Source organism: Engystomops pustulosus, chromosome 11 (assembly GCF_040894005.1).
Source record: "Engystomops pustulosus chromosome 11, aEngPut4.maternal, whole genome shotgun sequence".
NCBI lineage: Eukaryota > Metazoa > Chordata > Amphibia > Anura > Leptodactylidae > Engystomops > Engystomops pustulosus.
The window spans coordinates 31,360,139-31,504,317 of record NC_092421.1 but is presented as its reverse complement, the minus strand read 5'-3'; the positions used below and the strand labels follow the sequence as shown (position 1 = coordinate 31,504,317).

Below are 144,179 nucleotides of genomic sequence, written 5' to 3'. Positions count from 1 at the left end.
ATAGCATAGTAAGGGACATCCGATCACTTCAAATTAAAAATATGCGGTCCCATAACCTCACTAGAGAAGAAAATGATGCTATCCTACGATTAAAAAAGAATGACCGCTTTGTAATTAAAGAAGCGGCTAAAGGGGGCAACGTAGTTTTATGGCCGACGGAACAATATGTGGAGGAGGCTAGACGCCAACTATCCAACAAAAAATATTATACACCGATCCCCGCCAACCACACCACAATTTTTAAATCTAAACTTGACCGCCTGCTCGACTCTGCACTGCAATATGGGATAATTTCCGCCAATGAGCATACCTACCTTATTACTAAACATCCAGTGGTACCCACCTTTTATATGCTGCCGAAAATCCACAAGTCCCCCACCCGTCCACCTGGCAGACCTATTGTGGCGGGCATTGGGGGACTTTTGGAAAAAACATGCATCTATATTGATTTCTATTTGCAGCCTATGGTTTTGAAATTGTCATCTTTTGTCAGGGATTCTATCGACCTGATGTGACCAACCTGGAACATCGCACGGTGGACGCAGACACGTTAATGGTGACTCTTGACGTAGAGGCCCTGTACACCAATATCGCTCATCATTTAGGAACATCAGCGGTGACATACTTTTTGAATGAGGAGTCCTCTGGCGAACGTCGACATGATTCATTCCTCCTGGATCTGCTGGATTTTGTCCTGCAACACAACTATTTCATCTTTGATAGAACACACTACAGGCAAGTGTCCGGAACAGCTATGGGGGCTAGATGTGCGCCCTCTTACGCCAACCTCTTTTTGGGGTGGTGGGAGAGGGTGCATGTCTACCCCCATCCCCTTTTTTTAAAACATGTGAAGGGTTGGTTTTGATATATTGATGATATTGTTTTATTTTTGTCAGGCCCCCCCTTGCTATGTCAGGAGTTCATCCAGGAACTCAACAAGAACCCGTTAAACATCATACTCACCTCTAATGCCTCCCACTCCTCGGTTGACTTTTTGGACCTTCGAATATCATTAAAGAACAATCGCATTGTAACATCTCTATTTCGAAAGGAGACGGCCACCAATAGTTTACTCCATTTTCAGAGTTTCCATCCAGACCATACTCGACGTGGCATTCCGGTGGGTCAGTTTTTGAGGCTGAAGCGCAACTGCACTCTGGACACGGACTTCAGGAATCATGCTCGTGAACTTACACAAAGATTTAAGAATAGGGGCTACCCTAAAAAAATCTTATCAAAAGCTAACCTTAGAGCACGTGATGCTGACCGAAGAGATCTGTTGTCTCCAAAGCCGAAACAGAGCTCAGACCATCCTAGACTGGTGACATCCTTCTGCAGTCAGTGGTCCGACATTCGTTCATTACTGGCCGCGAATTGGAACATCCTGCAAAGCGACGAACGTCTTAGAATGTTTGTACCTGCACACCCTCCTCTTACGGCCCGACGTGCAAAGAATCTGAAGGATTTACTCACCCGCAGACACTTCGAGCGACCAACACGCTGTGTAGGCGTGGGAGAGAGAGAATAAAGGGGTCTTTCCCCTGCGACACCTGTTCGATCTTCTTGGTTGTGCAACCCAGGAAAACTTTCATTAACCCATTGAATCAGCAAACCTTTACTTTGAATAACGTTATCAATTGCAGGACTCGAAACATGATTTATGCTCTCATTTGTCCCTGCAATAAGATCTATGTAGGACAAACTTCACAAGAACTGCGCAGGAGGACACAACAACATTTTTCTACAATAACAAATGCTACTGCTCATTTCTTACAAGACAAACCCCTTTCCACAGTGGCGGACCACTACAGAAGGCACCATCAGGGTAAGACGGGGGGCACTCAAATAGTGGGCTTGGACTGGATACGCAGATGGGCGTAGGCTGGCACTTTGCCTTTAAGATGACGTCACAGACGCCATCTTAAAGGCACTGCCTTCAGACTTCTCTGGGGTCCCGATCGGACCCCAGAGGTGCCATAGCAGCGATCGGCGCCCCCCAAAACAGCGCGGGGGCGCCGATCGTGGGGTAAAGACCCCTGGAAATCATGTTAAATGCCGCGGTCGCGTTGACCGCGGCATTTAACGGGTTAAACACCTGCGCTCGGAGCCCACTCACCGATAGTTTGGAACCTTTCATCAATAGTCCAGTTTTAGCTGTCAGCTGGGTGTTAACCATGCTGGGGGATAAAATATTTGCCAAAGATTGGCTTCTTTTTGCCACACATCTACACTCACTGGCCAATTTATTAGGTACACCATGCTAGTAACGGGTTGGACCCCCTTTTGCCTTCAGAACTGCTACAATTCTTCATGGCATAGATTCAACAAGGTGAAGGAAGCATTCCTCAGAGATTTTGGTCCATATTGACATGATGGCATCACACAGTTGCCGCAGATTTGTCGGCTGCACATCCATGATGCTAATCTCCCGTTCCACCACATCCTAAAGATGCTCTATTGGATTGAGATCTGGTGACTGTGGAGGCCATTTGAGTACAGTGAACTCATTGTCATGTTCAAGAAACCAGTCTGAGATGATTCCAGCTTTATGACATGGCGCATTATCCTGCTGAAAGTAGCCATCAGATGTTGGGTACATTGTGGTCATAAAGGGATGGACATGGTCAGCAACAATACTCAGGTAGGCTGTGGCGTTGCAACGATGCTCAATTGGTACCAAGGGGCCCAAAGAGTGCCAAGAAAATATTCCCCCCACCATGACACCACCACCACCAGCCTGAACCGTTGATACAAGGCAGGATGGATCCATGCTTTCATGTTGTTGACGCCAAATTCTGACCCTACCATCCGAATGTCGCAGCAGAAATCGAGACTCATCAGACCAGGCAAAGTTTTTCCTATCTTCTACTGTCCAATTTCGATGAGCTTGTGCAAATTGTAGCCTCAGTTTCCTGTTCTTAGCTGAAAGGAGTGGCACCTGGTGTGGTCTCCTGCTGCTGTAGCACATCTGCCTCAAAGTTTGGCGTACTGTGCGTTCAGAGATGCTCTTCTGCCTACCTTGGTTGTAAGTCACTGTTACCTTTTTATCAGCTCGAACCAGTCTGCCCATTCTCCTCTGACCTCTGGCATCAACAAGGCATTTCCGCCCACAGAACTGCCGCTCACTGGATGTTTTGTCTTTTTCGGACCATTCTCTGTAAACACTAGAGATGGTTGTGCGTGAAAATCCCAGTAGATCAGCAGTTTCTGAAATACTCAGACCAGCCCTTCTGGCACCAACAACCATGCCACGTTCAAAGGCACTCAAATCACCTTTCTTCCCCATACTGATGCTCGGTTTGAACTGCAGGAGATTGTCTTGACCATGTCTACATGCCTAAATGCACTGAGTTGCCGCCATGTGATTGGCTGATTAGAAATTAAGTGTTAACAAGCAGTTGGACAGGTGTACCTAATAAAGTGGCCGGTGAGTGTATAGGCATTTTTCATAATCATATGTAAGGTAGTATCTTGATCCAAAACAGAAATGTATTTATGTATTATTTTTTGACAGCATTGAACTGGGGGCTGAAAGGAGTACTGAAGGTTGGGATATTGTATGTGTCTTTGTTTCTATTGTCCTTCTCCACAATTAGATCTTTTCTGTTGACCGCATTGCAACTCACACCATTTAGTATACAGGATCCAATGCACAGCATGTAGTTGTATATATGTTGGTTGCACCATTCAGAAACTCAAAACAAGGATTGGACAACATATTACTAGCATTAAGAACAGTGAATCCAGTGCCTCAGGAGCTGCTAGGCACTTTGTGGAGTGTCATAATAAGGATCTTTCTTCATTCACCTTCATCGGCATCAGTTTTCCAGATATCCTGCATTTGATTAGTCAGGTGTGCATGAAGGTATTTCTAGGGTTATCCACCCTCATTTTAACATACCATGAGTTAGTCTTAAGAAATAGCCAAAACGCGTAGGTGTTTGAACCTACTTGTACACCATGTACAATTTTTAATGATGACAAAATACAGGAAAGAATCATTATTTTATCTGGATGTGCTACGGAACTCTTCTTTTTTTGGATCCCACTACAGAAAATATGTGGATTTCACACTGATTTCTTATTATTCACTTCAGCAACAAAAAAAAAGAACTGCTATTTGGGTATACAGAAGCACAAAAACTGACACCCTGGGATTTAAGCAGAAATCACTACAGAAAGTATATAATTTCACACTGGTTTCTTCCTATTAACTACAGGAACAGAAAAGAACGGCTATTTGGGGTATACAGAAGCACAGGAACTGACACCCTGGGATTGAAGCAGAAATCACTACAGAAAGTATGTGGATTTCACAATTATTTCTTCCTATTCACTTCAGGAACAGAAAAGAGCTGCTATTTGTGGTATACAGAAGCACAGGAACTGACACCATGTTATTGAAGCAGAAATCAGTACAGAAAGTATGTGGATTTCACACTGATTTCTTCCAATTCACTTCAGCAACAAAAGAGAACTGTTATTTGTGGTATACAGATCACCCAAAATGGTCACCCTGGGATTGGAGCAGAAATCACTACAGAATGTATGTGGATTTCACACTAATTTCTTCCTATTCACTTCAGCAACAAAAAAGAACTGCTATTTGTGGTATTCAGAAGCACAAGAACTGACACCCTGGGATTGGAGCAGAAATCAGTACGGAAAGTATGTGGATTTCATACTGATTTCTTTTCATACTGATTTTGGTAATAGAGGAGGAAAAAAAAAAACTTTGTTCCCACGAATCAGTGTAAACTTTGACTTTCTGACGAATCAAATTTTTACTGAAATTCTAACCGAAGTTAGAATTGTTAGAATCGATTCGCCCATCTCATATATTATCCGTCATATCACTATTGCGGCCGGGCAAGGTAGGAGCTGTGCTCTCAAGACATTTCCTGACATTTTGGACGTGAGATGCGGCTCATGGTCTGCCAGTGAAATGGGACAAAAAAGCAATGCACAACTCGACGCATTGCATCGTGTGAATGCGCCCTCAGAGTTGTAAAAGTGATAATAAACAGATATGTGGATTCCATTTACACAGTGCAGAACAGAAAATCGCCCCTATCATTAGAAAGTCTTACACACCTTCTGAGCCTCAGGGCGCGTCCACACGTTCCCCTAGCATTGAGTTTTTCCTAAAGCACCCTGACAACATTGGTTTTCCAACTGAACAATGATCTTACATTTTGATTTTTTTCAATTCTCACTATAAAGATGGTACCAACAACAATCAGGGATTTACATATCCTGTGGTTATGCCATAAATACCTTAGATTGGACAACCTTTAGGATTTTTTTAGGAGTTTTTCAGTGAGTTTATGTAGGATAGTTCATAGGTTAAAAGATGGGGCTTAACAGTTTTGTGCAGAATACATTAAAGAGTATTTCTAGCTGTGGACTCTATGGATCTGTGGAATCCACGGTGGATTTGGGGGAATAGAATGATAGAGGATGTTAATTATAGAGGAACATACAAGGTGAGGAATCCAACCCTTTGGCTCCTTTCACACAACAGTTCTGCACATATTTTTAACATGTAGTATTTGTCACGTCCGCCTGCTGTCTCCTCTATCCGTGCTGGTAGGATTAGGAGTCACTGAGTTTTCGTCATCCTGCAGTCTGAACTAGGTTCTAGTGGTTGTCTGACCTGATGTCTGCCACACCCCTCATTCTGGTTCTGTCTTGCAAGAGTTAACACTGTGGACCTGTAATTGCTTGCTCCTTCCACCTGTGGCAGTCACTGAGTTTCCCTATCAGTGTCCAGTTTAGCCTTGACTCCTTGCTGGTCAAACTGCTATCTTGCTGTGTTCTCTATCTTCTCTTGTATTCTCAAGTTTTTGGTTCTGAACTCTCTATTTGGATCGTGATTTGGTTATTGTTATTCCCCACTTTTGCTGACTTGAATTGTTTACCTCGCCTTAATGTATTTGTCTGTTTTGTTACGTGTTCACACCTTACCCAGGGAAGGAACATCGCCCACTAATTGGCCTCTGTTTAGGGGGGACCCAATAAGTAGGTTGGGACAGTTTGGGGGTCTCAGTCCAGTGCTCACTGTCCTTGTTTGTGTCCTGCAATCACAATATTACCACTGCGCCATTAGGTTTTGTCAGACTTTTAACATTTTTTTTTTAACATACACTTGTTTTTTTTTTAATGCATGAAAAAGTCCCATCCAAGTCCAACCTCAAACAATTCACCCGCAAACAATGCAAATAAAATGTGTGTTTTAAAAAAACTTGATGTATTTTTCATGCATAAACAAGGAGCATAAAAGGCGCATGAAAAAAAAAAACACACGTTTGTAATCTATCTTTTTTATGGCAATTGATCAGTGAAAAAGGCATTGCAATTGCAAGTTTCTTCGAGTGCAATGTGTTTTTCACTGATCAATTGCTGTATAAAAGATAGATTACAATCGTGTGTTTTTTTTTCATGCGCCTTTTATGCTCATTGTTTGGCATGAAAAATACATCGGAAATGCAATGGAGCACAAGAAAAGTGTATGAAAAACACAAATATCACTAAAGAATGTAATCAAAAAGTGATTAAAAATAAAGGCAAAAATGTCAGTCTAAACAAATTGCGCTCAGGGCAAATTGTAACATTTTTGGTGAAAATTGAAAATGCTGCTCCCCCAACATATGTGTTCCTAAATACATAACTCGACTGAACACGCTTTTCCCCAAAATCCTTTATAAATTCCCCCAAATAATTTATAGTATCTACAGCACCCACACTTTATTATATATACCAGGCCCCCTGAACTACAGCACCCAGCTAATTTATATACACACTCGATTTATATACAGTTCCTCAAATTTATTTATAATAGCCCCCATATACATACTCACAAATTAAATGATATACAGTACTCCATATAAGACCACCCAGTTTAAGTAAAAAACAGCCCCTACATACAGATCCCCCATAGACAGTATATACTGTAGTGCCATGCTAAACCCAGTATTACACAGCCTCTCCCTGGTATTACACAGTACCCCTGTATTACACAATACCCCCTGTAATACCCGTTCCCCAGTATTACACAGTGCTCCCTATATTACACAGCCTCCCACCAGTATTATTCAAAACCCCCTGTATTACACAGCTTCCCCCTCAGTATTACACAGTGCTCCCTGTATTACATAGCCTCCCACCAGTATTACTCAGCCTCCCCCCAGTATTACACAGCCTCCACCAGCGGTAGGTGTATGGATACACATATGGTGCCCCTGATTGTAAGTGTTAGTAATTGAATGAAATTGAGTGGGCTGCTGCGTTCCCTGGGTACCGTCAGATTGGCTGGCATGGTATAAATGACCATGCATTATTAATATTTTTTTTAAAACCAACAGGTTTGTCTTGAACGTGCTGCTCCGTATAGACACCAGGTATTGGTATATAAAACTAAATTTCTTTTTTTGAATTGATAACAATAAAACTACACGTTTTGGGTGAGGATCGTCCCCTTCCTTAGGTCTGTAAGAAAAATACACTTGAACAATATAATAAAATAATATACAGTCAGAAATAAATAATGTTTTTAAAAAGATTTTTTTGATTGTAAATAGTCTTAAGAGTTCATAATAGTGGGGGCGTGGCTTGCAGCACATGGAGCAAGACGCTTGACGCGGGGAGTTCCGAGGCTGCGGCACTGAAAAAGCGGACAAATTGATAGCCCCATTGGTCCTGATATACCCATGGCAGCGCAAGCTGTGGGAGATGCCCCCGAGGACAGCGAAGAAGAACCCAGCAAAGCTCTCCTCCTTCGAACCAGCGATGCGGTCACCACAAATGGCGCCAGCACGATAGTGGAGTAACAGGAAGATCATTCCCAATATCATTCCCACTACAGCAGAATTGTATCGCCCCTAGCTCACCCCTAGCTCACCACCAACAAGTATGATCTCTGCTATATCTGCAGTAGCAGCCCAAGCACAGTTCCCTATAAACAGCATGTCAAAATCAGCCACGTCCTCAGCCAAATCACAGGTGTTAATTAAAGAAAGCAGCATAACATCTCAGAATCCTATTACAGAAAACATGATGAGGGCACTAACTGCAGACTTAAAGGTATCCATAAGTACTGGGCAACTGTATGGTAGTGAGATGATGAGCAAGGTCCTGGAATCTGGAACTAGACATACCTTGGGGGGGGGGGGTAACAATAAGTGAACAGGTGGCGATTTAGGTGTAAGGGAACAGGGAAGCCAGTACTTACTATAGTGGTGATGAGGTCTCGGGTAACCAGATGCAAAAAACAAAATGTGTGCTGAAATTTATTGAAAAAAAAAGGAGGAAGAGAGAGGTCATGGTGATGGGTACAATATGGAATCCAAAATGATGATCAAGGTGATCGAACAAATGTAGATGTCTGAACACAGATCTTTTATAAAAAATTAAATTACCGTATATACTCGAGTATAAGCCGACCCGCGTATAAGCCGAGGCCCCTAATTTTACCACAAAATACTGGAAAAACCTATTGACTCGAGTATAAGCCGAGGGTGGGAAATGCATTGGTCACAGCCTCCCCAGTATATAGCCAGCCAGCCCCTGCTCCAGTGTATATAGCCAGCCAGCCCCTGCCCCAGTGTATATAGCCTGCCAGACCCTTCCCCAGTGTATATAGCCAGCCAGCCCCTGCTCCAGTATATATAGCCAGCCAGCCCCTGCCCCAGTGTATATAGCCTGCCAGCCCCTGCCCCAGTGCTTATACTCGAGTCGAAAAAATAAATATATCTAAACTCACCTTTCCAGTGACCCCTGTATATCTTCTGTGTGATCTGTCCAGCAGCGGCGGCAGGCTATATACACTGGGGCAGGGGCTGGCAGGCTATATACACTGGGGCAGGGTCTGGCAGGCTATATACACTAGGGCAGGGTCTGGCAGGCTATATACACTGGGGCAGGGTCTGGCAGGCTATATACACTGGGGCAGGGGCTGACAGGCTATATACACTGGGGCAGGGTCTGGCAGGCTATATACACTTGGGCAGGGTCTGGCAGGCTATATACACTGGGGGGGCTGGCTGGCTATATACACTGGGGAAGGGTCTGGCAGGCTATATACACTGGGGCAGGGGCTGGCTGGCTATATACTGGGGAGGCTGTGACCAATGCATTTCCCTCCCTCGGCTTATACTCGAGTCAATAGGTTTTCCCAGTATTTTGTGGTAAAATTAGGGGCCTCGGCTTATACTCGGGTCGGCTTATACTCGAGTATATACGGTATATATTAGATTGTGAGCCCATTGAGGACAGGGATTGATTTGGCAAGCTCTGTGCAGCTCTGAGTAATCTGTGTGCGCTATATAAATAAAGGAATTATTTTTATTATTATTTATGTTCAGACATTTTTATCTTTAGAATTATTACTGTTCGGCCCATTTATTATTTATCATTGTGTGTATTATTATGAATTTTAGTTTTTACTATTATGAACTCTTAATCCATCGAGTACTAAGACTATCTGCAATCTAAAAACTCTTTTTAAAACATTATTTATTTCTGACTGGATATTACTTTACTATGTTATTCCAGTGAATTTTTGTTTATGGACCTGATGAATGGGACGAGTCCTATTGTTATCAATGAAAAAAATAAATGGAATATTATGTATTATACAGTGGTGGCGATCCTATGGCACGGGTGCGAGAGGTGGCACTCTGAGCACTCTCTGTGGGCACCCAGGCCATCACCCCAGCACAGAGTTTCCAGACAGGACTCAAAACCTCCTCCTGCAGTCCCTGGCCACCCAGGATGTGCTGTGATCAGAGCTATTTTACAGCTGAGTTATTATTAGAGCTCCTGTTCTGGGCCCCACAATTCTTCCTGTTCAGGGGATCCTGGAAGGAATCTACAAAGTAAATCTGAATTTCTCCTCTCTCTTTCAACTGTATTGGTGTCTACAGGATGGCGATACAAATAAAACCTGTGACAAAACAGGTAGCAACATGTTGCTGCTTAAATTGAAATGTTGACACTTTGCATTTAAATCAGTGTGGTTAGTCGTAGTTTGGGCACTCAGACTCCATCTATCCATATAGATAAGAGGTATTGACATATAATATTGATGGCAATCCTTTTAGCATGTTTAAGACAAACCTGTTGTTTTCCTTAAAAAAAACTAATACTGCATCCCCCATTATATACAGCCTGCCCCCCGAGTAAACACAGCCTGCCCCAGTATTACACAGTCTGCCCCCATTATTACAAAGCCTAGCCCCCCAGTATCCACAGCCTGCACCCCAGTATTATACAGTCTGCCCCTCTAGTATACAAAGCCTGCCCCCAGTATACACAGCCTGCCCCTCAGTATTACACAGTCTGCCCCTAGCATTACACAGTCTCCCCCTTTAGTATATATAGCCTGCCCCCAGTATACACAGCCTGTCCCCCATTATTACATAGCCAGCACCCAGTATCTACAGCCAGTCCCCCCATTATTACTTAGCCTGCCCACCCCCAGTATCCACAGGCAGTCCCCAGTATTACGAAGTCTGCCCCCCAGTAATAAACAGCCTGCCCCCCCTAGTATGTACAGCCTGCCCCAAAGTATTACACAGTCTGCACCTTCAGTATACACAGCCTGCCCCCTGTATACATAGCAAGCCCCCCTCATTATTACACATCCTGCCCCCAGTATACACAGCCTGCCCCCCAGTATTACACAGCCTGCTCTCCCAGTATCCAAAGCCTCCACCTCAATAGTAGTATAAACAACTGACACCTATAAAAATTATAATACTAGTACATTTCTCCAGCCCATGCGCTTCCCGTAGCTCCTCGTCCTCTTCTCCTGCTGGCAGCCGTATTGTGAGTGACACTGGCCTGCATAGGTGATGATATGCTGCACCACTCTGCCAACAATTATCTTGGTTCCCTAAAGATTTTTAAGGTAATACAGACTTGCCAGCTTTTGGCTAGTCAGTACTACCGACGGTGATCCGCCGCCGGCAAAAGGGTCCATAATCTGCCAACTTCATCCCACCTCATGGCAGATGCAGCCCTGAATGCATTATGACGCGATCGTCGTTGCACGTGTGAAAGGGGCCACACAACAAAATAGTTGAACCTCACCACCTGATTTAATTATAGAAGCATTTCAGAAGCACTGAAGAATGGCCAGTGTGCAGATAAAAAAGCAATTCTGACCCACATGTCCACTGTCTTGAGATGGGCAGTTTTTTTATTTGTAGCCTTGTTTGCACAAGTTTTTGACTCAACTGTTTACTTATGTTTAGAAACCAAAAGTACATCATGTCTGTGCTGCAGTTTGTCACTGCGCCTCACTGCACCCACAAACACATAAATAAGAATATAATACAAGTGCTAGAAGACAATGCAACAGATCACAAGGCAGAAAAAAGTCTGTTTCCTTAGAACATCTATTGTCACAAAGCTTCCGACCATGTATAAATCAGAGGCTCAAAGTCAGGAAGCCATCAGAACCAGCAAAAGCTTTCCAGGATGGTGAGTGTCTTCTCTTCTCCACACACATTACATTGTAATTATAGAACTAGTAATTTACCTACCACTATACAAAGAATGCTATACTTCTTTTACTACATTATATGTTCATTTTCAGTTATTTAATTTTTTTAATGATTTTTAGATATAATGAACAGAGGTTCCATTCTGTTACAATATGGTGGCACAATGGCTAAGGTACTATGGCAGCTGAGTGGTTAACAATTGGAGTTTCCACTGTCACATTTTAAAGCAACATTATAACATACATGTATGTCAGGAAGGTCCCCTGTTTTGTTGATTGGCAGAGGTGGGGTAAATTCATTGTAGGACCTCCATTTATATTTTTTCCTTTCCCAGTCCAGATTGTGTGGGAGCACCAGGGGTCCCAGTATATAGAGGTAAAGGCTCACTGTTTTGTATCATATACTCATTAGGCACAAGACTTAGTGATATTGGTACAAATGTTTAAGTCCAAGTTATTCTCTTTAATATTGTTCCACTATATATAGTTTGCCCGGTTGTGTGAGACACATATGTGGCACAGACATTTCTTCAAGCAGTTTGCACCAGAAAATTGACGCACCTCCCTTAGTAAATGTGCTCCATAGAGTGATGCCTTTGGGGAAGTTTCAAGTTATCTTTATCTTCTCATCAGTATAGAGGAGCAGAGAAATACTGTTATACTTATTTATTGAATACTAGGATATACATAGAACCATGTTTCATGTCAATCTATTCTCAAATTCTATCTATATATAAGTGCAACACCCCTGCCGATGTATAGGCAAGGGAGTGCTTGCAAATAAGGCCCTTTACCTGTAGGACCCTTCTAGGGGAGTCTGATTAACTCACCTGTAGGGTAATGCAGTCAATTAAGGTAATTAGCAACTGTAGATACTGCCTGTGCTGGCAAGGGTTAAGTTTTCTAATGTTATTAGCCGATTTTGTTATTATTCCTTTATGTGAACTGGAGTGTGATTGGAGAGTGAGTCACCACCTGACCAGGTTTAATAAAACTCCTGGAGAAGAAGAGGGAAGTATTCTTGGAACCCAGCTCTTTTACAAGGGAGACCTTAGAGCACATGCTCTTACCACAGGCCTCCTAGGCCCCAGCTCTCCTGGAGAGCACATATTCTAGAACACACTGAGTGACCAGAGACAGTGTCTGTGCACCACTAGCACAGACACACAGCTAATCCCAGGACAAGCTGCAGCATCCATATCTGGACACAGCTACATCCCAGCCTGGATCTACTTGGGGAAATTCATCAGAAGTATCTGAGAGCAGAATTGTTCTAGTTGCCCATGGCAACCAATTAGAGCTCAGCTTTCATTTTGCCACAGCGGTTTATACAATTTAAAGCTGAACTCTGGCTTCCATGGGCAACTAGAGCAGTTTTACCTTAGACACTTCTGATAAATATTTCTATTTTGTTTTAAATGCTGAAATGTTGGTTATGTAACTTTTTTTGTGTGTGTGTTTCAGAAATTTCTTGTGGCATTCGCATTTGGTGCTGGAATCTTTGTGGTTTTATGTGATGCAGATTGTTTCCTAAGTGATCCAAAACTTACAGAGGGTGAAACCCCTACAGGTTAGTACTAAGGTTTTGTGGACTAGTATCCACACATGCTTTGTCCTGCCTTGAGCTGTGGTTTAGATTTAAAGCCTGCATTATGTACATTTTTAACCCCATAGCGCAATAAGACGTACCTGTACTTTTTGTTGAGCATGAAGGAGTATGAAGTGGGCTCAGGGGCTGAGCCCTCTTCATACTCACCGGGTGCTTGCTTCACAGTTAAGCAAATACCCGTAGCTAACACCCGTGATCTCCTCCACCTCAAACACCAAAGTGGGATAATTTATCACGGATCGTGCGTGTTAACTAGAGATGAGCAAACATACTCGTCTGAGCTTGATGCTCGTTCGAGCATTGGCGTACTCGAAACTGCTCGTTGCTCGGACGAATACTTCACCCGCTCGAGAAAATGGCATCTCCCTTAGACGTCAATAGCAGTGGTTGGCTGGCCAGATCAGGTGACCCTGGAATAGACTAGCCCATGCCCCCGCTGCACGGATCATTCTGTGTCTGGATGCCGCTAGGGAGAGAGCCCAACAGTCCTTCTTAGGGCTACAATAACGTTTTATTTTCCTTTTTTTTGGTTTGCTTGTGGCTGGGCTTGCTGATATTAGTAGTGCAGCTAGTACCATATTGTGAGTAATTTGCAGGGAGACTTGTGTTTAGCTCTTAGTGACACACATATCCACCTCAAACACCGAAGTGGGACAATTTATTAGGGGTTTGATTTGAATTAGGCAGAGTCTGCTGATTTATTTTTTTTTACCTTTATTTCTTTTTATAGCTCAAAATCCAGTTGTGTGCTGTCAGTGTAGGTTAGAAACTAGCCATAGCAATAGGATAGCATCGTTTTGTTTAAAAAAAAACACAAAAAACACAAAAAAAAAAAATTTGAAGTTTACACTTTAATTTTGAAAATGTTTAACCCGAGGGCTAGGGGTAGAGGACGAGGGCGTGGACGTGGGCGTCCAACTACTGCAGGGGTCAGAGGCTGTGGTCCTGGGCGGGGTGAGACACCACCTGCTGATGAGGGAGCAGGGGAACGCCGCAGAGCTACACTCCCTAGGTTCATCATGTCTCAAGTTACTGGGACTCGTGGTAGAGCACTGTTGAGGCCAGAACAGTGCGAAGAGTTGATGTCGTGGATTGCGGACAATGCTTCTAGCCATTTGTCCACCAGTCAGTCTTCCACGCAGTCCACCCATGTCACCGAAATCAGCACTCCTCCAGCTCCTCCACCTCAGCCTCCTTCCCCCCAGTCTGCCCCCTCCCAGCAAAATTTGGCATTTGAAGCGGCATACTCTGAGGAACTGTTTTCTGGACCCTTCCCACAGTCACAAACCACTTGTCCGGTTGCTGCTGAGCAATCTTCTGATGCCCAGGTTTTCCACCGGTCGCAGTCTGTGGGTGATGATGACATTATTGACATAGTGGAAGAAGTGTGTAAAGAGGTGTCGGACGATGAGGAGACACGGTTGTCAGACAGTGGTGAAGTTGTTGTCAGGGCAGGAAGTCCGAGGGGGGAGCAGACTGAGGGATTGGAGGATGATGAGGTGACAGACCCAAGCTGGGTTGATAGGCTGGGTGAACACAGTGCTTCTGAGACGGAGGCGAGTCCTATAGCAGAACAGGTTGGAAGAGGCAGTGGTGGGGCCAGACGGAGAGGCAGGACCAGAGCTGGTGCATCAGCGCCAAATGTTGCCCGTAGTCAAGCTCCCGTGGCGAGGGCTAGATTTTCAAAAGTCTAGAGGTTCTTTAAAGAAACACCGGATGACCGACGGACTGTGGTGTGCAACCTTTGCCAAACCAGGATCAGCAGGGGTTCCACCACTACTAGCTTAACTACCACCAGTATGCGCAGGCATATGAATGCTAAACACCCCACTCAATGGCATCAAGCATGTTCACCTCCGGCCGGGCACACCACTGCTCCTTCCCCTGTGTCATCTGCTAGTCAGCCCCCTGCCCAGGACCACGGCCCAAACACCTCCCGTGCGAAAAACCCATCTTCGCCTCCACGATCCGCCACAGCATCCACCAGCGTTCAGCTCTCCATACCCCAGACGTTGGAGCGCAAAAGGAAGTATAGCGCAACCCACCCACACGCCCAAGTCCTCAACGTCCACATCTCCAAGTTGCTTAACCTAAAGATGCTGCCCTATAGGCTGGTAGAGACCGAGGCCTTTCGAAACCTCATGGCGGCGGCCGACCCTTGGTATTCGGTCCCCAGCCGCCACTACTTTTCCCGATGTGCCGTCCCAGCCCTGCACAAGCACGTGTCAGAGAACATCATCCGTGCCCTGACCAACGCCATTTCTGACAAGGTCCACCTGACCACGGACACGTGGACGAGTGCTGCCGGGCAGGGCCACTATATATAGCTGATGGCACATTGGGTTAACTTGGTGGAGGCTGGGACCGAGTCTGACCCTGGGGCTGCTCATATACTGCCGACGCCGAGGATTGCGGGTCTACCTCGGTCCAAGTCTCAAAGGCCTACTATGCCTCCTCCTCCTCCCACCCCTCCTCCACCTCCTCCTCCAAATTACCATCCATGGGCATGGCGCCATCAGTCGGTAGCTCTAGGCACAGCAGCAGTGCCGTCGCTAAGCGACAGCAGGTGGTGCTTAAACTGCTGAGCCTAGGCGATAAAAGGCACACCGCCCAAGAACTATTACAGGGCATCACGGCGCAGACTGATCTGTGGCTGCCACCGCTGAACCTGAAGCCAGGCATGGTTGTGTGTGACAACGGCCGTAACCTGGTGGCGGCTCTGCAACTCGGCAGACTGACACATGTGCCATGCCTGGCCCATGTGTTAAATCTCATAGTTCAGCGTTTCCTCATGACATACCCCAATCTGTCTGATTTGCTCACGAAGGTGCGCCGCATCTGTGCGCATTTCAGGAAGTCCAGCACAGATGCTGTCACTCTCAGGGCAGTGCAGCGCCGCCTCCAACTGCCCGCTCACCGACTGTTGTGCGACGTGCCCACGAGGTGGAATTCAACATTAACCATGTTATCCAGAGTTTACCAGCAGCGCAGAGCGACTGTAGACTGCCAGATGTCAACTTCCACCAGAACTGGTGGTCAGGTCAGTCAGCTTCCTCAAGTCTACAATGAGGAGTGGACGTGGATGTCTGATATCTGTCAGGTGCTGAGTAACTTTGAGGAGTCAAAACAGATGGTCAGTGGCGATGCCGCCATCATCAGCCTCACCATCCCGCTGCTTGGCCTGTTGAAAAACTTTCTGGTCAGCATGAAGTCGGAAGCTTTGCGCTCGTCACAAGAGACGGGGGAAGAAGATTCCCTTGTTGATAGCCAAAGCACCCTGAGGTCTGTTTCTCAGCGCATATCAGAGGAGATGGAGGAGGATGAGGAGGAAGAGGAGGAGAATGTTGGCGAGACAGAAGAGGGGACCATTGTTCAGTCCTTCACTGTTCAGCGTGTATGGGCAGAAGAAGAGGAGTTGGAGGAGGAGGAAATGGGCAGTCAGGCCAGTGAGGGGAGTGAATTCTTGCGCGTTGGGACTCTGGCGCATATGGCAGATTTAATGCTAGGCTGCCTATCCCGTGACCCTCGCGTTCAAAGAATTTATTCCAGCACCGATTACTGGGTATTCACTCTCCTGGACCCACAGTACAAGCAAAATCTTTCCACTCTCATCCCTGGAGAGGAAAGGAGTGTGAGAATGCATGAATACCAGCAGGCCCTGGTGCACAAGCTGAAACAGTATTTCCCTTCTGACAGCGCTAGCGGCAGAGGGCGTACTTCTGCGGGACAAGTAGCAAGGGAGAGTAGGCGAGCAGGCAGCTTTTCCAGCACTGGCAGGGGTACTCTTTACAAGGCCTTTGCCAGTTTTGTCACCCCAGCAAGACACTGTCACCTGTCCCCAGTCTCGGCAGAGTAGGGCTGATCTTTACAGAAAGATGGTGAGGGAGTACGTAGCTGACCATACCATCGTCCTAAATGATCACACAGCTCCCTACAACTACTGGGTTTCAAAGCTGGACATGTGGCACGAACTGGCGCTGTACGCCTTGGAGGTTCGTACCTGCCCTGCCGCTAGCGTGTTGTCTGAGCGGGTTTTCAGTGCAGCTGGTGGCATCATCAACGATAAGCGTACACGCCTGTCGACTGACAGCGCTGACAGGCTGACGCTTATCAAGATGAATAAAGCCTGGATTTCTCCGGATTTTCATTCTCCACCAGGTGAAAGAAGCTCAACCTGAATAATGTATGCACTCCACCTCCTCATTGTCCTCCTTCTCCACCTCTTTGTACACTAAAGCATAGGAAACTGGCTATTTTTTGTATTTAATTTTTCTGGAGGGCCACCTACCCGGTCCTCTGTTTTAAGCAATTTTTGGGAGTGCCACATACAGGCACTCAATCTATTTAATTTTTCTGGAGGACCACCTACCTGCTCCTCTGGTTTGAAAACTTTTTTGGACTGCCACATACAGGCACTCAATTTATTTAATTTTTCTGGAGGACCAACTACCTGCTCCTCTGGTTTGAAAACTTTTTTGGACTGCCACATACAGGCACTATCCAAATTAAATTGTCTCCATAGCAGCCTCCACAAGTCGTCTTTTTAGCTGGCTCCACACATTGTCTCCATTGCTACCTCCACGCGTCATCGCCATAGCTGCCTCCAAAAGTCGTCCATATAGCTGCCTCCATACATGGTCTCCTTATCGAACGAACTTTGTCAGGCAGAATTTTGGGTTGTTTTCATGGCTTCCACATCAAACTTGTTAACTTTGTTGCCACCCTGCTGTGTAATCCACAAAATATACTGGCAAACTTTTATCATTTACCGATATTATTTCAGCGCTTCTTGCGCATCGGTTTATATTCCCCTCACCCGCCATATCCTAAACTTATAAGAACGCTACTACACTTGATCTTATACAAAAGGTTCTTAGAAGTGCTGTTTGGGGAGTAGCCTAGAGACAGGGGCTTGGATTGGCGAAAGCTCGCCTGGCAACAGAGCGCCAGCTCCATCTCAAGATCCAACTAACATAGTTTTAACTGCAGCACCTTTAGTCTACTACTAGTTCACTGCCTCCATACATGGTCCCCTTATCAAACGAGCTGTGTCAGGCAGAATTTTGGGTTGTTTTCATGGCTTCCACATCAAACTTGTTAACTTTGTTGCCACCCTGCTGTGTCATCCACAAAATATACTGGCAAACTTATATCATTTACCGATATTATTTCAGCGCTTCTTGCGCATCTGTTTACATTCCCCTCACCCGCCATATCCTAAACTTATAAGAACGCTACTACCCTTGATCTTATACAAAAGGTTCTTTAAAGTGCTGTTTGGGGAGTAGCCTAGAGACAGGGGCTTGGATTGGCGAAAGCTCACCTGGCAGCGGAGCGCCAGCTCCATCTCAAGATCCAGCTAACATAGTTTTAACTGCAGCACCTTTAATCTACTACTAGTTCACTGCCTCCATACATGGTCCCCTTATCAAACGAGCTGTGTCAGGCAGAATTTTGGGTTGTTTTCATGGCTTCCACATTAAACTTGTTAACTTTGTCGCCACCATGCTGTGTAATCCACAAAATATACTGGCAAACTTTTATCATTTACCGATATTATTTCAGCGCTTCTTGCCCCATTTTTTCAAAGTAAACGCTTCTGGACCCAGGCCCATTTTGGGTGGGGAGGAGCCGAGAGACGGGGGCTTGGACAGGCGAAATCTCGCCTGGCAGTGGACCGCCAGCTCCATCCCAAGATTAGGCAGCCTCAGAGGCATCCATGCATGCTGCCCCTGCTGTTTCCTGTCCATTTTGCCTCCACGATCCTCCACAGCGTCCACCAATGTCTCATTTTAACTCTCTATACCCCAGACGCTGGAGCACGAGAGGATATGCAGCACATCATCCCCTTATCAAACGAGCTGTGTCAGGCAGAATTTTCGGGTGTTTCACCAGATACATAGTGGAACTCGGCCCATCTGTCGCCGCCATGCTGGAGACCTGAAGTTGCAATCATAGCAGCGCAAAATGAATGCCCCATACTGTCGCTCTTAATCATGGAAGTCGTCTCCATGGCTGCCTCCACATGTCATCCCCTTATCAAAAGAGCTGTGTCAGGCTCATTTTTCGGGTGTTTCACCAGATACGTTATGGAACTTGGTCACTATGTCGCCACCATGCTGTGTTATCGACTAAATATACCGTCAACCTTTTGTTCACATAGGAAATCATTTCACCTCCTTTGGTGAAACCTGAGTCCATTTAGGGTATGTCGCCATGAGACTCTCTAGCCTGCCACTGCTGCCGCTGCCTCTGCGTGCCGTCCCCTATAGTGTCAGGGTCAATTATTGCATGTTTTAGATGCTATCTAGCCTCATTCGGTCACTCTGTCATGGCCATGCTGTTGCCCATAATTTTGGCATAATAGTGCGATTAAGCAGCCTCAGAGGCATCCATGCATGCTGCCCCTGCTGTTTCCTGTCCATTTCCGTGGTGTTTCCATCCTTTTCTGAGATTCCCAGGTGTTTGGCCAAGCTTTCCTGTGCAGAGCCTTGGTCCCCTTGAAAAATGCTCGAGTCTCCCATTGACTTCAATGGGGCTCGTTATTCGAGATGAGCACTCGAGCATCGGGAAAAGTTCGTCTCGAATAACGAGTACCCGAGCATTTTAGTGCTCGCTCATCTCTAGTGTTAACCCTTTAATGGTCACCGGCAAAGCTGCGATTTGCACATTGTAATAGATGGTGTACAAAATCCCCATATACTGCCATACTATGGTATGGCAGTATATGGAAGGATCAATTAGACAACCGAAAGTTAAAGTACCCTAGGGAGTCTGAAAAATAGTAAAAAATAAAAAATTTTTAAAAATTCAAAATTCAAATCACCCCCCTTTCCCTAAAAGTCATACAAATATAAATAAACAGTAAAAATCATAAACACATTAGATATCGCCACGTCCAAAAATGCCCGATCCATCAAAATATAATAAAGTTTTTTTCACTGTGTTTAACCCCGTAACGGAAAATAGTGCCCAAAGTCGCAAATGGCATTTTTTTGCCATTTCTAAAAATATAAAAAGTGATCAAAAGGTTATACAATCCTAAAAGTAAAAGCATTGATAAGTTGCAAAAAATGACACTACCCACAGCTCTATACACCAATGTATGAAAAAGTTATTAGCGCAAGAAGACAGCAAAATGAAGAATTTTTTTTTTGTACAGGAGGTTGTAATTTTTGTAAATGTATGCGAACATTGTAAAACATATACAAATTTGGTATCCACGTGATCATATTGACCCAATGAATGAAGCAGACCTGTCATTTAGGGTGCCCAGTGAAAGATGTAAAATCCAAGCCCACAAGAAATGGCTCAAATGTGTTTTTTCAGCATTTTCACTGCATTCAGAATTTTTTTCCCGCTTCCCAGTATTAGGCATAGAACATTAAATACCAACACTATAAAGTGCAATTTGTTACGCAGAAAACAAGCCGTCACACAGCACTCTACAAGGAAAAATAAAAAAGTTAAGAAGTTCAAAAGTCAAGATTTTTGAAGGAGGGGAGTGAAAAATAAAGATGCAAAAACAAAAAAGGTGAACGTAAGGAGGTGAGAAAAGAGGAGTGAAAAGATAGATTTTAGAGGTAAAAGTTTATAGTAGTAGATTAAAGTTGCTGCAGTTAAAACGATGTTAGTAGGATCTTGGGATGTAGCTGGCGGTTTGCTGCCAGGTGAGCTTTACCTGTCCAAGCCCCTGCCTCTAGACTCCTCCCAACCCAAAATGGACCTGGGGACCAGAAGCGTTTACTTTGAAAAAATTATCATTTTCAAAGCAGGCGGGGACTACAAACAGCATTTCTAAAAACCTTTTATGTAAGATCAAGTGTAGTACTATCAAGTATTTGGCCTGTTTATGGCGGGGGAGGGGAACATAAAGAGATGCGCAAGTAGCGCTGAAATAATATCGGTCAAAGATAAAAGTTTGGCGGTATATTTTGTGGATAACACAGCAGGGTGGCGACAAAGTTAACAAGTTTGATGTGGAAGCTGTTAAAACAACCCATTTTGCCGGACACAGCTCGTTTGCTAAGGGGATGATGTATGGAGGCTGCCATGCGGACGACTTTTGGAGGCAGCTATGGAGACGACGTGTAGAGGTAGCAATGGAGACGACGTGTGGAGGCAGCTATAAAGACGACGTGTGGAGGCTGCTATAAAGACGACATGTGGAGGCTGCTATAAAGACGACGTGTGGAGGCTGCTATGGAGACATTTAAATTTGGATAGCGCCTGTATGTGGCAGTCCAAAAATGTTTTCAAAACAGAGGAGCGGGTAGGTGGCTCTCCAGAAAAATTAAATAGATATAGTACTATAGCTAGAGCCAGTTGGCCCTGGCAAAAAATAGCCAGTTGCCTCTGCTTTAGTGTAGTGTAAGAGGAGGAGGAGGAGTGCATACATGAGTGCATACATGAGAATTATTCAGGTTGAGCTGCTTTCACCTGGTGGAGAATGGAAACCATGAGAAATCCATGCTTGATTCATCTTGATAAGTGTCAGCCTGTCAGCGCTGTCAGTCGACAGGCGTGTACACTTATCGTGATGATGATGCCATCAGCTGCACTGAAAACCCGCTCTGACAAAACGCTAGCAGCAGGGCAGGCAAGAACCTGCAAGGCGTAAAGCGCCAGTTCTGGCCAGATGTCCAGATTTGAAAGCCAGTAGTTGTAAAGAGCTGTGTGATCATTTAGGACGATGGTATGGTCAGCTACGTACTCCCTCACCATCTTTCTGTAAAGATCAGCCCTACTCTGCCGAGACTGGGGACATGTTATAGTGTGGGGTGACATAAAACTGGCAAAGGCCTTGTAAAGCGTACCCCTGCCAGTGCTGGACAAGGTGCCTGCTCGCCTACTCTCCCTCGCTACTTGTCCCACAAAAGTACGTCCTCTGCCGCTAGCGCTGTCAGAAGGGAAATAGTGTTTCAGCTTGTGCACCAGGGCCTGCTGGTATTCATGCATTCTCACACTCCTTTCCTCTCCAGGGATGAGAGTGGGTTGTACCGTGGGTCCAGGAGAGTGAATACCCAGTAATCGGTGCTGGAATAAATTCTTTGAACGCAAGGGTCACGGGATAGGCAGCCTAGCATGAAATCTGCCATATGAGTCCCAACGCACAAGAATTCATTCCCCTCACTTGCCTGATTGTCCATTTCCTCCTCCTCCATTTCCTCTTCTTCTGCCCATACACGCTGAACAGTGAAAGACTGAGCAATGCTTCCCTCTTCTGTCTCGCCAACATTCTCCTCCTCATCCTCCTCCACCTCCTTCGATATGCGCTGAGAAACAGACCTGAAGGGCGCTTTGGCTATCAACAAGGGAACATTGCAGGGGGATCTGTGTGGGGCACATTGCAGGGGAATCTGTATGAGGCACATTACAGGGGATCTGTGTGGGGCGCATTACAGGGGGATCTGTATGAGGCACATTACAAGGGGATCTGTGCAGCCTTAAAGTATTTTGGGAGAGTGTTAGGGGCAGCAGCAGGACAACACTGTCAGGGTGCAGTCACAAGTTGCAGTTACAACTGCATCACAATCAGCTTTAAGGTGGTTTTAGGTGCAGTTTTGTTACTTTAACAAGTGAAAGACATCAACTGAATGGGTGAATTTGAGATTAAAGGGGAAACCTGCTCTACAAATGTCTTTCACTTGATAAAATAACAAAACTGCACCTAAAACCTTCTCAAAACTGATTGTGATGCAGTTGTAATTTTGGAGAACCAAGATTTCGGGACTATGAAGGACATAAGATGTCTGTGCGGTGAACTCCACAGGAAGTAGACGTGGTGATGCCGGGCCTAAGGGTGGTGGCACATGTGGCGTTTTGATCCAGGTTTTAGTCCGTCTTTTGAAAACGCATCCGTTTTTGTCAGTTTTTAATTAAGATAATTGGGAAAACCGGACAAAAATGAATGCGATTTTAACAGACTGAAAATGCTTGAGAAAAAACGGGTTCAAAACGTCACGTGTGCCACCATCCTAATAGTGAAGTGGACATGTCACCTGCAGTCTCTGGATGTAAGTCAGGATTTCTCTGGTGTTTCTGTAGCTGTATACACCCTCAGTAAAGTTGTTATTGGCACAACCAAGTGTGAGGGGGTTAAGTACAGGAGGGGGCATTACTGAAAGTGTGATACACATGCATTAGCGCCCGTGCCCCGGATCTTTTCCCACCCTAGCAACGCCCATGTTAACCCCATATACGAAAGCCATTTTCTGCTGCTGGGGCACTCAGGAGCTTTTTTGCCACAGGTCATTAATATGAGCTCTGAGCTTTGGTTACTATAGGCAATGAGTATAAGACAGCTTATATGTGAGGTAAAATAGATAGAGAAAGAGACAGAAACAGAGACCATCAAAGACAATCAGAGACCATCAAAGACAATCAGAGACCATCAAAGACAATCAGAGACAGAGAAATCAGCGACAGACAGATAAAGTCAGAGAGAGAAAGAGAGATAAAAATCAATATGGAAGAAAGGAGAACCGCGGCACTCACCGGAGATTTCTTCAGCATTTATTCAAACAAACACAGGTGGTACAGGACGCCGGCATGCGGCAAGGCGGCAGGCCGTTAAGCGCTGAACAGCGCTTCCTCTAGCCTCTGACCAGAGTGCCGCGGTTCTCCTTTCTTCCCTATTCACCTGTGATGACTGCATTGCCACGCTGAGAACCTCCGTTGTCTTCACGTCCCTGCAGTGGATACCAGCCATAAAACTCCAATAGTGGTCCAATCACGCTTAGGACTTTAACCCCTTATCACCGACTCTAGTTTTCAGCTCAATGACCAGACTCGATTTTTGAAATCTGACATGTCTCACGATAATTGGTTATAACTTCGGAACGCTTTAACATATCCGGGTGATTTTGAGAATGTTTTCTCGTGACACATTGTACTTCATGTTAGTTATAAAATTTAAGTGATACGTTTTGCGTTTCGTTCTGAAAAAAAGTGAAAATTTGGCAAAAGTTTGTAAAAATTCTTCATTTTCCAAGTTTTAAATGTTCTGGTTTCCAGACAAGATGCAAAACTACCCAAAAAGTTTGATAATTAACATTTACAGAATATCTGTTTTATGTTGAGATGATATTTTATGCTTCCGGTCATTTTTCTAGGATGTTATGAGGTGCAGAACTTTAGGTGCGATTTTTCTTATTTTCATGAAAATTGCCAAAACTCACATTTTGAGGGACAACTCAGCTTTCAAGTGACTTTGAGAGGCCTAAATAATAGTAAAACCCCATAAATTACCCCACTATAGAAAGTTCACCCCTCAACATATGTAAAACAACTTCTATTAAGTCCATTAACCCTTTAAGTGTTTCATATGGGTTAAAAAATATGGACCTGCGATTTAGAAACTATAGAATTTTTTTGGAAATGCATTCATTTAGGCCAAAACTGACATTTTCAGAATAAATTAAATGATGAAACGCACTGCAACGCTTGATGCCCAATTCCTCCCGAGTGTACTGATACCACATATGTGGTGGTAAACTGCTGTACGGACGCACGGCCGAGTATAGAATGAATGGAGGCGCCATTCACTGCAGATTTGTATTGTCACATTGTACAACCTATAAATTTTTATTTTTTTTGGTAATGCGAACATATGAGGGCTTATTTTTTATGGGATGAGATACAATTAGAGATGAGCGAACACTAAAATGCTCGGGTACTCGTTATTCGAGACGAACTTTTCCCGATGCTCGAGTGCTCGTCTCGAATAACGAACCCCATTGAAGTCAATGGGAGACTCGAGCATTTTTCAAGGGGACCAAGGCTCTGCACAGGGAAGCTTGGCCAAACACCTGGGAACCTCAGAAAAGGATGGAAACACCACGGAAATGGACAGGAAACAGCAGGGGCAGCATGCATGGATGCCTCTGAGGCTGCTTAATCGCACCATTATGCCAAAATTATGGGCAACAGCATGGCCATGACAGAGTGACAGAATGAAGCTAGATAGCATGTAAAACATCCAATAATTGACCCTGACACTATAGGGGACGGCATGCAGAGGCAGAGGCAGCGGCAGCAGGCTAGAGAGTGGCATGGCGACATACCCTAATTGGACTCAGGCTTCAAACCAATGGGTGTCAGAGAGGAACCAAAGGAGGTGAGCAAGAAGCGCTCAAATAATATCGGTACATGATAAAAGTTTGCCAGTATATTTTGTGGATTACACAGCAGGGTGGCGACAAAGTTAACATGGAAGCCATGAAAACAACCCAAAATTCTGCCTGACACAGCTCGTTTGATAAGGGGACCATGTATGCTTACAGTTCATGCCAGTCGCTGCACTGGCTGCCAGTCTCCTTTCGAATACAGTTTAAAATAATAATAACCCTCATCCATAAAGCTCTGTATAATGCTGCACCCCCCTACCTCTCCTCTCTTATCTCAGTCTATCGCCCAACCCGTGCTCTTAGATCCGCCAGTGATCTTAGATTAACCTCTACCCTAGTGCGGACCTCCCACTCGCGTCTCCAAGACTTCTCTAGAGCTGCACCAATTCTATGGAATGCTCTGCCCCGGACTATCAGACTAATACCTAACCTCCAAAGTTTCAAACGTGCTCTTAAAACCCATTTCTTTAGGCAAGCCTATAACACTCATTAACTGCATGAAGTTTTAACTCTTCTACTAACCCGTCCTGTGTCGTCCTCCCATCTGTTATCCAGCAACCAACAGGCACCAGACTTCTCTGCAGTCCCATTCACCCTGGACCTGGTATATAAGATGACGGCTGAGTGGTTCAAGCGACAGCAATTCCATTTATTATATTTTTTTCTATTCCCTAAGAAGAATGGCTTGACCATTAAATATTCTTTTACCTCATGTTACCCCATCATCTTCATAAACCGTAAGCTCTGGCGAGCAGGGACCTCACTCCTGTTGTTCCATACAAATGTTGTGCTCTGTTACATTACATTTGTATTTGTTTCCTATGATTTGTAAAGCGCTACAGAATATGATGACGCTATATAAATAAAGATTATTATTATTATTATTATGGAGGCAGTGAACTAGTAGTAGATTAAAGGTGCTGCAACTATGTTAGTTGGATCTTGGGATGGAGCTGGCGCTCTGCAGCCAGGCGAGCTTTTGCCAATCCAAGCCCCTGTCTCTAGGCTACTCCCCAAACAGCACTTCTAAGAACCTTTTGTATAAGATCAAGTGTAGTAGCGTTCTTATAAGTTTAGGATATGGCGGGTGAGGGGAATGTAAACAGATGCGCAAGAAGCGCTGAAATAATATCCCTAAATGGTAAAAGTTTGCAAGTATATTTTGTGGATTACACAGCAGGGTGGCGACAAAGTTAACAACTTTGATGTGGAATGCCCTGTAATAGCTCTTGGGCGGTGTGCCTTTTATCGCCTAGGCTCAGCAGTTTCAGCACCGCCTGCTGTCGCTTAGCGACGGCACTGCTGCTGTGCCTAGAGCTACCGACTGATGGCGCCATGCCCACGGATGGTAATTCGGAGGAGGAGGAGGTGGAGGAGGGGTGGGAGGAGGTATAGTAGGCCTTTGAGACCTGGACCGAGGTAGGCCCCGCAATTCTCTGCGTCGGCAGTATATGACCAGCCCCAGGGTCAGACTCGGTCCCAGCCTGCACCAAGTTAAGTGTAGTAGCGTTCTTATAAGTTTGGGAAATGGCGGGTGAGGGGAATGTAAACAGATGCGCAAGAAGCGCATGATGCGCATGGAGCTGGCGCTCCGCTGCCAGGCGAGCTTTCGCCAATTCAAGCCCCTGTCTCTAGGCTACTCCCCAAACAGCACTTCTAAGAACCTTTTGTATAAGATCAAGTGTAGTAGCGTTCTTATAAGTTTAGGATATGCCGGGTGAGGGGAATGTAAACAGATGCGCAAGAAGCGCTGAAATAATATCCCTAAATGGTAAAAGTTTGCCAGTATATTTTGTGGATAACACAGCAGGGTGGCGACAAAGTTAACAACTTTGATGTGGAATCCATGAAAACAACCCAAATTTCTGCCTGACACACCTCGTTTGATAAAGGGACGATGTATGGAGGCAGCTATATGGACGACTTTTGGAGGTAGCAATGGAGACAACGTGTGGAGGCTGCTATGGAGACAATTTAATTTGGATAGTGCCTGTATGTGGCAGTCCCAAACATTTTTCAAACCAGAGGAGCAGGTAGGTGGCCCTGCAGTAAAATGGAATAGATTGAGTGCCTGTATGTGGCAGTCCCAAAAATGTTTCAAACCAGAGGAGCAGGTAGGTGGCCCTGCAGTAAAATGGAATAGATTGAGTGCCTGTATGTGGCAGTCCCAAAAATGTTTCAAACCAGAGGAGCAGGTAGGTGGCCCTGCAGTAAAATGGAATAGATTGAGTGCCTGTATGTGGCAGTCCCAAAAATGTTTCAAACCAGAGGAGCAGGTAGGTGGCCCTGCAGTAAAATGGAATAGATTGAGTGCCTGTATGTGGCAGTCCCAAAAATGTTTCAAACCAGAGGAGCAGGTAGGTGGCCCTGCAGTAAAATGGAATAGATTGAGTGCCTGTATGTGGCAGTCCCAAAAATGTTTCAAACCAGAGGAGCAGGTAGGTGGCCCTGCAGTAAAATGGAATAGATTGAGTGCCTGTATGTGGCAGTCCCAAAAATTTTTCAAACCAGAGGAGCAGGTAGGTGGCCCTCCAGTAAAATGGAATAGATTGAGTGCCTGTATGTGGCAGTCCCAAAAATGTTTCAAACCAGAGGAGCAGGTAGGTGGCCCTGCAGTAAAATGGAATAGATTGAGTGCCTGTATGTGGCAGTCCCAAAAATGTTTCAAACCAGAGGAGCAGGTAGGTGGCCCTGCAGTAAAATGGAATAGATTGAGTGCCTGTATGTGGCAGTCCCAAAAATGTTTCAAACCAGAGGAGCAGGTAGGTGGCCCTGCAGTAAAATGGAATAGATTGAGTGCCTGTATGTGGCAGTCCCAAAAATGTTTCAAACCAGAGGAGCAGGTAGGTGGCCCTGCAGTAAAATGGAATAGATTGAGTGCCTGTATGTGGCACTCACAAAAATTGTTTCAAACAGAGGACCGGGTAGGTGGCCCTCCAGAAAAATTAAATGCATGAAGTACTATAGCAAGAGCCAGTGGGCCCTGTCAAAAAATAGCCATTTTCCTCTGCTTTACTGTACAAAGAGGAGGAGAAGGAGGAAAATGAGGAGGAGGAGGAGTGGATCAATTATTCAGGTTGAGCTTCCTTCACCTGGTGGAGATTGGAAATTCTGAGAAATCCAGCCTTTATTCATTTTAATAAGCGTCAGCCTGTCAGCGCTGTCAGTCGACAGGCGTGTACGCTTATCGGTGATGATGCCACCAGCTGCACTGAAAACCCGCTCGGACAAGACGCTAGCGGCAGGGCAGGCAAGAACCTCCAAGGCGTACAGCGCCAGTTCGTGCCACATGTCCAGCTTTGAAACCCAGTAGTTGTAGGGAGCTGTGTGATCATTTAGGACGATGGTATGGTCAGCTACGTACTCCCTCACCATCTTTCTGTAAAGATCAGCCCTACTCTGCCGAGACTGGGGACAGGTGACAGTGTCTTGCTGGGGTGACATAAAGCTGGCAAAAGCCTTGTAAAGCGTACCCTTGCCAGTGCTGGGCAAGCTGCCTGCTCGCCTACTCTCCCTCGCTACTTGTCCCGCAGAACTACGCACTCTGCCGCTAGCGCTGTCAGAAGGGAAATACTGTTTCAGCTTGTGCACCAGGGCCTGCTGGTATTCATGCATTCTCACACTCCTTTCCTCTGCAGGGATGAGAGTGGAAAGATTTTGCTTGTACCGTGGGTCCAGGAGAGTGAACACCCAGTAATCGGTGCTGGAATAAATTCTTTGAACGCGAGGGTCACGGGATAGGCAGCCTAGCATGAAATCTGCCATATGCGCCAGAGTACCAACGCGTAAGAATTCACTCCCCTCACTGGCCTGACTGTCCATTTCCTCCTCCTCCAACTCCTCCAACTCCTCTTCTTCTGCCCATACACGCTGAACAGTAAAGGACTCAACAATGGTCCCCTCTTCTGTCTCGCCAACATTCTCCTCCTCTTCCTCCTCATCCTCCTCCACCTCCACCTCCTCCGATATGCGCTGAGAAACAGACCTGAGGGTGCTTTGGCTATCAACAAGGGAATATTCTTCCCCTGTCTCTTGTGACGAGCGCAAAGCTTCCGACTTCACGCTGACCAGAGAGTTTTTCAACAGGCCAAGCAGCGGGATGGTGAGGCTGATGATGGCGGCATCGCCACTGACCATCTGTGTTGACTCCTCAAAGTTACTCAGCACCTGACAGATATCAGACATCCACGTCCACTCCTCATTGTAGACTTGAGGAAGCTGACTGACCTGACTACCAGTTCTGGTGGAAGTTGACATCTGGCAGTCTACAATCGCTCTGCGCTGCTGGTAAACTCTGGATAACATGGTCAGTGTTGAATTCCACCTCGTGGGCACGTCGCACAACAGTCGGTGAGCGGGCAGTTGGAGGCGGCGCTGCGCTGCCCTGAGAGTGGCAGCATCTGGGCTGGACTTCCTGAAATGCGCACAGATGCGGCGCACCTTCGTGAGCAAATCAGACAGATTGGGGTATGTCTTGAGGAAACGCTGAACTATCAGATTTAACACATGGGCCAGGCATGGCACATGTGTCAGTCTGCTGAGTTGCAGAGCCGCCACCAGGTTACGGCCGTTGTCACACACAACCATTCTCGGCTTGAGGTTCAGCGGTGCCAGCCACAGATCAGTCTGCGCCGTGATGCCCTGTAATAGCTCTTGGGCGGTGTGCCTTTTGTCGCCTAGGCTCAGCAGTTTGAGCACCGCCTGCTGTCGCTTAGCGACGGCACTGCTGCTGTGCCTAGAGCTACCGACTGATGGCGCCGTGCCCACGGATGGTAGTTCGGAGGAGGAGGTGGAGGAGGGGTGGGAGGAGGAGGAGGCATAGTAGGCCTGAAACACCTGGACCGAGGTAGGCCCCGCAATCCTCGGCGTCGGCAGTATATGAGCAGCCCCAGGGTCAGACTCGGTCCCAGCCTCCACCAAGTTAACCCAATGTGCCGTCAGCGATATATAGTGGCCCTGCCCGGCAGCACTCGTCCACGTGTCCGTGGTCAGGTGGACCTTGTCAGAAACGGCGTTGGTCAGGGCACGGATGATGTTGTCTGACACGTGCTGGTGCAGGGCTGGGACGGCACATCGGGAAAAGTAGTGGCGGCTGGGGACCGAATACCGAGGGGCGGCCGCCGCCATGAGGTTGCGAAAGGCCTCGGTCTCTACTAGCCTATAGGGCAGCATCTCCAGGCTAAGCAATCTGGAGATGTGCACATTAAGGGCTTGGGCGTGCGGGTGGGTTGCACTATATTTGCGTTTCCGCTCCAGCGTCTGGGGTATGGAGAGCTGAACGCTGGTGGATGCTGTGGAGGATCGTGGAGGCGACGATGGGGTTTTTGTGGCAGGGTCCTGGGCAGGGGGCTGACTATCAGCTGACACAGGGGAAGGAGCAGTGGTGTGCACGGCCGGAGGTGAACGGGCTTGTTGCCACTGAGTGGGGTGTTTAGCATTCATATGCCTGCGCATACTGGTGGTAGTTAAGCTAGTAGTGGTGGAACCCCTGCTGAGCCTGGTTTGGCAAATGTTGCACACCACAGTCCGTCGGTCATCCGGTGTTTCCTTAAAGAACCTCCAGACTTCTGAAGATCTAGCCCTCGCCGCAAGAGCCCTCGCCACGGGAGCTTCACTAGTTGACACATTTGGCGCTGATGCACCAGCTCTGGCCCTGCCTCTCCGTCTGGCCCCACCACTGCCTCTTCCAACCTGTTCTGGTCGAGGACTCTCCTCCGTCTCAGAAGCACTGTGTTCACCCGGCCTCTCAACCCAGCTTGGGTCTGTCACCTCATCATCCTCCGATCCCTCAGTCTGCTCCCCCCTCGGACTTCCTGCCCTGACAACAACTTCCCCACTGTCTGACAACCGTGTCTCCTCATCGTCGGACACCTCTTTACACACTTCCACTACGTCAAGAAGGTCATCATCACCCACAGACTGTGACTGGTGGAAAACCTGGGCATCGGAAAATTGCTCAGCAGCAACCGGACAAGTGGTTTGTGACTGTGGGAAGGGTCCAGAAAACAGTTCCTCAGAGTATGCCGGTTCAAATGCCAAATTTTCCTGGGAGGGGGCAGACTGGGGGGGAGGAGGCTGAGGTGCAGGAGCTGGAGGAGTGGCGATTTCGGTGACATGGGTGGACTGCGTGGAAGACTGACTGGTGGTGGACAAATTGCTCGAAGCATTGTCAGCAATCCACGACATCACCTGTTCGCACTGTTCTGGCCTCAACAGTGCTCTACCACGAGTCCCAGTAACTTCAGACATGAACCTAGGGAGTGTAGCTCTGCGGCGTTCCCCTGCTCCCTCATCAGCAGGTGGTGTCTCACCCCGCCCAGGACCACGGCCTCTGACCCCTGCAGTAGTTGGACGCCCACGTCCCCGCCCTCGTCCTCTACCCCTAGCCCTCGGGTTAAACATTTTTAAAATGAGAGTTATAACTTTATTTTTTTTTTAACTTTTTTTTGTTTTTTTTTGTGTTTTTTGTTTTTTTTTGTGTTTTTTGTTTTTTTTTGAGTTTTTAAAACCAAACAATGCTATCCTATTGCTATGGCTATTTTCTAGCCAAGTATCAAAGCACACTACTATGCCAGATGAGATGACACTGAGTTAGTGCCTAATTGAAATCCAACCCCTACTAAATTTTCCCACTTCGGTCTTTGCTATGGATATGTGCGTCACTAAGCGCAGAACACAGCGGTCGCAAGTCTCACTACAAATTGCTCAGAATTGGCTAGTACATGCACTGCAGAAAGTACAGCCACCAGCAGATCAACCAGAAATCAAATATATAGAACGCTACTGTAGGCGTAAGTAAGCTCTTTGTATTCTCCTATGGCTATTTTCTAGCCAAGTATCAAAGCACACTACTATGCCAGATGAGATGACACTGAGTTAGTGCCTAATTGAAATCCAACCCCTACTAAATTTTCCCACTTCGGTCTTTGCTATGGATATGTGCGTCACTAAGCGCAGAACACAGCGGTCGCAAGTCTCACTACAAATTGCTCAGAATTGGCTAGTACATGCACTGCAGAAAGTACAGCCACCAGCAGATCAACCAGAAATCAAATATATAGAACGCTACTGTAGGCGTAAGTAAGCTCTTTGTATTCTCCTATGGCTATTTTCTAGCCAAGTATCAAAGCACACTACTATGCCAGATGAGATGACACTGAGTTAGTGCCTAATTGAAATCCAACCCCTACTAAATTTTCCCACTTCGGTCTTTGCTATGGATATGTGCGTCACTAAGCGCAGAACACAGCGGTCGCAAGTCTCACTACAAATTGCTCAGAATTGGCTAGTACATGCACTGCAGAAAGTACAGCCACCAGCAGATCAACCAGAAATCAAATATATAGAACGCTACTGTAGGCGTAAGTAAGCTCTTTGTATTCTCCTATGGCTATTTTCTAGCCAAGTATCAAAGCACACTACTATGCCAGATGAGATGACACTGAGTTAGTGCCTAATTGAAATCCAACCCCTACTAAATTTTCCCACTTCGGTCTTTGCTATGGATATGTGCGTCACTAAGCGCAGAACACAGCGGTCGCAAGTCTCACTACAAATTGCTCAGAATTGGCTAGTACATGCACTGCAGAAAGTACAGCCACCAGCAGATCAACCAGAAATCAAATATATAGAACGCTACTGTAGGCGTAAGTAAGCTCTTTGTATTCTCCTATGGCTATTTTCTAGCCAAGTATCAAAGCACACTACTATGCCAGATGAGATGACACTGAGTTAGTGCCTAATTGAAATCCAACCCCTACTAAATTTTCCCACTTCGGTCTTTGCTATGGATATGTGCGTCACTAAGCGCAGAACACAGCGGTCGCAAGTCTCACTACAAATTGCTCAGAATTGGCTAGTACATGCACTGCAGAAAGTACAGCCACCAGCAGATCAACCAGAAATCAAATATATAGAACGCTACTGTAGGCGTAAGTAAGCTCTTTGTATTCTCCTATGGCTATTTTCTAGCCAAGTATCAAAGCACACTACTATGCCAGATGAGATGACACTGAGTTAGTGCCTAATTGAAATCCAACCCCTACTAAATTTTCCCACTTCGGTCTTTGCTATGGATATGTGCGTCACTAAGCGCAGAACACAGCGGTCGCAAGTCTCACTACAAATTGCTCAGAATTGGCTAGTACATGCACTGCAGAAAGTACAGCCACCAGCAGATCAACCAGAAATCAAATATATAGAACGCTACTGTAGGCGTAAGTAAGCTCTTTGTATTCTCCTATGGCTATTTTCTAGCCAAGTATCAAAGCACACTACTATGCCAGATGAGATGACACTGAGTTAGTGCCTAATTGAAATCCAACCCCTACTAAATTTTCCCACTTCGGTCTTTGCTATGGATATGTGCGTCACTAAGCGCAGAACACAGCGGTCGCAAGTCTCACTACAAATTGCTCAGAATTGGCTAGTACATGCACTGCAGAAAGTACAGCCACCAGCAGATCAACCAGAAATCAAATATATAGAACGCTACTGTAGGCGTAAGTAAGCTCTTTGTATTCTCCTATGGCTATTTTCTAGCCAAGTATCAAAGCACACTACTATGCCAGATGAGATGACACTGAGTTAGTGCCTAATTGAAATCCAACCCCTACTAAATTTTCCCACTTCGGTCTTTGCTATGGATATGTGCGTCACTAAGCGCAGAACACAGCGGTCGCAAGTCTCACTACAAATTGCTCAGAATTGGCTAGTACATGCACTGCAGAAAGTACAGCCACCAGCAGATCAACCAGAAATCAAATATATAGAACGCTACTGTAGGCGTAAGTAAGCTCTTTGTATTCTCCTATGGCTATTTTCTAGCCAAGTATCAAAGCACACTACTATGCCAGATGAGATGACACTGAGTTAGTGCCTAATTGAAATCCAACCCCTACTAAATTTTCCCACTTCGGTCTTTGCTATGGATATGTGTGCCACTAAGAGCTAAACACAACGGTAGCAAGTCCCCCTGCTAATTCCTCACAAAATGGTACTAGATGCAAATTAAAATAAAAAAAGTAGAACGTTATTGTAGCCCTAAGAAGGGCTGTTGGGTTCTTTGAGAATCACTCTTGCCTAACAGTAAGCTAATAGAACACCCTAACGCTTTCCCTGACCAGCAGCAGCTCTCTCCCTAGCGGCATCCAGACACAGAATGATCCGAGCAGCGCGGGCAGCGGCTAGTCTATCCCAGGGTCACCTGATCTGGCCAGCCAACCACTGCTATCGACGTGTAAGGGTACCACGTCATGCTGGGTGGAGTGCAGAGTCTCCTGGCTTGTGATTGGCTCTGTTTCTGGCCGCCAAAAAGCAAAACGGCGGGAGCTGCCATTTTCTCGAGCGGGCGAAGTATTCGTCCGAGCAACGAGCAGTTTCGAGTACCCTAATGCTCGACCGAGCATCAAGCTCGGACGAGCATGTTCGCTCATCTCTAGATACAATGTATAAATAATTTATTTTGGGAGTCTAAAGCTTATTCATGAGATTTTATTAACTATTTCAAGGGGGACACAAGCAAAATCATCAATTTTTATTTTGGATTGTTAGCATTTTTTTCCCCCCGCTCACCGTAACGTAAAAATAATATTTTATCTTTATTCTCTGGTTCACTACGATTGCGTTGATACCTCATTTATATAGTTTTTCTTATTTTTGCTCAATTTTCCTGAGCAAAACCAATATTGGAGAAAATCGCATTGTTTTTACTATTGACAATTTTTCAGGGCCATAACTTCTGTATTTTTCTGTTGTCAGATCTGGTTGAGGGCTTATTTTTTGCGAAAACAGTTGTTCTTTTCAGTTGTATCATATAAGGTAACGTAACTTTTTTTGATCACTTTTTAGAACATTTTTTGTGATGGTGTTTGATGAAAAATTGTATATTATGGGAAGTTTTTCGAGTTTTTTTTTACGTAGTTCACCGAGCGGGTTCAATATTGATTTAGATTTATTGTACAGATTAATACGGACGCGGTGATACCAAATATGTACGTGTTTTTGTGTTTTATTTACTTTATTTGCATTTTATGTGTTACTGGGGAGATTATGGGACTTTTATTTTATTTATTTATTGAATTATATTATAAAAAGATTTAATTTTTTTTTTTACTTTTTTACATTTTCTACTTCTTGGCTTGAATAAGCGATCATCCGATCGCTTATTCAAGCCTTTACACTGCAATACACTTGTATTGCAGTGTATAGTGAAAGTAACTGAGCATGCTGAGCACGCTCAGTTACATACAGCCGGGTCCTGCCAGGAGGAGCCGACAGCCCCGGGTCACTCGTCGGAACCCGGGGCTGAGGCAGGAGGGATCGGATCCCCCGTTAAGCACACCGGGGGGGTCCGATCCACGGGGGACACGCTTTCCGAGTTTTTCCGATCCCGGGTGTTAGTGCCGGGTCTGGGCTGTGATATCACAGCCCGACACCGGCACCAGCGAGACCCGGTGTCCCGAAATCTTCTTCTGACGCGCCGCCGTAGAAAGGCGTACGCGTCAGAAGAAGTACCCTTAATGACCGCCGTAAAAACCGGATAGGGCGGTCATTAAGGGGTTAAGGTGCATGAGAGTAGTGCCAGTACCGCTTTTTCTCCTGTTGTGACTCGATAAAAATCAATATACTTAATATTTTTGTTAACTCATTCCATTTTGTTATAGCTAAGAACAGTTATCGCCTATCCCGGGCAACACCATGAGCTACAGCTAAACCAATACATAAAGCTGAGTTTATGTGTGTATGTATCTATATTCGCTAAAGAAAACTGCACATTACACATACAATTATTAAATTTTGCACAGTCGCTCCCTGTTACTCAGGGAACATTAAAGTCAAAATAGAGTCAAAATTTTCACCCTGCGCTTTTCAAAATACACCTATTAACCACCATATACAGGAGCCATTGTCTGCTGCCTGCTGTCGCTGTTAGCAACCAATTGCAGCTCAGCTTCTATTTTTTCACAGGTCATTGATATGAGTTCTGAGCTTTGATTGGTTACTAAAGGCAATACGAATAAGGCAGCTCATGTGTGAGGTAATATGTATTAAGATACATGGAGACAGACATACAAAGAAAAACAAGACGAGCATTTTCTGCTGACTGCGGTGGCAGTAAGCAGCCAGTCACAGCTCAGCATTTAGCATCCGTTTCTACTCTGCCACAGGTCATTAAATGAGCTCTGAGTTTTTATTGGTTACTATAGAGAGTAAAACGACTTGTGTATGAGGTAATATGTGAGGTAATATGATAGATATTTATAGATAGATAAAGGTACAGCTTATGTGTGAGGTAATATGTGAAGTAATATGTGATCTAATATATATATATATATCTATATTTAATATCTAATAATATGTCATCTAAGTATGATAGATGATGGTAGGCAGATAGAGATAAATAAAGATAGATATTGTTATAAAAAATGTCCAGTGCAGCACTGCAAAAATAGCTTAATATACCTAATAACGGGTGTAAGCTAACCGATTATGTAATCCTCCATGTAAGTAGATTCAAAGAATTCAGCAGCTCCATGTAGTGAATGAAAAAATAAGTGGATTTGTTCCAAACTAGAGATGAGCGAGTATACTCGTCCGAGCTTGATGCTCGTTCGAGTATTAAGGTACTCGAAACGGCTCGTTGCTCGGACGAGTATTTCCCCTGCTCGAGATCGAGCATTTAATTAAACAAACACAGTGAAGAACAATGAAGAATAGAATAAAAACAGTGAACACAGTGAACACAGGATCATTTAAGTGAAGAACACAGTGAAGAATAGATTACAGATGTTCTGCACATCTGCTTACTTGTCGGAAGATACACGCGGAACGGCAGCAGGGAGACATCGCACAGCAGGGAGACATCTGGCGCAGCAGAGACACATCTGGCGCAGCAGAGACACATCTGGCGCAGCAGAGACACATCGGGCGCAGCAGGGAGACATCGCGCGCAGCAGGGAGACATCGCGCGCAGCAGGGAGACATCGCGCGCAGCAGGGAGACATCGGGCACCACGGAGACATCGGGCAGCAGGCAGACATCGGGCACCAGGGAGACATCGGGCAGCAGGGAGACATCGGGGAGACTTCAGTGGAAGAAGAGGAGCGGATCCCGGGACAGCGTATCTCCTCTCCCGACAAGTAAGCAGATGTGCCGAACATCTGTAATCTATTCTTCACTGTGTTCTTCACTGTGTTTTTCACTTAAATGATCCTGTGGTCACTGTTTTTATTCTATTCTTCACTGTTCTTCACATCTGCTAACTTGTCGGGAGATAATATACGCGCGGAACAGTGAAGAATAGATTGCAGATGTTTGCATACATCTGATAACTTATCAGAAGACATTCTTTTTCAATTAAATAACACATTTTATTCCCGAACCATGGTCCCTTTGAAAAATGCTCGAGTCTCCCATTGACTTCAATGGGGCTCGTTATTCGAGACGAGCACTCGAGCATCTGGAAAAGTTCGTCTCGAATAACGAGCACCCGAGCATTTTAGTGCTCGCTCATCTCTATTCCAAACACATCAGTGATGTGAATTCACTTGTTTTTTTTTTCATGCAACCCATGTAGTGCTGCTTAATTCTTTGAATCTAGATATTGATATAGATAGACATAGATATCCATTCACACCCAGTGCTGCAGTCTTATTCCTACCATTATATGATCCAGTCACATGCAGAGCTGCAATCATCGTTAGATCACCTCATATGATGGAAAGTATAGCAAAAAAGCAGTCATTTACGATCCTGGGTGATGCAGTGGGTTGCAGCTAGTCTAGTTGTTTATGTGGATAATAAGGTAGAAGTAGTGATTTGTAAGGTTAGTATCTGCCGACAGGTCCTCTTTAAATCTGGTCTGTCAAGGGTTCCACTGTGTTGTAGTTCAAAAGAAAGAACAGTTCTGTGTTTTGCTCCATTATCACATCTTATCTAAGATACTGCAGATGGAGCCACTGATAGAAGTGTGAGCCCTGCATTATGTAAGTGTCTGGATTTTTACATGAAATGTTTCTTAGGTTTCTTTATTTTTACTTCTAGGTTGTCTCTACGAGGGCACATTGTATCCACTCAATAGTAAATGGAGAAAGAATTGTTACGACTGTACCTGTTATGGTGATGGAAACTTTGGGTGCTGCGCAGCGTAAGAACAGCCCTTCTTAAACCCTCATCCAAAGAAAAACTTTATGCACTATTATACTTAAAGTATTTCATTTTTCAGGATGTAAAATTTGATGATTTGCTCTCAGTATTGTTCAGCAATTTTAGATCTGTGTGCTGTGATGTGCTGCGAAAGCCAGACAAGCAGCAGGGTTACAGCCTCACTGATCTGATATTGATGAGTATCCTATAAAGAGTACACACACAAGTCATGCATTTTTTTCAGAATAATTACAAGAAGTCAACAAATGGTGCCAAATAGTTCATATAGATTCATAGTTAACATAGTCTTCATGCAAGACCTGTTCAGCAGAGACATTTCACCATTTGTTGCAGGTATGTAATGACGTAAACTACATCATGATGTGAGACTCCTTGGCCTATCTCTAAGCAGAATAACACTGGCAGACTGATACAGATCTGCTGCAAAATCCCCAAATACTGCAATATAGTACAGTAATAGTAAAGTACACTCACCGGCCACTTTATTAGGTACACCATGCTAGTAACGGATTGGACCCCCTTTTGCCTTTAGAACTGCCTCAATTCTTCGTGGCATAGATTCAACAAGGTGCTGCAAGCATTCCTCAGAGATTTTGGTCCATATTGACATGATGGCATCACACAGTTGCCGCAGATTTGTCGGCTGCACATCCATGATGCGAATCTCCCGTTCCACTACATCCCAAAGATGCTCTATTGGATTGAGATCTGGTGACTGTGGAGGCCATTTGAGTACAGTGAACTCATTGTCATGTTCAAGAAACTAGTCTGAGATGATTCCAGCTTTATGACATGGCGCATTATCCTGCTGAAAGTAGCCATCAGGTGTTGGGTACATTGTCAGCAACAGTACTCAGGTAGGCTGTGGCGTTGCAACGATGCTCAATTGGTACCAAGGGGCCCAAAGAGTGCCAAGAAAATACTCCTTACACCATGACACCACCACCACCAGCCTGAACCGTTCATACAAGGCAGGATGGATCCATGCTTTCATGTTGTTGACGCCAAATTCTGACCCTACCATCCGAATGTCGCAGCAGAAATCGAGACTCATCAGACCAGGCAACGTTTTTCCAATCTTCTACTGTCCAATTTCGATGAGCTTGTGCAAATTGTAGCCTCAGTTTCCTGTTCTTAGCTGAAAGGAGTGGCACCCGGTGTGGTCTTCTGCTGCTGTCGCCCATCTGCCTCAAAGTTCGACGTACTGTGCATTCAGAGATGCTCTTCTGCCTACCTTGGTTGTAATGGGTGGCGATTTGAGTCACTGTTGCCTTTCTATCAGCTCGAACCAGTCTGCCCATTCTCCTCTGACCTCTGGCATCAACAAGGCATTTCTGCCCACAGAACTGCCGCTCACTAGATGTTTTTTTCTTTTTCGGACCATTCTCTGTAAACCCATGAGATGGTTGTGCGTGAAAATCCCAGTAGATCAGCAGTTTCTGAAATACTCAGACCAGCCCTTCTGGCACCAACAACCATGCCACGTTCAAAGGCACTCAAATCACCTTTCTTCCCCATACTGATGCTCGGTTTGAACTGCAGGAGATTGTCTACATGTCTACATGCCTAAATGTACTGAGTTGCCGCCATGTGATTGGCTGATTAGAAATTAAGTGTTAACGAGCAGTTGGACAGGTGTACCTAATAAAGTGGCCGGTGAGTGTATATGGTGTGTGCAATCAGACCCTAGTACCATAGGGGGTTTAAAACAAATATGAGAAAGCTAAAAGTTGCACATACAAATCATAAGTAATTATGGTCACATTCCAAAATACCTGCTCTGTCAAATAAAAAAAATAATTATTTCAGCAGTGAATTCAGGGGGAAAAAAGTACCAAAAATAGCCACTTTTTGCATCAAATAAAAGTTGGAATAACAAGTGAACAAAACGCTGTACTGAAAAAGCTCACAAGAAAATGGTGCAAGGAAGTTTTCCCATTACTTTGCAATGAATCTTGTATGGTGCCACTAGGAAGTAGAATTTGTTCACGCAGAGAACAAGCTCTCATACATGTAATAATAAAAAGATTATGGCTTTTGAAAGGCGGGGAGCAAATAACTGAAGTGATTAAACAGCAGAAAATTTTAAAAAATCAGGTGATACTTTTCTAGGGAGACCTGAGTATGTTTGATGCTGAGCTTTTTAGAAAACTATTTATCTTCTTCATCCCCTTAACGCAAAGAGACGTTCCTGAACTTCATGTTGCATAGGGGAGAGTATGAAGCAGTCTCACAGACTGAGCCCTTTTCATACTCAATGGGTGTTTGCAGCACATTGGAGCAAACACCCATTCTACGGTAGCACCGATCGCAGGTGTAAACCCTTTGATCGCTGATAAAGCAAAGCATGGGCGCCGACATCTTGGCTCAGATTGTCACTTCCCATGACGTCATCGGGGAGCAGTGATCCATTGTGATGACAGCCTTGGGTCACACAAAGATCAGAGGCTATCATGTTTTAGGCTATCTATTACAATGTGGGATTTGCACATTGAAGTAGATTATGTGCAAAATCCCCATATACTGCCATACTGAAGTATGGCAGTATATGGTAGGATCAATCAGACAATCTAGGGTTAAAGTAAAAATAGTACAAATTGTGAAAAAGTGAAAAATGTAAAAAAAATATATTATATTAAAAAATTCTAAAATTTAAATTACTCACTTTCCCTAGAAGTCATATAAATGTAAATAAACAGTAAGAATCATAAAAACATTAGGTATCAACACATGCTAAAATGCCTGATCTATCAAAATATAATAACCTTTTTTCACTTTGTTTAACCCCGTAACGGAAATAGCGCCCGTCAAGAATGGCACTTTTTTTGCCATTTTGAAAAATATAAAAAATTAAATAAGTGATCAAAGGTCATACAGTCCTAAATATGGTAGCATTGAAAAACGCCATGAAAAGCTGCAAAAAAATACACCATACACAGCTCTGTACACTGAAGTATGAAAAAGTTATTAGCGCCAGAATATAGCAATTTTTTTTTTGTACAAGAGGTTTTAATTTTTGTAAATGTATGAAAACATTATAAAACCTATACAAATATCATATCTCCGTGATCATACTGACCCAAAAAATTAAGTAGACATGTCATTTGAAGCATTTAGTGAAAGTTGTAAAATCCAAACCCACAAGAAAATGGCCCAAATGTTTTTTTCATCATTTTCACTGCATTCAAAGCTTTTTTCCCGCTTCCCAGTACACGGCATGGAATACTAAATACCTTCATTATGAATTGCAATTTGTTATGCAGAAAAAAAGCTCATACACAGCTCTTTACATGGAAAAATAAAAAGTTATAGATTTATGAAGGTGGGGAGTGAAAAATTAAAATGCAAAAACAAAAAAGGGTCTGTTTGTTAAGGGGTTAAATATCTTGTCATTGGAGATGGGCGAATTTATTCTAACTGCGGTTAAAATTTCAGGAAAAATTAGATTCGTCACTAAGGCTACATTCACACTACAGTATGGGGGACGTATATACGGCCGATGTATATGCGGCCGATATACGTCCCCCATACACTTCTATGGGCTCATGGGCGGCACCGTACCACTCCGTAGCCCGGGGAAAGATAGAACATGTCCTATCTTTCCCCGTATTAAGGCGCTGTGTGCCATTACTTCCTATGGAGAGGGGCAGGGGTGAGCTGCGCTCACCTCCTCCTCCTCTCCCCGTGCTGCCGTGTGCCCGCTGTGCTACGGTGCGGCGGGCTCACGGCAGTGGGAATGTAGCCTAAGCCAATGTTTACAGTGATTCGTGGGAACAAAGTTTTTTTCTTCCTCCCTATATTACCAAAATGGGCGCCAGTACAACATCTTACACTGAGCAGAGAACTTTGGGAAGGAGAAAGGAACACCCTTGATCACATGTGCAGACCTGTAAGCCTATCAGGGACCGGCAGGCTTAAGTGATGTCACACAGACTATAAAAAGAGGCAGCCATTTTCAATCTCGGCACTTCACACTGCATGTGCTGTCTGTAGTGTCCAGCTGCTTATACTGTACTGTGCTGTAGTGATTTTTGCTCCAAGAGTATCCGTTTCGGGGGATCTGTATACCCGAAATAGCTGTTCTTTTTTGTTTCTGAAGTGAATAGGAAGAAATCAGTGTGAAATCCACATACTTTCTGTAGTAATTTCTGCTCCTTTTTCTGGGTATCAGTTCTTGTGCTTCTGTATACCACAAATTAAAATTTTTTTTGTTAAATACAGTAGATCCGAGTCAAATCAACATAGCTGATAAACCAATATGTCAGACAGAGAGGTGGCAGGTGGAGCAGGCGCAGGGCGCAGCACGTTGTGGCAGAGGTGACGGTGAGGCCAGAACTGCCGTTGTCATCTAGCGGCAGTGTGTTGATAAACAACCCAAAGGTTGTCGATTGGTTGACTAAGTCATCCACTTCCTCCCCGATGACATCTGACAACCCCATCCAAGAGTCCGTGCCGTCGTCAGATACAATCCTTAGTTGGCTTGGCCCAAGAGCAGATCAACGGCGCTCACGTGTCCTCAACCAGCCTCTGTCCTGTTCATTTCCCTCAGCCAGTGATCTACTAAGTGGTCTGGGCTCAGCGCCACTATATAGCGAGGATGAATTTTTGAGGACCGTCAGCAGCTGCTTGGCAGTGAAGGGATGGGCAGACATCCGCAGCTTTTTGCAGTAGATGGGAAAGTAGAGATGTGGAGAGTGGCACGGGAAGTTATGTGCACACTAAGACAGTTGAGGAGGTTAGCAGTGACAGTGAAACACAAACCGATGACAATGTAGCCGATCGTACTTGGGAGCCAGGTGAAGTCGGGGATTCATCATCATCATCGCCAGGAGAACAGTGTGTGAGCTTGCACGTCGGGCAGCAAAGCGGGCAGCGAGTTACTGCCAGCCCTTCACCAATATGTAAAACAGAAGGTGGGCCAGTCCTTGAGCTTATCAGTTTCTTCCAAGGTGCACGGCAGCACGGACGTGTGGAGCTGTTAATACGGTCAGGGCCAGTACATGTCCTTTACAGCCCACTGTGTGAATGTGCTTCCCGCCCAGCAACACCAACAACTTCCACAAGAGATAGCGCTTTCTCCTCCATGTTGTCAAACTGCTGCTACCGCGCCAGTGTCCGCCTCCTCTTCCTCCTTCTCCACCCCCACCTCAGCCTCCACAAGTGATACTCCATCATACCACATGTGCAGGGCACAGCAGTGTCACACAGTTCTACATCTGGTTTGACTGGGCGTATGAAGTAACACAGGGGAGGAACTGATCCGCATCATGCAAGAAAACAATGGGATGAGCATGGTATCCGTGCTGCACCGAGGAGGGATGGTCCATGCGCACTGCATGGCGCACGTCTTCAATCTGGTTGTCTTCAATCTGGCTTCCACCAATCTGCAAGACATTCTAAAAATGGCCAGGAAACTGTGCATGCAATTCAGCCATTCTTACAAAGCCAAGCACACCCTACTCCAGTTGCAGCATCAGAACGGCCTCCCCCAACATAGTCCATATGTTAGACCGCCTGTATGAACAGAGAAAAGCCAATAAAGATTTTTTTAAGATGCAAGCGGAACGGAGTACTCCTCAGTGTAACTTTGATGTCAGCCACTAGCTGATCATGTGTGACACCTGCCGTTTGCTCATGTGCCCTTTGAAGAGGCCACATTATTTGTCAGTCGCCAGGATTGCGGGATGAATAACGTCATTCTACTGCTTCATGTCCTGGAACTCATACTGCATAAACTGTTTGGTCAGGGCACTGGAGAAGTGGAGACTGCATTTCATGGCCACAGGAGTCCATGCACAAGGTTTTTTTCCCTGTACCCGCTGCAATGCATGCAAAATCTCAAAAAGCAGAGAGATAATTAAATCCTTTGGCCCGAGTACATGTCCAGAAAAATATAAGATAAAAAACCACATGAATTGCTCTACCAAAGGGTCATATATTGCATTAAATGTCCTTGTAACAAACTATATGTGGGTCGAACCAAAAGGAAATTAAAAAACCGCATCAATGAACACAGACGAAATATTATAAAAGGGTCAGAAGAACACCCTCTATCGAAACACTACAATTTGTTCCACCAGAAGCAATTTGTGGGCTCCAAATTTTTCGCTATAGAAAAGGTGAACCAAAGTTGGAGGGGAGGAAATTACATCGCCCAGATGTCACGGACAGAAACCAAATGGATCTTCTCATTGGATTTATTAGCACCCGAAGGGCTAAACCAAGAAATAGAACTGTTTGCTTTTCTATAATGAATGCTTTGATACATATTTTAAAATCCTTTAAAATCCTTTGGATACATGATGCCCTTTGAATACAACATACACAGCACCAGCGTATATATGTCCTTGTAGCGACACTGTTATTTTTAATGCATAAGTTAGTTACTATTTTAACTTTAAAGTTTTGAATACATTTTTTTTTTTTGTCACTGTATTAACTTTAAAGTTTTGAATACATTTTTTTTTTTTTTTTTTTGTCACTATTTTAACTTTAAAGTTTTGAATAAAGTTTTTTTTTTTCGGGGGATACTTACATAGACAGGCGATCGCTATATAAACACACTATATGCACAGTGACACAAATTCCCTGACGAAGAAGGCAGCAGCCTTCGAAACGCGTAGGAAGAAGTTTTGTCTTTCTGGACTTACCGTATCGGGTGACGTCACCACATGGATTGCAATCAGAACTGTGTATGGAGCAGTAGCCACCGGCCGGGGCTCTACTCCACGTGCAAACAATAGCGATCCTCAAGTCTATGAACACCCAGTTTGGATTACCTGTGGAAAGAAACCCTTCTGGACAACCATAATCGTGGACTTTACCATATTTCCGGATTCCAGCACGAAAAGGGACTGTATCCACTTCAGACCAGGAGGTCCGGTTTCCACCATCACCAGGTATCCACTTATATTTAATAGAAAATTACCATCTAGACCCCAAAATACCACATTTTTTATCACTTGTTAGAGTGTTTGGCGCAGGTACATTTTGTTTTATCTTGTTTTTAGTAGCTCCACTAGTTGGATCTATACTCAAGTTGGGGTGCAGGTCACCACCTTTGTTACCAGCGACTTCAGCCTATTGTCCAGTGTTTGCGCTGACTCATTTCTGTTATTTTAACATAGTCCATATGTTAGACCGCCTGTATGAACAGAGAAAAGCCAATAAAGATTTTTTTAAGATGCAAGCGGAACGGAGTACTCCTCAGTGTAACTTTGATGTCAGCCACTAGCTGATCATGTGTGACACCTGCCGTTTGCTCAGGTGCCCTTTGAAGAGGCCACATTATTTGTCAGTCGCCAGGACTGCGGGATGAATAACGTCATTCTACTGCTTCATGTCCTGGAACTCATACTGCATAAACTGTCTGGTCAGGGCACTGGAGAAGTGGAGACTGCATTTCATGGCCACAGGAGTCCAGTGGTGGCTGAACCGGAGGAGAAGGACATTGGAGCACAAGCAGAGTCTAATGACAGCCGAATAGTCAACATGCGGCATAGGGATGACTTTTGGCTCTCCACAGTCTTGGACCTTCTCTTCCGGTCAAAAATGGGTGACTTTTTCCAGCTGCGGAGAGGGAGGAACAACTGGCATACTATAGAGAAATACTGTGCACAAAGTTGGCCTCTGTCTATGTGCTCTATTGTTCATCCTCTTTCAGGTCTGAACGGAGATTCCTGACAGTACTACTGCCACAGCTTCTGTGTTGAGATGGGGGGGGGGGGGTAGGAGCAGTAGGAGCATCATCAGCAGCAGTTTAACTCTGGATTCCTTAATGAACAACTTCCTTCGCCTAATGAGGAGGGTAGCCGCCACTTGGACAGCACTTTAAAGGGGTTGTCCGAGTTTTGAAAAAAAAATATATGTGGCCGGGAGCGGGCTGCTTAAAACAATAAAGCTGTACTTACCTTCCAGTGCCCTCCCATATCCAGCGCTGCTGTCGCTCTGGTCCGGGCGCCATGTAAACAAACATGGCCGCCGGAGCAGCGCTGCATTCAGCTTCCGGCCGGAAACGACAACCTTCCGGTCCCCATACAAAATGCTGTGTATAGGGACGGATAGGCGTACCCGGCCACGCCCGGCCGGAAGCTGAATCCAGATTGTTTACATGGCGCCCGGAGCGACAGCAGTGCTGGATACCGGAGGGCAACGGAAGGTAAGTACAGCTTTATTATTTTAGGCAGCCCGCTCCCGGCCACATATATATATATATTTTTTTAAACTCGGACAACCCCTTTAACACTCCAGGTAGAGGATCCCATCGATTACTGGGCAGCCAGACTTGATGCTTGGCCGCAACTTGCAGAGTTTGCATTAGAGAAGCTGTCCTGCCCGTCCAGTACAGTATTGTGGCATCAGAGCGGTGTTCAGTGCAGCGGGGGTCATCGTTACCCAAGGAGAACCCGCTTGTCCACCCGTTTTGTGGAGAGACTGATTTTTATCAAGATTAATCAGCCTTGTATCGGCCAGGTTCAACTCACCAATGCCTTATGCATCAGATTAGATCAGCCATGACACCTCCCCAAAACGTTGAGAAAGGAGTCTGGGTTCTCACTACCTGCCTCAGTCACTATTCCGATTGCTCCATCTGCCTCCTACCATTTTTACCAGGGACTGGAATTGTCTACCACCTCCACACTATATCATTGTGCCACTCTGTGGGCTTCTGCTGCTGCTGCTGACGCCACCTCCACACTATATCATTGTGCCACTCTGTGGCCTACCATGTTGCCGCCACCTACACACCTCTGACCTTTTGCTGCTGCTGCTGGTGCCACCTTTGCAGTTTTTTTGGCAAAGACATGATATTGTCTGGAAAACTGTAATGTAGGATGCATGTGGCATTTCTAATCTTCAAATTCAAATTTAATTGAAAAGTTTCAACTTCAAATTCATTTCAAACTTCGTCATTGTGCCTCAATGTGGCCTCCCCTGCTGTGAGCCTTGTGGGCTCCTGCTGCTGCTTTTAATGACACCACCTCCACAATCTATCATTGTGCCACTCTGTGGCTTTCCGTGTTGCTGCCACCATGTTGCTGCCACCTGTGGGCTCCTGCTGCTGCTTCTGCTGATGCCACTTTGTGGCCTTTGTGGAACACCCTGAGATTTCCATAATGCAGTTTTCACCCTCCACTGCTCTATGACGTTGCCACTATGTTTAGTTTTATCCTTTATTTTATCTGTCAGAAGGGATGAAAAGACAAAAGCAGGAGTGGATACAGAACACAGAGGACATGCAAATATCCCATTTACTGGTCATCTCCTGTTTTGGATCCACTCCTGTTTTCTTTTGGCTTTAGCAATACTGATGATGGATTATTGACTGATTGAAAGCGGACACTGACGGATGAAAAGAAGGGCAAAATGATCAGTGACATCAATGCAGAATTACTGCCGACACCCTCTGCACTCTTTTGGGGGGTTTCTACATGTATCCGCCTTTAACAGAACAGATTCTGTCATAATCTATGGAATCATCTGATGTCAGTGTAAAAATAGTGCACTCTTTGATGTTATAGGGGTATCTTAGCCCTTAGCTCTGTCCTTTTGAGCTGGGACAGACATTACCTTGTCAGGCTGCGTTCCTACTTCGCTTATTTGGGGAAGTTGGCCTATGTAAGTGCACATGGAAGTGAAGAGTGAAGTGATTCTAAGAGTGGCGGCTGTCATGTGCGTGTCATACTAAAACACAGCATTGTTTGAAGACCAAACCACGCTCCCTATGCATATTTAAGCATGGCACAACATTCTACAACACCCTACAGGCTCTCTGCATCCAGGAAATACCAGTTTTTTAAAGTGATTCGTCATGATTCAATTCGGGTCGAATCAAATTTTTTAAAATAATTCGGCGAATCGGGACAAACTGAATTTTAACAAATTCGCCCATCTCTAGTTGTCATGTGTTTGGCTTTTTTAAGGATTAATATACACATTTTTATCTGCTTTTGTGAGTACAAGAGTAAAACACTTTATATCTTTATACTTGGGCAATTTGCACAATCTATTCATTATAGGATCCACGATCTTCCATTTCTGAACATAGCAGAGTGATGAGATCAGCCTTTTGAACAGATGGAACTGTTCTTTCAAAAAGGAGTTGAGCATTGACTTTCTTATATTTTATAGTGTTTATGGGCACAGGTGAGAGTGTGCTCTGTCGAATCGCTGCTCCAAAGAGTTCACCCATCTTGGAGTTAACATATTTAAAATTTGATGTAAAAAAATTGTAAATAGTTTACATTTAAAAAAATAAATAAATAAAAGTTTTTAACAAATAAAACACAAAATAAATAAATTGTAGAAATCATAAACTTATTAGAATGGGTATTTTGGGATGTGGTGATACCTTTCAAAATATAAGAAAGACTATTCCGACTGCGATCACCGTATCCGAAAATAGCGTCCAAATGCCTGAATCAACACTTTTTCGCCACTTTTTAATCCATAAATATGTGCATAAAAAATTATCAGACAGTTATATTGGTCCTAAATAAATATAAGTTATCTATACCTTACATAGGTATGTACACCAAAGAGTGAGAAAGTTATCAGCCCCAGAATTTGGCAAAATAGCAAATATATATATTTTTTTTTTTTTGCAAAAGATTTAGATTTTTTTAAATATACTGAAACCTTATAAAACCTTTATACTTTTGGTATATCTGTGATTGTATTGACTTGGATTTTTTTCCAGCTTTTCGGTACCAATAAAAAGTACAAGTTGTCCAGCAGATAACAAGCCCTTCTTCATCTCTGTAAATGTAAAAAAAAAAAAAATAGCTGAAGAACTTGGCTTGTACTCCAGAATATATGGTACTCAATTTTAAAAAGATATCACCTAATTTCTTCACTCTTCAAAGTACTTTTCATGGCTTACGCAGTACATAATTACACTACTGTTATTATTAATGAAGTTGTGTTTTTGTTAATCACCATATTCTGTTTCTAAATCCCCTTTCTCTTATAGTTATGGCTACCCAGTGAATTATGACAAGGAGAAATGTAAATTTGTGTTTGATGAGGAGAAGTGTGAGTACGTTCTGATTCCAAATGAAGATCCAACCATAGAGTGTGAAGATTATATGCTGATTGGATAAACATATTATCTTCAATGTCCCCCATAATATAAAATATTCACATGTTGTACTAGATCAGATTAACATCACTTAAAAATGTTTCTCTCATGACACCTTTTTTGAATTTAGATAAGGAAATGACATACAAAATATTAAACAGTGAATATGAAACATTCTCAAGACTTCCGAGTTCAGTTTTTTGCCTTTGCAATAAATACTCAAAGATGTAAGGGTCATACCGTAATGGGTTCATTAGGATTTGACTTAATGGGGCATATTTATCAGGACCCTGAAATAATGCAAGTGCTAGCTTATTACTTGAAGGGGGGGCGCGAAGGGGGGGCACAGGCGGCAGGTGCAGCTGCCGGCGACTTATTTCAGGACCCTGAAATAATGCAAGTGCTAGCTTATTACTTGAAGGGGGGGGGCGTGAAGGGGGGTGCAGGCGGCAGGTGCAGCTGCGGGAGGCGTTTTTTTCTACGCCAAGCCCTGCCTGGCGTAGGATGAACGCTGCGCAGCCGGCTGCCCCGATACATCGAGAGGCGGAACTGCGAACATGCAGCGGCGGGGCTATCATACACTGGTGCACGAGTTGGATTCACCAGTCAAGGATGATGCAGTGACAAACAGCGTTCAGTACACAAACAGGGGTACCGCAGACTATTTTGTTGGGGTGCTTGAAGCGGTTCCTGGTCCCAAAAATGCAGAAAGAAAAGCTTAGCGGAAAGAAAAGCTAAGCACTTGCCTCCACCATACCTTCTAGACATATCAAATACAGGTCTAGCTTGAGAAAGGTCAGGACGATTGAAACGCTGCAAAGCATAATGTGGTCTGTTGTCTACATTTTCAATTATACATATTCCACGGTGGAGATTTTGCTATAAAATCACTGAATTAAAACGTGAAAAATACCTTGTCAAGATTTACTAGTGTGTGCTAAGGTTTTCTTTCTACAGTGACAAACAGCAGGTGTCAAAGTAGAAAAAACTTTTAACATGCAACCGAAACCACAGGCATGGTGGATATACAGGGCCGAATGAAGGTCACTGGGGGCCCCTGGGCTAAAAATCTGGTGGGGCCCCCTATTAAATGTAGTCCAAAAAGGGAAGAGCAATCGCTATATACTGCTCCCGAGCAATAACTATATACAGCCCCCAGAAATCACTTTATACAGCTCCCCCAGCAAACACTATATACAGATCCCCCAGGAAACACTATATACATCTCCCCCAGCAATCACTTTATACAGCTCCCAGCAATCACTATATACAGTTTCCCCAGCAATCGCTGTATACAGCTCCGCCAGCAACCACTATATACAGCTTCCCCAGCAATCACTGTATACAGCTCCCCCAGCAATGACTCTATACAGCTCCCCCAGGAATCACTATATACAGCTCCCCCAGCAATCACTACATACAGCTCCCCCAGAAATCACAATATACAGCTCCCCCAGAAATCACAATATACAGATTCTCCAGCAATCACTATATACAGCTCACAGCAATCACTAAATACAGCTTCCCCAACAATCACTTTATACAGCCCCTTAGCAATCACTATATACAGCCCCCCAGCAATCATTATATACAGCTCCCCCCAATCACTGTATATGGCTCCCCCAGCAAACACTATATACAGCTCCCCCAATCACTATATACAGCTACCCCAGCAATCATTATATACAGCTCCCCCAACAATCACTTTAGACAGCCCCTTAGCAATCACTATATACAGCCCCCCAGCAATCACGATATACAGCTACCCCAGGAATCATTATATACAGCTCCCCCAATCACTGTATATGGCTCCCCCAGCAAACACTATATACAGCTCCCCCAATCACTATATACAGCTACCCCAGCAATCATTATATACAGCTCCCCCAGCAACCACTACATACAGCTCCCCCAGCAATCACTGTATACAGCCCCTCCAGCAATCACTGTATACAGCCCTTAGTAATCACTGTATACAGCTCCCCCAGCAATCACTGTATACAGCCCCCAATCACTATATACAGCTAGCCCTGCAATCACTATATACAGATCCCCCAGCAATCACTATATACAGCCCTAACCAATACCTATATACAGCTCCCCCAGCAATCACTGTATACAGCCCCCCAATCACTAAATTCAGCTCCCGAATCACTATACACAGCTCCCCCAGCAATCACTATATACAGCCCCCCTGTAATAACTTTATCCAATAAAAGCAACAGCCAGTCCAGAGAGGCCTCTTTAAAGGGTAAAATAGATGGGTGCATAAGGGGCACAGCAGCCAGCAGAGTGGTTCTGCATGAGGGCGTTGCTGCCCCTGCCTGCATAATTTTAAAAAGCCTGCAAACTTATTTTCCTTGGTTTTTCCGCAAAACTAAGCCAGGCTGGACCAGGCATAGTTTTGCCCAGAGTCTGCACTGCCCGATGGATGCATCAAGAGGTTTAATCCTCTTATTGTATCAAATGGAACAAGGGGGTGTGTGTCCTCTATCATAAGTCGGAGTATAACAAATCTCAAATATAAAAAAGCACACCCGTAGGTGAAATATCCAGCTCACCCAGATCAATGCAATTTCCAATCCCCTGATCTCAGTCTCAGTACACGCAGTGATATCCAAGCCGTAGGATACAAACAGAGTAAAAATATACGAAAGTCGGCCCTCACGAGAAGCGACCAGGATGGATAAAAAGCAGTTTTCTTTATTCTTGTCTCAGGAATATTACAAATTAAGTGCGGATGATCAATGCGTTTTGATGCAGCGCGTCTTAATCATGATCTGATAACACAAGTTCAGTTGAATCATTTTAAAACCACCTGCGTTGATGACGAAAAACGGGTCGGTGCACAAAATGGATAGACTCCACCTGGAGACCTTCCATGAAGGTCATAAAGGTAGGACATGTACAAACATATAGACATACTTGTATTAAAAACAAAAAACAAATATCAGAGTACATTGGTGTACATTAGGCAGATTAAATAACTGTGAAACCTTTTTGCATCAATCCATAAATAATACTATATACTACCTTATTGTTATCTTCTTCGACAAAGACAATATAAGATACATAAATATATTGAGAAACACTGTTTCATATAACCTAGATAACAGGGCATTAATGCACAGATGCATATGTCAAAAAGTTCTACACAAACCTCTTGTCCTATTTAGCTATCATATATCTTCTTTGATGAACAATTTCAGATTCTGTCATAATGGAACTGATACTTGCTAAATATTTATACTGCCACAGAAACTTTTATGTTACTCACTCAAATAATCCAATGGTAATTTTAAAGAGGGGGGAGAATTATTTTATCCCCAATGGGTTCAATAAGTAAGGATCATATCCATTCTCTTATTTAACCCATTGGGAGCACAACTTCCCAGAGCCAATATCCAATAGGATTCCCGATTAAGGAGTTTCCTTTTTATATCTCCACCTCGTACAGGAAGATAAACTTTTTCTATGGAAAACCTGTCAGTTTTTTATGATTGTGTTCACAGAAATGCTTGGAAGCAGCAGAGAAATTAACAGTTTCATTGTCTATGTCTGATAGATGTCTCCTAATGCGGACTTTTAGTGGACAAGTTGTATAACCAACATACTGCTTTTTGCATGTCAGACATTCAATCACATAGATGAAGATAGATTTAAAACCTAAATAAGTTGCTAAATAACATTTCCCATATGTCTACTTTACATTTTCATAATTTTTGAAATGTCTGGATAATTTATTTGACAAATCGAATATCGGTTTTCCGCATTTTCAGAATTGACTATTTTGGGGATAATTACTGTTTTGAATGAAATTTTAAATATTTAACATTTAAAAAAAAATATATATTTCAACCCATTTTCTAATCTGCACCCCTCAAACTATCAAGAACAACTTTTAGGAAGATTGTTAACCCCTTAAGATCTTTATAGTAATTAAATCAAAATGGAGGTGAAATTTAGAATATTCAAACTTTGTCGGTTATACGTTCATTTAGCACATTTCCAAAAGATAAAAAGAGAAATCTCATCTTACAATTTGTTATGCAATTTCTTTTGAGTACAGAGACCCGTTGCTACATGTGTCCGTTGCTTGTTTTATGGGTGCACAGCTAAGCGCAGAATGGAAGGAGCACCCTGCAGCTGCAAGGATTTTAGTTTCTTTATTGGCCCCTTATATAGGCTATAAAAATTTAGGTTTTTCGCTATTGGGGCCATGTGATGGAAATTTCTTTGCAGGATGAGAAGCTTTTTCCAGTGTTACCATTTTGGGGTGTGTATCCCCTATTGTTTAATATGTATGAACTTTTTTTGAGAGTAGAAAAGCATCAATTCTGAACTTGGTTTTTGACTTTTTTTTTGGTGTTCAACGTATAGCCTAAAAATAGGCTAATAGCCTAATAGTCAATACGTGGTATAGATAGAAGAAGAGGGTTTTCCAGCACTCGGACAAATCCATAAGATATTTGGTTAAAAACAACTTTAATTTCATAATTTAAAAAACAAAAAGAAAAATTGCCATGACAACAAGTAAAAAAAACGGACATGTTTCAGATCTAAGCGATCCTTCATCGTAGTATATGCAAGGCATACAAAAGGCCTGAATTAAATGGAATCACTCATTGAACCAACCCGGAAATGCATCATGCACGTCATCATAGGTGAATATACATATTAAGGAAGAAAAACAGTAGTAAAATGCAAAAAACAGATTACAATTTAGTAAATATACATCAAATCTCTCCGATAGTTTAATCCTGTGGGTATGCGAGTGTTTAATGTGAGGATTCAAAAGGCTTCTCTGGGTCGCATTTTATTTGTCCAGTCTCCGCCTCTTTTGTGTTTGTCCACTCGTTCTATGGGCATAACTTTGAAAGTATTGGTATTCCAGAATGGACTTCTCTAAAATGTTTGGAAGCACCAGACATCGTTGTAGAAATATTCAGAGCAGTATTGTGTATGTCCGTTAGATGTTTCGATATACAAGTTTTTCATTTGCGAACTGTCTGTACTGACACAATTAAACTTTCACCTTCATTTTGTTTTGAAAATTAAAATCTCAAGGGGTTAACAATCTTTGTAAAAGCTTCTAATAGTTTGAGGTGTACAGATTTGAAAATGGGGTGATATATACCAAAACAAAAATGGTCCCCCAAAAAATCTCCTTGAAAATATGTAAAAATCGATGTTTGATTTTAAAGCAGTCTTGAAGTCATAATAAAACATGAAGACATTCTTAAAACCATGAAAACATAAAGTTGACATATGGGTTATGTTAGTTTTAGCACTAGAGATGAGCGAACATACTCGTCTGAGCTTGATGCTCGATCGAGCATTAGCGTACTCGTAACTGCTCGTTGCTCGGACGAGTATTTCGCCCGCTCGAGAAAATGGCAGCTCCCGCCGTTTTGCTTTTTGGCGGCCAGAAACAGAGCCAATCACAAGCCAGGAGACTCTGCACTCCACCCAGCATGACGTGGTACCCTTACACGTCGATAGCAGTGGTTGGCTGGCCAGATCAGGTGACCCTGGGATAGACTAGCCGCTGCCCGCGCTGCTCGGATCATTCTCTGTCTGGATGCCGCTAGGGAGAGAGCTGCTGCTGGTCAGGGAAAGCGTTAGGGTGTTCTATTAGCTTACTGTTAGGCAGGAGTGATTCTACAACAACCCAACAGCCCTTCTTAGGGCTACAATAACGTTATACTTTTTTTTTTTATTTGCTTGTGGCTGGGCTTGCTGGCACTAGTAGTGCAGCTAGTACCATATTGTGAGGAATTAGCAGGGGGACTTGCTACCGTTGTGTTTAGCTCTTAGTGACACACATATCCACCTCAAACACCAAAGTGGGAAAATTTATTAGGGGTTTGATTTCAATTAGGCACAGTCTGCCATTTCCTTTTTTATTTTACGTTTATTTTTTTAATAACTCAGCGTCATCTCATCTTGCATAGTAGTGTGCTTTAATACTTGGCTAGAAAATAGCCATAGGAGAATCCAAACGGCTTACTTACGCCTACAGTAGCGTTATATATATTTGATTTCTGGTTGATCTGCTGGTGGCTGTAGTTGCTGCAGTGCATCTACTAGCAAATTGTGAGCAATTTGGAGTGAGACTTGCGACCACTGTGTTTTGCGCTTAGTGACGCACATATCCATCGCAAAGACCGAAGTGGGAAAATTTATTAGGGCCCGGGGTTGGATTTCAATTAGGCACAGTCTGCCATTTCCTTTTTTATTTTACGTTTATTTTTTTCATAACTCAGCGGCATCTCATCTGGCATAGTAGTGTGCTTTAATACTTGGCTAGAAAATAGCCATAGGAGAATCCAAACGGCTTACTTACGCCTACAGTAGCGTTATATATATTTGATTTCTGGTTGATCTGCTGGTGGCTGTAGTTGCTGCAGTGCATCTACTAGCAAATTGTGAGCAATTTGGAGTGAGACTTGCGACCACTGTGTTTTGCGCTTAGTGACGCACATATCCATCGCAAAGACCGAAGTGGGAAAATTTATTAGGGCCCGGGGTTGGATTTCAATTAAGCACAGTCTGCCATTTCCTTTTTATTTTACGTTTATTTTTTTCATAACTCAGCGTCATCTCATCTGGCATAGTAGTGTGCTTTAATACTTGGCTAGAAAATAGCCATAGGAGAATCCAAACGGCTTACTTACGCCTACAGTAGCGTTATATATATTTGATTTCTGGTTGATCTGCTGGTGGCTGTAGTTGCTGCAGTGCATCTACTAGCAAATTGTGAGCAATTTGGAGTGAGACTTGCGACCACTGTGTTTTGCGCTTAGTGACGCACATATCCATCGCAAAGACCGAAGTGGGAAAATTTATTAGGGCCCGGGGTTGGATTTCAATTAGGCACAGTCTGCCATTTCCTTTTTTATTTTACGTTTATTTTTTTCATAACTCAGCGTCATCTCATCTGGCATAGCAGTGTGCTTTCATACTTGGCTAGAAAATAGCCATAGGAGAATCCAAACGGCTTACTTACGCCTACAGTAGCGTTATATATATTTGATTTCTGGTTGATCTGCTGGTGGCTGTAGTTGCTGCAGTGCATCTACTAGCAAATTGTGAGCAATTTGGAGTGAGACTTGCGACCACTGTGTTTTGCGCTTAGTGACGCACATATCCATCGCAAAGACCGAAGTGGGAAAATTTATTAGGGCCCGGGGTTGGATTTCAATTAGGCACAGTCTGCCATTTCCTTTTTTATTTTACGTTTATTTTTTCATAACTCAGCGTCATCTCATCTGGCATAGTAGTGTGCTTTAATACTTGGCTAGAAAATAGCCATAGGAGAATCCAAACGGCTTACTTACGCCTACAGTAGCGTTATATATATTTGATTTCTGGTTGATCTGCTGGTGGCTGTAGTTGCTGCAGTGCATCTACTAGCAAATTGTGAGCAATTTGGAGTGAGACTTGCGACCACTGTGTTTTGCGCTTAGTGACGCACATATCCATCGCAAAGACCGAAGTGGGAAAATTTATTAGGGCCCGGGGTTGGATTTCAATTAGGCACAGTCTGCCATTTCCTTTTTTATTTTACGTTTATTTTTTTAATAACTCAGTGTCATCTCATCTGGCATAGCAGTGTGCTTTCACACTTGGCTAGAAAATAGCCATAGCAATAGGATAGCATCGTTTGGTTTTAAAAACTAAAAAACACACAAAAAAAAAAAACACAAAAAAAAGTTAAAAAAAAAATTAAAGTTATAACTCTCATTTTCAAAATGTTTAAGCCGAGGGCTAGGGGTAGAGGACGAGGGCGGGGATGTGGGCGTCCAACTACTGCAGGGGTCAGAGGCCGTGGTCCTGGGCGGGGTGAGACACCACCTGCTTATGAGGGAGCAGGGGAACGCCGCAGAGCTACACTCCCTAGGTTCATGTCTGAAGTTACTGGGACTCGTGGTAGAGCACTGTTGAGGCCAGAACAGTGCGAACAGGTGATGTCGTGGATTGCCGACAATGCTTCGAGCAATTTGTCCACCAGTCAGTCTTCCACGCAGTCCACCCATGTCACCGAAATCGGCACTCCTCCAGCTCCTGCACCTCAGCCTCCTAACCCCCAGTCTGCCCCCTCCCAGCAAAACTGGAACTGTTTTCTGGACCCTTCCCACAGTCACAAACCACTTGTCCGGTTGCTGATGAGCAATTTTCCGATGCCCAGGTTTTCCACCAGTCGCAGTCTGTGGGTGATGATGACCTTGTTGACGTACTGGAAGAAGTGTGTAAAGAGGTGTCCGACGATGAGGAGACATGGTTGTCAGACAGTGGGGAAGTTGTTGTCAGGGCAGGAAGTCCGAGGAGACTGAGGGATCGGAGGATGATGAGGTGACAGACCCAAGCTGGGTTGAGAGGCCGGGTGAACACAGTGCTTCTGAGACGGAGGAGAGTCCTCGACCAGAACAGGTTGGAAGAGGCAGTGGTGGGGCCAGACGGAGAGGCAGGGCCAGAGCTGGTGCATCAGCGCCAAATGTGTCAACTAGTGAAGCTCCCGTGGCAGGGGCTCCTGCGCCGAGGGCTAGATTTTCAGAAGTCTGGAGGTTCTTTAAGGAAACACCGGATGACCGACGGACTGTGGTGTGCCACATTTGCCAAACCAGGATCAGCAGGGGTTCCACCACTAATAGCTTAACTACCACCAGTATGCGCAGGCATATGAATGCTAAACACCCCACTCAGTGGCAACAAGCCCGTTCACCTCCGGCCGTGCACACCACTGCTCCTTCCCCTGTGTCAGCTGATAGTCAGCCCCCTGCCCAGGACCCTGCCACAAAAACCCCATCATCGCCTCCACGATCCTCCACAGCATCCACCAGCGTTCAGCTCTCCATACCCCAGACGCTGGAGCGGAAACGCAAATATAGTGCAACCCACCCGCACGCCCAAGCCCTTAATGTGCACATCTCCAGATTGCTAAGCCTGGAGATGCTGCCCTATAGGCTAGTAGAGACCGAGGCCTTTCGCAGCCTCATGTCGGCGGCCGCCCCTCGGTATTCGGTCCCCAGCCGCCACTACTTTTCCCGATGTGCCGTCCCAGCCCTGCACCAGCACGTGTCAGACAACATAATCCGTGCCCTGACCAACGCGGTTTCTGACAAGGTCCACCTGACCACAGACACGTGGACGAGTGCTGCCGGGCAGGGCCACTATATATCGCTGACGGCACATTGGGTTAACTTGGTGGAGGCTGGGACCGAGTCTGACCCTGGGGCTGGTCATATACTGCCGACGCCGAGGATTGCGGGGCCTACCTCGGTCCAGGTGTTTCAGGCCTACTATCCCTCCTCCTCCTCCCACCCCTCCTCCACCTCCTCCTCCACCTCCTCCTCCGAACGACCATCCGTGGGCATGGCGCCATCAGTCGGTAGCTCTAGGCACAGCAGCAGTGCCGTCGCTAAGCGACAGCAGGCGGTGCTCAAACTGCTGAGCCTAGGCGATAAAAGGCACACCGCCCAAGAACTATTACAGGGCATCACGGCGTAGAGCACCGCTGAACCTGAAGCCAGGCATGGTTGTGTGTGACAACGGCCGTAACCTGGTGGCGGCTCTGCAACTCGGCAGACTGACACATGTGCCATGCCTGGCCCATGTGTTAAATCTGATAGTTCAGCGTTTCCTCAAGACATACCCCAATCTGTCTGATTTGCTCACGAAGGTGCGCCGCATCTGTGCGCATTTCAGGAAGTCCAGCACAGATGCTGCCACTCTCAGTGCAGCGCAGCGCCGCCTCCAACTGCCCGCTCACCGACTGTTGTGCGACGTGCCCACGAGGTGGAATTCAACACTGACCATGTTATCCAGAGTTTACCAGCAGCGCCGAGCGATTGTAGACTGCCAGATGTCAACTTCCACCAGAACTGGTAGTCAGGTCAGTCAGCTTCCTCAAGTCTACAATGAGGAGTGGACGTGGATGTCTGATATCTGTCAGGTGCTGAGTAACTTTGAGGAGTCAACACAGATGGTCAGTGGCGATGCCGCCATCATAAGCCTCACCATCCCGCTGCTTGGCCTGTTAAAAAACTCTCTGGTCAGCATGAAGTCGGAAGCTTTGCGCTCCTCACAAGAGACGGGGGAAGAAGATTCCCTTGTTGATAGCCAAAGCACCCTTAGGTCTGTTTCTTAGCGCATATCGGAGGAGGTGGAGGTGGAGGAGGATGAGGAGGAAGAGGAGGAGAATGTTGGCGAGACACAAGAGGGGACCATTGTTGAGTCCTTCACTGTTGAGCATGTATGGGCAGAAGAAGAGGAGTTGGAGGAGGAGGAAATGGACAGTCAGGCCAGTGAGGGGAGTGAATTCTTACGCGTTGGTACTCTGGCGCATATGGCAGATTTCATGCTAGCTTGCCTATCCCGTGACCCTCGCGTTCAAAGAATTTATTCCAGCACCGATTACTGGGTGTTCACTCTCCTGGACCCACGGTACAAGCAAAATCTTTCCACTCTCATCCCTGGAGAGGAAAGGAGTGTGAGAATGCATGAATACCAGCAGGCCCTGGTGCACAAGCTGAAACAGTATTTCCCTTCTGACAGCGCTAGCGGCAGAGTGCGTAGTTCTGCGGGACAAGTAGCGAGGGAGAGTAGGCGAGCAGGCAGCTTGTCCAGCACTGGCAAGGGTACGCTTTACAAGGCTTTTGCCAGCTTTATGTCACCCCAGCAAGACACTGTCACCTGTCCCCAGTCTCGGCAGAGTAGGGCTGATCTTTACAGAAAGATGGTGAGGGAGTACGTAGCTGACCATACCATCGTCCTAAATGATCACACAGCTCCCTACAACTACTGGGTTTCAAAGCTGGACATGTGGCACGAACTGGCGCTGTACGCCTTGGAGGTTCTTGCCTGCCCTGCCGCTAGCGTCTTGTCCGAGCGGGTTTTCAGTGCAGCTGGTGGCATCATCACCGATAAGCGTACACGCCTGTCGACTGACAGCGCTGACAGGCTGACGCTTATCAAGATGAATAAAGCCTGGATTTCTCCTAATTTCCAATCTCCACCAGGTGAAGGAAGCTCAACCTGAATAATTTATCCACTCCTCCTCCTCCTCATTTTCCTCCTTCTCCTCCTCTTTGTACAGTAAAGCAGAGGAAACTGGCTATTTTTTGACAGGGCCCACTGGCTCTACCTATAGTACTTTATGCATTTAATTTTTATGGAGGGCCACCGACCCGGTCCTCTGTTTTAAACAATTTTTGGGAGTGCCACATACAGGCACTCAATCTATTCAATTTTTCTGGAGGGCCACCTACCTGCTCCTCTGGTTTGAAAACTTTTTTGGACTGCCACATACAGGCACTCAATCTATTCCATTTTTCTGGAGGGCCACCTACCTGCTCCTCTGGTTTGAAAACTTTTTTGGACTGCCACATACAGGCACTCAATCTATTCCATTTTTCTGGAGGGCCACCTACCTGCTCCTCTGGTTTGAAAACTTTTTTGGACTGCCACATACAGGCACTATCCAAATTGAATTGTCTCCATAGCAGCCTCCACACGTTGTCTCCATTGCTACCTCCAAAAGTCGTCCATATAGCTGCCTCCATACATCGTCCCTTTATCAAACGAGGTGTGTCAGGCCGAAATTTGGGTTGTTTTCATGGATTCCACATCAAAGTTGTTAACTTTGTCGCCACCCTGCTGTGTTATCCACAAAATACACTGGCAAACTTTTACCATTTACGGATATTATTTCAATGCTTCTTGCACATCTGTTTACATTCCCCTCACCCGCCATATCCTAAACTTATAAGAACGCTACTACACTTGATCTTATACAAAAGGTTCTTAGAAGTGCTGTTTGGGGAGTAGCCTAGAGACAGGGGCTTGGATTGGCGAAAGCTCGCCTGGCAGCGGAGCGCCAGCTCCATGCCAAGATCCAACTAACATAGTTTTAACTGCAGCACCTTTAATCTACTACTAGTTCACTGCCTCCATACATGGTCCCCTTATCAAACGAGCTGTGTCAGGCAGAATTTTGGATTGTTTTCATGGCTTCCATGTTAACTTTGTCGCCACCCTGCTGTGTAATCCACAAAATATACTGGCAAACTTTTATCATGTACCGATATTATTTGAGCGCTTCTTGCTCACCTCCTTTGGTTCCTCTCTGCCACCCATTGGTTTGAAGCCTGAGTCCATTTAGGGTATGTCGCCATGCCACTCTCTAGCCTGCCGCTGCTGCCGCTGCCTCTGCATGAAGTCCCCTATAGTGTCAGGGTCAATTATTGGATGTTTTAGATGCTATCTAGCTTCATTCTGTCACTCTGTCATGGCCATGCTGTTGCCCATAATTTTGGCATAATGGTGCGATTAAGCAGCCTCAGAGGCATCCATGCATGCTGCCCCTGCTGTTTCCTGTCCATTTCCGTGGTGTTTCCATCCTTTTCTGAGGTTCCCAGGTGTTTGGTCAAGCTTCCCTGTGCAGAGCCTTGGTCCCCTTGAAAAATGCTCGAGTCTCCCATTGACTTCAATGGGGCTCGTTACTCGAAACGAGCACTCGAGCATCGGGAAAAGTTCGTCTCGAATAACGAGTACCCGAGCATTTTAGTGCTCGCTCATCTCTATTTAGCACCCAACATTATTTAGTATCTGTAGTGGAGACTATATTTAGAGTTTTGAAACTGATGAATTTTTAAAATTTTTTATTGAGTTTATATTTTTTATAAATAAATGCAAAACATATTGGGGCTCATATTCTAAGTGTCGCGCTGCACACATTTGTCGGACTGTGCACCTTTTTCAGGACTAAAATGGCTAGCACAGGTATTTAAGAGATGTCTGCGTAGGCCCTGAGGAGCATGGAAGCGTGAGGAAGTGCTTGCGCGGCATGCAGTCATCCCTCTCCGAAGCTCCATAGCGTCCGAACTGGAAGGTATGTGCCGAGGCAATTTGGTTCCTCAAGGCGGCATAGTGGAGTGTGACGTAATTTGATGCCTGAGATACCTGTCAAATAAAACAAGCGAGGCCAAAGTATTACTATAGGGTGACCGCGAGAATACCTGGCCAGAAGCGGAGGTGAGAGGAGGAGACGAGAAAGCCCTGTGGATGAGACATCAGAGAGCGGAGTGATGGGTGAGAGGACACAGGACGCAGCCTGTGGGAGTGGGCTGGAGACCGTGGGAGTCCCAAGATGGTCATGGCTAATCCGGAGGAATTCCATTTTTCGACTTTACGCTCCCCAGAGACCGGGCTGTTGATCTAAATGCGGGCTGAAGTGATTGAATGAGAAAGCAGTCCTGGAGCGACATGTAATGTATGAGATATCTAATTACTGAGCTGAGAGCTCTGAGAAAGTTAGTAGGAAGAAAGTTAGTAGGGAGAAACATAAAGAAAATGTTTCTCCCTACTAACTTTCTCAGAACTGATAAAGGCTTTACTCTTGCTCTTTCTGTTTTCTTTTTTGGGAAGCCCTACTGAAGAAGTGCAGTTCCGAATTTGAAGTATTTATTAATATCTAGAGTTAGTATATAGAGTATTTATTTTTTCTGGACTAATGCCTGGACTAATACTCGTACTTGGATTAACAATAGAGATGAGCGAGAACTAAAATGCTCAGGTACTCGTTATTCGAGACGAACTTTTCCCGATGCTCGATTGCTCGTCTCGAATAACGAGCCCCATTGAAGTCAATGGGAGACTCAGGCATTTTTCAAGGGGACCAGGGCTCTGCATAGGGAAGCTTGGCCAAACACCTGGGAACCTCAGAAAAGGATGGAAACACCACGGAAATGGACAGGAAACAGCAGGGGCAGCATGCATGGATGCCTCTGAGGCTGCTTAATCGCAACATTATGCAAAAATTATGGGCAACAGCATGGCTATGACAGAGTGACCGAATGAGGCTAGATAGCATCTAAAACATGCAATAATTGACCCTGACACTATAGGGGACGGCATGCAGTGGCAGGCTAGAGAGTGTCATGGCAACATACCCTAAATGGACTCAGGTTTCACCAAAGGAGGTGAATTGATTTCCTATGGGAACAAAAGGTTGACGGTATATTTAGTCGATAAAACAGCATGGTGGCGACATAGTGACCAAGTTCCATAACGTATCTGGTGAAACACCCAAAAATGAGCCTGACACAGCTCTTTTGATAAGGGGACGACACGTGGAGGCAGCCATGGAGACGACTTCCATGATTAAGAGTGACAGTATGGGGCATTCATATTGCGCTGCTATGATTGCGCTGCAACATCAGGTCTCCAGCATGGCGGCGACAGATAGACCGAGTTCCACTATGTATCTGGTGAAACACCTGAAAATTCTGACACAGCTCGTTTGATAAGGGGATGATGTGCTGCATATCCTCTCGTGCTCCAGCGTCTGAAGTATAGAGAGTTGAAATGAGTCATTGGTGGACGCTGTGGAGAATCGTGGAGGCAAAATGGACAGGAAACAGCAGGGGCAGCATGCATGGATGCCTCTGAGGCTGCCTAATCTTGGGATGGAGCTGGCGGTCCACTGCTTTCGCCTGTCCAAGCCCGGCAGCACTTTAAATTTGGCAGCGCATGGGCGCCGCCATCTTACCTCCGATCGCCGCTCCCCCGAACGTCAGCGGGGGGCGGCGATCGGTTGCCATGGTAGCCTCGGGTCTTCGTTTGACCCGAGGATACATGGCTTCTGCATATGCATTACAATGAGCCTGTGGCTCATTGTAATGTATAGTGAGCAGAAATGCCATATACTGCGATACAGTAGTATTGCAGTATATGGCAGGAGCGATCAGACCATGTAGGGTTAATGTACCCTAGAGGGTCTAAGAAATAGTGGGGAAAAAAAGAAAAAAAAAAGTTTAAAAAATGTAAAAAAATAATAAAAAAATAATAAAATATTAAAAGTTCAAATCACCCCCCTTTCCCTAGAACTGATATGAAATATAATAAATAGTAAAAATCACAGACACATTAGGTATCACCGCGTCCCAAAATGCCCGATCTATCAAAATATAAAAACGGTTATTGACGGCGGGGACCTCTGGAACGGCAAATGGCGCCCAAATGTCCAAAACGCTACTTTTACACCTTTTTAGATGACATAAAAAATGTAATAAAAAATGATCAAAATGTCGAACAGTCCTCATCACGGTAGCAATGAGAACGTCGGCTCATTTCACAAAAAATGATACCTCACACAGCTCCATGCACCAAAGTATGAAAAAGTAATTCGCGTCAGAAGATGGCAAAAAAAATTTATTCTTTTTTGTACACATTCGTTTAATGTTTGAAAATGTATTAAAACACTATAAAACCTATAAAAATTTGTTATCACCGCGATCGGAACGAACCAAAGAATAAAATAAAGGTGTTGTTTGGAGCGCAGAGTGAAAGTTGTAAAAACTGAGCCCACAAGAACATGACGCACATGCAGTTTTTTTAAATTTTTCCACATTTGGAATTGTTTTGCTGCTTCCCACTACATGGCATGGAATAATAAATAACATTACGGGAAAGTAAAATTTGTTACGCACAAAATAAGCCCTCACACAGCTCTATTCACGGAAAAATGAAACAGTTATGGATTTTTGAAGATGGAGAGCGAGAAATTAGCGAAAATACCCTGCGTCCTTAAGGAGTTAAGAGCGACAGTGTGGGGCATCCATATTGCGCTGCTATGATTGCAACTTCAGGTCTCCAGCATGGCGGCGACAGAGGGGCGGAGTTCCACTATGTATCTGGTGAAACACCTGAAAATTCTGCCTGACACAGCTCATTTGATAAGGCGGCCATGTATGGAGGCAGTTAACTAGTAGTAGATTAAAGGTACTGCAGTTAAAACTATGTTAGTTGGATCTTGGGATGGAGCTGGCGCTCCGCTGCCAGGCGAGCTTTCGCCAATCCAAGCCCCTGTCTCGCGGCTACTCCCCAAACAGCACTTCTAAGAACCTTTTATATAAGATCAAGTGTAGTAGCGTTCTTATAAGTTTGTGTTATGGCGGGTGAGGGGAATGTAAACAGATGCGCAAGAAGCGCTGAAATAATATCGGTAAATGATAAAAGTTTGCCAGTATATTTTGTGGATTACACAGCAGGGTGGCGACAAAGTTAACAAGTTTGATGTGGAATCCATGAAAACAACCCAAAATTCTGCCTGACACAGTTCGTTTGATAAGGAGACCATGTATGGAGGCAGCTATATGGACGACTTTTGGAGGCAGCTATGGCGATGAAGTGTGGAGGTAGCAATGGAGACAACGTGTGGAGCCAGCTAAAAAGACGACATGTGGAGGCTGCTATGGAGACAATTTAATTTGGATAGTGCCTGTATGTGGTAGTCCAAAAAAGTTTTCAAACCAGAGGAGCAGGTAGGTGGTCCTCCAGAAAAATTAAATAAATTGAGTGCCTGTATGTGGCAGTCCAGAAAAGTTTTCAAACCAGAGGAGCAGGTAGGTGGTCCTCCAGAAAAATTAAATAGATTGAGTGCCTGTATGTGGCACTCCCAAAAATTGCTTAAAACAGAGGACCGGGCAGGTGTCCCTCCAGAAAAATTAAATACATAGAGTACTATAGTTAGAGCCAGTTGGCCCTGGCAAAAAATAGCCAGTTTACTTTGCTTTAATGTACAAAGAGGAGGAGAAGGAGGAAAATGAGGAGGAGGAGGAGTGCATACATTATTCAGGTTGAGCTTCTTTCACCTGGTGGAGAATGAAAATCCGGAGAAATCCAGGCTTTATTCATCTTGATAAGCGTCAGCCTGTCAGCGCTGTCAGTCAGGCGTGTACGCTTATCGGTGATGATGCCACCAGCTGCACTAAAAACCCGCTCGGACACAACACGCTAGCGGCAGGGCAGGCAAGAACCTCCAAGGCGTACAGCGCTAGTTCGTGCCACATGTCCAGCTTTGAAACCCAGTAGTTGTAGGGAGCTGTGTGATCATTTAGGACGATGGTATGGTCAGCTACGTACTCCCTCACCATCTTTCTGTAAAGATCAGCCCTACTCTGCCGAGACTGGGGACAGGTGACAGTGTCTTGCTGGGGTGACATAAAACTGGCAAAGGCCTTGTAAAGCGTACCCCTGCCAGTGCTGGAAAAGCTGCCTGCTCGCCTACTCTCCCTCGCTACTTGTCCCGCAGAAGTACGCCCTCTGCCGCTAGCCCTATCAGAAGGGAAATACTGTTTCAGCTTGTGCACCAGGGCCTACTGGTATTCATGCATTCTCACACTCCTTTCCTCTCCAGGGATGAGAGTGGAAAGATTTTGCTTGTACCGTGGGTCCAGGAGAGTGAATACCCAGTAATCGGTGCTGGAATAAATTCTTTGAACGCGAGGGTCACGGGATAGGCAAGCTAGCATGAAATCTGCCATATGCGCCAGAGTCCCAACGCGCAAGAAGTCACTCCCCTCACTGGCCTGACTGCCCATTTCCTCCTCCTCCTCCAACTCCTCTTCTTCTGCCCATACACGCTGAACGGTGAAGGACTGAACAATGGTACCCTCTCCTGTCTCGCCAACATTCTCCTCCTCCACCTCCTCCGATACGCGCTGAGAAACAGACATAAGGGTGCTTTGGCTATCAACAAGGGAATCTTCTTCCCCCATCTCTTGTGACGAGCGCAAAGCTTCCGACTTCATGCTGACCAGAGAGTTTTTCAACAGGCCAAGCAGCGGGATGGTGAGGCTGATGATGGCGGAATCGCCACTGACCATCTGTGTTGACTCCTCAAAGTTACTCAGCACCTGACACTGTTTGACAACCGTGTCTCCTCATCGTCCGACACCTCTTTACACACTTCTTCCACTACGTCAATAATGTCATCATCACCCACAGACTGCGACTGGTGGAAAACCTGGGCATCGGAAAATTGCTCAGCAGCAACCGGACAAGTGGTTTGTGACTGTGGGAAGGGTCCAGAAAACAGTTCCTCAGAGTATGCCGATTCAAATGCCAAATTTTGCTGGGAGGGGGCAGACTGGGGGGGAGGAGGCTGAGGTGGAGGAGCCGGAGGAGTGCTGATTTCGGGGACATGGGTGGACTGCGTGGAAGACTGACTGGTGGACAAATGGCTGGAAGCATTGTCCGCAATCCACGACATCACCTCTTCGCACTGTTCTGGCCTCAACAGTGCTCTACCACGAGTCCCAGTAACTTGAGACATGATGAACCTAGGGAGTGTAGCTCTGCGGCGTTCCCCTGCTCCCTCATCACCAGGTGGTGTCTCACCCCGCCCAGGACCACGGCCTCTGACCCCTGCAGTAGTTGGACGCCCACGTCCACGCCCTCGTCCTCTACCCCTAGCCCTCGGGTTAAACATTTTACAAATTAAAATGTAAACTTTAAATTTTTTTTTTTTTGTGTTTATTTTTTTTTATTTTTTTTTTTAACAAAACGATGCTATCCTATTGCTATGGCTAGTTTCTAACTACAATGACAGCACAAAACTGGATTTTGTGCTGTGCCTGATGAGTTTGAGCTATAAAATGAAATAAAGGTAAAAAAAAAAAAAAATCAGCAGACTCTGCCTAATTCTAATCAAACCCCTAATAAATTGTCCCACTTCGTGTTTGAGGTGGATATGCGTGTCACTAAGAGCTAAACACAACGGTCGCAGGTCTCCCAGCAAATTCCTCACAATATGGTACTAGCTGCACTACTAATACCAGCAAGCCCAGCCACAAGCAAACAAAAAAAAGGAAAATATAACGCTATTGTAGGCCTAAGTAAGCCGTTGGGGTTCTCCTATGGCTATTTTGTAGCCGACACTGAAAGCACACTGCTTTGCAAGATGAGTTTGAGCTATAAAATGAAATAAAGGTAAAAAAAAAAAAATAAATCAGCAGACTCTGCCTAATTCTAATCAAACCCCTAATAAATTGTCCCACTTTGGTGTTTGAGGTGGATATGTGTGTCACTAAGAGCTAAACACAACGGTAGCAATTCCCCCTGCAAATTCCTCACAATATGGTACTAGCTGCACTACTAGTGCCAGCAAGCCCAGCCACAAGCAAATAAAAAAAAAAAAGTATAACGTTATTGTAGCCCTAAGAAGGGCTGTTGGGTTCTTGTAGAATCACTCCTGCCTAACACTATTCTATTAGAACAGCCTAACGCTTTCCCTGACCAGCAGCAGCTCTCTCCCTAGCGGCATCCAGACAGAGAATGATCCGAGCAGCGCGGGCAGGGGCTAGTCTATTCCAGGGTCACCTGATCTGGCCAGCCAACCACTGCTATCGACGTGTATGGGTACCACGTCATGCTGGGTGGAGTGCAGAGTCTCCTGGCTTGTGATTGGCTCTGTTTCTGGCCGCCAAAAAGCAAAACGGCGGGAGATGCCATTTTCTCGAGCGGGCGAAGTATTTTCGAGTACGCTAATGCTCGAACGAACATCAAGCTCGGACGAGTATGTTCGCTCATCTCTAATTAAGACCACAGAAGGTGAAAATTGGAAACACGGTGTCGGATGTGGTTGTGAGTAACATTGGAGCCCCACAGGGGACTGTTCTTGCCCCGTTTTTATTTACCATCTACACTGCAGACTTTGAAAAAAACAGAAGTCAGTGTTTCTTGCAGAAGTATTCGGATGACACTGCGATAATAGGGTGCATAAAAGAGGGAGATCTGTCTGAATATTGGTCAACCATTGACTTGTCCTCGGAGTGGTGCGATACAAATGGCTTGGAATTGAATCTATCTAAGACCAAGGAAATGGTAATCAGTTTCCGAAAAGAACGTGATACTGATGGTGAGCCTACGAAGATTAGGGGTGTCGAAGTAGAACGCGTCACCAACTATAAGTATCTGGGCGTCTATCTGGATGATAAGTTATTGTGGCATATAAATTCAGAGAAATTGTATAAAAAGGCGTCCGGGAGACTGTACTTTTTAAGATCTCTTAGGTCTTTTGATGTGGACCGTAGTATGTTGTTGTCCTTTTACCAGTCTGTAATTGGAAGTGTTTTATTTTATGCGGTGGTATGTTGGGGTAACAATGCCCGCACGACTGACTTAAACAAATTTAAGAAATTGGTTAGGAAGGTGAACTCAATTGTTGGCACTAAGACAGAGGATTGGGAGTCAATCTTGTGTGCACGTATGCTCTCCAAATTTAAGTCCATTGTATGTAATGAGAAAAACCCATTACATAACACACTGATGGGTCAACGTAGCACATTTAGTGATCGGTTTCTGCATATGAAATGTAGAACGAATCGTTTTAAAAATTCCTTTATACCTAGGGCAATTGCATTAGTTAATATGGGCAAGTAATTAATATCCGTAACCATGGTGTTTTTCTTTTTTTTCCTTTTTTTACTGTTTTTTAAAATAACTTTTATTATCTATTTGTATATGTATGTTGTATTTTACTTGTTTGTATATGTATAATTGTGATCATGAATGGAGGTGTTGTTGCTGTCGTGGTGACAAAGTCAATTTCCCCTATGGGGACAACAAAGCATTCTATTCTATTCTATTCTATAATGTCCTTTGTCATGTATTGATCTCCGCTCAAAGTTTAAAAAGACAGTGACAGCTGAATAATTGAGACTGCAATCTGCCACTAAACAGTGGTAACGAATCATTGTTAAAATCTTGGGAATTGGACCATAAATGGGATAAAATGATATATGCTTGTGGCCCATGCAGCTGCAGGGGCTCCAAGCATATCTGCAGCTAGAGGGGAGTTCGGCACATGCGTAGAAGTTTCTGGTCCCCTGCCAACTAAACTGAACCTTGCCATGTCGGTAGCCATTACTCCTACACAGGCCATGTTCCCAAATTTACGAGCTACATAGACGCACAAGGTGGCACGTCCGCAGGTATACTCAAGGGTGTGGAGTCATTTGGTGCCCTTTGGTAACCTTCAAGAAACTTTTAGCCTCTTTGCTTAATAATCACATCTTTTGCGTACATGACATCCTAGAAAATATTATCTCTGGGCAGGGAGTGTAATTTGTCTCTAGGTTCTAGAGAAAATTTTGTGGGTGATCTCTCATCTGCATTTTATCAAGAAACCAACGTGATGAAATAGGATTCACAGAATAAATAAGCAGTGCCTTTTCTTTGTACTCAATTGCTCAATAAGGTCTGATAAGGTCTTTGACCGAGTATAAATCTCCGCTCAAAGTTTATAAACATTCAGAACCAGCAGAAGCGTTCCAGGATGGTGAGTGTATTCTCTTCTTTTTTTTATTTTTTTTTTTTTAACAAAGCTTTATTTGGTCTAATAAAGGTACATACATTTTGGTACATGTAACAAAGGTATCAGTATTAGTATGAAACATTGATTTCCTATGTATTTTCCTATGTATTTTCGACCTTAGTTCTATCATATAGTTTTAGCCTCATATTTATAATATAACTCGACGCAATTAGCGTCCTTTTGACTTAGCGTCTGCCTTGGTCATTTTACAGTGGTATGATAATTAGGTGAGTAGTTATCGGCATAGTGATAATTACGTGTATTCTCTTCTTAACAGAAATATTACATGGAAAACAAAGCTAAAATACAGAAAATAATAATTTGTCCATTTACATAGAAATACTGTGGATATTTGTCTACAGACCATCTAAAGACTTAAGGTTGAAGGGGAAATTTACTTCTGGTTTAACAGAAATGATGATAATGGAACGGTTATTACGCTCTATTTTACTGGAAAAAATTATCTTAACTTTTTTTGTGTCATACTTTTTGCATTCAATACTTTCATAGTTAAGTTTTGTCAGATCTAAATATTGAATATGCGCACATCCACCTACAAAGCTAGTAGAGATGTTCTTAGTCCCTTGTCAGAGCCGAGTGGTAAGAGATGGTTTTGATGTGAAAAGGAGAAAAAAAAACATCTGGATAAGCTTTAAAGACTTGAAAGTAATTCCTGCCATTTTTTAAGTATGGAAAAGCACTGACTCTCCAATATTGCTGAAAATCTTATTTTATTCACCAATTTTTCAGACATTCCTTGTGACACTCGCATTTGGTGCTGGAATCCTTGTGGTTGCATGCAATGCAGCTTGTTACCGTAGTGGTATTGCTGTGACATTTGGAGAAGAACCTGAAGGTGAGTTTTAAGGAGTTACAATTGGTAGTTAACAGAGAAAAAGGGAAGACTCCCATAGCGTCAACGCTGCTATAGCATTGACTTGCCAAGCACTCATATTCTTGGCTCAAAGTCATAGAACACATAGAAGAAAAACAGCAGGTACATCTAACTTCTCAGGCATGTGCGTCTTGTCTGGGTATGTTCCATGTATTGATTTGATACAGTGAATAAAATAAGAATCTTTTAAGAGTTTCTGTGGATTTTCACCTATGAAGCTGCCTGTAACTGCTGTTACCTTTAAATGGTAGTTTACTACTACTATTATGCAGGATCTGCTCATTATAAGGACCCTTTCAAATTTGCATCCCCATAAATGTCTATGGTGCCCGGCCATGGTGCGGTGCGCACCTTTCCGTTGCTGGAAAAACATAGAGCATGCTCTGTCTTTTCTTGTACATATAGCTGGGCACCATGCCTCACTATGGAGAGGGGAGGGCAGAGCAGCGCACATCCCTTGGCCTCTCCAGATGAACGTGTGGTAAGCCCGGGTCACCGTCCCTGCATAGCACACATTCGGGTGAAAGTAGCTTAAGTCCCCGGTTGAGTCCCTTTTTGGGTATCACAGAATTACACAACACACTTCTTCACAGTGCAACAACATTTAACATAGTGTCTGCCAGTGGAGACCGTAGCACAATCGTCCACCAGTTCAGATCTTGGCTAAACAGGTCACAAGATTGTACCAGTTATGAATAATTGGCCGAAGATACAGGCGACTGAATGTTCAAAACAGCAGTCTTAATAAATTCTCCCCATAGTCTTGATGAGTCTTTTTTACAAGATTTCCGCTTTGTGCTTTTGGCCCCCTATGCTATTCTAAAGAGTGTGTATGAGTGTAAGAATGGGGGAAATGAGTGAATATATTTATGTATGTTTGGGACTGTAAATGTTCTGCTCTCAGGGTTTGGTCGAAGTACGATCTCTTACATACAAAAGGCACCAGTAGCAATAATGATAAAGCAATATGAATCTGTATACATTTAGTGGGATATGAATACAAATAAAATAAGACAAGGTGAAATGAAATAATAAGAAAGAAGGACTTGTTTGAAAGAGTTTACAATCTATGACATTGTAATGAGCAATAGCATTCATTACATCTCCTGACATTATATATGGTCCATCTGAGTTTTTTGTGGTGTCTTTCACTTTGTAAGGAAGAATCACTCTGCATGCTGCATTTTTTCCCATTGAATCTATAGGAATTGCTAATGTAAAACCATTGAACACAAACTAATCTAAGTTACTGTGTACATAAAATGAGTCTGATGTTATCTTTTTTATTCTAGGTTGTTACCATAGGAGAAAATTGTATCCACTCTACAGTCAGTGGAGAACAAAGACTTGCTACGATTGCAGATGTTTTGGTGATGGAAACTATGAATGCTGTCAAGTGTAAGATTCACCACCATTTATGAACTAATGCACAGCTTTCCAATTTACAGAACTGAGATACTTAAATGGTGTTTCTAGGCAAATACTATCATTCACCTGTTGTATTCCAACCCTGATTTTATTAATCATGTTTTTATTAATCAGTTTTTTTTAATCTCCTGTTTCTTATAGTCATGGCACACCAGTAAACTATGATAAGGAAAGATGCCATTTCGAGTTTGACAAGGAGAAATGTGTTTACAACCTGATCCCAAATGAAGATCCAACCAAACAGTGTCAATCATATGGGATGGTGGGATGAGCATATCTTCCATGTCCACCACTGTATTTTTTTTGTTTGGGCAACAAAGACTACATTAACAACAAAACAAACATTAAATAAAAAGCTTGATAAAAAATAACATTTTTGTTTCATGTCACCTTAATGGTTGGACTAAGATTACAGAGTTACCAAACCAATATAAATCTCTCTGTGAAGCCAGGGGCATAACAACAGGGGCAGTGCTACTGTGCCCGAAGTGTCAGGTGACCCAGTACTATCAAGTATGGAGGAGGTATGCTGTTATATACATACAGGCAGTCCCCTACTTAAGGACACCCGACTTACAGACAACCCATCGTTACAGACAGACCCCTCTGACCTCCGGTGAAGCTTTCTGAATGCTTTACTATAGTCCCTGATTGCAATAATCATCTGTAATATGTCTGTAATTAAGCTTTATTGATAATCCTTGGTCCCATTACAGCAAAAACTGTTTAAACTCCAATTGTCACTGGGGCCAAAATTGTTTTGTCTGGATTTACAATTATAAAATATACAGTTTCGACTTACATACAAATTCAACTTAAGAACAAACCTCCGGACCCTAACTTGTACGTAACCCGTGCCTGTATTATGCTGCACACCGGGCCATCTTTCTCAGTAAACAGCTGAGCTTGCACGACTAGGAATCTCTCATCTCTACTTCCTGTTGTCTAATTCCCGATGTTGTCAGCAGCTACTGGGCTATATGAAGTCATATATGTGGCCTTTAACACCCCCTCCCCAGCATAAGAATATTTCCTGACACTCACATGTGTGTATTCATTTATTTGTGTGTGTGAATATACTGTATGTTTTTTGTATGTAAATGCAGTATATAGTATGTATACGGTCTGTATATACTGCATGTGTGTATAAATGTATGGATGTGTATATGATGTGTTTATATACCGTTTAAGTGTGTACATACTGTATTTATTAGTGCATAAATGTGTGCGTAGAACTTTACAAGTCTGTATATAAGTATATAAATATATGTATATATCTGTGTGATTGTATAAGTAGTGTTTCTGCTCTTATCCGGGTACCGGTTTACATTTTTAGCTAAAAGGGTTAATTCGAAAGTCACATTACAACTGAAGGACTGTTTTGAGTCCTAGATAATGATCTCTTACACTGTGTGAGAAAAATTAAGCCCTCCATATAAAGCTTTTACATCCACCCTTACAGCAATATTTGGAACTAATTACTTTGTATGTGTGTCATATCCGCTGGAAGGGACACCGCGTCTGCTGGCCCCTCTACCCTCCATGCAGACAATACTAGCGGTCCTCCCCGAGTTTCTGCGCGTCTCCGCTCTGGCTCCGCCCCCGGTCCGCAGCGAGTTAACCCTGAGGCACGCACGGGGCAGCGAGCATCCAGGACGTGTGCGCTTTAGGGAAATCTTAGCTGTCTTTCTCCTGAATCAGCCTGGATTCCTGCTCCTATGGGATTCTGGGGGCGGATCTCAGGCTGCATAAATTGGATCTGGACCTTCCACCTGTGCCAGTGTTTGTCCTGGAACTTACAGCCTAGTTGGATTCCTTGTCTCCTGTAGCATTGTTTACTTCACCCTGGTATTGTGTTCACCAGTTGGGTTACTCTTCCTTGTCTAGTGATTTGACCTTGACGTACCCTCTGGTGTGACCCGGCGGTTTTGCTTACCTTTCTATGTTCAGTGTCTGTACATCTTTAGTTCTCTTTCCTCGTGTCTGCTTTGGTTTCTTATGCTGTCTTGAACCCCGCTTGTTTCATCCTTGTTCGTCCTGTTTTCCCCCTCTGTCTGAATACTGTCCTAACGCCCACACTGCAGTTTTTCTGTCTGTATCACCTCACTGCGGCTGACAGACCTATTTGGGTTCCTCTCACCTCCCAGGGCCTTGCAGGGTAGTTAGGAGGTTCCTGCGGCAGAGGCTCCCTACCTTCAAGGGGGTTTCTGCCTTGGTAGGGTCTAGTTGGTAGATGAGCGCAGGGTTAGTTCGCCCTCTTGCTCCGTTTTGTCAGCCTGCACTCAGACTGTGTGGTAGTTTTGTGTACAGTATTCCAGACGTAAGTTTTCCTAACAATATGGGGCATATTTATCAAGCAGTCTGAAAATCAGAATATTTCCAGTTGCCCATGGCAACCAATCACAGCTCCCCTTTAAAATACTCATGAGCACTGGTGAAATGAAAGCTGAGCTGTGATTGGTTGCCATGGGCAACTGGAAATATTCTGACTTTCAGACTGCTTGATAAATATGCCCCTATGTCTTTATCCGTCTCTCACATTGTTCTGAAATAAATTTTACCAACACTTTTCTACACCATTGCTTTAGTAGGTTTTGGGTATTGTTTATGCACTGCTTCCTTAAAAGACATCTATCACCAGGATCAAGGACTGTAAACAAGTATATTGACATACTGGTCTTCATCTAATCATTGTAATGAATCCAATCTATTATCGACAAGTAACGGATAAGAAAGGCGAAAACAATTGCAAGTGAAACATTGTTTTATGTCAATCTCCATGTTTTTTACATGGTTAGTGAATTATATTCAAACTATGCAGAATTTGATTGACCCAAATATACTTGTAGCAATCATGAATGGACATTGCAATGAAATATTGACTTGCCAACCAAATGTTTTTTTATAAAACTTTGTGGTTTAGAAATATTTTAGTTAGTTTTTTTTCTCTACCTCTTTTATTCACTACAAAGTTTGTTTTAGAAATGTTGACAATCTTAGTACAAACATGAAGTTAAATATTAACTAGAAGAAAGCGAACAACAATATGTGAGACAAAGTAGCTAGAAATACTGAAAGAATAATAATTGCAGAATTCTTAGAAAACAATCATTTGATGGATGCAATGTGGTTGAGTAGGAGGTTACTAATATTCATACACAAAGAGTTCCCAATATGGGCCAATTTAGCCCAATTTTCATCTAAAACTTAACTTTCATTAAAGAATAGAGATTTAACAATAGCTTGTTGGCTATTACCCTATGTAAGCTGGGCTAACAGCTGCTACTAGGCTTCTGTATGTCCAGTAATTGAGAGATGTTTACTGCTTATTGGTTGTTGCCCTACAATCGTCTGTGTTGACAACCTCCTATGCTACTTAGTATAGTGGTAACTATTGTGTTAGGCATGCGTGATGTATCATAGCTAGTAATGGATGGAGTAGGATGAATAGAAGGAAGTCATAAGGTTAATTAGGAATACAAATATACTGTATACAAGCAGTAAATGTATTTAAGAATATCAAGTAAAATGGATTGGGGACATGTAAATAGAAATTGTGTTTTACAATGAACAGTGTCAACAGGGATAGTGATGGCTGCGATCTTCATGATACCGGTAATAATGTTAGAAAAAATGTAGACAAAATAATAATAACAAAGGTGTCAAGATGAAAGATATACAGTAATAAATTACTATTACATTGCTTTAATTTAATATGTGAACCTTTTAATTTAAATTTAATTTTAAATGTAATAATTTAATAAATTACTTGTTTTAATTTTAATTGCTATTAAATTATAATTTGTAATAATCATTTGTCAATTATTATAATTAATATCTAATAATTAATATTTGATAAGTAAATGTGTCCAATTACTACATTCATGCGCATATGCAAAGTATTTATTTATTTATGAAAAATAAAGCATCCCCCCTGAGGCAGCATGAGTCCATGTCACCAGAATACCCCTCAATTGTCTCCTCCACATTCAATGTGACCTCCCCCACTAGATCCCCTGCTGTCAGCACTCATCTCCAGATCAGTCAAACCAGCTGCCAGTCATTAGGTTACTTTGTGATAGTTAAAAGTGCCCAGGTGAGAAGAGAACTGAAAAGGCTCAAAGTGGCCGAGGCTGCAGTTCCAGATGGTATCAGTGCCAGATTACTTAAGACATGCACATATGTTCGATATGAGCCTAACTTTGGGAAGGGTACCACAACTGTGGAAAACATCTTGTGTTGTACCATTTCCAAAAACACTTTATTCCTTGGACCTCAACAGCTACAGACTGGTGGCACTAACATCCCATCTGATGAAGGCCAATGAGAGGTTGGTTCTCACACATCTCCGTCCTCTAGTGAACTTGTCTGATGATGCCATCATCCACCTTCTATCGAGCTCTTTCTCATCTGGAAAAAAAACAATGAACATTGTAAGAATAATGTTCTTTGATTTCTCCAGGGCTTTAAACTCTTTACAGCCCTGGCCCTGAGAGACAAACTGGATCTGGTTTAAGTGGACCACCACCTCACTAGTTAGATTCTAGACTACCTCACAAACCGACCTCATTATGTGAGAGCTGACTGTGTGTCAGACACTGTAATTTGTAGTACAGGTGCACCTCAAGGTATACTTCTGGTTCCCTTCCCATTCACATTGTACTCAGGTACAATTACATTCACAATTCAATGACAATTGATCTAAATAAATGTTGGGAAGACCAAGGAGATGATGCAGTCCTCCTTCTCAACCAGTGGTCATCCAGGGGACGGACATCAAGGTAGTGAGGTCTTAAAAGTACATGGGTGTACTCCTCAACAATAAACTGGATTAGGCAGAGAACATAAATGCACTTCACAGGAAGGGTTAGAGTAGGCTATACCTGCTACGGAGGCTGAGGGCATATGGAATGCATTTCTTAAGGCCTTCTTCAACTCTGTAGTGGCATTAGCCATCTTCTTTGATGTAGGCTGTTAGGGAAGCAACATCTCATCTACAAAGTGGGGCAGACTGGACAAACTGATTAGGGAAGCCAGCTCTGTCCTGGAGGATCCTTATGACACAGTTCATGTGGTAGCTGAGAGGATGACAGTGAGTAAATCTTTTCTGCATTCCATGCAGGAGACTGTGCAATCCTATTTCTGTAAAGTATATCCTCTTCTTGTTCTCCACCTCTCTTTCTTAAAATATGCTTCTATTATTATATATGTATATTAACATCTATTGGTTAATACCAGTGTATAGTTTACAGATTGTAAAGTTGTAAATGACAGCTCATGATTGTGCATTGCAAGTAGTTGTGGTTTTTAAAGAGTTACAGTTTTTTAGTTGTATGTCATTCTCCACCTACTAAAACATGTGTAACCAATTAGGAAATTCATTTAAAAGTCTGTGGAGTATAGGTTAGATCAAGACTAAGACCAATTGTGTTTTACCCTATGTACATCTATGCTGTAAGCTGAATAAAGAAAAGTTGATTTTATAAAGACCAAGGAGCCTGCGCTGGAATTTTCTTCTATGCATGAGACTGTGGTGGCTTTGGGTAGCACCTTTAGTTACAAACGTCTCCACCCCAAGTGTAAAGGGAGCGTTATTACAAGTCATTCCTCCCTGCTTGATTCTGGTGACCATAGTTGAAGGTAAAGAAAAGCTCTGAAGTGTTAGAGAGGGTTGAGCTAAGTTTGTAACTTTTGGAGACTTTAGGATGAAGCTCTAATGAAGGACACGCCCCCATAACCTTAAATGTTCATAGAACACACAGAGGCACAAGCTCAGCGATGAAATGATAAATGTCATTCAGTATTTTGCACTTGGTGCCAGGACATATTTAATGCAAACATGAATGTAAAGCAACAAAGGAGTAAATACTATGAGATGAAATGGAATGCAGAGAAAAGTCAATATTACCTTTTCTTTGAAATTCTGTTAATCAATGAGGTCCCTGTAGGTCCCTGACCAAGTATAAATTTGAGACACAAGGTAAAAAAACATTCATTCCAGGAAAAGTGTTTCAGGATGGTGAGTGTATTTTATTCTGAGTGTAGAGAATCTTTAAATTGTAATTATAGAACTATAATGACTTTATCAGCGCACTCAGTATACTTTATCACTATGATAACCCCTGCATTTACATAATGGTTCTGTGTATATCAGTACATTAATCTTCTAGATCCTCTAGGTTTGTGACACTTGTTTTACATGATTTCTATATCTTGTGACATAATTTGAAAGGTGTTAAGGATGCAGGTTCTCTAACTTATTAAGTAACTGTGCATATACTATCCACAAGACACTGACATTTGGATCACTTGTTTTAGAATTTAAGCTGTTTTTAACCACCTATTAGTCATTGAATGGAGCATCAAGTCCAAATGTTTCCTCAGAGCCCAGCTCCTGTGGTGACTTTATAGATTTGCTGCTTTTACAGTAAAGAAGTGTTTTTACTTTTTTTGTTTCTTACCACTTTTTTGATGAAGAATACACTTTTCTACCTGGCTTTCACTCGTTAAAGGGAATCTGTCACTAGGGACCTCATTTTCACTGAAGACAGGTTACAAAAGCCCACTACAGCTGTATTGCAAATATGCCTTTCTGCTTTCTCTAAGCATTTCCATTACAATATAATTGTGTGTTATAACTTACCCTGCACCCTGACAGAATCCTCTGATTAGTCCCATGGGTTTGGCTTTGGTTTAGGTACATTTAAAAAAACAACATGTGACTTGTCTGTGCTGCAAACTTCTCAGCTCTTGGCCCCCACCTTTGTGGTCCTCTACAGCTCCTCCCTCTCCCACTGAGGTCAGCTCATAAGGCTGTGAGCTCTGTCAAGAAGCAGGAGGGAGGAGCTGTATAGGAGCACAAAGGTGGGGGCCAAGACCTGAGCAGTCTGCAGAAGAGACAAGTCACATGTTGTTTTTTGAAATGCATCCACACCAAAGCCCAACCCCTGGGACTACACAGAGGATTCTGTCTGGAATATCTGTCTGGTGCACTAGCAGAGCCCATGCCATACATAGCAAGAGTTAGTTGCATTATGCAGCTTATATCTGCAGCTCATACCCTCAATCGGTTCTGCCACCAATCACAGGTGTTAACCACTTCAGTGCCACCATTTAGATGACGGCAATGCATGGGTGCCGCCACTTTATATCTGGCCAGCGCACCCGTTATGTCATCAGAGAGCATGTCCTGTTGCTATGAAGCCAGATTGTCAGGAACTGTCATAGGATCTGAAAAGGAGGCTCCTTTACAGATAGAGCAATTTTACAATATACTAGGGCTCAAGTGCCCTTAGGTCTAGAAATACAGTAAGACAGTTCAAAAAAACCCAAAAAGTTCAACCCCCCCCCCTTTCCCTAGAACACAAATTAAAAAGTAAATAAATAAAAATACATATCTAAGGTATCCCTGTGTCCCAAATTTCCTGATCTATCAAAATATAAAAACAGTTATGGTGAGTCAATGTTACATACTATTTTTGTACTTATTTTGTACAAAATTTTTGTGCCGAGAAATTCAACGCTCGCCTCTGCACTCTCTATCCCTATCACTCTATGTCACTTTATTCTGTTTCACTACATGATATAAAAAAATAGAAGAAGAAAAAAGGCATGTTCTTAATGTAACAACAAAACCACAGGAAATTCATTACATTGTTTGTAAAATCATTCCAAATTGTTAAAGAATTAATCAGTTCCAGAAAATGTAGAATTACTAAAATGCTGCTTTAAAGTTTTTTTCTTATTCTGTGTGTTTCAGAAATTCCTTGTGGCTCTTGCATTTGGTGCTGGAATCTTTTTGGTCACATGCAATGCTGCTTGTTTCAGCAATGATAATAAAATAAAGCCGGGTCAAAAACCAAAAGGTTAGTTTTATTATTAGTATTTCTCTAATCATTGGGAAAAGGAGAATTGTCTAGTTTGTATTAGAAGCCATACCTCTTACCCCTCAAATGTCCACACCTATACGTATAATACCTGCCATAGTGGACCCCACAGTGTATAAAGCCTCCATTTGGTGTGTGGTATAATTCCACTTGTGGCCATTACAATGTGCAATGTCCATTTCCTTTGTCTACTAAACCTCTATAATTTTAACGTTCGTGGTTGATCCAGCTCACAGAGGTTGATGATTATCCTCACCTGGTGCACAGGAAAAGCCTGAGGCTACTACAGGCTGCTACAGCAACTTCAAATGGAAAGAGGTTCTGGCACTCACAATTTAGGTGAAGAAATCCTTTTCTTTATTGGTTAAAATCCGACATAGCAGATTTTTGTATTTGTGATCGCTATGTTGGATTTTAACCAATAAAGAAAAGGATTTCTTCACCTAAATTGTGAGTGCCGGATCCTCTTTCCATTTGAAACATCTATAATTGCCCCTTTCTTCTAGACCACAAACTATATAACTCATCTCTTCACCCCCCCTCACACTGTGTAATCCCTCTTCATATGCCTCATCAAATTATGTATTGCCCCCTCCTAAGTCCTCCCTTTTTATAATGCCTTCCCTTTTCCCCCCTCCTTCACCATGACTAGCACCCCCACCCCCCAATAATAATACCCGGTTATTGTGGCCCAACTCCTTGTTTCCTCTCTTTCTACTCTTAGGTGCCCTAAAACGGCAGTGCATAAAATTTAAAAAACCATAAAGCTGGAACCGTAATCTGCCACACCATTGCACACCAATGACTTTAAATTGTGATCTGTCTTGGCTCCATTAGGAATCTCTTTAATTTTAAATAGAAAATAGAATTACATATGGAATTATTCTCATCTAATATGCAGAAATTTGCAGTTTTAGCTAGTTAATCTATCTAGTCTTAGGCCTCTTGCTCAAGTACATTTTCTTTTTCTTTCTGAAAACAGAGGCATGTTGTCCCATTTTGGAGTTGTTTTTTTTTAATTAGTTTTTATTATTTATAAGTTATTTTCCACAAAAACTACCCCTTTATCTTCTGTATGTTTCTGTTTTTGCGGATACATAAAGCGGATACATAAGCTAAAGGAGGCTATCTTAAAGATCTGATGGTCACTGGCTTCTAGCCTCTATTCACACTTGGTCATGTGATTATTTCCTAGCCATGCATGTTTGTACTTGGGCTGTATTCTGTTGGGCTTCCTACACTTTGTGGCGTATTTCATTTAGTGTCATTCCAGGTGAGGCCGTACCAATGCCGTGTACAGTGATAATATTATGTCCCCATCCCCAGAGTTCATTTATAACATCAAATCAACAAGTAACACAAAATGAACTTTCAAAAGAATTTTATATTTTTTTCACATGAAGCAAGAAACAAATAAAAGAAAAATAAAATAAAATGCAATATTCAAAAAGCTCCCAGGTGAAAATGCCAGATTGGCTTTTCCCAGATGAATTAGTTTCCCGCTGAAACTGAAGTACAGAAAGAGGAGCCAGGAGAGCAAGTTTGTTCCCCCTCTGGAAGATATTGGTCCAGTCAGGGCTGATTAAGGTTAGTGGGGCCCCCGTGGAGAAAATGTGATGGATACCCCCCCCCCCCTCTGAATGTAGCTCAGGCAGGGTTCACATTTAACATCCATGCAATAGGCAGGGTCTCCCCTTAGTCCATTATCAATGTAATAGACATCGCACTAATAGACATAGCATAAAGGTTGGACTTGATGGACTTTTCCAGCCTTATATACTATGATACTATAGCAATAAAACAGCAACCAAAAAAATTGCCTACTTCAGCAACTTTAAAAGGAAAACAAGAGCTTGAGGGAAAATTTTTTACAGCAGAATTCCTTACTGCACTTTACCCTATAGCTACAAAACAGAATGCAAAAACAGGTTGCTAAACATGTAAACCTCAATGCAATCCATAAACACAGTAAACCCATTATCGCCTCCATGCCACCTCTACGACATGTGGTCTGGGTGGGGCACAGTGCATTCCTGCCCCATGCTTGCAAACTTTTTAAAAACCTGTTGGACCTGGGATAGTTATATGCTGTAACAGCCCTGCCCAAAAGAAATATCAAGACGTCTAAGCCTCTTTATGTATCCGCTGGGGCACAGGGCGGCGTGCCTGTTATCATACGCCAGTGCACTAGTGCTGGCGTATTATTGATTCCTCCCATAGACTTCAAGGGGAAGGCACAAGACGAAAAAAATTATCAATAATAGGACAGGGCATGCACTTACAATGATACACAATGAGCCACATTTATTAAACTGGCTGCACCAGTAATGTTCTTTTCACAAAAATACATGTGCAAAGTGCTTGCCCATGTATTTATGTGACTGCATCAGTTTTGTGTCACACCCTAAAGGGGTGCACTGGTGCCAATTCGGACTGGTGGCCAAATTTAAGTGGAATGTCTGACAGAAATGGTACGCACGCCCATTAAACTTAGTGCACTAAAAAAATATGGTGCACCCAGTTAAAGCATAATGACCGTGTACCCGTCTTTAATAATCTGGCGCACAAATAGAGGCTGGAAATGGATTGCAAAAACATCAATTTGCAAGAGGCCTTAGTTTGTATAATAACCTTAAAGGTTTCTTGATTGAATGTTTTTATTTTCATTTCTAGGGTGTAACTATGACGGCGTAATGCATCCACTCAATAGTAAATGGAGAACCAAGAATTGCTTCGACTGTTGGTGTCTTTCTAATGGAAACTATAAATGCTGCCAAGCGTAAGATTATATTTCCTTAAATTTTAATCCTAATAAATCTTATTGTCTGTGGTATTTAATATTTGCAATATGTATTTAAAGGACAGTAATCTTTTATTTAATTATAACTCTATATACCGCAATTACGGCTATACAGGAAGTTACGAACAAGATAGGTTCCATAGGTTTGTTCTTAAGTTGAATTTATATGTAAGTCGAAACTGTATATTTTATAATTGTAGATCCAGACAAAAAATTTTTTGCCCCAGTGACAATTGGAGTTTAAAAATTTTTTGCTGTAATTGGACCAGAGATTATCAATAAGGCTTCCTTACAGACACCTTACAGCTGATCATTACAGTCTTGGACTATAGTAAAGCATCCAAAGAGCTTCACCAGAGGTCACAGCGGGCAGAGAGGGTTATCTTTAACTAGGGGTCGTCTGTAAGTCAGGTGTCCTTAAGTAGGGGACCGCCTGTATGTTATAAAAATTCTGCTAATTACAGTGGGGCGCTCGTATTTTAATCTGTTCACTCCTCCTTGTTCAGCTAGAAGTCCTGCCCCGGCCCTGCCTACCTCCTGCTCTATGCAGGGTAGGGGGGTGGGACAGGGTGAGACTGCAAGCTGAATGGCGGAGTGAATAAATTAAAATATGAGCTGCTCTGAGGTGCTCCGTGGACATAGCCAGAGCACCACAGGATAATTTGCATCATTTAGGCATTTCTCAGGAACATCTTAATAGGGCACATCTACCATCAGCAAACAATCATTATATTCTGCCATATGCACGTGCAGAGCCAAAAGTAGCCTTTTTGCTGCCTTAGGTGAAAAATTAAAATGTGCACGATAAATGTATTTATATACAGCCCCCCACTATTTTTCTTATTTAGATATAGCCGTCTTCTAATTTATTTAAATGCCTCAATACACAGCACCACGGCCAACATCAATTAAATTATATACAGCTCCCATAGTTTAATTAAAATCTGGTCCCTTACAGACTCCCCACCAAGTTTAAGCTATAAAAAGAAAAAAAAAGGTTATATATGGCAGAGGGGTCCCTTATGCGGCCCCTTCTGGACTCAGCATTCTTGCCTAAGGTGAGAGGTTGCCCAGTGTTCATGGCTTTTACCTTCTTTTCTTGCATAGACTGATTATAGAGATCAATGAAGGACTTGGAGAGTGAGAACTGTGTAGCTTTTAACACAAAATAAAATGTTTAAAGTGATAAAGTATTGGGGGTTTCCTTTCTATATACATTTTATATCAGATTTTTTTGTCTTTGCACTCTGCTAATCACTAACTAAATCCCCAAAACATTTACATGACCTAGTTGTAAAAAATTCTGTAACCATAATAATTTACATCATGAGTTATGTTTTTATTAACCAGTTAATACTATTTTTTTTTAAACTATTTCTCTAGTTATGGCACACCAGTAAACTATGATAAGAAGAACTGCATCTCGGTGTTTGACAGCAAAAACTGTGTTTACAAAGTGACTCGTATTGACGATCCAACCACAGAGTGCGAAATATATGGAATGGTGGGATGAACAGAATATCTTCCATTTCCATCCAATACTCATTTTTACAATGGAAAACGTCAAATGGAATCTATGTGTACTGCTTAACATTGAATATAAAAATCACGTTTGTCTTATATCTGTCTCATCTTTTAATAATAATAAATAATGGGGTATAATATTGGCCAGGCTTTAGAATTTAGTTTACATTACTCTTTTATATTTCACAAGGATGTAAGAGGCAGACCTTAGCGAGTTAATTGGTCTTATTTAGCTTCCTTCTTAGTGGCACTAACTAAATGGCTTAAAAATATATATACAGATACAAAAATATATATACAGAGATAAATGCAGCATGGTGGCACAGTGGTTAGCACTACAGCCTTGCAGTGCTAGGGTCCTGTTTTCAAGTCCCATCCAGGTCAACAACTGCAAAGAGTTTGTATGTTCTCCTGGGTCCTCCAGGTCCTCCAGTTTTCTCCCACACTCCAAAACAAACTGTTAGGTTGATAAGATTGTGAGCCCCATTGGGGACCGGTACTGATTTGGTAAGCTCTGTGAAGCGCTGTGTAATCTGTGTACGCTATATAAAATAATAATAAAAAGGTAGCTAATAAAAGCCTGGGGACACTACCTCACAGGTCAGGATAACTGGCTGTAGGGTTAGTAGAAGGATTGATAGAAATAGTTGTCAGGTTCGCAGAGGAGAATGCTGGACTTCTGGTTCTTCTGGTGATGCTAGCAGCGTTCTCTGACCTCCGGCATGTATCCGCGCAAACTCCACTTCTCGTCCACTTTCAGTGGTCTCTGGCGAGCGCTCTGGGCGGCGGCTGCTAAGACCTTGCGCTGTTTAGGGGTTGTGATCTGTACTGCTGGGAGTTGTGGTACCTCTACATGGTGCCTGCGATTGTGCTTGATTATTCTGCACCATAAGGGGTTAATTCCCAGAAGTTGTCCAGCTCCTATCAGGTTCTGGAGGTGGGGTCCTGGCTGCATAGATTGCAGCTTCACTAGTCACCTGTGCCAGTGTTTGAAATCCCTTTTTACCCTTGCTCCTTGCTATAGGTCTGACTTGCTCTGTGTCCGAATTGTTGTGATCTCGGCCAGTTTTTGACGTTGACCCTTTTGCTTAATGATTTTGCTATTGACGTACTCTCTCGTTGTGACTCCGGCTAGTTTACTACTCTTTTGTGTTTTATGTTTGTCAGTCTGTTTGTGTTTTCCCTTCCTGCACTTATCTAGTGTATTTCGAGTCTTCAAGTAGTCGCCCCACAGTTTAGCGTGGGGGGGCTATAGGAAGAGACAGAGGTTGGGGCAAACTCAGGGCACACTATCCCCTGTCTTCTGCGTTACCCAACCCTTACAATAGTCTTGAGATTGACTATATGTCTATGTTTAGACCAAGACATTACACGTTAATTTTTTGGATTGCTTTCCGAATTTCTGAATAAACATTTTTCACTCTTTTGCATGAATTTCATGAGTGGCAAGTTTTGATTTACATACATTAATTGTGTAGCCCTATGTAAATATATGATCCCTGATCCCTATCTGATGGTGTAGGGATAACTCTCCCCATCAAGTGACGGATTATTTATACTCCTTAATACATCCCCCTGTGGACCACTCACCAATCGGGGATCCTATCACACACATGTCCGTCCGTGGTACCAGCTGCGTTCTGTAATTACCACGCGAGCTGCCAGCACCTGCCGGCGGAACTTCCGGTCACGTGACTGTTAGCAACACGGTATGGCTGGTTTTCTTGCGACCGGTAACAATGGCTCTCTAAAGTGAATGAGGCATTCTCCGACAAAGCCTTTACCCCTAAAAATATACCCCTACCTACAATTCAGCTTTCAAAGAATTGACTAAAACTTACAAAGATCAATGTACATCCTGGTGGGAGGTACAAAGTCTAGAGAACTACATCAAAAACAAGATTGTTCCAAGAGGTCTCAGAATCACCCTCACCCCAGGTAACAGGTTTAAGAGCAGTAGTCTCATAAATAAATGGGAGCAAGAAGCCACTGCTAGCTCCCTGCGTTTCATGCAGATACTGCTGGAGGAGGAGAGGGTGAATCTTGATACATTGGAAAAAAGATTGAAGGAACAAATTGACGTAGTACGAAAATTCAATTCGGAAAGTGACTTTAATACTAGAGAACTACAACTACAGAATACACTTGAAAAGTTCCAATTTCACCTGAAGGAACGTAAACATCGGCAGTTCTCTAGGGATCTTCAGGATTTTAGAGAGAACCGTGCATACACCATTTTGAATACAAGACAGACAACTAGGGAGACAGAAACTGACTTCTCCTCAACTGAGGCAGAAACCTCAGATACAGAAGGTAAACCCAAATCGTCTAGAGGACAGGGATCGAGAGGACGGGGGGGAAGAAGTAGAGGAAGGGGTAGCTTTACCGACGACATATTCATACTATGGAAAGGGGACAAGGAAAGTTTTGCAGAAAGCCTTAACAGGAATTCTATAGGGCTGCAGTTCACCTATGAAACCAATCCTGACAGACTCCCGTTCTTAGACGTACTTTTAACACGGAAAAACAAGCTTGAAACAACCATTTATCGCAAACCAACTGCGACAAATTCCCTCTTGCGGTGGGAGAGCCATCATCCTCTCTCACTTCGCAAAGGGATACCCAAAGGTCAATATCTCCGTATGAGGAGAAATTGTAGTGACAACAGGGAATACAGTAAGCAAGCGGGTGACCTTAGGAAACGGTTTGGGGAAAGGGGATACCCGGACAGGGTCCTCCGCTCCGCTTTTCAACACTCTTCACGGCAGATACAACATTACATCTACCCACCTCCGGTTAAGGAAAGGACAGGGTATTGTTTGCTCTTTATTTGGTGACTACACACATGGAGATCTAACCATGAACAATATCTGATCTTGATACAACCTAAGGGGGATGATTTAGATGATACATCCTCATCTCTGGACTGGGGGGCCCCCTCTACAGTGCGGGGATGAGCCACCAGCCCAATATTCTAAGTTCAGCCAAAAATTCTCTATGACCAATTAGAATTTCGCGCAAGTAACCTTCAGTAAACAAATGAATAAATTTCCATATCTTCGCTGATTTAGATACCTGTTGCTGTGCCGATCTGGTCACTAAGTTTTACTAGCCATTTTAAACTGTGTAAATATCATCAGTAGAGAGCTGATGCTCTCACAGATGACAGCGTCATGCATTCATGACAACCACATTAGATACACCCCCGAGCGGTCATGTGACCGGATCACCTGGCAGCTGGCAGCTCGCGTGGTAATTACAGAACGCAGCTGGTACCACGGACGGACATGTGTGTGATAGGATCCCCGATTGGTGAGTGGTCCACAGGGGGATGTACTAAGGAGTATATATAATCCGTCACTTGATGGGGACAGTTATCCCTACACCATCAGATAGGGATCAGTGTCTGGGGCTCTACACCGGGGACCCAGTAGATGACCCTAGACTTGGGTTCATCAGATCATTTGTTACACCCCAAGGGATGCTCCTCTACATTGGAGGTCCCGTGTCTTATTGATTCCACCACAATCCCTCTGAAGAACATACAGCAGGAAGAAACGCGTCAGGGAAGGGGAATGCAGGGTGTTTTTTTTTTTTAACTAGGGCAAGTTATTGGGACTGCCCTTGTTAGGGCGGGAGCTAATTACACCTGGGTACAGGGACAGCTGTAGCCTTGTTACAATCCTGACATTGATTCCAACATATACAGGTATGTCCTTTACCATCTTTATGCTCCAGTCAATGCACATACTTTGGAAACAGCACAGCTGACAACTAAACACGACTGCAGACCATTATCAGTTGTGGTAAGAACCATCCTTTATTTCCTTTTTGCAAGGTGTTAATTTGATGGTATGGTGCATGGCACCTTGATTTACAGGTACATGGTATCCCCACTGTTTGATCCACACCCGTTGGGGGTTGTGGTGATCAGTATAGTCGCCTAGGTTGGCTTCTATAGCACGGATTGTTGTTTTTTTTAAAAAAAATTCACAACTTGTTAATTTGAAATGTTTTAAGGTATATCGAATAAAAATTATAAGTTTCAGTTCACGCCATGCTGAAAAATGTTGGATATTGAGTGAACCAGAGGCAAAAACGTCCTTTTACTGGGCCATAATAATACATGCTTTGTGTTTTGTTTCCTATGTAAATATATCCTAAAATGAGCAAAATAGCCGTATTTTAAGCTTATTTCATAAAGCGTATATAGTCTAAGGCAGAGATAAAAATGTAAATGAGTCAATTGAACAATGATCAAATCTGTGACTGTGGAAGAGACTGGAAGAAGAGTGGACTAAAATCACCCAAGAGCCGTATGAGAGACCAATGATGTCCTGTGGCTATAGGGGCTGTGGCTGCTGTGCCTTTAATTACAGGGAGTCCCTTGGTTACGTACAAGATAGGTTCTGTAGGTTAGCTTTTAAGTTGAATTTGTACGTAAGTGAGAACTGTATATTTTATAATTGTAACTAGAGATGGGCGAATTTGTTGAAATTTGGTTCGACCCGATTCGCCAAATTTTTTGAAAAAATTTATTTGACTCGACTTGAATCATGACAAATCACGTTAAAAAACAGGTATTTCCTGGCTGTAGAGAGCCTGTAGGGTGTTTTTGAACGTTGTGCCATTGGTCTTCAAACAATTCTGTGATTTAGTATGACACGCACATGACAGCCGCTGCTCTTAGAATCGCTTCACTCTTCAATTCCATGGGTACTTAGAGAGGCCAACTTCTCCTAATAAGCAAAACGGGAACGCAGCCAGACAAGGTAACGTCTGTGCCAGCTAGAAAGCACTGAGCTGAGTGCCAAGATCCCACTATAACATCATAGAGTGCACTCTTTTTACACTGACATCAGATGATTCCATGGGTTACGACAGAACCTGTTCTGTTAAAAGCGGATACATATAGAAGCCCCCCAAAAGAGTGGAGAGGGTGTTGGCAGTAATTCTGCATTGACGTCACTGATCATTTTGCCTTTGATTTCATCCGTCAGGGTTCGCCTTTACTCGGTCAATAATCCATCGTCGATATTGCTAAAGCCAAAAACAAACAGGAGTGGATCCAAAACAGAGATGACCAGTAAATGGGATATTTGCATGTCCTCTGTGTTCTGTATCCACTCCTGTTTTTGGCTATCAATCCTGAGGCTTTTCATTCCAAGGGGCAAATTAAACATAGTGGCAACGTCATAGAGCGGTGGAGGGTGAAAGCAGCATTATGGAAAACACAGGGTGTTCCAGGGAGACAGCGGTCAGTTGGCAGCAGTATGAGTAGGCCACACAGTGGCACAATGACAAATTATGTCGGTGGCAGTAACTTGGTAGGCCACGGAGTGGCACAATAAGTGTGGAGCTGGCAGAAGCAGAATGAGGTCAGAGAGTGGCATGATGACAAATTCTGGAGCTGGCAGCAACAGGAGGGGCCACATTGTGGCACAATGACGAAGTTTGAAATGAATTAGAAGTTGAAATTTTCAATTAAAATTAGAATGTGAAGATTAGAGATACCACATGCGTTAAACATTACAGTTATCATGAAAAAAAACTTGGCTTTGCCAAAAAAGAACTGCAAAGGTGGCACCAGCAGCAGCAGCATGGGGTCAGAGGTGTGGAGGTTGCGGCAATATGGTAGGCCACAGAGTGGCAGAATAATAGAGTGTGGAGGTGGCGGCAGCAGAAGCAGCAGCAGGAGCCCACAGATGGCAGCAACATTGTGGCAGCAACATGGAAAGCCAAAGAGTCGCACAATGAAAGAGTGTGGAAGCGGCGGCAGCAGCAGCAGGAGCCCACAGAGCCCACAGCAGGGGAGGCCACATTGCATCATACATTACAGTTTTCCAGAAAATATCATGTCTTTGCAAAAACTGCAAAGGTGGGACCAGCAGCAGTATGAGGTCAGGGGTGTAAAGGTGGCGTCAGTAGAAGCAGCAGCAGGAGCCCACAGGAGGAAGCAACATGGAAAGCCGCAGAGAAACACAATGATAGAGTGTGGAGGTGGCGGGAGCAGAAGCAGCAGGGGCCCACAGAGTGGCACAATGACAAAGTGTGCAGGTGGCAGCAACATGGTAAGCCACAGAGTGGCACAATGATAGAGTGTGGAGGTGGCGTCAGCAGCATCAGCAGCAGCAGCAGCAGCAGCAGCAGGAGCCCACAGGTCGCAGCAACATGGAAAGCCACAGAGTGACACAATGATATAGTGTGGAGGTGGTGGCAGCATCAGCAGGAGCCCACAAAGTGGCACAATGACAAAGTGTGGAGGTGGCAGCAACCTGGTAAGCCACAGAGTGGCACAATGACAGATTGTGTAGGTGATGGACAATTCCAGTTCATGGTAAAGATGGTAGGAGGCAGATGGAGCAACTGGCAGTAGATGTGTGGCATCAGGCAGTTGGCAGCATCAGAATAGTGGCTGAGACAGGTAGTTAGAACCCAGACTAAATTCTCAGCGTTTGGGGGAGGCATTATGGCTGATCTAATCTGATGCATAAGGCATTGGTGAGTTGAAATCCGGGCCGATCCAAGCCTGATTCATCTTGACAAAAGTCAGTCTCTCCACATTACGGGTGGACAAGCGGGTTCTCTTTGGGGTAACGATGACCCCCGCCACACTGAACACCCGCTCTGATGCCACACTACTGGCCAGGCAGGACAGCTTCTCTACTGCAAACTCCACAAGTTGCGGCCACGCATCAAGTTTGGCTGCCCAATAGTCCAGGGGATCCTCTACCTGGGGTGGTAAAGTGCTCTCCAAGTAGGCCACCATCTGCTTTTGCAGAGTCTGCTCCATGTCCTGCTGCTGCTGCTGCTGGCGGCTCCCCTCCTCACTAGGCGGGTGAAGGAAGTTGCTCATTAAGGTATCCAGACTTAAGCTGCTACTGCTCCTACCACCCCATCTACCCACAGCAGCCATGGCAGTAAAACGTGAGCAATCACTGCCAGGAATCACCCAGTCAGACCTTACAGAGGATGGATAATGGCGCACTTAGACTTGTGGAGTCTGAGGTGGTGGTGGAGAAGAAGGAGGAAGAGGCCGACACTGACGCATAAGTAGCAGTTTAACAACGTGGAGTACAAAGCGTGGTCTCTTGTTCAAGTTGTTGGTGTGGCTGGGTATGAACCATATTTACCCAGTGGGCTGTAAAGGACATGTGCTGGCCCTGAACCTAGTTACAGCTCCACACTTCAACGCAGCAGTGCACCTTGGAAGAAACCGATAAGCTCTAGGACTGGCCCACCTTCTGTTCTACATATTTGTGAAGGTCTGGCAGGGCCTTTTTGGAAAAAAAATTGCTGCTTAGAAATCTCCACCTTGGTTCGGCACAAGCCATTAGGTCTCTGAAGAGTCCATGACTTAGAAAGGGAGGCAGTGCAGTACCAACAACTTGAACAAGAGCATGGTCAGCTTCTGCACCTTAGGATGGCTGGACGCACACAGTTGTTTCTTTGTAATTCCCTCTTTCAATGACTGCGAGCGCCATGCATAGCGAGGAGCAGGAGCATCTGGACCGGGAGATGATGTCAAAGACAAACAGCTCCCTTCGGCAGAGGTACTGGAGCCTTGACTGGCTGAAAGTGTGCCACTAGGTGCTGCTGTTGCTGCGGTGGCAGGATGGACCTCCACATCTGTTGCATGTTTCTCCCAGGCCATTGGATGGTGACGCTGCATGTGTTGACGCAGGGCCGCGGTGCCAACGTTAGCTCCCTGGCCACACTTCACTTTCTGCCCGCAGATTCTACATATACACACACTCGGCTCCTCTGGTGTCTTAACAAGAAACTGCTACACCGCCGAGGTTTTGATTTTACCGCCAACAATCTGCACTGAGTGACTACTAACATCGCTAGCTCGCTGAGCTCCTGCTTACTTGGACCTCCGAAGTGGGGTTTTTACCTTCTGGCCATTTGGCTCTCGTCCTGCCACCCTACTGATTCACTGCGACAGTAGCAACTTGCTGCCTGCTTCGTTGCCACGCAAGCTGACACCCTCCAAGTGCGATCGGCTACATCATAATCAATTTGATTTTCCCTGTCACTGCTGTCCTCCTAAACGGTCTTAGTATGCACATAACTTCCCATGCCACTTTCCACATCTCTACTTTCGCGCCTACTGCATAAAGCAGCGGATGTCTGCCCCCCCCCCTCTTCACTGCCAAGAAGACTGAATTCATCCTCGCTATATAGTGGTGGAGTTCAGACCACCTAGTAGATCTCCGGCTGAGGGAAATGAACAGAACAGCGGCTTGCTGAGGACAGGTGATCGCCGCTGACCTGCTCATGGGCCTGCCAACTGACAAACCCACGGACTCTTAGCTGGGGTTGTCAGATGTCAGTTGTCTGGGTAAAAGTGAATGACTTAGTTAACCAATCGACAACCTTTGGGTTGTTTATGAACACACAGCTGCTAGATGACAATTTGTAGTTCTGGCCTCACAGAGCCACCCCTGCCACGATGTCCCCTTACTGTGCTGCGACCTGTGCCTGCTCCACTTGCTATGTCTCTGTCTGACATACTGGTTAATCAACTATGTTGATTTGACACAGATCTACTTTATCTAACAAAAAAATTGAAATTTGTGGTATACAGAAGTACAAGAACTGACAACCAGGAAAAGGAGCAGAAATTACTACAGAAAATATGTGGATTTTACACAGATTTCTTCCTATTCACTTCAGAAACAAAAAAGAACTACTATTTGGGGTATACAGATCCCACAAAATGGGCACCTCAGATTAGAGCAGAGATCACAACAGAAAATATGTCGATTTCACACTGATTTCTTCCTATTCACTTCAGGAACCAAAAATAACTGCTATTTGGGGTATACTGATCCCCAAAAATGGACACGATGGTATTGAAGCAGAAATCACTACAGAAAGTATGTGGATTTTACACTGATTTCTTCCTATTCACTTCAGAAACAAAAAAAAATATTATTTAGGGTATACAGATCCTCCAAGACGGACACCCTGGGATTTGAGCAGAAATCACTACAGAAAGTATGTGGATTTCACACTGATTTCGTCCTATTCACTTCAGAAACAAATAGAACTGCTATTTGGGGTATAAAGATCCCCCAAAACGGACACCCCAGGATTGGAGCAGAAATCACTACAGAAAATGTGTGGATTACACACTGATTTCCTCCTTTTCACTTCAGAAACAAAAGAATTATTATTTGGAGTATACAGATCCCCCAAAACAGACACCCCGGGATTGGAGCAGAAATCACTACAGAACATATGTTGATTTCACTCAGATTTCTTCCTATGCACTTCAGAAACAAAAAAGAACTGCTTTTTGGGGTATACAGATCCCCCAAAATGGCCACCCCCAGATTAGAGCAGAGATCACAACAGAAAATATGTCGATTTCACACTGAATTCTTACTATTCACTTCAGAAACAAAGAGAACTGCTATTTGGGGTATACAGATCCCCAAAACAGACACCCCAGGATTGGAGCAGAAATAACTACAGAAAATGTGTGGATTACACACTGATTTCCTCCTTTTCACTTCAGAAACAAAAGAACTATTATTTGGGTTATACAGATCCCCCAAAACGGACACCCCGGGATTGGAGCAGAAATCACTACAGAACATATGTTGATTTCACTCAGATTTCTTCCTATGTACTTCAGAAACAAAAAAGAACTGCTTTTTGGGGTATACAGATCCCCCAAAATGGACACCCCCAGATTAGAGCAGTGATCACAACAGAAAATATGTCGATTTCACACTGAATTCTTACTATTTACTTCAGAAGCAAAAAAAAACTATTATTTGGGGTATACAGATCCCCAAAAATGGACAACCCGGGATTGGAGCCGAAATCACTACAGAAAGTATGTGGATTTCACACTGATTTCGTTCTATTCACTTCAGAAACAAAAAGAACTGCTATTTGGGGTATACAGATCCCCCAAAACGGACACCCCAGGATTGGAGCAGAAATCACTACAGAAAATGTGTGGATTTCAGACTGATTTCCTCCTTTTCACTTCAGAAACAAAGAAGAACTGCTATTTGGGGTATAAAGATTACCCAAAACGGACACCCTGGGAGTGGAGCAGAAATCACTACATAAAGTATGTGGATTTCACACTGATTTCTTCCTATTCACTTCAGAAACAAAAAGAACTATTATTTGGGGTATACAGATCCCCCAAAACGGACACCCCGGGATTGGAGACGAAATCACTACAGAAAGTATGTGGATTTCACACTGATTTTGTCCTATTGACTTCAGATACAAAAAGAACTATTAATTGGGGTATACAGATCCCCCAAAATGGACACCCCGGGATTTGAGCAGAAATCACTACAGAAAGTATGTGGATTTCACACTGATTTCGTCCTATTCACATTTTTTGGCAAAATAAACATTTTATGTTGATATACATTGTCAATGTTGTAAAACACTGTTCTAGTAGCATAGTTTTGACCAATAACACCATACACATACTATGGGCTATATCAAATCCACATGCCAATCTTGCTTTATTGTTTGTATCACAGAAAGTCATGCCAAGTTTTAATGTTTCAAATATGTTCACCAATTCAGTGGGTTAGCCCATGAAAGATTAAAGATCATTTTTTTGCTGTTTTAGCTATCACTCAGTAATGGTCAGTGTAAGATTCCAGAATGGGGGCGAGGACTCTCTAAGCAGACATATCATGATCCCTCTAGTGCTGTGTGCTGACAATGTGCTTAGATCATCAGTTTACAGGTTTGCATTCACTTTCATTTAAGTATAAGCCGACCCGAGTATAAGCCGAGACCCCTAATTTTACCACCATAAACTGGAAAAACCTATTGACTCGAGTATAAGCTGAGGGTGGAAAATGCATTGATCACAGACCCCCCAGTATATTGCCAGCAAGTCCACAGTAGTATGTAGCCAGCCTGCTCCCCGTATAATACAGCCAGCCCAGCCTGCCCCCTTAAGTATACAGACAGCCCAGCCTACCCCGTGTAGTATACAGCCAGCCCCCACCAGTATACAGTCTGCTCCGAGTTATATAAAGCCAGCCCAAGTAGTATACAGCCAGCCCCCACTAGTATACAGCAAGCCCAGCACTAAAATAAAAAAACTTATATACTCACCCTCCGGTGGTCCCGATGCGCAGCACTGCTCCCCCGATGTCAGCACAGGTCCCCTTCTGTCTTTTGTTTTCTTCTGTCTTCCATAACATCATGCAGGGAGCCGCCATGTGCTTCCCGGCCGGCAGGCGCAGAGGACAACGCGGCCGCTGCTGACGTCATACTATGTGACGGCCGGGAGAAAAAAAAGGCGGCACCCTGCAGGATGTTACCGAAGAAAGAAATCAGAAGAAGATAGAAGACAGAAGAGGACCTCGGGGGAGCAGTGCTGCGCATCGGGGACACCGGAGGGTGAGTATATAAGTTTTAAGTGCTGGGCTGGCCATTGACTCGTGTATAAGCCAAATTAAGGATTTTCAGCACATTTTTTGTGCTGAGAAACTCGGCTTATACACGAGTATATACGGTAGCTTCTGAACATTCATTAGTATCTGACACATAGAAGGAGAGATGAAACAGGTCAGAGATGAGATTATGAGATCCATGACATGACACATGAGTACACATGACATTGCCAGCTCTACTATTACAGGCATAACACACAAAGGTCTACTATATCTTACCTATAACACTGTCACATCTGCTGTGCTCCCCTCTCCCCCCAGAAAAAGATCTTATCTGTCTGTAGCTTTATTCTCCTCACAAGCTGCTGGCAAGAAGTCAGTGTCTGTGTGAGGAAGTCAAGGGTGAAGGCCGCTGCAGGGAGCAGACAGAAGAGCAAGATGGCTGCTGACCCTAAACTGGGTCCAGGGGCAACCAAAAATGTGTACATCAGGACTAGAGATGAGCGAACATACTCGTCCGAGCTTGATGCTCGTTCAAGCATTAGCGTACTCGAAACTGCTTGTTTCTCGGACGAATACTTCGCCCGCTCGAGAAAATGGCAGCTCCCGCCGTTTTGCTTTTTGGCGGCCAGAAACAGAGCCAATCACAAGCCAGGAGACTCTGCACTCCACCCAGCATGACGTGGTACCCTTACACGTCGATAGTAGTGGTTGGCTGGCCAGATCAGGTGACCCTGGGATAGACTAGCCGCTGCCCGCGCTGCTCGGATCATTCTGTGTCTGGATGCCGCTAGGGAGAGAGCTGCTGCAGGTCAGGGAAAGCGTTAGGGTGTTGTATTAGAATAGTGTTAGGCAGGAGTGATTCAACAAGAACCCAACAGCCCTTCTTAGGGCTACAATAACGTTATACTTTTTTTTTGTTTGTTTGCTTGTGGCTGGGCTTGCTGGCACTAATAGTGCAGCTAGTACCATATTGTGAGGAATTTGCAGGGGGACTTGCTACCGTTGTGTTTAGCTCTTAGTGACACACATATCCACCTCAAACACCAAAGTGGAAAGATTTATTAGGGGTTTGATTTCAATTAGGCACAGTCTGCCATTTACTTTTTATTTTACGTTTATTTTTTCATAACTCAGCGTCATCTCATCAGTGTGCTTTCATACTTGGCTAGAAAATAGCCAAAGGAGAATCCAAACGGCTTACTTACGCCTACAATAGCGTTATATATATTTTATTTCTGGTTGATCTGCTGCTGGCTGTCATTGCTGCAGCCAATTGTCAGGAATTTGGAGTGAGACTTGCGACCGCTGTGTTTAGCGCTTAGTGACGCACATATCCATCAGAAAGACTGAAGTGGGAAAATTTATTAGGGGTTGGATTTCAATTAGGCACAGTCTGGCAGTTTCTTTTTATTTTACGTTTATTTTTTCATAACTCAGCGTCATCTCATCAGTGTGCTTTCATACTTGGCTAGAAAATAGCCAAAGGAGAATCCAAACGGCTTACTTACGCCTACAATAGCGTTATATATATTTTATTTCTGGTTGATCTGCTGGTGGCTGTCCTTGCTGCAGTGCATCTACTAGCCAATTGTCAGGAATTTGGAGTGAGACTTGCGACCGCTGTGTTTAGCGCTTAGTGACGCACATATCCATTGCAAAGACCGAAGTGGGAAAATTTATTAGGGGTTGGATTTCAATTAGGCACAGTCTAGCAGTTTCTTTTTATTTTACGTTTATTTTTTCATAACTCAGCGTCATCTCATCAGTGTGCTTTCATACTTGGCTAGAAAATAGCCAAAGGAGAATCCAAACGGCTTACTTACGCCTACAATAGCGTTATATATATTTTATTTCTGGTTGATCTGCTGGTGGCTGTCCTTGCTGCAGTGCATCTACTAGCCAATTGTCAGGAATTTGGAGTGAGACTTGCGACCGCTGTGTTTAGCGCTTAGTGACGCACATATCCATCGCAAAGACTGAAGTGGGAACATTTATTAGGGGTTGGATTTCAATTAGGCACAGTCTGGCAGTTTCTTTTTATTTTACGTTTATTTTTTCATAACTCAGCGTCATCTCATCAGTGTGCTTTCATACTTGGCTAGAAAATAGCCAAAGGAGAATCCAAACGGCTAACTTACGCCTACAATAGCGTTATATATATTTTATTTCTGGTTGATCTGCTGGTGGCTGTCCTTGCTGCAGTGCATCTGCTAGCCAATTGTCAGGAATTTGGAGTGAGACTTGTGACCGCTGTGTTTAGTGCTTAGTGACGCACATATCCATCGCAAAGACCGAAGTGGGAAAATTTATTAGGGGTTGGATTTCAATTAGGCACAGTCTGGCAGTTTCTTTTTATTTTACGTTTATTTTTTCATAACTCAGCGTCATCTCATCAGTGTGCTTTCATACTTGGCTAGAAAATAGCCAAAGGAGAATCCAAACGGCTTACTTACGCCTACAATAGCGTTATATATATTTTATTTCTGGTTGATCTGCTGGTGGCTGTCCTTGCTGCAGTACATATACTAGCCAATTGTCAGGAATTTGGAGTGAGACTTGTGACCGCTGTGTTTAGCGCTTAGTGACGCACATATCCATCGCAAAGACTGAAGTGGGAAAATTTATTAGGGGTTGGATTTCAATTAGGCACAGTCTGGCAGTTTCTTTTTATTTTACGTTTATTTTTTCATAACTCAGCGTCATCTCATCAGTCTGCTTTCATACTTGGCTAGAAAATAGCCAAAGGAGAATCCAAACGGCTTACTTACGCCTACAATAGCGTTATATATATTTTATTTCTGGTTGATCTGCTGGTGGCTGTCCTTGCTGCAGTGCATCTACTAGTCAATTGTCAGGAATTTGGAGTGAGACTTGCGACCGCTGTGTTTAGCGCTTAGTGACGCACATATCCATCGCAAAGACCGAAGTGGGAAAATTTATTAGGGGTTGGATTTCAATTAGGCACAGTCTGGCAGTTTCTTTTTATTTTACGTTTATTTTTTCATAACTCAGCGTCATCTCATCAGTGTGCTTTCATACTTGGCTAGAAAATAGCCAAAGGAGAATCCAAACGGCTTACTTACGCCTACAATAGCGTTATATATATTTTATTTCTGGTTGATCTGCTGGTGGCTGTCCTTGCTGCAGTCCATCTACTAGCCAATTGTCAGGAATTTGGAGTGAGATTTGTGACCGCTGTGTTTAGTGCTTAGTGACGCACATATCCATCGCAAAGACCGAAGTGGGAAAATTTATTAGGGGTTGGATTTCAATAAGGCACAGTCTGGCAGTTTCTTTTTATTTTACGTTTATTTTTTCATAACTCATCGTCATCTCATCAGTGTGCTTTCATACTTGGCTAGAAAATAGCCAAAGGAGAATCCAAACGGCTTACTTACGCCTACAATAGCGTTATATATATTTTATTTCTGGTTGATCTGCTGGTGGCTGTCCTTGCTGCAGTGCATATACTAGCCAATTGTCAGGAATTTGGAGTGAGACTTGCGACCGCTGTGTTTAGCGCTTAGTGACGCACATATCCATCGCAAAGACTGAAGTGGGAAAATTTATTAGGGGTTGGATTTCAATTAGGCACAGTCTGACAGTTTCTTTTTATTTTACGTTTATTTTTTCATAACTCAGCGTCATCTCATCAGTGTGCTTTCATACTTGGCTAGAAAATAGCCAAAGGAGAATCCAAACGGCTTACTTACGCCTACAATAGCGTTATATATATTTTATTTCTGGTTGATCTGCTGGTGGCTGTCCTTGCTGCAGTCCATCTACTAGCCAATTGTCAGGAATTTGGAGTGAGACTTGCGACCGCTCTGTTTAGCGCTTAGTGACGCACATATCCATCGCAAAGACCGAAGTGGGAAAATTTATTAGGGGTTGGATTTCAATTAGGCACAGTCTGGCAGTTTCTTTTTATTTTACGTTTATTTTTTCATAACTCAGCGTCATCTCATCAGTGTGCTTTCATACTTGGCTAGAAAATAGCCAAAGGAGAATCCAAACGGCTTACTTACGCCTACAATAGCGTTATATATATTTTATTTCTGGTTGATCTGCTGGTGGCTGTCCTTGCTGCACTGCATCTACTAGCCAATTGTCAGGAATTTGGAGTGAGACTTGCGACCACTGTGTTTAGCGCTTAGTGACGCACATATCCATCGCAAAGACCGAAGTGGGAAAATTTATTAGGGGTTGGATTTCAATTAGGCACAGTCTGGCAGTTTCTTTTTATTTTACGTTTATTTTTTCATAACTCAGCGTCATCTCATCAGTGTGCTTTCATACTTGGCTAGAAAATAGCCAAAGGAGAATCCAAACGGCTTACTTACGCCTACAATAGCGTTATATATATTTTATTTCTGGTTGATCTGCTGGTGGCTGTCCTTGCTGCAGTGCATCTACTAGCCAATTGTCAGGAATTTGGAGTGAGACTTGCGACCGCTGTGTTTAGCGCTTAGTGACGCACATATCCATCGCAAAGACCGAAGTGGGAAAATTTATTAGGGGTTGGATTTCAATTAGGCACAGTCTGGCAGTTTCTTTTTATTTTACGTTTATTTTTTCATAACTCAGCGTCATCTCATCAGTGTGCTTTCATACTTGGCTAGAAAATAGCCAAAGGAGAATCCAAACGGCTTACTTACGCCTACAATAGCGTTATATATATTTTATTTCTGGTTGATCTGCTGCTGGCTGTCCTTGCTGCAGTGCATATACTAGCCAATTGTCAGGAATTTGGAGTGAGACTTGCGACCGCTGTGTTTAGCGCTTAGTGACGCACATATCCATCGCAAAGACTGAAGTGGGAAAATTTATTAGGGGTTGGATTTCAATTAGGCACAGTCTGGCAGTTTCTTTTTATTTTACGTTTATTTTTTCATAACTCAGCGTCATCTCATCAGTGTGCTTTTCATACTTGGCTAGAAAATAGCCAAAGGAGAATCCAAACGGCCTACTTACGCCTACAATAGCGTTATATATATTTTATTTCTGGTTGATCTGCTGGTGGCTGTCCTTGCTGCAGTGCATCTACTAGCCAATTGTCAGGAATTTGGAGTGAGACTTGCGACCGCTGTGTTTAGCGCTTAGTGACGCACATATCCATCGCAAAGACTGAAGTGGGAAAATTTATTAGGGGTTGGATTTCAATTAGGCACAGTCTGGCAGTTTCTTTTTATTTTACGTTTATTTTTTCATAACTCAGCGTCATCTCATCAGTGTGCTTTCATACTTGGCTAGAAAATAGCCAAAGGAGAATCCAAACGGCTTACTTACGCCTACAATAGCGTTATATATATTTTATTTCTGGTTGATCTGCTGGTGGCTGTCCTTGCTGCAGTGCATCTACTAGCCAATTGTCAGGAATTTGGAGTGAGACTTGCGACCGCTGTGTTTAGCGCTTAGTGACGCACATATCCATCGCAAAGACCGAAGTGGGAAAATTTATTAGGGGTTGGATTTCAATTAGGCACAGTCTGCCATTTCCTTTTTATTTTACGTTTATTTTTTCATAACTCAGCGTCATCTCATCTGGCATAGCAGTGTGCTTTCATACTTGGCTAGAAAATAGCCATAACAATAGGATAGCATTGTTTGGTTTTAAAAACTAAAAAACACAAAAAAACCTAAAAAACACAAAAAAACACAAAAAAAAGTTAAAAAAAAATTAAAGTTATAACTTTCATTTTCAAAATGTTTAACCCGAGGGCTAGGGGTAGAGGACGAGGGCGGGGACGTGGGCGTCCAACTACTGCAGGGGTCAGAGGCCGTGGTCCTGGGCGGGGTGAGACACCACCTGCTGATGAGGGAGCAGGGGAACGCTGCAGAGCTACACTCCCTAGGTTCATGTCTGAAGTTACTGGGACTCGTGGTAGAGCACTGTTGAGGCCAGAACAGTGCGAACAGGTGATGTCGTGGATTGCCGACAATGCTTTGAGCAATTTGTCCACCAGTCAGTCTTCCACGCAGTCCACCCATGTCACCGAAATCGGCACTCCTCCAGCTCCTGCACCTCAGCCTCCTCCCCCCCAGTCTGCCCCCTCCCAGGAAAATTTGCCATTTGAACCGGCATACTCTGAGGAACTGTTTTCTGGACCCTTCCCACAGTCACAAACCACTTGTCCGGTTGCTGCTGAGCAATTTTCCGATGCCCAGGTTTTCCACCAGTCGCAGTCTGTGGGTGATGATGACATTCTTGACGTAGTGGAAGAAGTGTGTAAAGAGGTGTCGGACGATGAGGAGACACGGTTGTCAGACAGTGGTGAAGTTGTTGTCAGGGCAGGAAGTCCGAGGGGGGAGCAGACTGAGGGATCGGAGGATGATGAGGTGACAGACCCAAGCTGGGTTGAGAGGCCGGGTGAACACAGTGCTTCTGAGACGGAGGAGAGTCCTCGACCAGAACAGGTTGAAAGAGGCAGTGGTGGGGCCAGACGGAGAGGCAGGGCCAGAGCAGGTGCATCAGCGCCAAATGTGTCACGTAGTGAAGCTCCCGTGGCGAGGGCTCCCGCGGCGAGGGCTAGATTTTCAGAAGTCTGGAGGTTCTTTAAGGAAACACCGGATGACCGACGGACTGTGATGTGCAACCTTTGCCAAACCAGGATCAGCAGGGGTTCCACCACTACTAGCTTAACTACCACCAGTATGCGCAGGCATATGAATGCTAAACACCCCACTCAGTGGCACCAAGCCCGTTCACCTCCGGCCGTGCACACCACTGCTCCTTCCCCTGTGTCAGCTGATAGTCAGCCCCCTGCCCAGGACCCTGGCACAAAAACCCCATCGTCGCCTCCACGATCCTCCACAGCATCCACCAGCGTTCAGCTCTCTATACCCCAGACGCTGGAGCGGAAACGTAAATATAGTGCAACCCACCCGCACGCCCAAGCCCTTAATGTCCACATCTCCAGATTGCTTAGCCTGGAGATGCTGCCCTATAGGCTAGTAGAGACCGAGGCCTTTCGCAACCTCATGGCGGCGGCCGCCCCTCGGTATTCGGTCCCCAGCCGCCACTACTTTTCCCGATGTGCCGTCCCAGCCCTGCACCAGCACGTGTCAGACAACATCATCCGTGCCCTGACCAACGCCGTTTCTGACAAGGTCCACCTGACCACGGACACGTGGATGAGTGCTGCCGGGCAGGGCCACTATATATCGCTGACGGCACATTGGGTTAACTTGGTGGAGGCTGGGACCGAGTCTGACCCTGCGGCTGGTCATATACTGCCGACGCCGAGGATTGCGGGGCCTACCTCGGTCCAGGTCTTTCAGGCCTACTATGCCTCCTCCTCCTCCCACCCCTCCTCCACCTCCTCCTCCGAACTACCATCCGTGGGCATGCCGCCATCAGTCGGTAGCTCTAGGCACAGCAGCAGTGCCGTCGCTAAGCGACAGCAGGCGGTGCTCAAACTGCTGAGCCTAGGCGATAAAAGGCACACCGCCCAAGAGCTATTACAGGGCATCACGGCGCAGACTGATCTGTGGCTGGCACCGCTGAACCTGAAGCCAGGCATTGTTGCGTGTGACAACGGCCGTAACCTGGTGGCGGCTCTGCAACTCGGCAGACTGACACATGTGCCATGCCTGGCCCATGTGTTAAATCTGATAGTTCAGCGTTTCCTCAAGACATACCCCAATCTGTCTGATTTGCTCACGAAGGTGCGCCGCATCTGTGCGCATTTCAGGAAGTCCAGCACAGATGCTGCCACTCTCAGGGCAGCGCAGCGCCGCCTCCAACTGCCCGCTCACCGACTGTTGTGCGACGTGCCCACGAGGTGGAATTCAACATTAACCATGTTATCCAGAGTTTACCAGCAGCGCAGAGCGATTGTAGACTGACAGATGTCAACTTCTACCAGAACTGGTAGTCAGGTCAGTCAGCTTCCTCAAGTCTACAATGAGGAGTGGACGTGGATGTCTGATATCTGTCAGGTGCTGAGTAACTTTGAGGAGTCAACACAGATGGTCAGTGGCGATGCCGCCATCATCAGCCTCACCATCCCGCTGCTTGGCCTGTTGAAAAACTCTCTGATCAGCATGAAGTCGGAAGCTTTGCGCTCGTCACAAGAGACGGGGGAAGAAGATTCCCTTGTTGATAGCCAAAACACCCTTAGGTCTGTTTCTCAGCGCATATCGGAGGAGGTAGAGGTGGAGGAGGATGAGGAGGAAGAGGAGGAGAATGTTGGTGAGACACAAGAGGGGACCATTGTTGAGTCCTTCACTGTTCAGCGTGTATGGGCAGAAGAAGAGGAGTTGGAGGAGGAGGAAATGGACAGTCAGGCCAGTGAGGGGAGTGAATTCTTACGTGTTGGTACTCTGGCGCATATGGCAGATTTCATGCTAGGCTGCCTATCCCGTGACCCTCGCGTTCAAAGAATTTATTCCAGCACCGATTACTGGGTATTCACTCTCCTGGACCCACGGTACAAGCAAAATCTTTCCACTCTCATCCCTGGAGAGGAAAGGAGTGTGAGAATGCATGAATACCAGCAGGCCCTGGTGCACAAGCTGAAACACTATTTCCCTTCTGACAGCGCTAGCAGCAGAGTGCGTAGTTCTGCGGGACAAGTAGCGAGGGAGAGTAGGCGAGCAGGCAGCTTGTCCAGCACTGGCAAGGGTACGCTTTACAAGGCTTTTGCCAGCTTTATGTCACCCCAGCAAGACACTGTCACCTGTCCCCAGTCTCGGCAGAGTAGGGCTGATCTTTACAGAAAGATGGTGAGGAAGTACGTAGCTGACCATACCATCGTCCTAAATGATCACACAGCTCCCTACAACTACTGGGTTTCAAAGCTGGACATGTGGCACGAACTGGCGCTGTACGCCTTGGAGGTTCTTGCCTGCCCTGCCGCTAGCGTGTTGTCTGAGCGGGTTTTCAGTGCAGCTGGTGGCATCATCACCGATAAGCGTACACGCCTGTCGACTGACAGCGCTGACAGGCTGACGCTTATTAAGATGAATAAAGCCTGGATTTCTCATAATTTCCAATCTCCACCAGGTGAAGGAAGCTCAACCTGAATAATTTATGCACTCCTCCTCCTCCTCATTTTCCTCCTTCTCCTCCTCTTTGTACACAAAAGCAGAGGAAACTGGCTATTTTTTGACAGGGCCTACTGGCTCTAGCTATAGTACTTTATGCATTAAATTTTTCTGGAGGGCCACCTACCCGGTCCTCTGTTTTAAACAATTTTTGGGAGTGCCACATACAGGCACTCAATCTATTCAATTTTTCTGGAGGGCCACCTACCTGCTCCTCTGGTTTGAAAACTTTTTTAGGACTGCCACATACAGGCACTCAATCTATTTCATTTTTCTGGAGGGCCACCTACCTGCTCCTCTGGTTTGAAAACTTTTTTGGACTGCCACATACAGGCACTCAATCTATTCCATTTTTCTGGAGGGCCACCTACCTGCTCCTCTGGTTTGAAAACTTTTTTGGACTGCCACATACAGGCACTCAATCTATTCCATTTTACTGGAGGGCCACCTACCTGCTCCTCTGGTTTGAAAAGTTTTTTGGACTGCCACATACAGGCACTCAATCTATTCAATTTTTCTGGAGGGCCACCTACCTGCTCCTCTGGTTTGAAAACTTTTTTGGACTGCCACATACAGGCACTCAATCTATTCAATTTTTCTGGAGGGCCACCTACCTGCTCCTCTGGTTTGAAAACGTTTTTGGACTGCCACATACAGGCACTCAATCTATTTCATTTTTCTGGAGGGCCACCTACCTGCTCCTCTGGTTTGAAAACTTTTTTGGACTGCCACATACAGGCACTCAATCTATTTCATTTTTCTGGAGGGCCACCTACCTGCTCCTCTGGTTTGAAAACTTTTTTGGACTGCCACATACAGGCACTATCCAAATTAAATTGTCTCCATAGCAGCCTCCACACGTTGTCTCCATTGCTACCTCCAAAAGTTGTCCATATAGCTGCCTCCATACATCGTCCCCTTATCAAACGAGGTGTGTCAGGCAGAAATTTGGGTTGTTTTTATGCATTCCACATCAAAGTTGTTAACTTTGTCGCCACCCTGCTGTGTTATCCACAAAATATACTGGCAAACTTTTATCATTTACCAATATTATTTCAGCGCTTCTTGTGCATCTGTTTACATTCCCCTCACCCGCCATATCCTAAACTTATAAGAACGCTACTACACTTGATCTTATACAAAAGGTTCTTAGAAGTGCTGTTTGGGGAGTAGCCTAGAGACAGGGGCTTGGATTGGCGAAAGCTCCCCTGGCAGCGGAGCGCCAGCTCCATGCGCATCATGCGCCTCTTGCGCATCTGTTTACATTCCCCTCACCCGCCATATCCCAAACTTATAAGAACGCTACTACACTTAACTTGGTGCAGGCTGGGACCGAGTCTGACCCTGGGGCTGGTCATATACTGCCGACGCAGAGGATTGCGGGGCCTACCTCGGTCCAGGTCTCAAAGGCCTAGTGTACCTCCTCCTCCTCCCACCCCTCCTCCACCTCCTCCTCCTCCGAATTACCATCCGTGGCCATGGCGCCATCAGTCGGTAGCTCTAGGCACAGCAGCAGTGCCGTCGCTAAGCGACAGCAGGCGGTGCTCAAACTGCTGAGCCTAGGCGATAAAAGGCACACCGCCCAAGAGCTATTACAGGGCATTCCACATCAAACTTGTTAACTTTGTCGCCACCCTGCTGTGTAATCCACAAAATATACTGGCAAACTTTTATCATTTACCGATATTATTTCAGCGCTTCTTGCGCATCTGTTTACATTCCCCTCACCCGCCATATCCCAAACTTATAAGAACGCTACTACACTTGATCTTATACAAAAGGTTCTTAGAAGTGCTGTTTGGGGAGTAGCCTAGAGACAGGGGCTTGGATTGGCGAAAGCTCACCTGGCAGCGGAGCGCCAGCTCCATGCGCATCATGCGCTTCTTGCGCATCTGTTTACATTCCCCTCACCCGCCATATCCCAAACTTATAAGAACGCTACTACACTTGATCTTATACAAAAGGTTCTTAGAAGTGCTGTTTGGGGAGTAGCCTAGAGACAGGGGCTTGGATTGGCGAAAGCTCGCCTGGCAGCGGAGCGCCAGCTCCATGCCAAGATCCAACTAACATAGTTTTAACTGCAGCACCTTTAATCTACTACTAGTTCACTGCCTCCATACATGGTCCCCTTATCAAACGAGCTGTGTCAGGCAGAATTTTGGGTTGTTTTCATGTTAACTTTGTCGCCACCCTGCTGTGTAATCCACAAAATATACTGGCAAACTTTTATCATGTACCGATATTATTTGAGCGCTTCTTGCTCACCTCCTTTGGTTCCTCTCTGCCACCCATTGGTTTGAAGCCTGAGTCCATTTAGGGTATGTCGCCATGCCACTCTCTAGCCTGCCGCTGCTGCCGCTGCCTCTGCATGCCGTCCCCTATAGTGTCAGGGTCAATTATTGGATGTTTTACATGCTATCTAGCTTCATTCTGTCACTCTGTCATGACCATGCTGTTGCCCATAATTTTGGCATAATGGTGCGATTAAGCAGCCTCAGAGGCATCCATGCATGCTGCCCCTGCTGTTTCCTGTCCATTTCCGTGGTGTTTCCATCCTTTTCTGAGGTTCCCAGGTGTTTGGCCAAGCTTCCCTGTGCAGAGCCTTGGTCCCCTTGAAAAATGCTCGAGTCTCCCATTGACTTCAATGGGGCTCGTTATTCGAGACGAGCACTCGAGCATCGGGAAAAGTTCGTCTCGAATAACGAGTACCCGAGCATTTTAGTGCTCGCTCATCTCTAATCAGGACTAATAGAGACAGGTTGAAATTATATCTGTGAAATGCTGGATTTTTGTTATTAACATTGAATTATAGAATGTGTTATTTTGTTATCCTCAGTACATTTGCAGAACTTTAAAGGGGTTTGCCCATGAAAGAAAATTCTCAAATTTAAATCCACTAGTAATGTTTACACAATAAAGATAATTTTTAACTGGAATGTACATAGCTGTTTTAGTAGCCATTGTGCTGTTTGGTTTCAGGATAATAAACCAGACAGAAGAAGCCTTTTTGGCAGGTAACACATAGGCCCTAACTTATTAACATGACATGTGACATACATAGAAGTCACATGACCAGGGTGGGAAAGTCTACAGTGTTTTAGCAGGTTACACATCAGCCCTAACTTATCACCTTATGTGATGTACATAGGAGCCACATGTCAGTTAAGGAAGTATGGTGAGGGCTCACAGGCTCCATACATAATGGTGCTGACACCGAACATTGGTATTAACCCCTTAAGGGCTCCATGGTATGAAATACCATCTAGTATCTGGTTGCTAGGACCTTACTAAGGGTCCTGTGCCTGTTCGAGAAGGATCTGTAAAGGAGACTGCTGTTGGAAGGCTTTTGTACCGATCCACTGCTTTGACAATATACTGCAAAACAGTAGTCTTACAGTATGAGTGATCCAGTCCCCTATGTAGTACCCTTATAGTGGGTCTAGAAATACAGTAAAAAGGTTAAATTACCCCCTTTCCCTAGAATGTAACTAAAAAGCAAACAAGTCAGTTATTGGTGTCCCAAAATTCCAGATTGGCGGTAAACCATCCAAATGTCTAAATCGTCACTTTTTTGCCATTACGCAACACATAAACATTTGAAAAAGGAGTGGTCTACAGTTCCTACAGTCCCACCAAAGTTGTTATGGACATATTAAGACTTTTTTTTATTTTTAAATTCAATAAAACCTAAGCCGTAAAAAAAAAAAACAATCCCATTACAATATGGCACAATGCATTTTTTCTATCTATTTCACCACATTTGGATTTTTTTCCACAAAATGGAATATTAAATCCTGTCACTAGAAAGAACAAATTGTTACACAAAAAACAGACCCTGATAAGCCATTTTTGAATGTGCAGAGTAAAAAGAAGAAACAAATGATACTCACAGCATCATACTCATACACCTTATACGTAGCGTCTAGCAGCAGCTTCCCTTATTTAAGAAAATTTACCACATGGATGTGATGTTAATAAACAAATCACAATTGCATGCTTGTATGTGCCTCCTGAAACAGGTCCCTTTATTATTTTGGCTTTTAATAGTTTAGTTTTTGCAAAAAAAAAAAATTAAACCATTTTTAAAGTGTGCAAATGAGTCTCAGGGGTTCCTGAGTACATCTAAGAAGCCCTATGTGTTTTTACATGCCTCCAACCTCCCTAGCCACAGAGTGGAATGGAAGTGTGCAAAATTAGCTAATTATGTCGCCAGAAAAAGTTTCTATCATGTAGGTAGGAGCCTCTGAGGCAAATTTGCATAATTAAAAAAAACTGTTTTGTCAAAAATTAAGCTATAAGTAGCAAAAAGAAATATGGATCTGCAACATCCCTGCCAATGCAAGGCGAAGTTGTTGCGAATAAGCCCCTAATATGTGTGTTCCCCTAATAGAGAGTCTGATGTTTGTATTTTGTACCTAGTCCAACAACAACCCAGGTGCCTGTCTCCAGGACCATGGTTGGTTTGTCCCCTACACTGCACATAGCCAGCACTTCTAAGCTGGGGTCGTTGCCTGCTTAGAAGTGCCTTATTTTTGCACAGCGTTGCCTCCGGCTGGTCCCTGCTACGGCTGTAACATCAAGGGCGCCTCATCCATCTAGCAGGGACACATACTACAGACTCTAAGGGCTGCTCCAGGGAGAATCAATACCCAGCCTCTCCCTCTATATCATTTCTTGCCAACACCACCTGCTGGAGACCTGCCAGGCTGTAGGACAGCCCTCCGGTCCCCATACCAAGCCCCGTGACACTAGCGTGCCTACGCCGCAACCGGCAGCCACTCTGGGCCCCGGCTGCCTCCAGGCCCCAAGAAAAGGCTAGGCCCTGGTGGGGGATGTTGCAGATCCAGTTTCCCCAGGCACATGCCAGAACACACAAATTGGTGTATGTCATTCAGCATTTTGCACCTGGTGAATATTAATGCAGAGCAATAAAGTGGTAAACACTATGTGATCAAATATAATGGAGTGAAAAGTCAATATTGCTTTTTCCCAGGAAATCCGTTTATTACTAATGTCTATGTGAGTCACCACCAAGGTATAAATATGTTACACAAGATGAAAAAAAACATCAAAACTAGCAAACGAGTTCCAGGATGGTGAGTGTATTCTATTCTCAACAGTATCTTTACATTGTAATTGTACAGCTATGATCCATTTATTAACTTATTCAGCATATATTATCAGAATAATTATGCCTGTATCTGCATAGTAGTACTGTTTATAATGGTTTGTTAACCTTCTAGATCCTCTAAGTTTGTGCCTTTTATTTTTATCTGTCTTTTAAATCTTATTGCACAATTGGGAAGGTGTTAAGGAAGATTTTAAACTTCTAAAGTAACTCTTCTACCTATGTCATCCTCTGTTTGTAAGATATAGTTAAGGATGTGCTGATATGGATTTTTCATATAAGCAACTCTGTGCTCTTTGCCTACTATAGACCTTTATCCTCAGATCTGGTGACCATTCTTATGTGTTTTGTCTTTTACTTTGTGTCTGCTCTCCAGCACAAATAGGAATTATCAACCATCTTTCCCTTACCACTTCGGGAAGCTGGGGCAATCAGGCAGGGACTGCTAGAAAGGGTGTTAAATATCAGGGCCCCTGTCAGTTGGTAGATCCTTACAGTAACTTTGTATAGCCCATCCTCAGGACACTGACATTAGTATCACCTTTCATCCCTGAATAAAGAAGCAAGGGACATTCACAACAGTTGCATCAACTTAAATCTTTCAGACCACTCTATAATTGCTACTTGTATCTAGCCCACACACTGTATAAAATTTCCCTTCATGTTCCCCTTTTATAGCCCTCCCCCACATACTATGGGGCAGATTTACTTACCCGGCCCATTCGCGATCCAGCGGCGCGTTCTCTGCGGTGGATTCGGGTCTTCCGGCGATTCACTAAGGCAGTTCCCCCGACATCTACCAGGTGTCGCTGCTGCGCTGAAGAGCATCGGAACGCACTGGAGTTCACCGAGCCGGGCTGAGTGAAGGTAAGCACACTTTTTTTTTTTCAATGCGGAGGTTTCTCCGAATCCGTCGGGTTATCGCTCGGTCACACCCCCCAATTTCCGTCACGTGCATGGCGGCGCCGATGCATCACAATCCGATCGCGTGCGCCAAAACCCGGGGCAATACAGGGAAAATCGGCGCAAATCTGAAATGTTCTGGTAACACGTCGGGAAACCGCGAATCGGGCCCTTAGTAAATGACCCCCAATGTTCCATTACTGTGGCCCACCTCCTATTTGCTAAAAAAAAAAAAAAAAAAATCTGATACTCACAACTGGTTCCCAGCTCCACATCTTGCTTTGTAAGGGGTGAAATCTAGAACCAAACACAGAAATTCTGTTTATAATCCTGTGAGTATTGTCACTACAAAAATTCTTCGAGAACTCAAATTGCATAGAAATAATTTTTTGTGGAGGTACAAAAAACTGCAAAAAAGCTACAGTAATCCTGGCAGGTATTTTGCTGGTTTAAAATTTTTCTTGTACAGAAAAATCAGCAGTTTGTAGCCATAACCATAACTGTCTTCCGGTCATTCGTGCATGCCATGAATTGCGATAATATATGTGCATAAAATTCCAAAATCATGAAGCTAGTACTATAATCTGCCACATGACTGATACTTATTGTACCACATTGTGTTTAAAACGTGATTGGTCCCGGCTCCATGTAGCTGCCATTCGAAGTGGGAGACCAAGATTAAGCAGCGACCACCCTTCCAGATTTACAAAGAGGTTGGAGCCTCTTGGTAAATGCGACATGTAATACGACTAGGGGCAATGAAGGCTGGGGTTTAAAATGCCAGTCTTAGCAAATCCCCCCATTGCTTTAAAATTGTATTAACCCTTTGTTGCTTAATAAAGATTTGTTATAATTTCATACTTTCAGGATCAGTGGTAGTGGGCCCTCTGTACCACCGTGGACAATGACGTAAGCTGACGCCTGGAAGAGGAGTCTTAGTGGCACCTAGTTTTCTCCAGAGATGCCGCAAAGCAGGTTGGACTTGATGTGGCGTGTTACCACCAGGTCGCTCCGCAGGCGCGACTTTGTCCGCGGTGGCGGCCAAGGCGAAGTACAGTCATAGAGCAGAATCATAGTTGGAGACAGGAAGGAGGTCAGAGCAGGCTGCAGGGGATCATATTCGGAGATGTAGCGGAAGGTCAGGACAGACAGCATAGGAGCATAGTCAGGGACGAAACCGGGGTCACAACGGGAAATCACCAAACAATCACAGAGCATAGGAACAAACTTTTCACTATGGCACACAAAGATCCGGCGGGGCATAAGGGAAGAGGCTGGCTACTCATTAGATTGCCAGATGGCCAGCGCCAATTAACGGCACCTAGGAAGCGGGGATGCTTGTGCCGGATTGTGGGACACAGGGCTGGATCGCGGACAGGTAAGTAAGCCTGCTGCAATGCTGAGGGGGTACATGGAGAGACACAGGCATGCCTGTTTGTAAATGAGGAAACCCCAACAAAATTAAAGTGTCCATCTATTATTAGCCCTACTATCCAGTGTAAGAACTGTACTTTTTATTAACTATAGATTGTGATATTAAAAAAAAAAATTGTGATATTCCTAAAATATATCTTTGGCATAAAAACTATTAACAATTTATTAGCAGCTCTAACATCGCCGACTCTCCTACTTATGTATGTGCAGAGCTAAAGGGTGCATATAGTAAAGTAGACAGCATGCCTTTTTATTCCATTTTCCCATAGGTTTCTCCACACAAGAAAAAAGGATCAGAAAAAATTATGTTTTCAATGTAGCAACAAAAACAAAGGAAATTCCTTTGCTGTGTTTATAAAAATATTCCAAAATGTTGAAGAATTCATCAGAATTTAATTGCGGAAATTCTGCTTATCTTAAAATGTTTTTTTAATCATGTGTGTTTCAGAAATTTCTTGTGGCACTTGCATTCAGTGCTGGAATCTTGGTGATCACATGCAATGCTGCTTGTTTCCATACTGATATCAAAATGGGGCCTGGTGAAAAGATTAAAGGTTAGTTTTACATATCATTCAGAATGGATTGATTGTCTAGTTTGTATTTCTGCCTTTCCTCTTACCCCACGTGAGTTCTTACACAGTATAATACTCAAATACATCACTGATTATATCACTGAAAAATAGAAACATGGAAAAGATAACTGTTATTTAATCCTTGAAGATGTTTGCAGTTCTTGCTGTGAGATATATTGCAAAAACAGTGTCCTGAAATATAAATATGTCCATATAAATGAATGCAGTATCGGTTAGTTGTCCATTAAGTCCATTAGGAGACACTGTTTTCAGTCTATAAATCTACTCAGTTTCTTTTTGTAATAGCCTTCTATCACAGTTGCCCCTATGTATAAAGGTGGGAAACACCTCTGGTACTAAAAAATCAATACACTTGTTGTTACCACCATGATGTTCATGTCCAGCAAGAGGTTTGTTCTGTGTATTGGTATATCCCTTAAATGTTTTAGTATGTGAGTTTTAAATTCCCTGATGCTTTTCCCTTATCTTAGTCCACATGAACATGTGCATAGATATACGACTCGGGGAGTACAGCAAAGTCTCTGGCCTGAAAGGTCCTTCCTGTACAAAGAGGAACACCTTCTAAACCATTTGCACACTTTGCATTTATAACTTTTAAATGTCCCCATCTGCCTATTCGTCAACCATGTTTCCTGAATCGGTGGGGGGGATCAAATTTGGGGATTAAATGCAGTTGGTGGTGGAACAAATTGTACCATTCTTCCCATCTAATCTGAAGGATCTGTGGATTGTACTGTAGACAAATCTTTTTCCAACTGTCTCAGTTTGTGTAATAACCTTAAAGGAATATTTTCGTTATTTTTGTTTCTAGGGTGTACCTATGGTGACATAATATATCCGTTTGATAGTAAATGGAGAACCGAGGAATGTTACGACTGTTGGTGTTTTTCTGATGGAAACTATAAATGCTGCCAAGCGTAAGATTAACCTTCCTGAAAATTTAATCCTAATAAATCTTATTGCTTTTGGGGTTGCCGCTAGTTGCTATAGCAGCCCAGGGTCTGGTATAGAGCCTGTGAGATCCTGACACTGATAGGATCCTACAGGTTCTGTGTTTTGTAACAAGCAAGTTTTGTAATAAACAAGCAATCAGATGAATAAAAATGCCCCAAAGCCCTCAAAACGTAAAAAGTTACATGTAATGGGTGAAATAGTGAAATCATCACACAACCCCTACACATATGGTATCATCGCATCTGTAACAACAAGTACAATAAAACTATGTCATTATTGAACCTGTATGATAAAATTCTAAAAAGTGATGACATTTCTTGTTCCACAAAAATGCAATAAAAACTGATCAAGAAACTGATTTATTCCACAATAGTACTGTTGTAAAGTAAATCCCACAAACAAAAAGCCCTGAGAAAAAATCAGCTCCATAAACAAAAAATAAAAGTGCTAAACCTCTTGAAAGTTGGCCATGCAAAAAATATAGATTTTTTTCCAATATTGCTTTCTTCTGCGAATTTCGGAAAATGTAAGAAGAATATAGAAAAAAGTGTAAAGTGAAATAACTGTACAAACCCATAGAATAAAGACAATGGGGCACATTTACTTACCCGGTCCGTTCGCGATCCAGCGGCGCGTTCTCTGCACTGGATTCGGGTCCGGCCGGGATTCATCAAAGCAGTTCCTCTGACGTCCACCAGGTGGCGCTGCTGCGCTGAAGTCCGCTGGAATGCCTCGAAATACACCGGCCTATCCAAGATGAAGGTGAGTGAAATTTTCGCGACACAAATTTTTTTTTAAATGCGGCGGTTTTTCCGAATACGTCGGGTTTTCGTTCGGCCACGCCCCCCGATTTCCGTCGCGTGCATACCGGCGCCGATGCGCCAAATTCCGATCGCGTGCGCCAAAAACCCGGGGCAATTCAGGTACAATCGCGCAAATCGGAAATATTCGGGTAACACGTCGGGAAAACGCGAATCGGGCCCTTAGTAAATGACCCCCAATATGTTTGTCTATACATTGAAAACAATGGGAAAATCAAAAATACATTGAATCCCACAAAAGAGAAGCAATAAAATGGCTACAGTAACAGAAAACCAAGTATTTTATAGATTGCTAAAAAATGTTACATCCTATAGTGAAAAAGTGGCGACCGCATGGTGCTGCTTCCCTTCCCTTAATGTCACACTTACCATACTAAATCCCCAAAACATTTACATGGCCTGTTTGTACAAATTCTGTAACCATAATAATTTATATCATGAGTTATGTTTTTATTAACCAGTTAATACTATTTTTTTTTAACTATTTCTCTAGTTATGGCACACCAGTAGACTATGATAAGGAGAATTGCATCTCGGTGTTTGACAGAAAAAACTGTGTTTACAAAGTGACTCGTATTGACGATCCAACCACAGAGTGCGAAATATATGGAATGGTGGGATGAACAGAATATCTTCCATTTCCATCCAATACTCATCTTTATAATGGAAAAACGGTCAAATGGAATCTAATTGTACTGCTTGACATTGAATATAAAACTCACGTTTGTCTTATATCTGTCTCATCTTTTAATAATAATAAATAATGGGGTATAATATTGGCCACACTTTAGAATTTAGGTTATATTACTCTCTTTTATATTTCACAAGGATGTAAGGGGCAGACCTTAGGGAGTTAATTGGTCCTTGATTTAGCTTCCTTCTTAATGGCACTAACTAAATGGCTTAAAAAAGCACTATATATACAGAGACAAATGCAGCATGGTGGCACAGTGGTTAGCACTACAGCCTTGCAGCGCTGGGGTCCGGAATTCAAGTTCCATCCAGGTCAACAACTGCAAAGAGTTTGTATGTTCTCTACATGTTTTTTGTGGGTTTTCTCTGGGTCTCCGGTTTCCTCCCACACTCCAAAACATACTGATAGGTTGATTGTGAGCCCCATTGGGGACAGGGACAGATTTGTTAAGCTCTGTGTAGCTCTGTGTAATTTGTGTGCGCCATATAGATAAAGGAACTATTATTATTATGGATGGTAATCTAGATACCAGAGACACCACATATGTAAATGATCTAAAAACAATAGTGTATGTTGTTTAACCCATTTTTCCCTTTTTATGTTTCCATTTTTTCACGTTCCCCATTTTAAAAAAAAATTTTATTTTTCTAAGAACAGAGCTCTGTGAAGGCTTGTTTTCTGTGTAACAAATGTAGAGATGAGCAAAGGGATTGGATTGCTTTTCGAATTTCTGAATAAAACTTTTTTTTTCTTTTGCATGAATTTGATGAGTGCCAAGTTTTGATTTACATATGCTCATTGTGTATTCCTAAGTGAATATATTGTAAAATGAGTAAAATAGCCGTATTTTAAGCTTTTTCAAAAGTTAGAGATAGTCTAAGGCAAATACTTAAAATGTAAATGAGATGATTGAACACTGATCAAAACCCTATCAATCCTACACAAATGCTTTTAGATTGTAGAAAGATTATGTAGAGACCTAGTGGGGCAAGGTATGGACGAAATTAGAAAATCTTATGAGATCATATTATTTGGTGGCAGGTAAAATGTATAACAAACTGGGAGAATGGCCCTTTGTTACCTTAATATCTTAAAAATCCTTGGTGACAAAGTTATGACCAGGAAACCCACAACAGTCACAGAACTGTGTAAGAGACTGGAAGAAGAGTGGACCAAAATCCCACCAGAATCGTGTGAAAGACCGGTGATATCCTGTAGCTGCAGATGTGCTAAAGTCATTCACAGCAGACCTGTGCACATCCTACTAATTGGTGACTAGTGTACCTTTAACCCCTTACCGACATGTGACGTAGTATTATGTCACATGCTGGAACGGGTGCATGGAGAGGGCTCACGGGCTGAGCCCTCTCCATAGCCGGTAAGTCTTTGCTGCATATTGCCTTTGGTGTTTTCCCGCTGTTGGCGGCTTCAAAAAGATTGCGGCGCATGAGCGACGCCATCTTTCCGAGGATTGTCGCTCCACGTGACATCATCGGGGAGCGGTGATCCATCGCCATGGTAGCCTTGCGTCTTCCGAAGACCCGAGGCTACTTCGTGTTAACCCATGCATTACAATGTGCTACCAGCACATTGTAATGTATTTGGAGTAAAATCCACTTATACTGCCATTTTCATTTTTCACTTATACTGCCACTTATACTGCCATTTTTTCCCATTTCCCAGTACACGGCATGGAATATACAATACCACCATTTTGAAGTGTAATTTGTTACACAGAAAATAAGCCGTCACACAGCTCTGTACATGGAAAAATAAAAAAGTTATAGATTTTTGAAGGTGGGGAGTGAAAAATGAAAACGCAAAAACTAAAAAGGGCTGCGGCGTTAAGCGGTTAATTATAATATTTCTTTGTGCTACAGTCATTGATGTTGTCTAATTATGATCACATTTTTTGGCAAAATAAAGGTGTTGTGTTGATATTAGAGATGGGCGAATTTATCAAAATTCGGTTTGACCAGGTTCGCCGAATTTTCTAAGAAAATTTATTTAGAACCGGCTCGAATCCGGCATTTGACGTACAATGAGGAAAACATGTGCCCCACAAACCTTGTTAACCCAAATTTTCAAATTTTACTGGGCCCTTGTTGTTTAATTTAGATTAAATAAGTGATTACAAAAAATATGCATTACTTCTCCCCTTCAGCTGCCGCTGATTCCAATCTCCAGGGTGGGAAAGTCTTCAGTCTCAGATCAATGTAATAAGAGTCTGTGTTCACCTCATTACTAAATCATAACTAGGTGTGGGGGAACGGACATAGCTCTTTTAGTAACCATTAGGGCTTATTTACTAAGGGTCCCTTAGTAATTTCCGTCGGGGATCGCGTCGCCGAGACAGGGATTTAGAAGAGCATTGTGTCACACGTAGAGATGAGCAAACACACTCGTCCGAGCTTGATGCTCGTTCGAGGTGACCCTGGAATATACTAGCCCCTGCCCGCGCTGCTCGCGTCATTCTCTGTCTGGATGCCATTAGGGAGAGAGCTGCTGCTGCTGCAGGGATAGTGTTAGGCTGTTATATTAGCTTACTGTTAGGCAGGAGTGAGTCGACAAGAACCCAACAGCCCTTGTTAGGGCTAGAATAGCGTTATATATTTTTTTTTTTTGGTTTGCTTGTGGCTGGCCTTGCTGGCACTAGTAGTGCAGCTAGTACCATATTGTGACGAATTTGCAGGGAGACTTGCGAACGTTATATTTAGCTTTTAGTGACACACATATCCATCTCAAACACCTAAGTGGGACAATTTATTATGGGGTTTGATTGAATTAGGCACAGTCTGCTTTTTCTCTTTTTTTTTTTTTACTTTTCTTTTTTTTTATAACCCAAAGTCATCAGGCACCACACAAAATCCAGTTGTGTGCTGTCAGTGTAGGCTAGAAACTAGCCATACGAGAACCCAACAGGCCTTCTTAGGGCTACAATAGCGTTATATATTTTATTTTTGGTTGATTTGCTTGTGGCTGGCCTTGCTGGCACTATTAGTGCAGCTAGCACCATATTGTGACGAATTTGCAGGGAGTCTTGCGAACATTCTGTTTAGCTCTTAGTGACACACATATCCATCTCAAACACCTAAGTGGGACAATTTATTAGGGGTTTGATTGAATTAGGCACAGTCTGCTTTTTCTTTTCTTTTTTTTTTTTTTTCAAAACTAAAAGTCATCAGGCACAGCACAAAATCCTGTTGTGTGCTGTCAGTGTAGATTAGAAACTAGCCATAGCAATAGGATAGCATCGTTTTGTTAAAAAAAAAACAAAAACACAAAAAAACACCAAAAAAACACCAAAAAAACACAGTTTTACAGTTTACACTTTAATTTTGAAAATGTTGAACCCGAGGTCTAGGGGTAGAGGATGAGGGCATGGGCGTCCAACTACTGCAGGGGTCAGAGCCCGTGGTCCTGGGCGGGGTGAGACACCACCTGCTGATGTGGGAGCAGGGGGACGCCACAGAGCTACATTCCCTAGGTTCATGTCTCAAGTTGAGGCCAGAACATTGCGATTGTGGATTGCGGACAATGCTTCTAGTCATTTGTCCACCAGTCAGTCTTCCACGCAGTCCACCCATGTCACCGAAATCAGCACTCCTCCAGCTCCTCCACCTCAGCCTTCTTCCCCCCAGTCTGCCCCCTCCCAGGGAAATTTGGCATTTGAACCGGCATACTCTAAGGAACTGTTTTCTGGACCCTTCCCAGAGTCACAAACCACTTGTCCGGTTGCTGCTGAGCTCTTTTCCGATGCCCAGGTTTTCCACCGGTCGCAGTCTGTAGGTGATGATGACATTGTTGACGTAGTGGAAGAAGTGTGTAAAGAGGTGTCGGACAATGAGGAGATACGGTTGTCAGACAGTGGTGAAGTTGTTGTCAGGGCAGGAAGTCCGAGGGGGGAGCAGACTGAGGGATCGGAGGATGATGAGGTGACAGACCCAAGCTGGGTTGATAGGCCGGGTGAACACAGTGCTTCTGAGACGGAGGCGAGTCCTCGAGGAGAACAGGTTGGAAGAGGCAGTGGTGGGGCCGGACGGAGAGGCAGGGCCAGAGCTGGTGCATCAGTGCCAAATGTTTCACGTAGTCAAGCTCCCGTGGCGAGGGCTAGATTTTCGGAAGTCTGGAGGTTCTTTAAAGAAACACCGGATGAGGTGTGCAAACTGTGCCACACCAGTATCAGCAGGGGTTCCACCACTACCAGCTTAACCACCATCAGTATGTGCAGGCATATGAATGCTAAACACCCCACTCAATGGAACCAAGGCCGTTCACCTCCGGGCGGGCACACCACTGCTTCTTCCCCTGTGTCACATGCTGCCTCAGCTAGTCAGCCCCCTGCCCAGGACCCCGGCCCAAACACCTCCCGTGCGAAAACCACACCTTCGCCTCCACGATCCTCCACAGCATCCACCAATGTCTCCATGCGCAGCGTTCAGCTCTCCATACCCCAGACGCTGGAGCGCAAGAGGAAGTACAGTGCAACCCACCCACACGCCCAAGCCCTCAACGTCCACATCTCCAAACTGCTTAGCCTGGAGATGCTGCCCTATAGGCTGGTAGAGACTGAGGCCTTTCGCAACCTCATAGCGGCGGCCGCCCCTCGGTATTCAGTCCCCAGCCGCCACTACTTTTCCCGATGTGCCGTCCCAGCCCTGCACCAGCATGTGTCAGACAACATCATCCGTGCCATGACCAACGCCGTTTCTGACACGGTCCACCTGACCACGGACACGTGGATGAGCGCTGCCGGGCAGGGCCACTATATATCGCTGACGGCAAATTGGGTTAACTTGGTGGAGGCTGGGACCGAGTCAATACTTACAAAAAACTTACCAAAATCTGTAAAAAAGAAATCAAATCAGCCAAAATACAAAATGAAAGACAGATGGCTAAAGATAGTAAAACAAATCCCAAGAAATTTTTTAAGTATATCAATGCAAAAAAAAAATGGGTCGGAACAGGTTGGACCTCTTTATTCTGAAAATGGGGCATCGGTGACTGGAGACCAAGAGAAGGCGGAGATACTTAATAGGTTTTTTAGCTCCGTTTATCCGATAGAAGAAAGAACTTCTGACGTGGGTGGTGCCAGTGCGGGTCATGGATCCTGTGATATACTAGACTGGCTGAATGTATACATGATCCAATCTAAGCTCAATAAAATCAATGTGTACAAAGCTCCTGGACCAGATGGGTTACACCCCAGAGTTCTTAAAGAACTCAGTTCTGTTATTGCTGTACCGCTGTCTAACAACTTCAGAGATTCCGTAATGTCTGGTGTGGTGCCAAGTGACTGGCGCAAGGCAAATGTGGTGCCAATATATAAAAAGGGCTCTAGAACTTCGCCAGGCAATTACAGGCCTGTAAGCTTAACTTCCATTGTGGGGAAAATACTGGAAGGGTTAGTAAAAGACTATATACTGGAGTATGTGACATCAAATAGTATAATAAGTGACAGCCAGCATGGGTTTACTAAGAATAGAAGTTGTCAAACTAACCTTATCTGCTTCTATGAAGAGGTGAGCAGGTGCCTGGATGGAGGAGCAGCTGTGGATATTGTGTTCTTGGACTTTGCAAAGGCATTTGACACTGTCCCTCATAGACGCCTGATGGGTAAAATTAGGGCTATTGGTTTGGCAGAAATCATTTGCAATTGGATTGCAAACTGGCTAAAGGATCATATCCAGAGAGTTGTGGTCAATTATTCCTACTTGGAATGGTCACCAGTTATGAGTGGTGTACCCCAGGGTTCTGTACTTGGCCCACTACTATTTAATATATTTATTAATGATGTTGAGGTAGGAATTAATAGCACTGTGTCTATTTTTGCAGATGACACCAAACTGTGTAGTGTAATACAGTCTATGGAGGATGTTCATAGGCTGCAGGGGGACTTAGACAAACTGAATGTTTGGTCATCCACTTGGCAAATAAGGTTTAATGTGGATAAATGTAAGGTTATGCACCTGGGGGCCAATAATCCAAAGGCAAAATATGTACTTGGGGGAGTAAATCTGGGAGAGTCCCTTGTTGAGAAGGACCTGGGGGTACTAGTAGATCATAAATTGAGTAACAGCATGTCAAGCAGCTGCCTCTAAAGCTAGTAGGATCTTGTCATGCATCAAAAGTGGAATGGACTCTCGTGATAGGGATGTAATATTACCACTCTACAAGGCATTGGTTCGGCCTCACCTGGAATATGCTGTCCAGTTCTGGGCACCGGTCCATAAAAAGGATGCCCTGGAGCTGGAGAGGGTTCAACGTAGAGCCACAAAAATGATAAGGGGTATGGAGGGTCTTAGTTATGAGGAAAGATTAAAACAACTAGATTTATTTAGTCTAAAAAAGAGACGACTACGAGGGGACATGATTAATTTATATAAATATATGAATGGTCCATACAAAAAATATGATGGTAAGTTGTTTCAGATTAAATCAAATCAAAAGACGAGGGGGCACTGTCTCCGTTTGGAGAAATCAAGGTTTAATCACCGGGGACGACAGGGCTTTTTTACTATAAGAACGGTAAATCTGTGGAATAGCCTGCCTCAGGCGCTGGTCACAGCAAGGACAGTAGAGAGCTTCAAGAAGGGTCTAGATGCCTTTTTAAACCTAAATAACATTGATGGTTATGTTATATAGAATTGTTTCCCCCAAAATCCCTTCCTCATCCAATCCCTTCCCTTCCTTGGTTGAACTTGATGGACAAGTGTCTTTTTTCAACCGTATAAACTATGAAACTATGAGTCTGACCCTGGGGCTGCTCATATACTGCTGACGCCGAGGATTGCGGGGCCAACCTCGGTCCAGGTCTCTCAGGCCTACTATGCCTCCTCCACCTCCTCCTCCGAATTACCATCCGTGGGCATGGCGCCATCAGTCGGTAGCTCTAGGCACAGCAGCAGTGCTGTCGCTAAGCGACAGCAGCTGGTGCTCAAACTGCTGAGCCTAGACTGATCTGTGGCTGGCACCGCTGAACCTGAAGCCAGGCATGGTTGTGTGTGACAACGGCCGTAACCTGGTGGCAGCTCGACAACTCGGCAGACTGACACATGTGCCATGCCTGGCCCATGTGTTAAATCTCATAGTTCAGCGTTTCCTCAAGACATACCCCAATCTGTCTGATTTGCTCACGAAGGTGCGCCACATCTGTGCGCATTTCAGGAAGTCCAGCACAGATGCTGCCACTCTCAGGGCAGTACAGCGCCGCCTCCAACTGCCCGCTCACCGACTGTTGTGCGACGTGCCCACGAGGTGGAATTCAACATTAGCCATGTTATCCAGAGTTTACCAGCAGCGCAGAGCGATTGTAGACTGCCAGATGTCAACTTCCACCAGAACTGGTAGTCAGGTCAGTCAGCTTCCTCAAGTCTACAATGAGGAGTGGACGTGGATGTCTGATATCTGTCAGGTGCTGAGTAACTTTGAGGAGTCAACACAGATGGTCAGCGGCAATGCCGCCATCATCAGCCTCACCATCCCGCTGCTTGGCCTGTTGAAAAACTCTCTGGTCAGCATGAAGTCGGAAGCTTTGCGCTCGTCACAAGAGACGGGGGAAGAAGATTCCTTTGTTGATAGCCAAAGCACCCTCAGGTCTGTTTCTCAGCGCATATCGGAGGAAGTGGAGGAGGAGAATGTTGGCGAGACGGAAGAGGGGAGCATTGCTCAGTCTTTCACTGTTCAGTGTGTAAGGGCAGAAGAAGAGGAGTTGGAGGAGGAGAAAATGGACAATCAGGCAAGTGAGGGGAGTGAATTCTTGCGCGTTGGGACTCTGGCGCATATGGCAGATTTCATGCTAGGCTGCCTATCCCGTGACCCTCGCGTTCAAAGAATTTATTCCAGCATCGATTACTGGATACTCCTGGACCCACGGTACAAGCAAAATCTTTCCACTCTCATCCCTGGAGAGGAAAGGAGTGTGAGAATGCATGAATACCAGCAGGCCCTGGTGCACAAGCTGAAACAGTATTTCCCTTCTGACAGCGCTAGTGGCAGAGGGTGTACTTCTGCGGGACAAGTAGCGAGGGAGAGTAGGCGACCAGGCAGCTTGTCCAGCACTGGCAGGGGTACGCTTTACAAGGCCTTTGCCAGTTTTATGTCACCCCAGCAAGACACTGTCACCTGTCCCCAGTCTCGACAGAGTAGGGCTGATCTTTACAGAAAGATGGTGAGGGAGTATGTAGCTGACCATACCATCGTCCTAAATGATCACACAGCTCCCTACAACTACTGGGTTTCAAAGCTGGACATGTGGCACGAACTGGTGCTGTACGCCTTGGAGGTTCTTGCCTGCCCTGCCGCTAGCGTGTTGTCCGAGCGGGTTTTCAGTGCAGCTGGTGGCATCATCACCGATAAGCGTACACGCCTGTCGACTGACAGCGCTGACAGGCTGACGCTTATCAAGATGAATAAAGCCTGGATTTCTCCGCATTTCCATTCTCCACCAGGTGAAAGAAGCTGAACCTGAATAATGTATGCACTCCTCCTCCTCATTGTCCTCCTTCTCCTCCTCTTTGTACACTAAAGCAGAGGAAACTGGCTATTTTTTTGCCAGGGCCAACTGGCTCTGGCTATAGTACTCTATGTATTTAATTTTTCTGGAGGGCCAACTACCCTGTCCTCTGTTTTAAACAATTTTTGGGAGTGCCACATACAGGCACTCAATCTATGTAATTTTTCTGGAGGACCAGCTACCTGCTCCTCTGGTTTGAAAACTTTTTTGGACTGCCACATACAGGCACTCAATTTATTTAATCTTTTTGGAGGACCAGCTACCTGCTCCTCTGCTTTGAAAACTTTTTTGGACTGCCACATACAGGCACTCAATCTATGTAATTTTTCTGGAGGACCAGCTACCTGCTACTCTGGTTTGAAAACTGTTTTGGACTGCCACATACAGGCACTCAATTTATTTAATCTTTTTGGAGGACCAGCTACCTGCTCCTCTGGTTTGAAAACTGTTTTGGACTGTCACATACAGGCACTCAATCTATGTAATTTTTCTGGAGGACCAGCTACCTGCTCCTCTGGTTTGAAAACTTTTTTGGACTGCCACATACAGGCATTCAATCTATGTAATTTTTCTGGAGGACCAGCTACCTGCTCCTCTGGTTTGAAAACTTTTTTGGACTGCCACATACAGGCACTCAATTTATTTAATCTTTTTGGAGGACCAGCTACCTGCTCCTCTGCTTTGAAAACTTTTTTGGACTGCCACATACAGGCACTCAATCTATGTAATTTTTCTGGAGGACCAGCTACCTGCTACTCTGGTTTGAAAACTGTTTTGGACTGCCACATACAGGCACTCAATTTATTTAATCTTTTTGGAGGACCAGCTACCTGCTCCTGTGGTTTGAAAACTGTTTTGGACTGTCACATACAGGCACTCAATCTATGTAATTTTTCTGGAGGACCAGCTACCTGCTCCTCTGGTTTGAAAACTTTTTTGGACTGCCACATACAGGCATTCAATCTATGTAATTTTTCTGGAGGACCAGCTACCTGCTCCTCTGGTTTGAAAACTTTTTTGGACTGCCACATACAGGCACTATCCAAATTAAATTGTCTCCATAGCAGCCTTCACACGTCGTCTTTTTAGCTGCCTTCACACATTGGGGCACATTTACTTACCCGGCCCATTCGCGATCCAGCGGCGCGTTCTCTGCACAGGATTCGGGTCCGGCTGGGATTTAAGATGGTAGTTCCTCCGCCGTCCACCAGGTGGCGCTGCAGCGCCGAAAATAATCTTAACGCCCCGGAATGCACCATCCCATAGAAGGTGAAGGTGAGCGCTCCCCAAGCGACACATTTTCGGTTTTTAAATGCGGCGGTTTTTCCGAATACGTCGGGTTTTCGTTCGTTCCCCTGCTCCCTCATAAGCAGGTGGTGTCTCACCCCGCCCAGGACCACGGCCTCTGACCCCTGCAGTAGTTGGACGCCCACGTCCCCGCCCTCGTCCTCTACCCCTAGCCCTCGGGTTAAACATTTTTAAAATGAGAGTTATAACTTTATTTTTTTTTTAACTTTTTTTTGGTTTTTTTTGTGTTTTTTGTTTTTTTTTGTGTTTTTTGTTTTTTTTTGTGTTTTTTGTTTTTTTTTGAGTTTTTAAAACCAAACAATGCTATCCTATTGCTATGGCTATTTTCTAGCCAAGTATCAAAGCACACTACTATGCCAGATGAGATGACACTGAGTTAGTGCCTAATTGAAATCCAACCCCTACAAAATTTTCCCACTTCGGTCTTTGCTATGGATATGTGCGTCACTAAGCGCAGAACACAGCGGTCGCAAGTCTCACTACAAATTGCTCAGAATTGGCTAGTACATGCACTGCAGAAAGTACAGCCACCAGCAGATCAACCAGAAATCAAATATATAGAACGCTACTGTAGGCGTAAGTAAGCTCTTTGTATTCTCCTATGGCTATTTTCTAGCCAAGTATCAAAGCACACTACTTTGCCAGATGAGATGACACTGAGTTAGTGCCTAATTGAAATCCAACCCCTACTAAATTTTCCCACTTCGGTCTTTGCTATGGATATGTGCGTCACTAAGCGCAGAACACAGCGGTCGCAAGTCTCACTACAAATTGCTCAGAATTGGCTAGTACATGCACTGCAGAAAGTACAGCCACCAGCAGATCAACCAGAAATCAAATATATAGAACGCTACTGTAGGCGTAAGTAAGCTCTTTGTATTCTCCTATGGCTATTTTCTAGCCAAGTATCAAAGCACACTACTATGCCAGATGAGATGACACTGAGTTAGTGCCTAATTGAAATCCAACCCCTACTAAATTTTCCCACTTCGGTCTTTGCTATGGATATGTGCGTCACTAAGCGCAGAACACAGCGGTCGCAAGTCTCACTACAAATTGCTCAGAATTGGCTAGTACATGCACTGCAGAAAGTACAGCCACCAGCAGATCAACCAGAAATCAAATATATAGAACGCTACTGTAGGCGTAAGTAAGCTCTTTGTATTCTCCTATGGCTATTTTCTAGCCAAGTATCAAAGCACACTACTATGCCAGATGAGATGACACTGAGTTAGTGCCTAATTGAAATCCAACCCCTACTAAATTTTCCCACTTCGGTCTTTGCTATGGATATGTGCGTCACTAAGCGCAGAACACAGCGGTCGCAAGTCTCACTACAAATTGCTCAGAATTGGCTAGTACATGCACTGCAGAAAGTACAGCCACCAGCAGATCAACCAGAAATCAAATATATAGAACGCTACTGTAGGCGTAAGTAAGCTCTTTGTATTCTCCTATGGCTATTTTCTAGCCAAGTATCAAAGCACACTACTATGCCAGATGAGATGACACTGAGTTAGTGCCTAATTGAAATCCAACCCCTACTAAATTTTCCCACTTCGGTCTTTGCTATGGATATGTGCGTCACTAAGCGCAGAACACAGCGGTCGCAAGTCTCACTACAAATTGCTCAGAATTGGCTAGTACATGCACTGCAGAAAGTACAGCCACCAGCAGATCAACCAGAAATCAAATATATAGAACGCTACTGTAGGCGTAAGTAAGCTCTTTGTATTCTCCTATGGCTATTTTCTAGCCAAGTATCAAAGCACACTACTATGCCAGATGAGATGACACTGAGTTAGTGCCTAATTGAAATCCAACCCCTACAAAATTTTCCCACTTCGGTCTTTGCTATGGATATGTGCGTCACTAAGCGCAGAACACAGCGGTCGCAAGTCTCACTACAAATTGCTCAGAATTGGCTAGTACATGCACTGCAGAAAGTACAGCCACCAGCAGATCAACCAGAAATCAAATATATAGAACGCTACTGTAGGCGTAAGTAAGCTCTTTGTATTCTCCTATGGCTATTTTCTAGCCAAGTATCAAAGCACACTACTATGCCAGATGAGATGACACTGAGTTAGTGCCTAATTGAAATCCAACCCCTACTAAATTTTCCCACTTCGGTCTTTGCTATGGATATGTGCGTCACTAAGCGCAGAACACAGCGGTCGCAAGTCTCACTACAAATTGCTCAGAATTGGCTAGTAAATGCACTGCAGAAAGTACAGCCACCAGCAGATCAACCAGAAATCAAATATATAGAACGCTACTGTAGGCGTAAGTAAGCTCTTTGTATTCTCCTATGGCTATTTTCTAGCCAAGTATCAAAGCACACTACTATGCCAGATGAGATGACACTGAGTTAGTGCCTAATTGAAATCCAACCCCTACTAAATTTTCCCACTTCGGTCTTTGCTATGGATATGTGCGTCACTAAGCGCAGAACACAGCGGTCGCAAGTCTCACTACAAATTGCTCAGAATTGGCTAGTACATGCACTGCAGAAAGTACAGCCACCAGCAGATCAACCAGAAATCAAATATATAGAACGCTACTGTAGGCGTAAGTAAGCTCTTTGTATTCTCCTATGGCTATTTTCTAGCCAAGTATCAAAGCACACTACTATGCCAGATGAGATGACACTGAGTTAGTGCCTAATTGAAATCCAACCCCTACTAAATTTTCCCACTTCGGTCTTTGCTATGGATATGTGTGCCACTAAGAGCTAAACACAACGGTAGCAAGTCCCCCTGCTAATTCCTCACAAAATGGTACTAGATGCAAATTAAAATAAAAAAAGTAGAACGTTATTGTAGCCCTAAGAAGGGCTGTTGGGTTCTTTGAGAATCACTCCTGCCTAACAGTAAGCTAATAGAACACCCTAACGCTTTCCCTGACCAGCAGCAGCTCTCTCCCTAGCGGCATCCAGACACAGAATGATCCGAGCAGCGCGGGCAGCGGCTAGTCTATCCCAGGGTCACCTGATCTGGCCAGCCAACCACTGCTATCGACGTGTAAGGGTACCACGTCATGCTGGGTGGAGTGCAGAGTCTCCTGGCTTGTGATTGGCTCTGTTTCTGGCCGCCAAAAAGCAAAACGGCGGGAGCTGCCATTTTCTCGAGCGGGCGAAGTATTCGTCCGAGCAACGAGCAGTTTCGAGTACCCTAATGCTCGACCGAGCATCAAGCTCGGACGAGCATGTTCGCTCATCTCTAAATATAAACACTGCAAAGAATTTCCTTTGTTTTTGTTGCTATGTTGAAAACATATTCTTTTCTGATCCTTTTTCTTGTGTGGAGAAACCTACAGGAAAAACGGAAAAAAAATTCATGCTGTCTACTTTACTAAATTCACCCTTTAGCTCTGCACATATATAAGTGGGAGAGTAGCCAATGTCGGCGATGTTAGAGCTGCTAATAAATTGCTAATTAGTTTTTATGCCAAACATATATTTTAGGAATATCACAAATCCTTTTATTGGATAGAAGGGCTAATAATAGTTGGACACTTTCTAGTTTTTTGGGGGTTTCCTCATTTACATACATAGGAGCAAGAAAAATGATGGGCACGTCTACTATGTGTCACAGGTGCTCCTGCGACCCCTTCTCAGGTCGCAGGTGCACCTGAGTGCCTCCATGTGCCCCCTCAGCGTTGCAGCAGGCTCATTTACTTGTCCGCGATCCAGTGCTGTTTCCCGCAATCCAGTGCACACGTCCCCGCCTCCTAGGGCGTGCGAGTCGTCTTTTTGAGATTTAAAGGGCCAGCGTGCTGTTATTTGGCTCTGGCCATCTGGCAATATAATAAATAGCCAGCCTCTTCCCTTATGCCCCTCAGGATGTTTGTGCCTCATGCCATAGTGAAAAGTTTGTTCCTTTGCTCTGTGATTGTTTGGTGAATTCCCGTTGTGACCCCAGTTCTGTCCCTGACTTTGCTCCTTTGCCGCCTGCCCTAACCTTATGCTACGTCCCTGACTACTGGCTACTGACTTTTTGTCTTCCCTGGATAATGATAGACCAGTGCAAAGGAATGGAATTGACTTCGTGGGAGTCCATGCAAACCCCCTAATGATAAACTCTACTCCTTGGTGTGCCACTGTGTTGCCTGGTCTAGTTTCTTTCCCTCAGTCTAGCACTAGAGAGTGGTGCTAGGAGGATGCATGTCTTCTCTACCCCCTTTGCTGCAGTTAAATCTCAAATTGCGCAAAATACTGAGCAAATTTCCATCCAAGTGAAAGGCAGCTACGGGACCAATCATGTATCTGTCATGTGGCAGATTATAGTACTAGCTTCATGGCTTTGGAATTTTAAGCAGATATATTACCCCAATGCATGCCATGCAAGAATGACCTGAAGGCAGTTATGGTTATGGTTGCAAACTGATGATTTTTCTGTACAAGAAAAATTTTAAACCAGCAAAATACCTGCCTGGATTTTTGTAGCTTTTTTGCCGATTTTTTGCACCCCCACAAAAAAAAATGCTATGCAATTTGAGTTCTCGAAGGACTTTTGTAGTGGCAATACTCCCTGCATTAAAAACAGAATTTTTGTGTTTGGTTTTAAATTCCACCACCTACAAGGCAAGATGTGGAGTCGGCAGAGTTATCCTGGACATCCTAGAGTGCTGGAAACCACATGTGACTATCCCTTTTTATATATATTTTTTTTTAAAAAGGAGGTGGCCACAATAATGGAGCATTGTATGTGGTGGAGGGCTATAAAAGGGGGACATGAAGGGAAACATTATGTAGTGTGTGAGCTAGATAAAAGTGGCAATTATTGAGGTGTCTGGAAGATTTTAGTTGATGCAACTATTGTGCATGTGCTTCTTTATTTAGGGATGAAAAGGTTAATGGAAACAACTTAAATTCTACAAGAGATACTAATGTCAGTGTCCTGAGGATGGGCTATACATAGTTACTGTAATGATCTACCAACTGACAGGTGACACTGACAGAGACAGTGGGCCCTGATATTTAACACCCTTTCCAGCAGACCCTGCCTGATTGCCTCGCCTTCCCAAGCGGTAAGGGAAAGAAAATCAACATTCCTACCTGTGCCAAAGAGCAGAACAAAGAAAAAGACAAAACAGATAAGAATGGTCACCAGATCTGAGGATATAGAATTATAGTAGGAAAAGAGTACAGAGTTGCTTACATGAAAAGTCCATATCAGCGCATCCTCAGCCATAGCTTACGAACAGAGGATGACATATGTATAAGAGTTACTTCAGAAGTTAAAAATCCTCCTTAAAACCTCCCCAATTGTGCAATAAGATTAAGGTAAAAACAAAAGGCACAAACTTAGAGGATCTGGAAGGTTAACAAACAATTATAAACAATACTACTATGCCAATATAAGCATAATTATTCTGATAATATATGATGAGTATGTTAATTGATCACAGTTGTATAATTACAATATGAAGATTTTGTTGAGAATAGAATACACTCACCATCCTGGAAGGCTTTTGCTAGTTTTAATGTTTTTTTATCTTGTGTAACATATTTATACCTTGGTGGTGACTCACAGGGACATTAGTAATAAACCGATTTCCTGGGAAAAAGCAATGTTGACTTTTCACTGCATTATATTTGATCACATTTAAAGTCGTGTTTACTACTTTATTGCTCTGCATCAATATTCACCAGGTGCAAAATGCTGAATGACATACACCAATTCTAATTGATCAAATAGTATGTTTTTTTAATTACTTTCTCTTATTTTGAACATTTATTCTCTCTGTGTGTGTACGTTTGTGTGCTATATGAAAATGAAAGGTTATCGCCCCTAGGCTAATACCTGATGAACTAAATTCACATATGAAGCAACAATCAAATGAGGTTTGTCATTTAGCAATTTGTATCTGGTGATAGATTTTCTTTTACTATTTTTTTTAATATCGTTACTTTTGTTACTTGATTCCATTTTAACCACAAGTATACAAATTATATTGTGTAGTAAATAAAGTGATCACACTTTGTGATGTCAAGATGTTATAAATAAAACACGTTTGTATCACTATTCACGTCTAGAGATGAGCGAGCCCTAAAATGCTCAGGTGCTCGTTATTCGAGACAAACTTTTCTCGATGCTCGAGTGCTCGTCTCGAATAACGAACCCCGTTGAAGTCAGTGGCAGACTTGAGCATTTTTCAAGGGGACCAAGGGTCTGCACAGGGAAGCTTGGCCAAACACCTGGGAACCTCAGAAAATGATGGAAACACCACGGAAATGGACAGGAAACAGCAGGGGCAGCATGCATGGATGCCTCTGAGGCTGCTTAATCGCACCATTATGCTAAAATTATGGGCAACAGCATGGCCATGACAGAGTGACCGAATGAGGCTAGATAGCATCTAAAACATCCAATAATTGACCCTAACACTTTAGGGGACGGCATGCAGAGGCAACGGCAGCAGCGGCAGGCTAGAGAGTGGCATGGCGACATACCCCAAATGGACTCAGTCTTCAAACCAATGGGTGGCAGAGAGGAACCAAAGGAGGTGAGCAAGAAGCGCTGAAATGATTTTCTATGTGAACAAAAGGTTGACGGTATATTTAGTCGATAACACAGCATGGTGGCGACATAGTAACCAAGTTCCATAACGTATCTGGTGAAACACCCGAAAAATGAGCCTGACACAGCTCGTTTGAAAAGGGGACGACATGTGGAGGCAGCCATGGAGACGACTTCCATGATTAAGAGTGACAGTATGGGGCATCCATATTGTGCTGCTATGATTGAAACTTCAGGTCTCCAGCATGGCGGCGACAGATGCGCTGAGTTTCATTATGTATCTGGTGAAACACCTGAAAATTCTGCCTGACAGCTCGTTTGATAAGGGGACGATGTGCTGTATATCCTCTTGCGCTATAGCGTCTGGGGTATAGAGAGTTGAAAGTTGCTCATGCAGACATTGGTGGACGCTGTGGAGGAGCGTGGAGGCAAAATGGACAGAAAACAGCAGGGGCAGCATGCATGGATGCCCCTGAGGCTGCCTAATCTTGGGATGGAGCTGGCGGTCCGCTGCCAGGCGAGCTTTCGCCTGTCCAAGCCCTTGTCTCTCGGCTCCTCCCCACCCAAAATGGGCCTGGGGGCCAGAAGCGTTTACTTTGAAAAAATTATCATTGTCAAAACAGGCGGGGTTGTTTGAATATTTCATCTAGGAATAAAGGAATAGCATAGCGGTTCTATTTATAATTGTTTTTTCGGAAATGGTTCCATGATTAAGAGCGACAGTATTGGACATCCATATTGCGCTGCTATGATTGAAACTTCAGGTCTCCAGCATGGCGGCGACAGATGCACCGAGTTCCATTATGTATCTGGTGAAACACCTAAAAATTCTGCCTGACACAGCTCGTTTGCTAAGGGGATGATGTGCTGTATATCCTCTCGCGCTCCAGTGTTTGGGGTATAGAGAGTTGAAAGTTGCGCATGGAGACATTGATGGACGCTGTGGAGGATCGTGGAGGTTAAATGGACAGGAAACAGCAGGGGCAGTATGCATGGATGCCTCTGAGGCTGCCTAATCTTGGGATGGAGCTGGCGGTCTCCTGCCAGACGAGCTTTCGCCTGTCCAAGCCCCTGTCTCTCGGATCCTCCCCACCCAAAATGGGCCTGGGGGCCAGAAGCGTTATAATTATAATTATAATTTTCAAAACAGGCGGGGGCTACAAACAGCACTTCTAAGAACCTTTTGTATAAGATCAAGTGTAGTACTGTTCCTATAAGTAATTGGCTTGGTTATGGCGGGTGAGGGGAATGTAAACAGATGCGCAAGAAGCGCTGAAATAATATCGGTAAATGATAAAAGTTTGCCAGTATATTTTGTGGATAACACAGCAGAGTGGCGACAAAGTTAACAAGTTTGATGTGGAAGCCATGAAAACAACCCAAAATTCTACCTGACACAGCTCGTTTGCTAAGTGGACGATATATGGAGGCAGCTATATGGACGACTTTGGGAGGCAGCAATGGAGACAAAGTGTGGAGCCAGCTAAAAAGACGACGTGTGGAGGCTGCTATGGGGACAATTAAATTTGGATAATGCCTGTATGTGGCAGTCCAAAAAAGTTTTCAAACCAGAGGAGCAGGTAGGTGGTCCTCCAGAAAAATTAAACAGATTGAGTGCCTGTATGTGGCACTCCTAAAAATTGTTTAAAACAGAGGACTGGGTAGGTGGCCCTCCAGAAAAATTAAATATATAGAGTACTATAGCTAGAGCCAGTTGACCATGGCAAAAAATAGCCAGTTTCCTCTGCTTTAGTGTACAAAGAGGAGGAGAATGAGGAAAATGAGGAGGAGGAGGAGTGCATACATTATTCAGGTTGAGATTCTTTCATCTGGTGGAGAATGGATATCCTGAGAAATCCAGGCTTTATTCATCTTAATAAGCGTCAGCCTGTCAGCGCTGTCAGTCGACAGACGTGTACGCTTATCGGTGGTGATGCCACCAGCTGCACTGAAAACCCGCTCAGACAACATGCTAGCGGCAGGGCAGGTAAGAACCTCCAAGGCGTACAGGACTGAGCAATGCAGTCCTCATTGTAGACTTGAGGAAGCTGACTGACCTGACTACCAGTTCTGGTGGAAGTTGACATCTGGCAGTCTACAATCGCTCTGCGCTGCTGGTAAACTCTGGATAACATGGTTAATGTTGAATTTCACCTCGTGGGCACGTTGCACAACAGTCGGTGAGCGGGCAGCTGGAGGCGGCGCTGCGCTGCCCTGAGAGTGGCAGCATCTGAGCTGGACTTCATGAAATGCGGACAGATGCGGCGCACTTTCGTGAGCAAATCAGACAGATTGGGGTATGTCTTGAGGAACCGCTGAACTATGAGATTCAACACATGGGCCATGCCTGGCTTCAGGTTCAGCGGTGCCAGCCACAGATCAGTCTGCACCGTGATGCCCTGTAATAGCTCTTGGGCGGTGTGCCTTTTATCGCCTAGGCTCAGCAGTTTGAGCACCGCCTGCTGTCACTTAGCGACGGCACTGCTGCTGTGCCTAGAGCTACCGACTGATGGCGCCATGCCCACGGATGGTAATTTGGAGGAGGAGGTGGAGGCATAGTAGGCCTGAGAGACCTGGACCGAGGTAGGCCCCGCAATCCTCGGCATCCGCAGTATATGAGCAGTCCCAGGGTCAGACTCGGTCCCAGCCTCCACCAAGTTAACCCAATGTGCCGTCAGCGATACATAGTGGCCCTGCCCGGCAGCACTCGTCCATGTGTCCGTGGTCAGGTGGACCTTGTCAGAAACGGCGTTGGTCAGGGCACGGATGATGTTCTCTGACACGTGCTTGTGCAGGGCTGGGACGGCACATCGGGAAAAGTAGTGGCGGCTGGGGACCAGATACCAAGGGGCGGCCGCCGCCATGAGGTTGCGAAAGGCCTTGGTCTCTACCAGCCTATAGGGCAGCATCTCCAGGCTAAGTAATCTGGAGATGTGGACGTTGAGGGCTTGGGCGTGTGGGTGGGTTGCACTGTACTTCCTCTTGCGCTCCAGCTTCTGGGGTATGGAGAGCTGAACGCTGCGCATGGAGACATTGGTGGATGCTGTGGAGGATCGTGGAGGCGAAGGTGTGGTTTTCGCACGGGAGGTGTTTGGGCCGGGGTCCTGGGCAGGGGGCTGACTAGCAGAGGCAGCAGATGACACAGGGGAAAGAGCAGTGGTGTGCCCGGCCGGAGGTGAACGGCCTTGGTTCCATTGAGTGGGGTGTTTAGCATGCATATACCTGCGCATACTGATGGTGGTTAAGCTGGTAGTGGTGGAACCCTGCTGATCCTGCTGTGGCACAGGTTGCACACCACAGTTTGTCGGTCATCAGGTGTTTCTTTAAAGAACCTCCAGACTTCCGAAAATCTAGCCCTCGCCACGGGAGCTTGACTACGTGAAACATTTGGCACTGATGCACCAGCTCTGGCCCTGCCTCTCCGTCTGGCCCCACCACTGCCTCTTCCAACCTGTTCTGCTATAGGACTCGCCTCGTCTCTTGAAGCACTGTGTTCAACCTGCCTATCAACCCAGCTTGGGTCTGTCACCTCATCATCCTCCGATCCCTCAGTCTGCTCCCCCCTCGGACTTCCTGCCCTGACAACAACTTCACCACTGTCTGACAACCGTGTCTCCTCATCGTCCAACAACTCTTTACACACTTCTTCCACTACGTCAACAATGTCATCATCACCCACAGACTGCGACCTGTGGAAAACCTGGGCATCGGAAAAGAGCTCAGCAGCAACCGGACAAGTGGTTTGTGACTCTGGGAAGGGTCCAGAAAACAGTTCCTCAGAGTATGCCGGTTCAAATGCCAAATTATCCTGGGAGGGTGCAGACTGGGGGGGAGGAGGCTGAGGTGGAGGAGCTGGAGGAGTGCTGATTTCGGTGACATGGGTGGACTGCTTGGAAGACTGACTGGTGGACAAATGGCTAGAAGCATTGTCCGCAATCCACGACATCACCTGTTCGCACTGTTCTGGCCTCAACAGTGCTCTACCACGAGTCCCAGTAACTTGAGACATGAACCTAGGGAGTGTAGCTCTGCGGCGTTCCCCTGCTCCCTCATCAGCAGGTGGTGTCTCACCCCGCCCAGGACCACGTTCTCTGACCCCTGCAGTAGTTGGACGCCCACGCCCACACCCTCGTCCTCTACCCCTAGCCCTCGGGTTCAACATTTTCAAAATTAAAGTGTAAACTGTAAATTTATTTTGTGTGTTTTTTATGTGTTTTTGTTTTTTTAACAAAACAATGCTATCCTATTGCTATGGCTAGTTTCTAGCCTACACTGACAGCACACAACTGGATTTTGTGCTGTGCCTGATGACTTTTAGTTTTGATAAAAAAAACAAAAATAGGCAGACTGTGCCTAATTCAATTAAACCCCTAATAAATTGTCCCACTTAGGTGTTTGAGATGGATATGTGTGTCACTAAGAGCTAAATAGAAAGTTCGCAAGTCTCCCTGCAAATTCTTCACAATATGTTACTAGCTGCACTACTAGTGCCAGCAAGCCCTGCCACAAGCAAAGAAAAAAAAAATTCTAGCCCTAACAAGGGCTGTTGGGTTCTTGTAGACTCACTCCTGCCTAACAGTAAGCTAATATAACACCCTAACGTTATCCCTGCAGCAGCAGCAGCTCTCTCCCTAACACCATCCAGACAGAGAATGATGCAAGCAGCGCGGGCAGGGGCTGGTCTATTCCAGGGTCACTAGCCAGCCAACCACTGCTATCGACGTGTAAGTGTACCACGTGATGCTGGGTGGAGTGCAGAGTCTCCTGGCTAGTGATTGGCTCTGTTTCTAGCCGCCAATTATCAAAACGGCGGGAGATGCCATTTTCTCAAGCTGGCAAAATATTAGTCCGAGCAACGAGCAGTTTTGAGTACGCTAATGCTCGAACGAGTGTTCGCTCATCTCTAATTACAAGCTATCCATTTTTTTCCCCTTTTGGATAAACTTTGTTCTTTCGGTGCCAATAAGTTCAGTGTTTTTCCGCTGGACTTTGACTGTTGCTTGCTCTCGTCTAGTATTAAAATTGTGGGTAAGTACCACCAGCTTTGTTTTTGCTTCCATGTCGTCAACTCCAAAGTGGATTCTTTTAGTACGGTACTTTAATGCCATACTATGAAAGCATTCAAGGGCACCAGTATGGCAATTGTGTACCAAGTTGGCCAAATCATTTAGAGGTTGTTGATTTTTTTCACAACTTTGGCAATATTTTTGTATGGCAGGGGAATCAGGATTTAACCACAACACCTTTTTATCATCTACATCAGGAGTTTCCAAGGGACCATTAGCACATGCAGTGTAGAGATTTCCTTCCCAAGAATGGACATTTGATATATGGTATAACAAAGACAGCCATTTTTCTCTGAGAAGCTCAACATTGTCGTCATACGTTTGTAGGCACCACCAAAAATGCAAGTTTATTTTTTTCGATCCAAGGGAAAATTTGCTTGTTAAATTTTCCTTCACTGGCCTGGGTCAGCTTTTTTCGAATAGGCTTGGCATAGTGTCAGACATCAAACTGATGCATAATTTTTGGGTAATTTTGCTTCATTACTTTCCAAATGCTGACATGACGGTCAGATGCAAAAAGTTTTATAGCCCTGATCAATAGTCCATTCCATGCAAACACCAAATCCATACCTCTCCATAGCTAACGATGATGAACACTGGGTGCGTTAAACCACTTCAAAGTCAACAATTTTTTCTGTAACACAGTCCATCAATGTATAAATGCCGTATTTTGCACTGTGACTAGGGCTGTCACACTGGTCGTCTCCTGAAATGCATAACTTTTTTTCTTGAAGGTTGTTGAATAATTGATTTTGCGCCTGCTTCCATGAAATATCGATCGCTGGAAACAGGAAGAGTGACTGGTTTCTGTAATACCTACTCTCTGATATGTTGACCAAACTGAGTAAAGTCAGGAACTCTTTTATTTTCTGAAAATTCAATCCATGGAAGAGAATGGCTGAGGCTAATAACACATTACCTGAATCATATTGTCCAATTTTGGATTGTGTTTCCATATTGTTGAAAGTATGTCCCTTGGAACAATTTGCCCTAATTAAACAGTAGCTCCCATCAAATTATTTGGTTACATGTTCAACAAGGCTTACACAATTTATATATTTTTGACATTTAACTTTATATAACAATTGGTCCAGACATGATTAAAAAATTAAAAATTTCCGGTCTGTAACTTGTTCAGCTTCACTCAGATTAGATCCAAATTGTGTTGATGGCATTTGTTGGTTTTCTCCAATAATGGAATCCATTAGATTCGTTTCTGATTCATTTAATGACTGTTTGAGAGGGCAAAAATCATCCTTCATATCATCTTTAATTTGCTTTGTGCAAAAAATGATGAGTTTGTATCATTTACAGACATTTCACAATTAGAGTCGGGAAGTAAGAAAGATGTTTAGGCCATTATTGTTCAAGTCACCAATGAATTTGATACAAAGTTCTATTGGACCATTCCATAGTAGCAGCACATCGTCAATGAATCTATTCCAACCTATTACATGTTGTTGAAAAAGGGTTGATAGATACATATGTGTGTAGGAGGGCGCACATTGTGCACCCATCGCTGTTCCAGATGTTTGGCTATAGTATTTGAGATCAAGGATAAAATAACTTTGTCTAAGGACGATTCAAAAAGAATCATGTCTGCACTGCAATAATGCAATCATGATGTGCGATGTTAGTATTTAATCCCACCAAATCAAGGGTCACAATCTAGGTGTTGTCCGAACAGTTAACTTACTAGTTTTGCAGATTAGAGCTACAGAATATCTGATAATGGAACCCAGATGTAGATCAAGAAGTTGAAGGTAATAGTCTATATACATACAAGCTTTTTCACAAAGGCCCCCAATGCCTGACACAATGGATCTGCTTGTTTGGCAGGTCAGGATTTTGTGGACCTTTTGAAGCATGTAGAAGATAGGTACGATATGGTGTTGTACCGTCAGAAAGCAATGTCCGTTTTTCGTAATTATCCCATATTTATAGGCTGCAGTTAGCAAATGATACAGATTTCCGTTGGATTGGATGGTAGGGGGGTGTAGTAAGCCTTGTTGTCCAACTGACATTAGCCTCTTTGAGATACATTTCAGTGGGCCATAGTACCACATTCCCCCCTTTATCAGCCTCTTTGATAAAAAAAATTGGGATTTTCTCTAAATGATTTAATGGCCCGTCATTCATCCCATTTGGGGACAAGGCCTCAATATCTTGTGTCATCTTGTAGAATAGCTGCAGGCCCGGAATTAATCCTAAGTTTGGAGTAATTTGAGATGGGACTTGGAGGAGACAAGGTTGTCTACCTGTACATTTTGCTTGTTCATTTTCACATAAAAGGTCCAAAGGGTCCCTCAGTGTCTGGCAATCCTTTTCCGGTACATTATCAATCAATGATGGTTGTTGGTATATCACTTTAATTGCCAGCTATCTACAAAAAAGAAAGATATCTTTTGTCAATTCAAAGTTATTAAGCCTTTGCATCTGTGAAAAGGTGAGCCCCCTACTCAGGACCTTGATTTCTGCAGAAGTTAAAGCATATTGAGAGAGGTTAACAATACGCAAGTTGTTCATGTTATTACCTTGTGTTCAGAAGTCTAATTCTAGTTGTGTTGTTTCCCTCTCTTGGGTGATCTGGTTCTGTTCACAGGCCATCTCTTTTGGATATTTAGGGGATCTTGATTTCCCCTTCGGATCTTCCTTCCATGTCGTTGCTTCCTGATAGAAAAATCATCACTTGAAGAATTGTAATTTGTGGTTTGTGTGCATTACGTGGGGATTGAATTCCTGGTATGGGGGGGCATAGAGTTTTTCAGTCTTTTGTTTTGCATTTTTTATCTTGGGTTTATTCCCTTGTAATACAGGATGCTTAAGGTCCCTTATCACATTATTTTTGCACTGATTAACATATACCGTATTTTTCGGATTATAATGTGCATCATCAATAAATGCCTGCTAAAACGTCTGGGTTCATATATAAGGCGCACCTGATTATAAGGATGAATGACCAGCAGGTGGCAGACCAGTGCACAGTTCAAGGCAGCTGTTGTCTGTAAGTACGGTTCATATATAAGGCACACTGGACTATAAGGCGCACCTTTGATTTCTGAGAAAATCAAAGGATTTTTTGAGCGCCTTATAGTCCGAAAAATACGTGATGGTCATTGGTTTTGACTAAAACAGCTATTATCACTTTCACCCTATGGTTAGTAGGAATGGGGGTTATCTAGTTAGATACCCCTATGCATAACCTATCACATTTTATTACCACATACATTAAGAAATTAGAATTACATAAATAACAACAAAAAGATTAATTATATAATGTAATGTGCATATAGTATGGGTATTTTGATACATATACTTTTTATTTTCTTATTTATTTCATATTTATCATTTTATATATTTTTGGTTATTTTTGCACATCTTTAATTCATTGGTTAACCTACTTGTTTTATAATCTATCTATTTATGTGTTTATTATCTTTTTTCTGTGTCAAGGGTAGAGAATGACTGCTTTATGTATTGCTTAACCTTATAATATACTGCAGCGATATTTCACCTTTTAACTTTTGAGAAAGGAGATTCAGAGTATGAAACGTTCCTCAATTTCATCATATCTTGTGGCCCAATAGAGAGAGAAAATGATTATGCAAAAACCATCGACTCCTTCCACAATAATACTTACAGACACAAATTGCGGATGAGATTCCTGGAAAGACACAAGAGTCATTGAAAAAAACTTTCCTTCAAGCTAATAAATTAAATTTCCCACTCTAAGCATGGACGATAATACTTAATAGCCAACTTTTTGTATTGGGACTGTCAAGGACCTAGGAGATGGACTATCTTGAAACCCCTGAGATGTAGATGCAAATGAGATGCAAATAGACAGAATGAAACATTTGCTTATTTATGTAAATAATGTATATATAAATATATATATATTTATTTTGTTTTTTGATACCACAATGGGGCACCATCTTCTTCCCGGTGCATGTAAGCACTTGGCTTGTGACACAATTTTAAAGTTAAATCCTGCGGTTTGTCTGAATCCATCGGATCGTCCGACAGCCCGCCCCCTGATTTGTCTCGCATGTAAGCCAGCGCGATTGTGCCAAAATCCGATCGCGTGTGACGCAATGCCCTTGTAAATCCCTGACCCTTAGTAAATGAGCCCCTATGTGTATTGTTGGTGAACATCTATTACCCCAGGATGGTCGCTTAAAAATCCATACAATAGGTATCGGAGAGCAGAGTATATACTCTCTTGTATTATTCTTAATGTTACTGCTACAGTGACATTATCAATAACAAGAAGCAATTTGATATATATACAACCTCAGTCAAAGTGTTTTTGTAATACCTATAGAGTGATCTAGTGTATTAGGTTCTGAACCTTTTTTTGGCATACAAGATACAAAATACAGAAGGGGGAAGTTTCTCTCTTAGATATTTGTGATGATATTATAGTCTAAGGAGCTGTTTCGTTGTACCATTTAATGTATGATTCATTTGTATTTTGCACTAATTCTTTTAAACTACAAATCATGTACAACGCCTGCAGATAATATTTGTGTCTTTGTTGTATCTAACTAGTTGATTAACTAGCATCTTATCAGGCACACATGTGCATAATGAATTGGCTACTAGATCTCACAAGACGGGAGCTTACCTCGCGTATCATGGATTACTCTTGCGGTAGTTGGTACTGACACGCCGATGTGGCGTCATGCACAAGTCTGCTCGAAATTAGGTATTTCAGCTGTTGTAATTGAACAAGGCGACCATCCTGGGGATATATATATATATATTCTTGTCAGTAGTGACCTGGTAGTGGACCCCTGAGGAATTTGCGTCAAGGGACGGAACGCATGGGGCAAAACCTCACACTGACAACAAATACCTTGCCCATGGGCTTACAAAAAAACAGATTGGTTACTAAGCAACTCGTCATGAGCTACCAAATGAATCACTATTCCCTAGGCCAGTGGTGACAAACCTATGGCACGGGTGCCAGAGATGGCACTCAGACCCCTCTCTGTGAGCACCCAGGCCATCACCCAGCACAAAGGTGCTGGACTCCGGAGGTGTGGACAGAGATGGATTATATTTTGTTGTCCCTTCTCCGGAACTGTGATTAATCCTGATAAGGGGACCTTAGAGAAAAAACTGCAATAATAATCCAAGTTTTTCCTTCTTTCTACTGTATTGGTGTCCTCAGAATGCCAATATGTTTTGACCCTGTGAGTTAATTTAAATTGGCATTTGGCACTTTGTGAAAAAATATGTGGATTTTGCTTGTAGTTTCGGCACCCAGTCCCTAAAAGATTCGCCATCACTGCCCTAGGCTGTGCCATCTAACTTTGTTCTTTGTGTAGAACTTTACCTTTTATGGAATTGTATAACTTATTTGGTTTGTATTTTAGACATCCATAACCATTCATGTATCTAGGTAGCATTTGGTATTATGATTTCCTTTTATGGTACTGTGGGATAAATGTGCTTATCATGGTTCCATATATGGTTTAGTTATATGTACCCAAGTACATTTTTTAGGTGTTTTAATATTCAATATTGATTGTGTGGTGTATTTATTGATGAAATAAAGTTTTGTATATGATTGCCTATACACACTTTCTTTAGTCTTTTTTTTGTCTATGATCATAGTTTAAAATTCACATTGGTCAGAAATTTACCTTTCATAGCTGTGCATGTTCCCTTTGTATATAGCTGTCAGGAGAGTCTCTGTCATGGAAATATTCACCAAGTCTGATTTTTCTGAAGAATTCCACCATGTCATTGCAGAGTTAAATTTTGTCCACAGATCTTGTAGGGCAGAAGGACAGACCTTTGGAGAGAACTGACATTTCATGTTAGTCAGGTTCACAATGCAGCTCTGGTAACCTGGTTGAGCACTTGTGCCTTTGGGGAAGGAGACTTTTTGTCTATGGAGCTTTTTGTTTTGATTATCATATCCTTTATGGTACTTTATGGTCTGTGAGAAAGTGAGAGGTGTTGTGTGGGAAAACCGCTATCTGTCTTACAGGCAGATGAAATGCTGGTGGTAAAAGCCCTGGGTTTGTCTGCAGTAACCCAAGGGTTAATGCAGACATGATAAGCAGGAATAGTCTGTTTTGTCTGTGTTGGCCTAGCTAACACAGACACATTTGTAATGTCCGTACTGGGCCTGCTTATTATGGAGTAGGGGTAGGCTGGTAGTGGGACTCCTACTCCACCCGGGCTTCGGTCCTGGGCTTTTGTATAGCCCACAGGTGCAGGTCACAGGCCTCGTTAGGGTCTGATTTAGTCTGCAGGCTAGAAGCAGTAGGGGAGGCCCTACCTGGAGAGCTGAAAGCGAGATTGCATTCTCACAGCAAAAGGTAACTGAGGGTCTCCTGTCTTGCTGCTGGCCAAGAGCGTGTGCCAGGCAGCCTGGTACCCGGATAGCTAGGGTCCTCAAAATGTATTAGACAGCGCCTAGCCGGGCAGGAATTACTTTTATAATGTTTTTGCATGTGCCTAAGCCAAGGCTGAATTTGTGTTCTGTTTTGCGAGTGTGAATAAACACTTAAGTTGGACTTTTAAACCTGCGTGTGTCACTGCTTCCTGCACTGCTACCTGTCAACTACCAGAGCAATTCCCCACATATGGTGGATT

The 144,179-nt window shown here is 44.0% G+C and overlaps 4 protein-coding genes and 1 long non-coding RNA gene across 6 annotated transcripts; 4 read left to right on the top strand and 1 right to left on the bottom strand.

Moving 5' to 3' along the window:
* The first annotated feature begins 11,299 nt into the window (after nucleotides 1-11,299).
* On the top strand, nucleotides 11,300-49,621 carry LOC140106370 (beta-microseminoprotein-like). The gene is made up of 4 exons (XM_072130781.1): nucleotides 11,300-11,484; nucleotides 12,971-13,076; nucleotides 38,288-38,390; nucleotides 49,383-49,621. The coding sequence occupies exons 1-4, from the start codon at nucleotides 11,482-11,484 to the stop codon at nucleotides 49,510-49,512; spliced, it is 342 nt and encodes a 113-aa protein (XP_071986882.1). The 5' UTR covers nucleotides 11,300-11,481; the 3' UTR covers nucleotides 49,513-49,621.
* Nucleotides 49,622-70,531: 20,910 nt separating this feature from the next.
* On the top strand, nucleotides 70,532-73,344 carry LOC140106276 (beta-microseminoprotein-like). Its single transcript, XM_072130628.1, has 4 exons — nucleotides 70,532-70,614; nucleotides 71,401-71,506; nucleotides 72,838-72,943; nucleotides 73,115-73,344. Exons 1-4 carry the CDS (start codon nucleotides 70,612-70,614, stop codon nucleotides 73,242-73,244), a joined length of 345 nt encoding a protein of 114 aa, XP_071986729.1. The 5' UTR covers nucleotides 70,532-70,611; the 3' UTR covers nucleotides 73,245-73,344.
* Nucleotides 73,345-76,844: 3,500 nt separating this feature from the next.
* Nucleotides 76,845-131,454, bottom strand: LOC140105508 (uncharacterized). The gene is made up of 3 exons (XR_011850582.1): nucleotides 131,438-131,454; nucleotides 111,913-111,955; nucleotides 76,845-77,383 (listed from the first exon to the last, which is right to left on the bottom strand). It is a non-coding gene; the product is annotated as an uncharacterized lncRNA (long non-coding RNA).
* LOC140105505 (beta-microseminoprotein-like) lies at nucleotides 78,041-86,617 on the top strand. Of its 2 annotated transcripts, none has more exons than XM_072129450.1 (4): nucleotides 78,041-78,065; nucleotides 80,733-80,838; nucleotides 83,533-83,638; nucleotides 85,043-86,617. In XM_072129450.1, exons 1-4 carry the CDS (start codon nucleotides 78,060-78,062, stop codon nucleotides 85,170-85,172), a joined length of 348 nt encoding a protein of 115 aa, XP_071985551.1. In that variant the 5' UTR covers nucleotides 78,041-78,059; the 3' UTR covers nucleotides 85,173-86,617. The 2 variants fall into 2 exon arrangements, with proteins under 2 accessions (XP_071985551.1, XP_071985552.1); XM_072129451.1 differs by lacking the exon at nucleotides 78,041-78,065 and adding an exon at nucleotides 78,923-78,992.
* Nucleotides 110,653-116,192, top strand: LOC140105506 (beta-microseminoprotein-like). Its single transcript, XM_072129452.1, has 4 exons — nucleotides 110,653-110,723; nucleotides 113,541-113,646; nucleotides 114,497-114,602; nucleotides 115,954-116,192. The coding sequence occupies exons 1-4, from the start codon at nucleotides 110,721-110,723 to the stop codon at nucleotides 116,081-116,083; spliced, it is 345 nt and encodes a 114-aa protein (XP_071985553.1). The 5' UTR covers nucleotides 110,653-110,720; the 3' UTR covers nucleotides 116,084-116,192.
* Nucleotides 131,455-144,179: the final 12,725 nt, after the last annotated feature.

What these genes read in the sequence shown, in the direction of transcription:
- LOC140105506 (XM_072129452.1), top strand. An exon ending in GCCTGGTGAAAAGATTAAAG is followed by an intron (nt 113,647 to 114,496) that starts GTTAGTTTTACA and finishes TTTTGTTTCTAG; the next exon opens with GGTGTACCTATGGTGACATA. An exon ending in AACTATAAATGCTGCCAAGC is followed by an intron (nt 114,603 to 115,953) that starts GTAAGATTAACC and finishes CTATTTCTCTAG; the next exon opens with TTATGGCACACCAGTAGACT.
- LOC140105505 (XM_072129450.1), top strand. An exon ending in GCCGGGTCAAAAACCAAAAG is followed by an intron (nt 80,839 to 83,532) that starts GTTAGTTTTATT and finishes TTTCATTTCTAG; the next exon opens with GGTGTAACTATGACGGCGTA. An exon ending in AACTATAAATGCTGCCAAGC is followed by an intron (nt 83,639 to 85,042) that starts GTAAGATTATAT and finishes CTATTTCTCTAG; the next exon opens with TTATGGCACACCAGTAAACT.
- LOC140106276 (XM_072130628.1), top strand. An exon ending in ATTTGGAGAAGAACCTGAAG is followed by an intron (nt 71,507 to 72,837) that starts GTGAGTTTTAAG and finishes TTTTTATTCTAG; the next exon opens with GTTGTTACCATAGGAGAAAA. An exon ending in AACTATGAATGCTGTCAAGT is followed by an intron (nt 72,944 to 73,114) that starts GTAAGATTCACC and finishes TGTTTCTTATAG; the next exon opens with TCATGGCACACCAGTAAACT.
- LOC140106370 (XM_072130781.1), top strand. An exon ending in AGAGGGTGAAACCCCTACAG is followed by an intron (nt 13,077 to 38,287) that starts GTTAGTACTAAG and finishes TTTTACTTCTAG; the next exon opens with GTTGTCTCTACGAGGGCACA. An exon ending in AACTTTGGGTGCTGCGCAGC is followed by an intron (nt 38,391 to 49,382) that starts GTAAGAACAGCC and finishes TTTCTCTTATAG; the next exon opens with TTATGGCTACCCAGTGAATT.